Genomic DNA, 128,650 nt, shown 5'->3' with positions numbered 1-128,650 from the left:
AAACAAAAATCAGGGAGCGCAAACAAGAAAGCTGGAGACGTAATCAAAGAAAACGACAACAACCAAAACTGAGAAGGAGGCGAAGGCAAATATTTTACACGATTTCAGTTTTTTTTAATTGCAATCATGTATTTTTTGTTTGAATTAGTTTTTTTGTTTGACTTTTTTAAATTTAGTTTTTGAATTGATATATTTTGCTTGCTCTTATAAAAGTCTTCTTTAAACTTATTGACATAAAATAAACTCCATAACACTGGAGGTAGGCTATATTTCAGCAAAAATAAAAACAGATTCCACTCGCAAAGTCCGTCACAAGCCACAATATGGTGTAATACGATTCCCACTGTGATTGAAGTTGAAATAAATATTTTATCTAGAATTTATAATTATCTATATTTTATCTATAAAAGAAGGGTTGGGGTGTGGAAGGCGGGGCTCTGCCCAACCGGCCCAAATACAGCGGCCGCGGCTGCATACAAGTAGTGTTCATTTTACTTGTGGTCTTGTTCACATGTAAACACAACACATTAGGATGGAACTTTGTCACTTCCTGTTTAGGTTTAGCCAATAACGCAGGGTTGGGACTTTAAAAATCCAGACTTATTAGTGAGGGTTAGGAAATGATCATGGTTAGGGGTCAAATGTAATCTTTTGACAGGGAGTTGGTACCTTATTTGGATAAAGGACAGTCTTTGAGTTAGGATTCAATTCAATTCAAACAAGAAAGATTGCCTTTCTCATCCCAAATTGAAAAAGATAACATTACAGTTATTGCTTTTCCACAATTGACATATTACCTTTACATGTGACTATGTGTCCCAGCAGGAAGCTGAGGACTTCTGTCCTGTGAATAGTTTTATCAGCTGTATAAATGAATATATATGATTTAATGTTCAACTCTTCATACCAATTTCTATGTGTAACTATAAAAAAAGATTGATTTATAAAAAAATGACCCTGTTCTACACTTAGTCCAATTTGAGAAGAGCTAATGTTTGGATGCTGTTTTTTCTTTTTAAACAAGTTTAAACCTGACTTCAGCATACTTTGCCTTTAAGCTGAAGGTGGGAAGTGTTTATTTCAGAGGTTTTTGGTCATTTGAATATGAGTGACTATGAACTTTTTCAAAATCTTCTCAGTGGAAACTTTAGAAAAGAGTGCAGACTTTGACTTTTCTCAAACCTGATGTTTTTCCTGTTGGAAGTATGTTGTTCCACTTTTCTGGGTTTCTGAGAGTGTTTTCTTCATGTTGGGATGCAACAAGTCCTCAGCAGAAGTTAGAATTTTTTAGAACTGGTGGAGTGAAGAAAAATAGTTGTGTGGACTGATGGTGTTTATGTTTGTTTTTAAATGATGCTGCGATGATGCTTCTGAGGAGGGAACCATGGCGATCATGGAATTCCTCTGGGCTGTGGCCAGGAAGCTAAGAATCCTCTCACGGAGCTGCAAACTTAACCTGAAAGTCCTGCAGCTCGGAATCATAGTTTAAGAGTAATTATTGAGCCTGAATATCACAGCACCTCTGAGCAAAGAAAGATAAAAAAAAAAACACATCTTATGAGGAAGTTGGGCTGACCCCGTTGGTGGGCAGGACACCTGCTTTTCAAGACTGTGATAGCTGATCACAGGAAAAACCCACACACAGTCACATGTGAAAGTGCTCCTAAATATGACAGATTTTAAGCTTTTACTTTGAAATAAGTGGCCCCTCTGTACCAAAATCACTTAGAGACGCACATACAAGTAGTGTTAATTTTACTTGTGGTCTTGTTCACATGTAAACACAACACATTAGGATGGAACTTTGTCACTTCCTGTTTAGGTTCAGCCAATAACGCAGGGTTGGGACTTTAAAAATCCAGACTTATTAGTGAGGGTTAGGAAATGATCATGGTTAGGGGTCAAATGTAATCTTTTGACAGGGAGTTGGTACCTTATTTGGATAAAGGACAGTCTTTGAGTTAGGATTAAATTCAACTCAAACAGGAAAGATTGCCTTTCTCATCCCAAATTGAAAAAGATAACATTACAGTTATTGCTTTTCCACAATTGACATATTACCTTTACATGTGACTATGTGTCCCAGCAGGAAGCTGAGGACTTCTGTCCTGTGAATAGTTTTATCAGCTGTATAAATGAATATATATGATTTAATGTTCAACTCTTCATACCAATTTCTATGTGTAACTATAAAAAAAGATTGATTTATAAAAAAATGACCCTGTTCTACACTTAGTCCAATTTGAGAAGAGCTAATGTTTGGATGCTGTTTTTTCTTTTTAAACAAGTTTAAACCTGACTTCAGCATACTTTGCCTTTAAGCTGAAGGTGGGAAGTGTTTATTTCAGAGGTTTTTGGTCATTTGAATATGAGTGACTATGAACTTTTTCAAAATCTTCTCAGTGGAAACTTTAGAAAAGAGTGCAGACTTTGACTTTTCTCAAACCTGATGTTTTTCCTGTTGGAAGTATGTTGTTCCACTTTTCTGGGTTTCTGAGAGTGTTTTCTTCATGTTGGGATGCAACAAGTCCTCAGCAGAAGTTAGAATTTTCTAGAACTGGTAATGTGAAGAAAAATAGTTGTGTGGACTGATGGTGTTTATGTTTGTTTTTAAATGATGCTGCGATGATGCTTCTGAGGAGGGAACCATGGCGATCATGGAATTCCTCTGGGCTGTGGCCAGAAAGCTAAGAATCCTCTCACGGAGCTGCAAACTTAACCTGAAAGTCCTGCAGCTCGGAATCATAGTTTAAGAGTAATTATTGAGCCTGATTATCACAGCACCTCTGAGCAAAGAAAGATAAAAAAACACATTTTATGAGGAAGTGGGGCTGACCCCGTTGGTGGGCAGGACACCTGCCTTTCAAGACTGTGATAGCTGATCAAAGGAAAAACCCACACACAGTCACATGTGAAAGTGCTCCTAAATATGACAGATTTTAAGCTTTTACTTTGAAATAAGTGGCCCCTCTGTACCAAAATCACTTAGAGACGCACATACAAGTAGTGTTCATTTTACTTGTGGTCTTGTTCACATGTAAACACAACACATTAGGATGGAACTTTGTCACTTCCTGTTTAGGTTTGGCCAATAACGCAGGGTTGGGACTTTAAAAATCCAGACTTATTAGTGAGGGTTAGGAAATGATCATGGTTAGGGGTCAAATGTAATCTTTTGACAGGGAGTTGGTACCTTATTTGGATAAAGGACAGTTTTTGAGTTAGGATTAAATTCAACTCAAACAAGAAAGATTGCCTTTCTAATCCCAAATTGAAAAAGATAACATTACAGTGATTGCTTTTCCACAATTGACATATTACCTTTACATGTGACTATGTGTCCCAGCAGGAAGCTGAGGACTTCTATCCTGTGAATAGTTTTATCAGCTGTATAAATGAATATATATGATTTAATGTTCAACTCTTCATACCAATTTCTATGTGTAACTATAAAAAAAGATTGATTTATAAAAAAATGACCCTGTTCTACACTTAGTCCAATTTGAGAAGAGCTAATGTTTGGATGCTGTTTTTTCTTTTTAAATGTGTTTAAACCTGACTTCAGCATACTTTGCCTTTAAGCTGAAGGTGGGAAGTGTTTATTTCAGAGGTTTTTGGTCATTTGAATATGAGTGACTATGAACTTTTTCAAAATCTTCTGTGGAAACTTTAGAAAAGAGTGCAGACTTTGACTTTTCTCAAACCTGATGTTTTTCCTGTTGGAAGTATGTTGTTCCACTTTTCTGGGTTTCTGAGAGTGTTTTCTTCATGTTGGGATGCAACAAGTCCTCAGCAGAAGTTAGAATTTTCTAGAACTGGTGGAGTGAAGAAAAATAGTTGTGTGGACTGATGGTGTTTATGTTTGTTTTTAAATGATGCTGCGATGATGCTTCTGAGGAGGGAACCATGGCGATCATGGAATTCCTCTGGGCTGTGGCCAGAAAGCTAAGAATCCTCTCACAGAGCTGCAAACTTAACCTGAAAGTCCTGCAGCTCAGAATCATAGTTTAAGAGTAATTATTGAGCCTGAATATCACAGCACCTCTGAGCAAAGAAAGATAAAAAAAAAAACACATCTTATGAGGAAGTGGGGCTGACCCCGTTGGTGGGCAGGACACCTGCTTTTCAAGACTGTGATAGCTGATTAAAGGAAAAACCCACACACAGTCACATGTGAAAGTGCTCCTAAATATGACAGATTTTAAGCTTTTACTTTGAAATAAGTGGCCCCTCTGTACCAAAATCACTTAGAGACGCACATACAAGTAGTGTTCATTTTACTTGTGGTCTTGTTCACATGTAAACACAACACATTAGGATGGAACTTTGTCACTTCCTGTTTAGGTTTAGCCAATAATGCAGGGTTGGGACTTTAAAAATCCAGACTTATTAGTGAGGGTTAGGAAATGATCATGGTTAGGGGTCAAATGTAATCTTTTGACAGGGAGTTGGTACCTTATTTGGATAAAGGACAGTTTTTGAGTTAGGATTAAATTCAACTCAAACAAGAAAGATTGCCTTTCTAATCCCAAATTGAAAAAGAAAACATTACAGTGATTGCTTTTCCACAATTTACATATTACCTTTACATATGACTATGTGTCCCAGCAGGAAGCTGAAGACTTCTGTCCTGTGAATAGTTTTATCAGCTGTATGAATGAATATATATGATTTAATGTTAAACTCTTCTTACCAATTTCTATGTGTAACTATAAAAAAAGATTGATTTATAAAAAAAATGACCCTGTTCTACACTTAGTCCAATTTGAGAAGAGCTAATGTTTGGATGCTGTTTTTTCTTTTTAAACAAGTTTAAACCTGACTTCAGCATACTTTGCCTTTAAGCTGAAGGTGGGAAGTGTTTATTTCAGAGGTTTTTGGTCATTTGAATATGAGTGACTATGAACTTTTTCAAAATCTTCTCAGTGGAAACTTTAGAAAAGAGTGCAGACTTTGACTTTTTTCAAACCTGATGTTTTTCCTGTTGGAAGTATGTTGTTCCACTTTTCTGGGTTTCTGAGAGTGTTTTCTTCATGTTGGGATGCAACAAGTCCTCAGCAGAAGTTAGAATTTTCTAGAACTGGTGGAGTGAAGAAAAATAGTTGTGTGGACTGATGGTGTTTATGTTTGTTTTTAAATGATGCTGCGATGATGCTTCTGAGGAGGGAACCATGGCGATCATGGAATTCCTCTGGGCTGTGGCCAGGAAGCTAAGAATCCTCTCACGGAGCTGCAAACTTAACCTGAAAGTCCTGCAGCTCGGAATCATAGTTTAAGAGTAATTATTGAGCCTGAATATCACAGCACCTCTGAGCAAAGAAAGATAAAAAAAAACACATCTTATGAGGAAGTGGGGCTGACCCCGTTGGTGGGCAGGACACCTGCTTTTCAAGACTGTGATAGCTGATCAAAGGAAAAACCCACACACAGTCACATGTGAAAGTGCTCCTAAATATGACAGATTTTAAGCTTTTACTTTGAAATAAGTGGCCTCTCTTTACCATAATCACTTAAAGAAGCACATACAAGTAGTGTTCAATTTACTTGTGGTCTTGTTCACATGTAAACACAACACATTAGGATGGAACTTTGTCACTTCCTGTTTAGGTTTAGCCAATAACGCAGGGTTGGGACTTTAAAAATCCAGACTTCTTAGCAAGAGTTAGGAAATGATCATGGTTAGGGGTCAAATGTAATCTTTTGACAGGGAGTTGGTACCTTATTTGGATAAAGGACAGTCTTTGAGTTAGGATTCAATTCAACTCAAACAAGAAAGAATGCCTTTCTAATCCCAAATTGAAAAAGATAACATTACAGTGTTTGCTTTTCCACAATTGACATATTACCTTTACATGTGACTATGTGTCCCAGCAGGAAGCTGAGGACTTCTGTCCTGTGAATAGTTTTATCAGCTGTATAAATGAATATATATGATTTAATGTTCAACTCTTCTTACCAATTTCTATGTTTAAATTTAAAAAAGATTGATTTATAAAAAAAATGACCCTGTTCTATACTTAATCCAATTTGAGAAGAGCTAATGTTTGGATGCTGTTTTTTCTTTTTAAACAAGTTTAAACCTGACTTCAGCATACTTTGCCTTTAAGCTGAAGGTGGGAAGTGTTTATTTCAGAGGTTTTTGGTCATTTGAATATGAGTGACTATGAACTTTTTCAAAATCTTCTCAGTGGAAACTTTAGAAAAGAATGCAGACTTTGATTTTTCTCAAACCTGATGTTTTTCCTGTTGGAAGTATGTTGTTCCACTTTTCTGGGTTTCTGAGAGTGTTTTCTTCATGTTGGGATGCAACAAGTCCTCAGCAGAAGTTAGAATTTTCTAGATCTGGTGGAGTGAAGAAAAATAGTTGTGTGGACTGATGGTGTTTATGTTTGTTTTTAAATGATGCTGCGATGATGCTTCTGAGGAGGGAACCATGGCGATCATGGAATTCCTCTGGGCTGTGGCCAGAAAGCTAAGAATCCTCTCACGGAGCTGCAAACTTAACTTGAAAGTCCTGCAGCTCAGAATCATAGTTTAAGAGTAATTATTGAGCCTGAATATCACAGCACCTCTGAGCAAAGAAAGATAAAAAAAAAAACACATCTTATGAGGAAGTGGGGCTGACCCCGTTGGTGGGCAGGACACCTGCTTTTCAAGACTGTGATAGCTGATCAAAGGAAAAACCCACACACAGTCACATGTGAAAGTGCTCCTAAATATGACAGATTTTAAGCTTTTACTTTGAAATAAGTGGCCCCTCTGTACCAAAATCACTTAGAGACGCACATACAAGTAGTGTCAATTTTACTTGTGGTCTTGTTCACATGTAAACACAACACATTAGGATGGAACTTTGTCACTTCCTGTTTAGGTTTGGCCAATAATGCAGGGTTGGGACTTTAAAAATCCAGACTTATTAGTGAGGGTTAGGAAATGATCATGGTTAGGGGTCAAATGTAATCTTTTGACAGGGAGTTGGTACCTTATTTGGATAAAGGACAGTCTTTGAGTTAGGATTCAATTCAATTCAAACAGGAAAGAATGCCTTTCTCATCCCAAATTGAAAAAGATAACATTACAGTGTTTGCTTTTCCACAATTGACATATTACCTTTACATGTGACTATGTGTCCCAGCAGGAAGCTGAAGACTTCTGTCCTGTGAACAGTTGTATCAGCTGTATAAATGAATATATATGATTTAATGTTCAACTCTTCATACCAATTTCTATGTGTAATTATAAAAAAAGATTGATTTATAAAAAAATGACCCTGTTCTATACTTAATCCAATTTGAGAAGAGCTAATGTTTGGATGCTGTTTTTTCTTTTTAAATGTGTTTAAACCTGACTTCAGCATACTTTGCCTTTAAGCTGAAGGTGGGAAGTGTTTATTTCAGAGGTTTTTGGTCATTTGAATATGAGTGACTATGAACTTTTTCAAAATCTTCTCAGTGGAAACTTTAGAAAAGAGTGCAGACTTTGACTTTTCTCAAACCTGATGTTTTTCCTGTTGGAAGTATGTTGTTCCACTTTTCTGGGTTTCTGAGAGTGTTTTCTTCATGTTGGGATGCAACAAGTCCTCACCAGAAGTTAGAATTTTCTAGAACTGGTAATGTGAAGAAAAATAGTTGTGTGGACTGATGGTGTTTATGTTTGTTTTTAAATGATGCTGCAATGATGCTTCTGAGGAGGGAACCATGGCGATCATGGAATTCCTCTGGGCTGTGGCCAGAAAGCTAAGAATCCTCTCACGGAGCTGCAAACTTAACCTGAAAGTCCTGCAGCTCAGAATCATAGTTTAAGAGTAATTATTGAGCCTGAATATCACAGCACCTCTGAGCAAAGAAAGATAAAAAAAAAAAACACATCTTATGAGGAAGTGGGGCTGACCCCGTTGGTGGGCAGGACACCTGCTTTTCAAGACTGTGATAGCTGATCACAGGAAAAACCCACACACAGTCACATGTGAAAGTGCTCCTAAATATGACAGATTTTAAGCTTTTACTTTGAAATAAGTGGCCCCTCTACCAAAATCACTTAGAGACGCACATACAAGTAGTGTTCATTTTACTTGTGGTCTTGTTCACATGTAAACACAACACATTAGGATGGAACTTTGTCACTTCCTGTTTAGGTTTAGCCAATAACGCAGGGTTGGGACTTTAAAAATCCAGACTTATTAGTGAGGGTTAGGAAATGATCATGGTTAGGGGTCAAATGTAATCTTTTGACAGGGAGTTGGTACCTTATTTGGATAAAGGACAGTCTTTGAGTTAGGATTCAATTCAACTCAAACAAGAAAGAATGCCTTTCTAATCCCAAATTGAAAAAGATAATATTACAGTTATTGCTTTTCCACAATTGACATATTACCTTTACATGTGACTATGTGTCCCAGCAGGAAGCTGAGGACTTCTGTCCTGTGAATAGTTTTATCAGCTGTATGAATGAATATATATGATTTAATGTTCAACTCTTCATACCAAATTCTATGTTTAACTTTAAAAAAGATTGATTTATAAAAAAATGACCCTGTTCTACACTTAGTCCAATTTGAGAAGAGCTAATGTTTGGATGCTGTTTTTTCTTTTTAAACAAGTTTAAACCTGACTTCAGCATACTTTGCCTTTAAGCTGAAGGTGGGAAGTGTTTATTTCAGAGGTTTTTGGTCATTTGAATATGAGTGACTATGAACTTTTTCAAAATCTTCTCAGTGGAAACTTTAGAAAAGAGTGCAGACTTTGACTTTTCTCAAACCTGATGTTTTTCCTGTTGGAAGTATGTTGTTCCACTTTTCTGGGTTTCTGAGAGTGTTTTCTTCATGTTGGGATGCAACAAGTCCTCAGCAGAAGTTAGAATTTTTTAGAACTGGTAATGTGAAGAAAAATAGTTGTGTGGACTGATGGTGTTTATGTTTGTTTTTAAATGATGCTGCGATGATGCTTCTGAGGAGGGAACCATGGCGATCATGGAATTCCTCTGGGCTGTGGCCAGGAAGCTAAGAATCCTCTCACGGAGCTGCAAACTTAACCTGAAAGTCCTGCAGCTCGGAATCATAGTTTAAGAGTAATTATTGAGCCTGAATATCACAGCACCTCTGAGCAAAGAAAGATAAAAAAAAAAACACATCTTATGAGGAAGTGGGGCTGACCCCGTTGGTGGGCAGGACACCTGCTTTTCAAGACTGTGATAGCTGATCAAAGGAAAAACCCACACACAGTCACATGTGAAAGTGCTCCTAAATATGACAGATTTTAAGCTTTTACTTTGAAATAAGTGGCCCCTCTGTACCAAAATCACTTAAAGAAGCACATACAAGTAGTGTTCATTTTACTTGTGGTCTTGTTCACATGTAAACACAACACATTAGGATGGAACTTTGTCACTTCCTGTTTAGGTTTGGCCAATAACGCAGGGTTGGGACTTTAAAAATCCAGACTTATTAGTGAGGGTTAGGAAATGATCATGGTTAGGGGTCAAATGTAATCTTTTGACAGGGAGTTGGTACCTTATTTGGATAAAGGACAGTCTTTGAGTTAGGATTCAATTCAACTCAAACAAGAAAGAATGCCTTTCTAATCCCAAATTGAAAAAGATAACATTACAGTGATTACTTTTCCACAATTGACATATTACCTTTACATGTGACTATGTGTCCCAGCAGGAAGCTGAGGACTTCTGTCCTGTGAATAGTTTTATCAGCTGTATAAATGAATATATATGATTTAATGTTCAACTCTTCATACCAAATTCTATGTTTAACTTTAAAAAAGATTGATTTATAAAAAAATGACCCTTTTCTATACTTAATCCAATTTGAGAAGAGCTAATGTTTGGATGCTGTTTTTTCTTTTTAAACAAGTTTAAACCTGACTTCAGCATACTTTGCCTTTAAGCTGAAGGTGGGAAGTGTTTATTTCAGAGGTTTTTGGTCATTTGAATATGAGTGACTATGAACTTTTTCAAAATCTTCTCAGTGGAAACTTTAGAAAAGAGTGCAGACTTTGACTTTTCTCAAACCTGATGTTTTTCCTGTTGGAAGTATGTTGTTCCACTTTTCTGGGTTTCTGAGAGTGTTTTCTTCATGTTGGGATGCAACAAGTCCTCAGCAGAAGTTAGAATTTTTTAGAACTGGTGGAGTGAAGAAAAATAGTTGTGTGGACTGATGGTGTTTATGTTTGTTTTTAAATGATGCTGCGATGATGCTTCTGAGGAGGGAACCATGGCGATCATGGAATTCCTCTGGGCTGTGGCCAGAAAGCTAAGAATCCTCTCACGGAGCTGCAAACTTAACCTGAAAGTCCTGCAGCTCGGAATCATAGTTTAAGAGTAATTATTGAGCCTGATTATCACAGCACCTCTGAGCAAAGAAAGATAAAAAAAAACACATTTTATGAGGAAGTGGGGCTGACCCCGTTGGTGGGCAGGACACCTGCTTTTCAAGACTGTGATAGCTGATCACAGGAAAAACCCACACACAGTCACATGTGAAAGTGCTCCTAAATATGACAGATTTTAAGCTTTTACTTTGAAATAAGTGGCCCCTCTACCAAAATCACTTAGAGACGCACATACAAGTAGTGTTAATTTTACTTGTGGTCTTGTTCACATGTAAACACAACACATTAGGATGGAACTTTGTCACTTCCTGTTTAGGTTTAGCCAATAACGCAGGGTTGGGACTTTAAAAATCCAGACTTATTAGTGAGGGTTAGGAAATGATCATGGTTAGGGGTCAAATGTAATCTTTTGACAGGGAGTTGGTACCTTATTTGGATAAAGGACAGTCTTTGAGTTAGGATTCAATTCAACTCAAACAAGAAAGATTGCCTTTCTAATCCCAAATTGAAAAAGATAACATTACAGTGTTTGCTTTTCCACAATTCACATATTACCTTTACATGTGACTATGTGTCCCAGCAGGAAGCTTAAGACTTCTGTCCTGTGAATAGTTTTATCAGCTGTATGAATGAATATATATGATTTAATGTTCAACTCTTCATACCAAATTCTATGTTTAACTTTAAAAAAGATTGATTTATAAAAAAATGACCCTGTTCTACACTTAGTCCAATTTGAGAAGAGCTAATGTTTGGATGCTGTATTTTCTTTTTAAACAAGTTTAAACCTGACTTCAGCATACTTTGCCTTTAAGCTGAAGGTGGGAAGTGTTTATTTCAGAGGTTTTTGGTCATTTGAATATGAGTGACTATGAACTTTTTCAAAATCTTCTCAGTGGAAACTTTAGAAAAGAGTGCAGACTTTGACTTTTCTCAAACCTGATGTTTTTCCTGTTGGAAGTATGTTGTTCCACTTTTCTGGGTTTCTGAGAGTGTTTTCTTCATGTTGGGATGCAACAAGTCCTCAGCAGAAGTTAGAATTTTCTAGATCTGGTGGAGTGAAATGTGAAGAAAAATAGTTGTGTAGACTGATGGTGTTTATGTTTGTTTTTAAATGATGGTGCGATGATGCTTCTGAGGAGGGAACCATGGCGATCATGGAATTCCTCTGGGCTGTGGCCAGAAAGCTAAGAATCCTTATGCTGCGTGTACACCAAGAGCGACCTCCACTAGAGAAGCTTCGCTTGAGAATTTGCTCTGGTAGCTTTGGTAGCTCGTGACGTCACATTTAGAATGTTCAATTCTTAAAGGCTCCGCGGCTGTGCAGCACCCCCGCGGAAAAAAACATGAGGAACGTGAGGGCAGGGACACGAATAAACGTGTTGTTATTTACACTTTGTTATACAAGATATACATCACGTTACAAATGATGTAAAACTACATTAGGTACACCTGAGAAGAGCAGGAATAGCAGAGGCAGCTGTGAAAAAGAAACTAAATTCGAAATAAAATCCGAAATAAAACTTAATTGCAGTGAGAAAGGTATGCGTGGGGTTACTACACTATTGTATTGAAGCACTCGACACGGCAATTGCAACAGTCTCAGGATTAAACGACTATTGTTTGGATAGGAACTAAAGTTTACACGTCTGTTTCCGCGAAACCCGCGGATTGTCGGACCCCTACAATCTGTGGATTGTCATTGGTTTTCGAAACGCGTCATAGCTCATTACCATAATGTTAGCTTGAGTTTTATCGCTTGAATCCGCTCTGGTAGCGCAGTTCTCTTCGCCACTGGAGAATCCGCTCTGGTAGCCCAGGTTGCTCACCCTCCATAGAGAAATAATGATTTCCGGCGCTCAGGTAGCGTAGGTCGCTCTTGGTGTACACGCAGCATTAGCCTAGAAATCTAGACGCCCCTAGCGGCCGCAAATGGAATTTGCTCCGGGGCTAGTCTAGTCACTTGTGGTCGTTTTGCGAGGTTCCAAATCAAAACTTAATCGAGCCAATCAAATCGTGAGGAGCGGGGTCGGATGCCGGGCTACCTAGTGACGACAGAGGTGCGACGTTTCAGTGTGTACTTCCAGAGAGAGGTTAAAAAAAAAAAAAGAGAAAAAAAAAGTTCCAGAGAGAGGTAAACATTGGCTGCGCCCGGCAAACAGGCTTTCCCCAGTCGATTGCGAGCATGATGTACCGAAGACGGCGGGCCGATCTTTGTCTCAGAGCTGACAAAACTCTCCGGTAAGGCATTTGAAATTCCGTTAACGGGACGAGAGTAGTCAAAACGGCAAAACCGGAAGTGCGTTGCTCACTGCGGCTAGCTTTAGTAGCGCTGAATTCGTGGGAACAAAATTGTAAATAGCCGGTATTTTGTCAGATTTTCAACACCTTGGGGGTCTAAACGACTACTTTCTCGCCTGAAAACGTTTCAAATGTTGCTAAAGTTATATATTTACAGAGTTTAGAGCTTTAGAGAAATCAGCTTTTCAGGCCATAGACTACAAACCATTCCGTCGCGTTGACTACGTAAAACTTCTTCATCGCTCTGGTTGGTTGTTGCGCCATCCTATTGCGTGTCGTTGAACTTGACAGACAGCCGTTTATCCCACCCACACTGCTATCCAGCGTCACTAGACCCCTGTACAGCTTTTTGCTGTACGGGTCTGGCTTGCTAGGCTAAAGAATCCTCTCACGGAGCTGCAAACTTAACCTGAAAGTCCTGCAGCTCGGAATCATAGTTTAAGAGTAATTATTGAGCCTGAATATCACAGCACCTCTGAGCAAAGGACTCTCTGCTTCTGGCTGACAGTTGGTTGCTTGACCCCATATGCAACCTGCTTGATATGCAGCACGTTTACTGTGTCGAAGGAGAGATGCTCTTGTAGGAGGAATGGCTTCATATGGCCTCTGCTTTCGGGAAAACATATTAAGTCTGGCCTCATCGACACTTACAGCTGTTTTTGATCTATCATACATCAAGACGACAAACCTTTCACGGATCTCCAAGTCGCCATCTGTGAAAACAGTAGGGTATTGACTTAATTTCTTGAACGTGAAAGAGGCCTCTGGGAAAATGTCCCAGGTTTGCCCGAAAGCAGAGGCCATAAGAAGCCATTCCTCCTACAAGAGCATCCTGCTGACTGGGGATGGAAAAAACTTGGTGAACAATGGGAAGTCTTCTGGACTGCAAATGCACCAATTGCACAAAGTTGTGAACAACTAGCCAAGTGTGGCTGCAAAACAGAGTGCCGGGGAAGATGCACATGTTTTAAATTGGGTTTTAGTTGCACAGAACTTTGCAGCTGCAAATGTGAATAGAGAATATGTGATTCTGAACCATGATTTATTGTGTAAATAAATAAAATATACTGTATATAGTTTAAAAATGGCATTAGCAATGGCAGCCATCTTGAAAAATGGCTGCCATATTGGATTTTTGGGTGGCCAGGGCCTTTTTCCAAAACAGTGGGCCTCAGACAGTATTTCAGCCACATTTCATGTTCCTATACCAAACTTAATGGCTTTTACTCTAACCATTTAGTAGCAATGGCGGCCATCTTGAAAAATCACCGCTATATTAAATATTAAATTAAATATCAAATTAAGTAAAATGTAATTTGTTTATTTTATGTGTGATACGGCACAACATTTTAACCTGATTAACTTTAACAGGATTGCAGCACCACCAACTCTCAACTGCTCTGGACAACTGACACCGATGAAGGGCAGATGGACATTAACCAAGACCGAGCTGCCATAGAACAACCAGTAAGTCACTCTTCTGGTGACAGTCTACTGGAATTGACCATCAAAGAATCACAATGGATGTTGAGTCCAATAAATTCTCAGCCATTGCATATCACGTTGAAATCCCACACATTGTTGTCTGTATTGTATCAGCATATTATTTGACCCCTCATGTATGAATGAAAAGACAAAATGTTGAATGACAGCAAAAATGAGAAAAGATAATTAAACATTTAAGGGACTAGTTTTAATGACTATTTATTCTGTGATTAACATGTGCTTATGAATGTCAGATCAACTTACATCAGCATACTTAATCTAATTTAAACTTTTTTAGGATCTGACCACACAGGCCACTGCCTGGAGCGCAGCAGTACCAATCATCACTGGTGAGCAACCAGCCAGATAGAGCAGGTGCTAAAGAAGCATTCTGAAAACGCATAAGGACCTCTTCAAAAAGACGTAATGGATGTATTTGACAGTTTTGTTGACCCATTCACAAAGTGTTACAACAACATTTTGACAGAATAGTGTTATGAGGAAGCAGTTAAGTATTTTGGAGACGATGCAGACGAAATTCCAATTTCTCAAACTATATGCAAGAGGAAACGTGGAGCATCAAAAGACTTTTTCATTCAAGACAGAGTCTTTCATTACATACCATTGGTCAAAGGTCTAGATCAAATCTTATCACACATATTCTCTATGATTGAGAGAGACCACAAAGGTGCAAAGAGGGTTTTTTTCAGGAAAGTGTTGATGGCTTCCTTTTAAAATCACATCCCTTCTTTTCAAAGAAACCAAATGCATTGCAAATTATTCTGTACACAGATGAAATAGAGATTTGTAATCCACTAGGATCCTTCACATCAAAAAATAAACTGTTGATGGTGTATTACACCCTTGCAAACATAAATCCAAAATACAGGTCTAAACTTGCCATGGCTAGATCTGTAGACCTCTGTCAATGCGGTGTAGATGTTATATTGAACAGAGTCAAAGAAGACATGGATGCATTGTACAATGGTGTTAAAATGCAAACAATTAATGGACAGAAAACTATTTTTGGTGCCATGGTCTCTGTCTGTGGTGACCCACTGGCACAGCATTAACTGGTAGGGTTTAAGGAGGGTGTTGGCTTGGCCTACAGTAAATGTAGACACTGTGAGTGTTCTTTTGAGGACATGCAGTCACACTTTAACGAGGCTGCATTTACTAAAAGAACCTTGAAGATGCATATCTGACAGACCCATGAAATAGAAAAGGCAGATACAGACTTGCTTCGCAACAACTTGAGAACAACATATTGGATAAATCGAAGGAGCAAATTAGTCGAATTCCCTGCCTTTGACATGATACAACAAACTCCTCAAGACATTATGCATGTTATTCTGGAGGGTACAGCTCCTTTGGAAATCAAGGGTGGGTTGCACCATCGTGTTCAGTCAGGAGTGATGGATCTGGACTCCGTGAATTCTGCTATTTTGGGTTTCCCTTATTCCCCTCTGGGTGTGAGAGATAGGTCATCCCCAATTTCACAGATTACATTAAAGCTGCCGTTGGCAGGTTTTCAAAATTCCGAGTCCAAAGTCGGAAAATTCGAACTGATACGACTTTCAGGTCCCTCCCCCTCTGTGGACGAGGTTGTGCACGTGAGTTCACACCAGTGTGCGCGCACACAAGCTGGGGGCAGACTCACGCTCAGCATGGAAGACGTGGTTGGTGACTGTTCTGCTCCTACGGTGGCCGACATGTGCAAACGCGCTGCAAACGGCGAAACACATGCAAGAGAGAAATGCTGCAAACATCAAAACACATGCAAGAGAGAAACGCTGCAAACTTCAAAACGCATGCAAGAGAGAAACGCTGCAAACTTCAAAACACATGCAAGAGAGAAACGCTGCAAACTTCAAAACACAACGGAAGTTCGCCAGGCCACTAGGGGGTCTAGTGGCGTTTCTCTCTTGCATGTGTTTTGATGTTTGCAGCGTTTCTCTCTTGCATGTGTTTTGGGGTTTGCAGCGCGTGTGCTCCGGTCGTTTTTGTGATTGCCGCATTTTTCTCTTGCAGCGGTTTACTGTTGGATTTGTTTCGCCGTTTGCAGTGCGTTTGCACGTGTCGGCCACCGTAAATATGACAAAAAAAAAGAAGAAAGGGGATTTAAGTGACTTTGAACGTGGCGTGGTTGTTGGTGCCAGACGGGCTGAAAACCATCTCTGAACGCACAACACGTGGAACCGTGAAGGAGCTGCGCTGCAGCAGCAGGAGACCACACCGGGTGCTGCTCCTGTCAGCTGACAACAGGAAACTGAGGCTCCCTGGAACTGGGCAGTAGAAGATTGGAAAAAAACTGCCTGGTCTGACGAGTCTCGATCTCAGTCGCAGTCGAATTAGTGGCGGAACGAAAAAATGACATTTCCGCTGGTTCCGCTGACGGGTTAAATTAAATTTTGGGTAGATGCAGCTACCGGGTTAATTTTTTTCATTGTGAGTCCCCTTTGGGGGCTCTCAATGAAAAAAAAACAACTGAAATTTACACCCTTTTTTTTAACCTTTTTACGCAAAATGAGCTTTGCAAGCGCGTAGCGCTAATTGTTGCAGAAGGGATGCTCCAAATAAAGAGTCAGCCGGCATGATGCAGTGAAATTATTTGAAAATCACCACGGAGGTAGCTGGGGACAGAATACAATTCGATTTTCTTTTTTTTGTGAATTTTTTAATCTGGCCATATACATCATGCATTGGGTATGATCAAAAGTTATGGGGCTTCGAACCATCTCTCTTTTTGAAAAGCATTGCAATCAGATCTTTGTCGCCTGGTGTCAAACCCAAGTTATGGGGATTCGAACCATCGCTCTTTTAGAGATGCCTTGCAATCAGATATTTGTGGCCTTTCAGTTTCTGCTTCCTTTATTATCTACTTAAACTTGTCAAGTCAGACACATTTTTCTTTGGTTTTGCCGTTCTCGCCCCCCATAGGTGTCACAGGGAGCTACAGATTAGAAGATCTTATTTCCTACCATCCACTTATTTGATTACCATGTGAGCTGGGCAAGTGGGCATCACATACCTTTAGCAAAGTCTGCAGGACCAATGAATGGGTGTGGGAAAGTGGGCCTAAGCTGACAATACATGCATGTTTATAATTTTCAGGCCTCGTTGGCGCAGTAGGCAGCGTGTCAGTCTCATAATCTGAAGGTCGTGAGTTCGACCCTCACACGGGGCAGGTGTTTTCATCTAGTGTTTATAGCACTTCACCTCAGTTACAGCTGGAAACTTGCTGGGCACAGGTGGCTCCGATTGCTCTCTGTTGGGACTTCAGAAAGCCCACTCGGAAGCTCACTCACTCCAAAGTGTGGAAGGTGTCAAATGCAAATTTATGGGGATTAGAACCATGTCTCTTTTAGAAAAGCAAGTGGCACCCTGGCCAAGACCCATGACAAAGAATAGGAAGTTCATCACGCTAACATAATACAATACGCTGTGTGACAAAAGCACCTTTGCAGACTCTCCTTCTCTTGACATAGACTGACATGGGACAATTCAGTCAAGTTTATGCCACGTGAATATACCTCTTTTGCAACTTTCCATAAACTTTCAAAATGAGAATGAAAGCCAGATAAAGAAACTTGTGAGTTGATTGTTTAACCTCTAGTCCAGACAACAGGTCTTTTGAACAAGTAGCTACGTGCTCAATAAGCCATGTCATCACATACTTTTAGCAAAGTTTGCAGGACCAATGAATGGGTGTGGGAAAGTGAGCGTAGCCTGAATATACATGGATGTGTATGTTTTGCAGGCCTCGTTGGCGCATTAGGCAGCGCGTCAGTCTTATAATCTGAAGGTTGTGAGTTCGACCCTCACACGGGGCAGGTGTTTTGATCTGGTGTTTATAGCACTTCACCTCAATTACAGCTGGAAACTTGCTGGGCACTAGTGGCTCCGATTGCTCTGTTGGGGCTGCAGAAAGCCCACTCGGAAGCTCAGTCACTCCAAAGGGTGGAAGGTGTTAAACACAAGTTATGGGCATTCGAACCATCTCTCTTTTTGAAAAGCATTGCAATCAGATCTTTGTCGCCTGGTGTCAAACCCAAGTTATGGGGATTCAAACCATCTCTCTTTTAGAGATGCCTTGCAATCAGATATTTGTGGCCTTTCAGTTTCTGCTTCCTTTATTATCTACTTAAACTTGTTAAGTCAGACACATTTTTCTTCGCTTTTGCCGTTCTCGCCCCCCATAGGTGTCACAGGGGGCTACAGATTAGAAGATCTTATTTCCTACCATCCACTTATTTGATTGCCATGCAATCCATGTGAGCTGGGCAAGTGGGCATCACATACCTTTAGCAAAGTCTGCAGGACCAATGAATGGGTGTGTGAAAGTGAGCCTAAGCTGACAATACATGCATGTTTATAATTTTCAGGCCTCGTTGGCGCAGTAGGCAGCGCGTCAGTCTCATAATCTGAAGGTTGTGAGTTCGACCCTCACACGGGGCAGGTGTTTTGATCTGGTGTTTATAGCACTTCACCTCAGTTACAGCTGGAAACTTGCTGGGCACAGGTGGCTCTGATTGCTCTCTGTTGGGACTTCAGAAAGCCCACTCGGAAGCTCAGTCACTCCAAAGTGTGGAAGGTGTCAAACGCAAATTTATGGGGATTAGAACCATCTCTCTTTTTGAAAAGCAAGTGGCACCCTGGCCAAGACCCATGACAAAGGATAGGAAGTTCATCACGCTAACATAATACAATACGCTGTGTGACAAAAGCACCTTTGCAGACTCTCCTTCTCTTGACATAGACTGACATGGGACAATTCAGTCAAGTTTATGCCACGTGAAAATACCTCTTTTGCAACTTTCCATAAACTTTCAAAATGAGAATGAAAGCCAGATAAAGAAACTTGTGAGTTGATTGTTTAACCTAGTCCAGACAACAGGTCTTTTGAACAAGTAGCTACGTGCTCAACAAGCCATGTCATCACATACTTTTAGCAAAGTCTGCAGGACCAATGAATGGGTGTGGGAAAGTGAGCGTAGGCTGAATATACATGGATGTGTATGTTTTGCAGGCCTCGTTGGCGCAGTAGGCAGCACGTCAGTCTCATAATCTGAAGGTTGTGAGTTTGAACCTCACACGGGGCAGGTGTTTTGATGTGCTGTTTATAGCACTTCACCTCAGTTACAGCTGGAAACTTGCTGGGCACAGGTGGCTCCGATTGCTCTCTGTTGGGGCTGCAGAAAGCCCACTCGGAAGCTCACTCACTCCAAAGTGTGGAAGGTGTCAAACGCAAATTATGGGGCTTTGAACCATCTCTCTTTTAGAGATGCCTTGCAATCAGATCTTTGTCGTCTTTCAGTTTCTGCTTCCTTTATAGTCTACTGAAATTTGTCAAGTCAGCCACATTTTCTAGCATAGTTCTTGGATAGCCTCCGGACTATCTCAAACAACTTGGAGCTTGCCTGATGATTCATTTTTCCATATACCCTCACCTTGCTGGATTTTGCCTTGTACAACTGCGGCTCTTTCAAAATGGACACGGTTAAAAAATAATTACTTTTAGTGTTTTTTCTACAACATAAAAAAACATGAATGGAGCTTAAAGAAAACTTCTTTGAAGGTTGTTATTTTCTGAAAAATGACTAAGAGAAACCTCTGTAATGCAATAACTCATACCTGTACTTTTTATGCTATGACATGGCAAAATGTCTGTTGAGAAGAAGTCCCATTTGAGCTTTTCTGCAACGGCAAACCTACATAAATTGTGAATTATTTTCCTTTCAGTATTTAATAAGTGGTTTTGGTTGAATGCACTTAATAGTTAGCCTTTCATCATTCAAGACAGGGATGCCCAAAGTCGGTCCTCGAGGGCCGCTGTCCTGCAGGTTTTAGATGTTTCCCTGCTTCGACACACCTGATTCAGATAAATGCATCATTAGCAGGCTTGTGCAGAACTTAACAATCTTTTGAAGAGGTCCATTTCATCTGAATCAGGTGTGTTGAAGTCAGAGGTGTCAAGTAACAAAGTACAAATACTTCGTTACTGTACTTAAGTACACTTTTTAGGTATCTGTACTTTACTCCATTACTTATTTTTCTGCCTACTTCTGACTTCTACTCATTACATTTTCACACAAGTCTGTACTTTCTATTCCTTACATTTTCAAAACAAACAGCCTCGTTACTCTTGGCTTCAGTTTTTTGCGCCATCCAATACAGATCAGTGGCGCCATCCACACCTAGTGAGAACGAGTGTAATTGGATGAATCATATAACGCAAACACTCATCACTTAGGCTATTCGTCAAATTTGTTCTGACACACAAGGAAATCGTCATTCGTCAGAAGCAAGCAGGTGTTCTACAAACTGCAAACGCGAAGCTGCGCGAAGCGTATAACATAATCTTAGTGTGTATGAAAAATTGTTGCACTCTCCTACTCCGTGCCATTTTAAGACCGTTTTAGGTGCTCTGTATGTAGTGATAAAGAGCTCATTTTCGTTTCAGTTTTTGTCTTGACTGTCAGCTATGACAAAGGGGGGAACGTGCGTGTGTATATCTTTTTTTCTTTGAATTTTTCAGGCAGTAAGACTTTTTTTGTTGTTTTTTTTTATGGGACAAACATGAATACCTCACGACCTACCTCTTGAATACTACCTCACGTGTAATTGAATTCCAATAAAGTTTGAGAAAGAACATGCTCCTTGAGTGACTTTGTCTTTGACAGTAATGGTTTTATGACTGTTGTCTTGGGCCATATGTAGAACTAATCAGTTTTCAAATTAAGCTTGCAATTCATATAGTGGCATCTACCTTTTTGTGTGTGGGTTTTTTTATTTAAAGGTTACTTTATACTTTAAGTAGGTTTTGGAGCACATACCTTTTCACTTTTACTTGAGTAAAGAGGTCAAGTTGATACTTCAACTTTTACCAGAGTGTTTTTTAAACTGCAGTATCTATACTTCTACTTAAGTAACAAATGTGTGTACTTTTGACACCACTGGTTGAAGTAGGGAAACGCGGCCCTCGAGGACCGACTTTGGACATCCCTGATTTAAAAAGTTCTTGTCTGTATTTCCACTCCTAACCACTAGATGGCGGTGTTTGGGTCGCTGAAGCCTCCCAAGGAGCTGCTTGGTCCTCTCTTGCCTCAAACTGATGATGTGTCGAGAAGCAGCCAGTTACTTCCGCGTCGCAGCTGTGTGCAGTTGTGATTGGAAGTGGAGTTCAGTGAGCTACCCACAGAAAAATGGAAACATAGAGGCTATTAAGCGCCCCTTTTTAATCTACACACTGTCGTTAACTTGTATTTCCTTGCATATATTTGTAACTCAGAGCACCAGCTACAAAAGGTGCTGGCCAAACAAAGAAGAAACAAGCTAGCTTCTTAGCTAGTCACTTAGACAGGTGGGCTGTCAGTGGCCACAGGACAATTTGATGGAAAATGGATTTCCTCTGTGAAATAGTTCAAGCTCTCGTCGCTTTAGCAGCTTTCGGTTTTATTGTGGTGAGTAATGTAATAGTTGTTTGATAATGCGTTGGCAGAAATTTGTAATAGCCAGTTTTTCCTAAAGGTTGATAAAGTGAGAAATGTGTTTCTTAAAAACTGTTGAAAATCCTTGCTAGTAAACCTACCTACTGATTGACATTAACGTTGACAGTGTGACTTTCGTTCTCTAACTTTTAAGCAGTCTGTTGGCTTGGATAAATTGTAAACTTGCATGAATAGTTTTTGTTCTTTTGGGTAATTTTATAGTTGAATTTAAGACCACAAATGAGCGTTTCAAATGAACGAATGACTTGAAAATGCTTAAAGAACATTTTACATATGTAAAAACAACATTTTTACAAATTTATACATACTATTTAGAACCCAAATTTAATTTTTTTTTAAAGTCAGAAAGTAAAGAAGACCTGCCTGCATGAGTGAGAAGTGTTCTATTCTCATATTTCTTCCTTTTCAGGTGCTCATCGTAGCACATTTAACAGCGGGGATGGTGAACCTGACACGCCACGAAAAGGAGAAATACTTCCTTACTGCCGCAGGAGAGAAGGAGCCGTTCCCGAGTCTGCATGATCCGCACTCCAGGGAGCTCTCTGTGGTGATCCCAGCCTACAACGAGGAGCTCCGAAGTTAGTGACGCCTGCTTCTCTGTCCAGAGTTTCTGCACAGTAACATAATTAAGATTTGGACACCCAGAGGGGGGGTGAAGCATCCTCTTTATTCCATTTCCAATTGCAAAACTGAAAACCCACGATTGTGCACTAGCAGTTGTTTAGCAAAGTATTCTCGTGTCATCCAAGTTGGTAGTTTAAATCTCATAATCCTGCGTTTTCGTGTGTCATGTCACTGTGCTCCTGCAGTCGGTTGTAGGTGATAATATATACTGTGTTTCATTTCAGTGCCTGTGATGCTGGATGAATCTATTGAGTACTTGGAAAACAGGCAGGTAAGTACTACCCTGTTAAATGAAATCATATGCAGGATTTTAATTCACTTTCAAAGGCCCAGCTAATTTAAAGAGATTTAAGACTACTTCTACCAATGATCTTTAAAGACTAGCTGTTTGAGTAGATATGAGCATCTTTTGAAATGTAAAGTAGACTTTATTAGGCTCCTTTTGCTAGAAGTAGTACTTTTTTCACAATTACCACCAGATGGCAGCATTGATATGTAAAAAGGGCCCTGTTGTGATACAAATCCTTGTTATAAATACCTTCCTGCAGAAGAAAAACCCTTCTTTCACCTATGAGGTCATTGTGGTTGATGATGGCAGCAAAGACAAAACCACAGAGGTAATGATTATTATATATTATTTTATCGAAATACGTTTTGCTAAATTGTAACTTGGCTAAATCAGTCTTGTTCAGCCAAGCTATTTAAAGTCAATTTTGTTTTGTGAGTGAATAGCATTGTGATATCTTACCAGGTTGCTTTACGCTACATGAGAAAGTACAGTGCAGAAAAAGTGCGAGTGCTAACACTGGTCAAGAACCGGGGCAAAGGAGGAGCCGTGCGGATGGTAAGACAAGCACAATGTCTGAATGCAGCACAGAAGCAAGAGTGTGGTTACCTTTGTGTGGATTTTACAAATGATCTGTGTCTCCCTGGTTGCTGTTAAAGGGAACTCTGAGCTCCAGAGGGAAGCTAATTCTAATGGCAGACGCTGACGGAGCCACAAAGTTTTCTGACATTGAGAAAGTGGAGGCTGGACTTAAAGAACTCAATCCGGGACCGGTGTGTTTTCTTTCTGCTTTTTTTTTTAGTTCCCTTTCTCATGCTTGCATAAATGAACTACAATTGATATGTCCTAAAAAATGTCTCTCTTACATGTAGGAGAACTTTGCCATTTCGTGTGGCTCCAGAGCTCACCTAGAAAAAGAGTCTGTAGCTCAGGTAATTAAAAAAATGTTTGTCTTCTTGACAACACAATTATTATTAACTGTGTATTTTTAATAATAACGTAACTTATGGATCTCCTTAGCGATCGATGTTTCGTACATTCCTTATGTATGGCTTCCACTTCCTGGTGTGGTTCTTCTGTGTGAGGGGGATCGGAGACACGCAGTGTGGCTTCAAGCTTTTCACACGTGAGGCTGCACTCAAGACCTTCTCCTCACTCCATGTAGAGCGATGGTAAGGAACTTTAAATCCTATCGCCACATGTTTAAATAGGCTGAAGGCTTTACAATACCACTATTTCACAAAGGACAAGCTGTTACTACGAGAACACAAAGATCTGACATTACACTGCATGCTGTACGCTGACGACCACAGTTTATGGCCATCACGAAAATGAGGGAAATTTATTATTTTTAAACGGCAGACGTCAGCCATTCACAGTGGAATGAGAGCGAGCTTCCTCTTTTTATGCACTCAGGTGAAATCTACGAATTTAGATCCCTTTTTATTCTTGTTCCTGTCAGTTTCAGAGCCTCAAGGTTAGAATTTGTTGAGTAAACATGTTGTTGCTGTGAAGAAACGGTGAGTTATGCCCATTCTTGCAGCCCAACTGCTGCACCCTATGTGAGAATTCGCAAGTACACCCAGATGTGTGCGTATATATGTATACATGAATAAAGTATGAATGAATTCTGTTGTATTTCCACACAAAACTGGAGCCAGTAAATACCCATGACTACTGCAGAGTACAGTGGTAGCACTAAAACACATTTTAGTGTATTAAAGCCAATAACGTGCCTATCCGGAGTTATCATATTGTTGAAAATGTAATCCAACAGAAAAAACGAGCAAAAAATAATATATATGGTTGATTAGATCAAGTGTGTAATTGGAATGAACTATTTTCGACCTGACTAAATGAAATATAAACATCCTTCAAACTTCTTGATGAACTTTCACCCACTTTGTGCGTAGAACACATGGAGGAAAATGTTCTCAGCTTGATTCTCAGCTCCATTTCTGAGGTACAATGAATGCAGCATAGGTATGAAAAAATATACTGTAGTTCCACCCTCTGCACCGGTAATTAGACGACTGTGCGTTTTAGCTGAAATAAAGTCTGAATTTTAACAAAGCTACATCCGCTATGCGCTTGTCTTTCCTCCCTCAGGGCCTTTGATGTGGAGCTACTGTACATTGCCCAGTGTTTTAAAATCCCCATAGCAGAGGTGGCGGTCAACTGGACTGAAATAGAAGGTAGGTTTTTCATGGACTATGTGCCACTGTATGAATATCTTTCATTGGTGTGTTTAAAGATCCTCTTTAGAATCATATTTCTGCTACTAACCTAAGTCTTCCTAGCACTGCTGTTTATAAAACCTTTGCTGTCCTGCCATCAGCTGTAAATGTAGCAAACTGGCATATTTCCATTGTTGTCTTATGAAGGTTTCATTTTAAAATTAAGTTCTTATGGTTTGGCTCTGCCAGGGTCCAAGCTGGTCCCATTTTGGAGCTGGCTACAGATGGGAATGGACCTGATTTTCATTCGCCTGCGCTACATCACTGGAGCCTGGAAACTGCAGCCACTAAATAAGACTGATTAGCCAATCAGACAAGACCTTGACTCATAGAGGCAACCTATGATAGGGCCATGGAGCCTTTCAATGAGGTGGGAGTACAACTGTGTCCATCTTTCGCTGTAATCATGAGAAAAGAGCAAAGTATCAATCCTTTTCTTTTCCAGACATTGATGTCAGAGAGATACTGACACAGTTCCTCATGGTCCTGCCTTTTTATGTGGATGTTGGCACATTATGGCCACTGTTACACATGCTTTTGTGATGCCACACCATACAGAACGTCTGTATGACTGATCCATATGCCGAGTTACTCATTGTTTATTTTGTGTCCAATCAGCTGTAAAGGAGAAATACTTGTAGTGAAATGTGGAGGACCTGAATGATTGTTATGTTTGGTTTTCACCGGGAGGGGATTTTATTGAGAAGAAAACGTGACTGTGGGTTGATGGGCTGAATGCCTTGAAACAAAAAGAAATAAAAAGTAAATAACTTGATTTGATCATTGATATTTATTTACCAACCGGAGATGCAGTGGCTCTAAATTATGTGTACACGCTGACGGTTTTGGAGAAATTATTGTGATATATTGAATAATCATTTACATATCTATACTTCTACTTAAGTAACAAATGTGTGTACCTTTGACACCACTGGTTGAAGTAGGGAAACATCTCAAACCTGCAGGAGAGCGGCCCTCGAGGACCGACTTTGGACATCCCTGATTTAAAAAGTTCTTGTCTGTATTTCCACTCCTAACCATTTCAGTTGAAATGGCAAATATGAACATATGATTTCATAACTTGAGTCGCTGGAATGAGCTGCTTTTGTCTCTTTAGTCCAGTGTTCAGACAAAGCAGCTAATTTGATGTCATTTTGAGCTTTTGGATATTGTCGTGGTTTTCATTGTTATTCTCAGAGTAGTCTGTAAAGAGCTAAAAGTATTGCAATCAAGAACAAGCTTTAGATAAAACCTTTCAAAACAGACGCTACAAAGTGCTTAGTGAGAGGAAAATGGAGAGAATAAGGTACTAACTAGAAAGTGATGACAGCATGTGCACAAACCACAAGTAACAAACAGGAAAACACAAAGAGCAACAAAGGCAAACGCGTGATTACGTTTTTTTTTTTTTTTCCGCATTCTTCTGGGAAAGACACGATTCATGTACCGAGGAACTGAGCCGAAAGGACACAACTCTCAGGTGCAGGTAATAAACTCATACAGGATATCTAAAATCAGACAAATTGTAGTGGAGAGGAGTTTAAACGTCTGTTCTGTGCTAGTTTTATTTCAGGGTTTTTTGTGCAATAGGCAAGGCATCTTTATTTATACAGCGCATTTCATACCACAGGCAGCTCCATGTGCTTTACATAAAGATAAGGCATTTAAAAGAACCGCATAAAGCAGCATAAAAACAAGCAATTTAAAGAGAAAAAAATAGAATAAAAATTAAAACGCAGTTAAAAGCAATCAAAGAACAATAAGCAATATCTTATGGAGCTTAAAATTAGGATGTAGAGAAATCCTCTCACTTTTGATAACGTTTGGGAATTTGCATTCAGATTTTCTGTTGATAAGCCTCTATGGGATCAAATAAGGGTCAGAAAGAATTAGCACTTGTACAATGATGTTACACATCCTGTGTAACAACGTTTTGGAGTTTCTAAAAATAGTTAAACATGTTTGTATCCGTGGGAATATTTTGTGCATGTGGAAAACTAAATCTGACAGACACAAATTTACAAGTGAAGTTACAAGTTTACAAAACTCAAGTTACAAGTACGAATTTTGACCCTGGCCGTTTCTCAATACCAAGTACGTACTCGTGTGCTTACAAGTATGGACTTCTGAGTACACAAGTACGCTCATTGTGCATTTGCAACAGAAGCGTACTTGATGACGTCAAAGACTTTGACGTTGTCGCCAAAAAGTTTTTTTATTTTTCTGTTCATCGCTGCCACTCTGCTCGATGCCCGTGTGTGTTTTCAACAGTAAAGAAAAATCAAAACTTGTATAAAATATTGAAAATGGACCGAGCTGTGGTTGCAGCTGCTGCTGGAGTTCTTTATTTCAAAGCTGAAGAGGAAGCGGTGAGGCTGAGGAGGGAGATACGGGAGCGAAGAGCCAGGATGCGGAGGAGGAGCAGGCTAATGGCATACCTGTTAACTTTGGTACGTCCCCAACGTCTCTTTTTTCAGTATTTAAGAACTATACAAACAGTAGAAATCGAGTACTCTTTGAATACTTTGACATCTCTGGATAATCAGTCCAGCTTTAGATGGATTTAAACGGAAAAATACCTTCAATACAATCACTGTGATTTAATAATGAACAAGCACAACATTTAAATGAAATTATTTAATTCACAAACATGAATACACGTCTCTCATCAGCCAGCAGAAAAAAATATTCAGGTTTAGTTAAACTTTTTAGGTTACTGTACAAAATTATACAAAATCTGTCTTACCACACCGTACAGAAATGCAGTGTGATAAGACAACAGGAGCAAGACCCTTCACAGAGTTCTGAACACTAATGTGCCAGCCCTGGACCTGTTTTTTTTTTTCTGGAGCTGACTTAAAACCAGCTTTCAGAATCTCTAGGACCAGCGTTACCATGTTGATCCAATTGTTGCCCCGGAAAAAATTGCATGGATGGAGCCATGAGATTGAGGTCCTGGTCACCATTTACTAGCTTGCCTGTGGGGCCTCCTACAGGGTGACTGCAGACCTTTTTGCTATGGCAACTGCCACTGTCTGCCGGATTGTCCACAATGTTGTGGAGGAAATGATGACCATCCTCCACAGATAGATTCATTTTCCAAAACCAGAAGAGCTGGGTGCAGGATTTGCACGCCTTACTGGCCATGAGGGGTTCCGCCGTGCTGTTGGTGCCATCGATGGATGTCACATCACAATTGTTCCTCCTGCAGACCCACAAAAAAAGGCTACATTAACAGAAAGCTTTTCCCCTCCATCATAATGCAGGCTGTGTGTGATCCGAAGGGAACCTTTCTGGATGTGTACATTGGCAACCCAGGCTCAGTGCATGATGCGCTTGTCCTACGACGATCAAATTGTGAAAATTTGAACCTGAAAACTCTGCAACACCAAGCTTCTTTCTAGCATCCTGAACTATCTGGTCTGAGAGATTTTCGCTCTTTACTTTGAGAGTTAAGCATGAAAATGTTTCAGTCACAAGCTTTGACAGCTGACACCTCCAACAGCCTGAGCAAACACTTTCTTAAATCCTGTGTCTGCCATTGAACTTCAGTTTAATTACACCTATTTGTTGCAAACATCAGAGAACAAAACAGAAACAACAGGGAGTTTAATACGAGCAAAACATTTGTAGAGTTAACATAGTATTTATTTACATTCAGTCAGTCGTAAATAAGACAAGTCTAGGCTGTTATCATATCAAATAGCTTTATATTACGTCTGTTCATATTTTATTTTGAAAGATGCCACCGGAGGTGTCAGTCATTTGTAATATCTTTAGCTTTAATCTTCCAGAAGATGTGAGACAAGCTGAAAACAGTTCTATTTAGCTGTGCAAATGACACCTGAAAGTATTTTATCTGCACTCTTCACTTTTAAATTAAATTAATTATTTTTAATGTTTTTTTTTTTTTTTTTTTTTAATTTTTTGTATTATTATTTATTTCTTTTAAATGATTTTATTGCCTTCTTGTGTAGCTGTGAAGCACTTTGAATTGCCTTGTGTATGAATTGTGCTCTATAAATAAAATTGCCTTGCCTTGCCTTTTCGGTAGATATCATTTTTGGCCACTAGAGGGCAGAAACACCCTGCTCACAGCAGAGCCGTGTATAGAGTTTATAGAGTTTAGAGTTTAAAGTTTATCTTTATGTACGGCTCTGGCTCACAGTATAAAGATTGAATCTGCAGACTGCAGCTGGTTGCCTTCATTTCACTCCATTTCAGACACAACGGGACAACAATGCTTTCGGTAAAAAATTCAAACTGACAAAGTACAACAATTTTTACGAGTAGTTTCATCCTTAAATGTTTTTACTAGTTTCTGTGCAGGTTTGAAACTTGAAAAATCTATCTATCTATCTTCACTGAGTAATGATAAGAAATTTAAGCTGCGATAAAACGCCCTCCCTGATAAGAGGGGAAATGTAAAAAATATGTTTACAAATTCAGTTAAAAATGTCGGTTTACACATTAGAGTGTGCCTACATGCAATATGAATGATGTGAACTACATTTCCCACCAACTGACATTCATTCACCAGTGAATTTCCACAGACGGTCTCGTATCGTTTCTGTCATGGGGCGCTGGTCAGAGCGCCCCAGCCGTGCAGCCAAACAGCCTATCGTGTACAGGGCAAATTAATAAATATTTGGCCAATCAGTGTCGCAGAATTTTATGGTCTTGGGGCACTGAAAATATCGCCCCAGCAGCAGATTTCAGATTTCCCATCCATCCATTCAAACAGCAGCACTGACAAACAGGAAGTGGATGATTCCAATCACATTTATGCTGGACGGATCCAGATTTTACCAACAGCAGCTTCACTGGCAGCTGGAAAACCACCTGAAAGGGGGATTATTGCCAGGAAGTGGACTGGAGTTTGAGTTTGTTAGTTATAGTGAAAGCATTCATGGATCCAGTGTGTCTTTAGTTTTATGCAATTCATGATTAAAATATCCTGTGATCAGTTATTATTCTGAATTCCTTTTCATTCAAACCCATCGTACTCCAATCGGAGATGGTAAATAGACGGTACTTATAAAGCACTTTTCCAGTGTAGCTGAGCGTTTTCATACTAAATGCCACATTTACCTATTAGCTCATACGGTCCATACAGGCTACACACATTCATACATTCACACATCAGTAGGCAGCGTGGGGTTCAGCTTCATGAATATTCAAATGCAAATATTCAAATATTCATGCAAAGGAGCTACAGAGTCATTTACTGGGATAGTCAGGGTGGCCGCAGGTCCATGAAAAGTCTTAAAAAGTCGTAAATCAATTTTCCTGAAAATAAGACCTTAAAAAGTATTAAATTGTCTTAAATTCAGATAGCATGGGTCTTAAATATTCAGTGTTTCCCACACAGACTAATATTGTGTTTCGTTATTATTATTTTTTAACGCTATTTTAAAAAATACTCGTATTCGTTAGGCTGCATTTCCTTTCCCTGCTCTCCCTCCGTCTCTCTGTCAGTCACGCGTCTCTCTCGCATAGCCTACTCACACACACACACACACACACACACACACACACACACACACACACACACACACACACACACACACACACACACACACACACACACACACACACACACACACAGCCCCTCCCCTCCGTGCACACCGCAACGCGTTAGATTAACTCAACCGAAAGAAGACGGCTGGCGAAATTCACGAAAGGTTGGCATCACGTGCACCTTTATAAAATCACACATTAAAAAGTCCTATAAAAATATTTTATATTTTGAATACAATGTTGTCCCGACCCGACCCGACCCATAGCAAACAAGCGATTACGCCTTCTTTATAAAGTTAACTAGTCGCAAGTTTGCCATAAAAAAAATGTAGTTGGGTTGTCGAGGTCTAAACACTAGCAGCTGTGAATCAAATAAAGTAGGTTTTTTTAAATTCTTACACTGAATGTTTGCTGCTTCAATCCAGAGGTCCAGCCACCTAGTGATACCCGCACATGTTACAGTGTTTACTGCTCGGTCTGCTCTTCGGTCTGCACAGTTTACATTGGATGCATTGGTATCAAGGGAGGCAAAAATAGCGCCAAGCGATGTGAGGTCTGACTTTTTCCTGGACAACGATTTTGTGATGCAAATGTATTACTCTTTTGAAAGCATATTGTTTTGAGAAGCAAGACGCTTTATTTTTGTGTCCCCAGCCAACTAGCCGGACTACCTTCGTCAACTCCAAAACTCAGCTGGAACTCTGCTCACAAGACGCAGCAGGGGGTAAGAAGATGTTCATAAATGATATTGCTAATATGGGATGTCATACAGCTTCATGTCAAAAGAGGCGAACTATCCCTTTAAAGACGAGTTCACGATCAGTAACAGGTCTGACTCCAAAATCTTTGGGACCCTTTTGAAAAAAGCTGTTGGCAGGATGTCTAAACAGCAAGAGGAGGAGTTCAGCTGACGTAAGATGTCCTCCAGGTCTTTGCTGTTAATTGGTTGGAACTGTGTCATGGTGTTTAAACCAGTTTTCGGTGGAGACGGTTCATATGCTGAACCTGCTGCTGATGTACCAACTGCTTGTCTAATATTTTGGATTTTGTCTGTGAAGAATTTGGCAAAGTCATTGCAGGCCATGGTGGAATGAAGTTCGGTTGCCACTAACACAGGAGGGTCTGTTAGCCTGTCAACTGTAGCCAATAAGGCCCGAGCATTAGGACTGTTTTTGGTGATGATGTCAGAGAAGTAGGACTTTCTTGCATTCCTCAGTTGTAAATTATTAGAGTGAAGTTTCTCTTTATAGATGTTCTAATGAACCTGGAGATTTGTTTTTCTCCATCTGCGCTCAGCTTTCCGACACTCTCTTTTCCCATTTTTCACCGGTGTGGAATTTCGCCATGGAGACTTCTTCCTTCCAGAGATAACCTTCACCTTAATGGGAGCAATAGCATCCATAACATTTAACATTTTAGCATTAAAACTACTGACAAGCTCATTGACTGAAGCCCCGGACAGGGCAGGTGTTAAAGAGAAGACCTGGTTAAAGATCTCACTACTGTTTTCAGTTCTACACCGTTTTGAGATCACTGCTGTTGAGACATTTGTGTGCAGTGAAATCGTACTCTCAAAGAAAACACAGGAATGATCAGACAGGCCCACACCAGACACAGTAACCTTTGAAATGCTCAGACCCTTAGAGATCAGTAAGTCTCGGGTGTGGCCCCTATTGTGCGTGGCCTCTGTTTCATGCTGAGTCAGCCCAAAGTTGTCCAGAGTGTTACTCAGGTCTTTAGTCCCTTTGTCCTGAGGGTTGTCCACATGAATGTTAAAATCACCAAAAATAATTACAGTCAAAATCAACACAGATCATAGAGAGCAGTTCATTGAGGTCATCAAAAAAGTCTGCACAGTATTTGGGGGGCCTGTAAACATCCAGAAACAGGACTCTGGATGAGGCCTTCAGCTGTACAGCCACATATTCAAAGGACTGAAAACTTCCAGGAGATAACTGCTTCCATTGAAATGATTCATTAAATAAGACTGCCCCCCCCTCCTCCTCTCCTGCTCACTCTGGCCTCGCTGATAAAGCTGGAACCAGGAGGGGTCGACTCAATGAGAACAGCAGCACTGTTATTTTGGTCTAACCAAGTTTCAGTTAAAAACATGAAATCCAGGGTGTGCTCAGTGATAAAATCATTAATTAAAAATGTTTTCCCAGCTAAAGATCTAACATTTAATAAAGCCAACTTGATTGTTTTAGAGGTATTATTTGCCCCCTCGTGTTTGGGAGCAGTCTGTGGCACACAGGGTATGTTTACTTTATTTAAAGATCTTTTAGAGTGCAACTCTCTGTGTTCTGACTGGGCAACATTTCTCCTTCTGTCACCTAAAAGTACAGACATTTTAAAACCTTCTAATAAACAGGGTCCCAGCTTGTCCTGGGAAAAGTCACAACTGCCATAATCCTCACAGCCCGGACCCTCCACACATCACCCATCAGACTGCGGAGACAGAACATGATGGCGGCGTGGAGGGACAGGAGGGGGCGGGGCTGGTTCCTTTCTATGAGATAACTCCTGGTTTATCTCAGTCTTGGCACCGAGCACAGATGGATGACGTAGGAAGTAAAATAAGTTGGAGGTGAACAGTTTCACCCCTGTCTTGTTCAAATTAAATCCATTTGCCTTAAAAAGATGCCTGCGTTCCCAAAAAATGTTAAAATTATTCATAAAATGCACTGAGTGGTGGGCACATGCCGATAAAAGCCATTTATTCAGAGCCAACAACCTGCTGAATCTTTCCTCTCCTCCTCTGACGGGTGGTGCAGGTCCACTGATGAATACAGCTGCATTCATCAAGCTCACTGCGTTTAATAATCCAATAAAGTCCCGTTGCAGAACCTCAGATTGTTGCTTGGACATTTAGTCTGGACTCTGGACTGGACCAGCTGACTTGAGTCCTTGGATCTAAGAGCTCTGCTAGGTTTATATTCTCTGAACATATCACAGATGTATTTTGGGCCTAAACCGTTCTGGGATTTGTAAACCAGCAGCAGGCTTTTAAAATCTATTCTGTGACTGACTGGAAGCCAGTCAGTCGGGCATTTAAGTGCCAGTTGTGATGCAAGAGAACACGAGATTATACAGAAGAGACAGCATATCGGGACTGAAAATATGTGACAGGGAGCTGTGTATCAAGATATTTATAACACATTTAAAATGTACAACACATTCACACAAGTGAGTCAAAACATATGACTTCAACAACTCTTGTGATACTAGTCATTCTAAAAGTTCACTGAACACATGTTTCTTCCATGTTCCCTCATTATTTTTCCTGTAATTGAACCTGAATAAAAAGTCATAAGAAGTGTGTCAAAAGCAACACCAGCAAATATACTTGAAATATATACGATACAGCGCTTAGGGAACCTTTATATGTTCACGCTTTTTAGGGTCTTCATCGTGTTCAGGTAATCCAGTGCATCCAATTAAGATGTTTATTGTCTCCACACATCCGTCCTCTTTTGAATCATCGTGTTCAGGGTGGGATGGCCGTAAGCAAAAGTCACCGTGACAAATATGTAATATATAGCTGCTGGAACCATGTTTCTTCGAGTTTTCTACATTATTGGTTTGAGAGGCTGATGTTGATCCAGCACATTTTATTCTCCGATGTGTGTGTCCTCTGCAGCTGAAAATGAGACTCTCAGATTCTGTTCCCAGCTTTGTGTTCATCTTCACACAGAGAGACCGAGGCTGCTCAATTAGGTGAAATCATCGTAAACTGCGTCTTTTTTTTAAACGGCAACATTACATTTCAGAGGTCAGAACACAGAAACAGATGTCGTTTCTGCATCTATAAAAAGCTCATTTGTGATCCCTTCTCTCGCTTACGGCCATGCCATCCTGAACACGCCCGATCATAAGCGAGTGTATTATACATTCTGTGCAAATTATGAACTCCAAAAATAGACAGATGTCTCTATCATAAAACCTAAACATCAGCAACACCAAATAGACTCCTGTGGGAGTATCCATCACAAAAGGTACGCTGTTAGGTGGGGATATAACGGTCAAATATTGTAAATATAACTCTGCTGAGTGATAAAAGGTCATTTTGAGACCAAAAAGAAATATCCAGTATCCAAATGTCTTTATAAGCCTAAATATAAGCCACATATAAATCACCATCTATCCAACTACGACAATGGACATACAGTAGGTAATCAAACACATAAACACAGATAAAAACAACATAATTTGATCATTATAGTCCATGCACGATCGTCATCTGATGGCATAAATAACGCTTGATTACATTCTAAACAGCCAACGTGCATGACCACGAAATCTGTTAAAATATGCGTTATCGTCTCACACAGGGGCGATTTTAGGATCTGGTCTTTAGGGGTGCCCAGCCCCCAGTGCTCACAGAGGCACATTATTTCTCACTAATTGAGGCGAACTAGTACATTTATAAATTTTGGAGCCGTATTAGTTTTGCTTTGAGTAGTGTTTTCCCCTACAACATTCAATTTTTTTAATTGAATTGAATTTATTTGTCATTACACCTTACAGCATAACGAAATTACAGTTCCAGTACACCCATCCGGACAGACAAACATGGAAAACAGACAGGGGAGACAGGTGACCATGGCCATGCGCACGCCTGGTGCGCTGCCAGGAGAAAGGGGGCCCGCAGCTCATTGAAGAGAAAGAAAGGGGACCACGTTGGGTGAGGGGAAAAAAAGTCATACTTCACACTTTACCCTTTATCAGGATACAGTTTGAGATCACAAAAAAACCTCAGCACAGAAAAAGCAACACATACACATAACAACATCTTTAAGCAATGGGACAGTGAAGAGGTCCAAGTGATCAATCAACCATTCTCCCAGGTTAATCCATTTCTCTTCTGAGTCCAGGAATCTCAGCCAGCCTGCGAACCTGCGCAAGGATCGCATCCAGCTTCCGATTCTGCTCACGTAGCATCTCAGTCTGAGCGTTGATTGCTCTTGTGACCCCATCGAACGCCTTCCACGTTTTCTTAATTTCACAAAATACCAGGTATCCTCCAACTCCAAACAGCAGGAACCCGAGTATCATAAATCCGAATATGTAGACGTCTTCCGCGTCCTCGACAGCCAGCAACGCTAAACACACGATACGCCACTTCCCCCAGGCGTCCATCGAATATCCAGCGAAGAATGTCCCGTCGGGGCATGAGGGTTCTCCTTTCCCCAACTTTGCGTTTGAGAAAATTTGATCAATAGCGTTGAGAGACCGGCTGACCAAATCCATCTTACTTGAATTCGTCTGATATGTAAAAAGATGCTCCAAAAGACACACACACAGACACGCTGAGCAGGGCATAAAAACAGGGAGGGAGGAGCAGAGAGAAATGCAACCTCTTCCACCGAGAGCAAGAACACTTTTGACCTCTTTATTTCAAAAGACTGTGGCTTGACAGGGATAACAGAGAGCCTGGGACAAATATTGAAGATAACTCAACATTTATTTTGGGAGTAAAGAGTTAAAACCAAAACAAATGCTAGAAAATAAATGTGCTGAGCCAGGAGGTGCCGAGCTATCTCACGGTGGTGCCTTGGCACCACTAAAAATACCCTAGCCTCGCCCCTGGTCTCACATATATACACCATCGATATTTGCTCTGGCATACTGGCTGTTTGAGCCTGATGAAAGCAGTCGTTGAGCCACATAAACTACAGTGTTTCTCAATTCCGGCCCTCGGGCCCACTGCCCTGCATGTTTTTATGTTCCCTGCCCCAACACACCTAACTCAAATGAATGGCTCCTTATCAGGCCACCGCAGGGCTCGATGACGAGTTGATCGTTTGAATCAGGTGTGCTGGAGGAGGGAAACATCGAAAACATGCAGGAAATCAATTTCTGGCAGCAATCAAGTTTTGGCAACGACGCCTGTCATTTCACATTCCCGCTTATATGACGACATCCAGAAACTTTTAATTTCGCTATATCGTCAAATTGCCGATACTTTTAATGAACTTAATTAACTGATCACGAGCGTTGGACGCCATCCTGTTTTTCCTCCATCAGTTCCAACGTGCGCCCGCTGAGTGTCGTTGGCGCTCAGATGCCGGCCAGCAGAAATTGCTGCTCCTTGATTGGATGGTTGGATGGCTGGTTGCAGAGCTTATTATCCTACAGCTTGGGTTGGTTACACTGGGTTGATTGCCAAGTCAGTAAGCAACATGCTGATTGACTGATTTAGAACTCCAAAACTTTGTTACACATGCACACACTATTTTTACAACTTCAAAACTTTGTTACACATGTGAACATCATTGTACAAGTGCAAAAATCTTTCTGACCCTTATTTGATCCCATAAGCTTCCTTGAACAACCATACAAAACCTCACTTAGACGGACGTTTGATCTGCCGCAGCGTTTACTAAATGCGCCATCGAACCCTCGCTGTCCACAGTGTGACGGTGCATGACTAATGGTGACTGATCTCATTACAACAAATCTACACAATCTAACCTAATTTAGGATTTCTTAAGTATGAATTAAAGTGAACAACTTAATCATCAAATAAAATTACATGGGATCAGAAATGCTAAATGTCATTGGGCAAATGAGGCAGTACCACATGATTTTTTTTTCCATTAAAGAAACTTAAAAACCCTGAATTATTTTCTTCATCACAATAGTCATCCCTCTGTTTTGTTTCCCAATCCTCACATGGACGTTTTGGAAAAAGCCCAGGAGGCGTTTTTGTGGTCTAAGGAAATTAACTTTAATAGTGCTGTTTTATTATGCAAGCCTGAGGTCTGAGTCGCGCTGCTGCGCATGTCTCTGGGGCCTCGCAGAGCCCCGGGGAGCGCATCCTGTTTGTGCCTGCCTGCCTGCCTGTCTGTCTGTCAGACAAGACACAGAGACGGTGAATCGTGATCTGCACATTTCTAACTTCCTGCCACCGGAATTGGCTCTATTGTCAAAATGTGACTTTTTAAACTCTGATGGGGACAGCTATGTCAGCAATGTTTGGATCCCAGCGAATTAATGCGAGAAACCGGTGTGACAGCAAAGAAATGAGCTATGGAATAAAGAGTAATCAATAATTTGAGGCAACCCTGTCTGAGTTATTTTTCCCTCCAGGTCTTCTGCAGGTAGGAGGGGACAATAATAAAACCCACAAAATAAACCTATTCGCGGAAATCTCCTCAGAAATGTTTCACCAGGAGACACCTCGCGCAGTCTGTCTCAGGGGTCCCTCAGGAGACTCGCTGGCTTTGACAAACCACCTTATTTATGGCACACCGCCAGCATATTATATTTTGATAATTTACCTTGGGGGGGAACACGCTTTTTGACATGATCACCAGCGCGGTTTGTCTTAGGGTCGGGAGTATCGTTACGTCCCGCAGCAGTTGCTGTAAACTGTGAAAATGTCAAACTTGTAGACTCTCTGTCGCCAGCCGGGCTTGCGTCATTAACTGGACCAGTCACAGCACTCCCAATAAAGGCTCGTATCCATCCGCAATGAGAAAGACCTCTGCATGGCTCCCAACAATCCATAATTAAACGAGCAATGGTTTTTTTAAAGGGGGGGGTCAATATCACGCCCCAAGGGTAGGAGGCTATCTGCGGCCGAGCGCGACTCCATCAGACAAACGTTCACTTTTACCTGTCTTCACACCACAGGTGCCGTGTGTTTGTGCATGAAAACGCATGAAAGAAAATAAGCAAATTGCTTCCTAATAAACATTAATGAAACTACCTCTGCTGTTATCATGATAGCCTATTGAACGGGTATAAAGTTGGCTGCAGGGCACCGGCTGACAGATGTAAAGAAAGGCGTTTATCACTTGTAACTGCACTTGATATTTTGACATATGACAACAGCCTACTGTTATGAGCATATTAGGATATTAGCATTGGGAGGTCAAACATTTAACTTAAAGAGAGCAACAAGCCCAATTGTGAGCAGCTACCTTGTAGAATGTATAATAACAAATGCCTTTGACAAGTCAATAACATAGTCTGAGACAGGAGGGCATGTGGGAATGTTTTCTATTCCCACCTTCACGAACTTCACGGAACCTGATGAATGAGGGACTATGCACGGCTCAGGTGGCGCGCACGCTTCCCCTCGCTGCTGCTATAGCGCTGAATCTGAAATCCCTGAAATCCTGGGAAAGTTCCAGGAGGGGGAAGGCGGAGGGATCTAGCGCACAGGCGCTGCGGTTCCAGCCAGGCTGACGCCGTCGGGGCTGTGTGGCGCTCGGCTGTGGCTGCTGGAGGAGTGGAGCCTTCAAACCTGCGTCAATCCCACCGTGGACCGCAGCAGCGGAAGATACTGTGACAGAACCTTCACAATAAAGACGGGAATTCAGTCACTTGTTGACCACTGTGCGTCAAATAAATGCTGCAAATGTTTAAACAGCCTCAAATATCAGCTTGACAAATGCACTTCTTCAAAAGAGAATTGGCTGTTTTTATTTTCCTTATGTGACCTGTCTGCTCTGTACCACTAAACTAGGCTGTGTATCATAGGTTTTCCAAATGCCTTTCAATGTAGGCTACTTCCTGAAAACCATTTCCCTTTGTTCCCTAATTTTCAAATGAATGACAGAGCTACATTTAAAAACATTCAATCTGTTTTCCAAGTTTGATAGGACATTGTGTCGACTATAGTTATACACAAGTATATATATTTTTTTTTAATAGATTTTGTAGGCTTGTCGGAGATAATGCAAAGACAGCATGTGATGTTAATATGTTCAGAACTGTTGAAATGAGCAACGAAATACTGAATAGATGTGTAGCCTAATCTTTAGCGCTGATGTGCAAATCATCGCTTCATGTTTTTATTTATATCTCATGCAAGAGTTCTATTTTCTAAATGACTAAAAAACTTGCATACAAAAAAGGTACCATATGATGTGGGCTAGATGCTGATGTGGTGAGTAGTAGCAGCAGTTTTCTCCTCCTCGCTTTAAAACCAGTGCCTTAGTTGTGCTTTAATTGTGAAATAACCAGTTGGAGGCGAAACAGTATCAACGTTTTCTTTACACTTCAACGTGAACACATCCTCGCAGACACAATATACACACACATACTATCAGATACACGCGCACACGCACGCACACACACCTTCATCGCTAGAGTGCCTGACCCACTACGGACTGAGAAGTCTCCGTCTGCAGTGCACTTGTTGTCAGCTCAGAGGTGAGAAAACAAACCAGCAGCTTGTTGTACGTTTGCAGAAACTTTTCATTGATTATTTGCTGCATGTGTCATCTGTTCGTTAGGGATGTGCAGCTCTGACAAATATCAAAAGATTGTTGATGTGTTAAACAGTTGCGTAAGATGTTTTTACCTGCAGGCTGCTGTCGGGCAACTTTTCGGGATCTGTTATTGTGATAGATGTGACTGAGTGCAGTAAATGATGTGTAGGTTAATATAACGCTATGATACCACTGCATTCTTATCTTGAGCACATACGCCACAATAGTTAAAGTTACGTCTTTGCTACCTGTGTTCGGTTGGCTTATCTCTTTGGACATCTTATGACACTTTGATTATAAGAATCTCAGTAATGTTGACGTTTCTGTTCACCATGAATGTGTGCTTATGTAAAGGTTGGTGCAGAAGCCGGATTGTGTCGCTGTAAAAAGGCTGTATGGAGGATATTGTAAAAGGAAGCTGGCGTGTTTACTTTTTTGGAAAGGGGTGTACTGGTGATAAAGCATTAGGTAATTAGCCTATCTGAGGCTGCAGACTGAGTGACGCCAGGCTCCATAAAGCAGCAGCAGCAGCAGCAGCAGCGACGGACTGATGCCGCATTCAGCTTGTGCGCTTTTGCTGTCATTGTAAAACCCCAGCTGTCTGCTTCTCTACCAGATGCCAGTGCAGGTCACATTTCTACCAACAAGCACAGGGCGTGATGTAGATATTACCTGTGTTGTTGTTTTTTTTAGCTCCATCTTATATGAGAGTGCAAAATTTAAGAGGAATGTGGCTCTGGCAATGCCAAAAGCATGTGGGTAGAGGAACTTCCAGGTCACCTTTTAAGGTCCGTCTGCACATACATGTTTCTCTTTGTTGTTGTTTTTTTGTTGTTGTTGCAAAAAATGAATGGATGTGGAGAACTGCAGAATGAATATATTCTGAAGCCTGAATCTGGGAAGAAAAAGGTAATTACATGTAAAAGTTATGCTGTATTTTCTGTCAAATGACTCAGACATGATGCCCCAGAGCCTGAACCGCATTACAAAGGAGGCAGTCAAAAACTTTCAGTTGCGTCTCAGGCATTTCTTGTATAAATATTTGAGCAAAAAAAAGTTTGAGAAATTCATCATTAAGACACTGCTCTGGAGTCCATTGTGGCATGTGCTTCTATTCCTCATTGCATGTACTTTTGTCATTTCCAGTACAATTCAGATGGCCAGAGAGACACAAACACAAGGAGAGAACTCTCTGTGTGTCTCCCTCTCTGTCTCCCTCTCCCCCTCCTGCCCTGTGATGTGTTCTGGCCAGACAGTATGGCTCCTGGGCGTCAGTGGCATGATCATAGAAACAGAGGCCAGAAAGGACATTCCTCATTGTTGGTGCATCTAGAAATGAGCTTTGCCATCTTGGCCGGCTCTCTCTGAAACAGTTTTCTTACGCATTTCATTTTCTCCAAGGAGAATAACAATATAGTTATTCAGCTTGGAGATCAGTCTGATGTAGGCATGCTCTCTGTAACCCTGCTGATACAGACTCTTTATGATGGAAATCCACCTCTAATGCCCATTTCATTAAATAGGAGTATGTGCTGTTCGTTTGGACTGTACTCATGTCTCCAGGCCAACGTACCACCTCAGTGACAAATAAACCCCAGCATCTCTTTGCTCCCTAACCTCCAGCTTTGCATCTGTTTTGGCTGAACTGTCAGTTAATACAGTCTCTTGTGTTTCTTGCCAGATGATTGAAACTTGACCTGGATTTCTGGCTGTGTAAGGAACAACCTTCCCTTCAGGAGACTCTTAATCCAGAGCTGTCAGATCCCTTTCGGTGCCAACGCAGAGAGTGGATTTAGGGATTGCACTGTGTTGGCTGTAGTCCCAACTTTTCCACCGGGGCTGCTCGGAAGTAGCTGCAGAATAAAAAAAAAACAGCCTTTGTTTACACAGACTCATCACGCTCCCTTTTATCTTTACCCTTTTTTCTTCCTCTGTGTCCTGGCTGCTCATTATTTGCCTCTTCACTTCTGTCCTCAAGGGAGCTCTTATCCCATTAACCGGACCTATCAGTTCATCTCGCCACCCGTTTATCCATCTCAAAATGAACTCCTCTAGCTCCATTACGTCCCTGTTCTCCTTCACCAGCCCGGCGGTGAAGCGCCTGCTTGGCTGGAAGCAAGGGGATGAGGAGGAGAAGTGGGCAGAAAAGGCTGTAGATTCTCTTGTGAAGAAACTTAAGAAGAAGAAAGGAGCAATGGAGGAGCTGGAGAGAGCCCTCAGCAGCCCTGGACAGCCGAGTGAGTATCACAGTGTCAAATATAGAAGTTTAACCTGTTGTGAGTCTTTAGCTGTCATTCATAAGCCATGGACGGGGTCCTAAGATAATCCTGGCGTGAGAAGATTTGCAGGATAAGGAAAGATGACAAAAAAACCCAGCAATGTTCTGACTTTTCTAATGTGTGCTTGGGTTTTTCACTGGCTATCACATCAAAATGGCTATACTTAAGCATTTTACTAGAGTTTTCCATTTAATGCTACTTCATACTGCCACTCCTTCAAATTTGAGACATAAATATTGTTCTTTCTACTCCATTAGTTTGACAGCTTTAGTTACCAGATATTTAATTATTTTTTATTTTTTTACCCACAATGAACAACATCACAACAAACAGCGCATAGTTGGGGCCACATCTCTGATGTTTATGAGTTGTTACCAGCTTCATCAAACACAATCTTTTTTTTTCTTTTTCCTCCTCTCACATGGTTTTATTTTAGTGAATGCGCAAATGATTTTCCGAAGTGGAAAAGAAAAATCAAATGATGAAGAAAACTGATTTCTGTATTTGTGTATCTGAGAGATTTGTTTGTTTCCTTTTCTTTTAATCATCTTAAAATCTTACAGATTTATTTGTAGTTTGTCAACTGACTGTAAATAAACCAGCTCCACCTCAAAAACATAAACATGCTGCTCACACATTGATGCTTTTGTATTGTGTATTTATGTGATGCAGAATAATGTGCCAGTCACTTTGCTTCTTATATTTAGCTACTTTTTCCCGAGTACGAGATTTCATGCCAAACATCATGCCAATCATGAGTATTTTCATATTGCTTACATTGCTGTTGGTACTTTTACTTAAGTAAAGGATCAATTCCACCACTATTTATTGTTTTCATTCCCATGTAACACAGAAAAGGAGCTGGCACGCATTTGGCACTAGTAAGCAATCTAAATCTATTATCTTGTAGAACTTAGATTTCCATCAAGTGCACAAGAAATAGTAAAAGTATTAGCTGAAGTGCTTCTCATACTCAAAAGAAATAGAAAAAAATAAAAACAATCACAGTAATACACTTTTCTCAGGATTAAAGCTTCAAACCGCCAAAAAAATCAACCCACAACAAAAGGAATTAAAAGCTGTAATGAGGACTGTTATTTTAATCCTCCAGGTAAGTGCGTGACGATTCCTCGGTCACTGGACGGGAGGCTGCAGGTGTCCCACAGGAAGGGTCTGCCCCATGTGATCTACTGCAGGGTGTGGCGCTGGCCTGACCTGCAGTCCCACCATGAGCTCAAAGCCCTCGAGTGCTGCGAGTTCGCCTTCGGCTCCAAGCAGAAGGACATCTGCGTCAACCCGTATCACTACAGGCGTGTGGAGACTCCAGGTACAGGCATTAGTGGAGAACAAATCTTCCAGATTGATCATAAAAACATGGTTGTTATTGAATTTTGACAGAGTAAAGCTTTTGTGAGTTCGTGTATATATATAGAAACAGGACATCTGATCTCATTGAGTTCCCAAGTCAAAAGCTCTTGCTGTAACCTGAGCTTATATAGCAGCATCTGGCTCTCTCTTGTCTTTTATCTGCTCCGTCTGTACCTTTTGTCTTGTTTCTTTTTTTTTCATTTTCCTCCCATCTTGTCTTTTTAGTGCTGCCGCCTGTTCTGGTACCACGCCACAGCGAGTTCAACCCTCAGCACAGTTTACTGGCAAAGTTCAGGAATGCCTCCCTGCACAACGAGCCTCTGATGCCCCAAAATGCCACCTACCCAGACTCCTTCCCTCCCCTGCCCTGTTCCTCCTTCCCCTCCTCCTCCCCTTCATCCCTCGCGCAGTCCCCCACCTCACAAAGTTACCCCAATTCCCCGAACAGCTCCGCAGAACCTGGAAGCCCATATCACATCACAGGTAGGAATCAAAAGAATTGGGCATACGAGGCAAACAGGTTGCACTTTTAGCGTGGATCTAGTAGATTGGGACCCTGATCGATCATCTTTTCCCACAGCTGACACTCCTCCACCTCCGTATAGCATGATGGAGACAAGCCCTCAAGAAGATGTGAAGCCAAGAAGCGGCACAGAGATTACCAAACTCACGTTTTCTGCTCCACACACAGGTAGTTTTGCACATGTTGAATTTTACATGAATTTGAAGTGTCTGTAAAAACAGAAATATGCTTATTATTGGACATGTTTGATGTGCAACACACAGCTGTAAGTTAACCCTCTATTTAGATTTAAGGCCCGTATGTTACGAGGAGCCTGAGTACTGGTGTTCCATAGCTTACTATGAGCTCAACAACAGGGTGGGAGAGACTTTCCACGCCTCAGCCCGCAGCGTCTTGGTAGACGGCTTCACGGACCCGTCCAACAACAAGAACCGCTTCTGCCTGGGCCTGCTTTCCAACGTGAACCGCAATTCCACTATAGAGCACACACGCAGGCACATAGGCAAAGGTAGGCTGCACAGCTCCTGTGGATAATTCATATCAGAGCACACACTTATGTCTAACATCTTACTGTCAACCGGCGAACAATTGGCAAGAGCCATTGTTTTATTAATTAATTAATTAATTGATTAATTGATTAATAGATAAATAAATTTAATTAATTAAAAAATTAAAAAAACACATTTTACAAAATAAAACATTTAAAAAAAAAAGTTGAAATGTTAATTTCTGTTTTGTTTTTGCGTAGCCTTACATTCTAGTTTTTGCCGTGTGTTGTCTAATATTGTAGCATTTTCCACCTCTCGGTCACTGTACCTTTCACACACTGTGATAGTGTTTCATTTGCACCACAGTAAGAGTGGTTTATATGCGCTCGTCTTTATAGTCGTCATCACATGAGAGTATTGGATTCTTTGCTTCTCTTTCTTCTCAGGTTTACACCTGTACTACGTGGGCGGGGAGGTGTATGCAGAGTGTCTGAGTGACAGCAGCATTTTTGTTCAGAGCCGCAACTGTAATTTCCAGCATGGCTTTCACACCACCACAGTGTGTAAGATCCCCAGTGGCTGCAGTCTCAAGATCTTCAACAACCAGCTCTTTGCACAACTTCTCGCCCAGTCTGTCAACCATGGCTTTGAGGTTGTGTACGAGCTCACCAAGATGTGCACCATCCGGATGAGCTTTGTTAAGGTACCAAGCTTTCTGTTAAATCTCATGTATGTGCCACACAGCCTGATAGTAATCTTATTTTTACGTGACCTAACAAATCTTGTTAAATGCTTTGATCAGGTAGCACACAAACTGTCACCAGACCAGGTGAGATTTATGGTTGTGTCTATTCCTCAGGGTTGGGGTGCTGAATACCACAGACAAGATGTGACCAGCACCCCCTGCTGGATTGAAGTGCACCTGCATGGGCCCCTGCAGTGGCTGGACAAGGTCCTCACACAGATGGGCTCGCCACACAACCCCATCTCTTCGGTGTCATAACATGAAAACATACACACACTTCTTAGTGTGTGCTTATTCTCTTCAGACAGGTAGTCGTAGATTCTGTATGATTTTTTGTTAATTTCCTCTCAATATCGTGTATAAAATGTCAAGTTGGTGTACAGCTTTAACATTTCAGGGCACACAACTGAAACGCGTTCTTTTAGGCTTAGAAGTGGTTCTTGATTTCAGTATGCTGAAGCATTTATTCTCATCGGGCCACGTTATCTGAACAAAGACCAGAAAAATGGGATATATTTGCAGGTACTCATGTTATAGAAACGTTTATAAGATTGTATGTGCTGTATCTCCATGTGTTGACCAATGTTTAATGTACTGGCTGCTTTTTACTTGTTCCATTAAAAATGTTTTTTTTCCCTTTATCGTTACTTTCCAAGATTTTTTTATTTCAAAACTTTAGCTTTTTCTCACAGCAAAGAATAAAACGTACAACACACTGAACACAAAAACCTGGGAAATGTCTCATCAGGGGAAAAAAACCCATCACAATAGGGACATCACTTCTCTTACTGCACTTTAGCATCATGTGGTGCATGAAGGGTGCTGTTCTAAGCATTTGTGTACCCTTATTTTTAATGGATCCATAATTTACAGTTTGTGCCACAGTTCAAGATGAACAGATGAAATATTCTATTGAAAAACACGTCCTTGAAAGACAATTGATTGTCACATGTCACAACATTTAAAGACAAATCACTAAATCACAGTGAGGACCAATGTATTTATCAGGAGAGCACAGAGTAAACAGAAACATATCCATATCATAGGACAACTATATCCCAAGGCATTCGGGATTACTGCTAAATGAAAAAAAAAAAAAACATCTGAAAGAATGGGACTTGACCAATGCAACAATACATAAATGAATTGGATGTGGGGAGAAAAGATGGCATGTACTTGGAAAAAAAAAAATAAATACAAAAATCACAAGACACCAAAAGTTTGTTGAAATCAACACCCTTTGATGGTTTTATTTGAATTCACCTGATATAGTCCACCAGCCTCACCATGCCTTTAAATTGTCTCTTTATACCTGTAATACACCTTCCAGATAGCTCACAAGCTGGAAAATATCATTCGTACAGTGTATGGTTACGATTTTTTTATACCCCCCCTCCTCGTCAGTCCATGCAATGCATCCCAAATACTGTCTTGCACTGACAGCCAGTGTCAACAGCCCTGGAACTGCTGCTGCGTCTGGCTGCGGCTGTGTGTCGCCAGAAGCTGCTGCTGCTGTTGCAGGAAGCTGATCACCTCTGGACTCCTGAGCAGTGACTGGAGGACACAGACATTCACATTTCAAAGGAAAATCTGAGAAATTATTCTGGTATAAAAGTAAAGTACATCTCAGTGAGCAAGTTGGTGGTGATCAAACAACTGGTTGTGTTCAAGTCAGAAGCTTCTTCAGCTCCGCTTTAGCAAAGAATGGTACAGTTCATTAAAAAAAAAGCAGTAAAATAAAATTCTGGATAAAGGAGAAAGGGGGGAAACACAGACAGTGCCTTAAAGGGATAGTTCGCCTCTTTTGACATGATGCATGACATAACATATTAGCAATATCATTTATGAACATCTTCTTACCCCCTGCTGCGTCCTGTGAGCAGAGTTCCAGCCTCGTTTTGGAGTTGACGAAGGTAGTCGGGCTAGTTGGCTGGGGTTTAAAAAATAAAGTGTTTTGCTTCTCAAACTAATATTTGTTCAAAGGAGTAATACATTTGCATCACAAAATCGTTCATCCAAAAAAAGTCAGACCTCACAATCGCTTGGCGCTATTTTTGCCTCCCTTCATATCAATGCGTGCAGCCACCTAGCGATAGCCGCGCCTGTTACGGTCTTTGCTGCTCGGAAGCAGGGGAGTGCTCGGTCTGCACTTCAGTCTGCACAGTTTACACAGCCCGTAGTGATACGAAGGTAGAGAGAAAATAGCGCCAAGCGATTGTGAGGTCTGACTTTTTCTGGATGAACGATTTTGTGATGTATATGTATTACTCTTTTGAACGCATATTGTTTTGAGAAGCAAAACGCTTTATTTTTGGGGCCCCAGCCAACTAGCCGGACTACCTTCATCAACGCCAAAACGAGGCTGGAACTCGGCTCACAGGAAGCAGCGGGGGCTAAGTCAAATTTAATAAATGATATTGCTAGTATGGGATGTCATACAGCTTCATGTCAAAAGAGGCGAACTATCCCTTTAAAGCTTGGGTTCACTGAATAGTTTGCAACTTCTATTTGCACGTCACCATTCTACATACCCTGTCAGAAGGTATGATATCACAAACCTTGGAAGATATTCATTCATTTTCCTTCTATTTGATTCGATCAAACGAGAGCAAAAATATTATTTCATCAACACTTTTTGAGGTATGCTGTGTTTTCATCATTTTAGGAGGAAGAAACCAACGCACACCAGAAGTTTCGAGGTGCAGGTAGCGGGTACTAGTTCACTTCAAAGGGGAAGATACCGCACACTCTTGTCCATCATGCTGAATTTATTGTACAAACAACGTTTCGGCCAGTGTGGCCTTTCTCAAGATTTTACAAAAGTTTTCATCATTTGTCATTTTCTTTCAAAATAATAAAGCAGAATGAATATCTTCCAGTGTGTTGTGATTCTATTATTTATTTTTTTTGCTAGGGTTTGTACTTCTGCATCAAACCCGCATTATGACATACCAATCTTTTCTGGTTGAGGACCTGCTCTATCAGGGAAGGTCTGGCTGGACGGTCCCCCATGGCCCCCAGGCGCTGCTTGTTCACAGACACGGGCCGCTCCTCTGAATTTTCCTGGTCATGTAAAAACAAAGACAAATAAGTGAGGAACTTTGGTTTGAACTGTGGCTCAGTGAAGTCTGGAAAAGCTGGAATACTATTCAAACCGATACCTCCAGAAGTAAAATATGTAACGAACAGGGGCGAGGCTAGGGTATTTTTAGTGGTGCCAAGGCACCACCGTGAGATTGCTCGGCACCCCCTGGCTCAGCACATTTTAAAAATATTATATTGTGCAAAAACACATTTTTTTTTGCTCAAGGATGCATTATTTTAGTGACTGTTTTATTTATTTTCTAGCATTTGTTTTTGTTTTAACTCTTTACTCCCAAAATAAATGTTGCGTTATCTTCAATATTTGTCTCAGGCTCTCTGTTATCCCTGTCAAGCCCACAGTCTTTTGAAATGAAGAGGTCAAAATTGAATGTTGTAGGGGAAAACATTACTCAAAGCAAAACTAATACGGCTCCAAAATTTATAAATGTAGCCTACTAGTTTGCCTCAATTAGTGAGAAAAAATGTGCCTCTGTGAGCACTGGGGGCTGGGCACCCCTAAAGACCAGATCCTAAAATCGCCCCTGATAACGAAGCTTTGTCTTACATCAAGTTTCCCGGTGGACATGGCCTGGTCGCTCTTCTTCTTCTTATATTTGTCTTTGTACATCTTGTTGCGGTGTTTTTTACACATCCACGGTTTCCGCTGCTTGGCCACCTGCGTTGTCGTCTCCGTGCATCCGTCGTAGGTGCACTGCTTGGGGGCGTTGTCCACCTCCGAGGTCTCCTCGTCGTTGAGCTCCTCCGGGCTGGCCGCGCTGTCTCTGGGATCCGAAGTGTCTAGAACATCGCTCTCCTCGTCCGGATCATCCATGTCATAGGAGGAGACGTTGTTCTCTGGCTCGTGTGGAGTTATCACATTTCTGCTGTCGACCACTCCGCTTTTACTCACATAGTACCTTTGTCCGTCTTTAGTGAGCAGCAGAGTCGAGTCTTTGTCTTTATTTGCAGATGAATTGTCCTCCTCGCTCATGACTGCAGCGCACAGAACAGTGAAGCTGCAGCTAGCTTAGCAAGCTAACTACCCGTCCTTTACAGTAAGCTCACGTTAACTGTAGCTAGCTCGTACACGAGTTGTCTTACATTTCCAAGCCAGTTTTCCGTAATAAAAGCGCAGTCTCTTTTTGAAAATCGGAATGCTATGATTACAACATGATTTCAAAACGCAATCTCATGATTTATGGTCCGCTATAGTGACACGATTGGTTTAGCTCAAAGCATTTCCACAACAACTATCTTCTTCGCTTATTGGTTTTAAGTGCTAGAGCGACCCCTGCAGGTCATAATAGGAATAGCACGTTATTCAGACTGTGCAGATTTGATCAAAGAAAGCGTTTCACAAAGTGACAGAATAAATAATTTAAACATATTTCATAAATTGCACTTCACCAAAATAGCAACATATTTACTTGTGTGGCACTTGTCACAGAGGGGAGCCTTCTCTTCACACTCACTGTGGATCACTGACCCTTGGACACAGCTGTGTTCACAGCTCCTTACCAGTCATTCAGGCAACAAACTGGCTGTGTCACATCTTTACTAACATTGTTTGTACTGAATTAGTGCATGATTTGGATCGTGTTACACCATCTTTTACTTCTTCATGTTCATCCTATATATCACTTACTAGTTTATGTCTCTTTTTGGTCATATAGCATCTTGTTACAATTTGTTTTTAGCTGAGTTATTAGTTCTGTAATAGGTGAGAACTCTGAAACATGCAAACATGTCATACCCTATTTCCCTGATTTATTAGATATTACCCGCCCACCTCTGAAACTAACTTGAATCATGGAGCTGTGGTAAAACCAAAACAAATTTCTATTATTCGGTCTGAGCAATAAATTCCACTCTGTCATCCCGCCTGCATGCAGAGCACTTGCCCTGTCGAGCACAGAAAATTGCGAATCCTACTTCTCTTGCTTTTATTGGGATTCATAAAAAAACATTGAGTACCCCTCTAGTGAAGTGCCTCCCAGCAGATAACAGCTAAAAATAGCAAAAGAGGGCATTGGTGGGATAATAGTGTTTATTTAATCAGTGAAAACAATATAAACCCGCATGTCGAAACCGTAAACACATTAAAACTCTTCAAAAAAAGACACCATCAATTTGATTTTGAAACATGTTTTAATTATTTCTATTGTTATTGATAGACCATTTTTAAACAGAGGTACAGGTATCAGTATGTGGAACACGCTGTAATGTGGTGGTGCAGCTGTGAGAGCACTTTGGTAAACCATTTGTGCTGGAGTGTAAATTTCAACAGCACAACAAATTCATACGGATCTGTGGCACATTACTGTGCATGTGCGCTGATGAGAATAATGCAGAAATCTAGACAACCGCAGTGGAATCTGCAAAAATGAATACATAAATAAAACTGGAGCTGCTCTGTATTTCTCTCGCTTCCCAGACCTCCCATCAGATACTGGAAATCACAGTACTGGTTGATTTTACTCCAGCATTGGCATCATTTCCCCGCGTCCAACATGAAACAAAGAAGCTGTTCTCTTCTCCAGATTTGACTGTGTAGTTCCATCCAGATGGAATTACATCAGGTCCAAATGGCCCTTTTCAGCTAACAGCTTTTCTCATTTCAAGCTAATGCTCTCCACTGGATTATTATCTTGTTTTCTAAGCTAACTGTTACACAAGACTCATTTAGTTTTGTATGACTCTTTTTTTCTCCCCCCCCCCCCCTACAATTCTCATAGACATACTACTAGTAAAGAAATATACAGTATTGTGAACTATCAAAATAAATAAAATTGTTATTTACATAACATACAAACAATAATTCATCACTAAACAGTTTTGTTTTATAAGAATAGGCTACTGTATGTCTGTCATGCTTTCATCAGGATAAATGAAGCTATGAATGAGGTTGTACAGAGCTTAATTAAATCCTCCCTCATCCCTTTAACTTTACTGCTTTGCGCGAGTGCTGCTGGTTTTCTGACATCCATACTGTCGTTCTCTCTGTCCCGTTGGACTGCACAAAGAATGCAGTACCTTTTGTGCAAATACGCAGCCCTCATTATTGGTCATGTGTACACATCTAAAACATACAAAACCGTGAACTGGAACCTTCTGTACTGCTGGAATATGTTGAGTTATATCTGTATTGTTGATATAAATGAGGATCAATGAGTGCATTGAGACAGAAGGTGTCAAATTTGCTACAAGCATCCGGATGCTGCTGAATTGTGTGTATTGAGATGTTATGAACTTGCAGATGACAACGTAACAAGTTGCGATAAAATGCACCATTATCGTCTTTGTAGCAGTCTGTTTAAAGTGTAAACTGTAACACTGTAATCCAACATTTACGGGAAGGCAACGTCAGTACTGTGTGGAGCAAAGAGTAACAGCATAAGTGCTGTTTTTAATACTGTTTTTGATCATATTTTGCAAGAACTCGTTTTTTTCTACTTCCTGTAGCTCTGATGTTACAATATTAGATTGTTGATCAAGTCTACTACAGCCTACTTACACACGTCTGAGTTCTACTTCTACACAATTTTTTTTCCATTATTTTCAATTCACCAAGCTCTTAGTCAACAAAAGAAGAACAAAAGTATCCTCTATGAAAAAGGGAGATACATATAAAAAATGCAGTAAATAAAGAATGAATAAATAAGGTTCAATAAAACATGAACATTGGTCCATATTCTCATATTGCCTTGTAGAGCTGTTCCACCATGTTTGGCCCGGATCATCACTGAAAGGTAAACTGTCCTGTTGCCCTTTCTCGCTCCTTGAGCTCTGCAACATGTGCTCAGATGAGAGAACGTTAAAAAGAAATAAAAGCCTTGCACCTCACTCCACATTTTTCTTCCTCCTCAGGATGCCTGTTTCGTGTAGCCTCTTTAGTCTTTCTCCCATCCTCTCCCATCCTTTTTTGCTCATCCACCCCTTCATCGATCTGTCCTCCAGGTTTGGAAAGATGGATTCAGGGGATTTCAAAATTCTCTTGAATTATTATTTTTTTCTCCAAAGTTTTCTGCTACCCCCCAAGATTAGTTGTGAGAATGCGGACGTCTCCTCTTCCCCCTCCTCCATCAAAAGGGAAGAGCTGGATGAGGATTCTCCTCCTCCCCTCTGTCTCCTCTCTAGAAAGGCGAGTTGGGGGAACAGATGGTGCTGACTGAGCTGATGGAGATGTCATCGGAGTCCGATGGGGGGCTGGAGTCTGGGGAGGGGTCAGAGCATGTGTTGGGGGTCAGAGAGGAAGGGGCCGTGGGCAGGCCAGGGAGGCAACAGGGTGGCTTCGCCCGGTGTGTGTTTGTAGTTATTTCTGGTTTCACAGTCAGAATCATCTGCAGAGGTGGCGGCTTCACATCCGGGTGGCATCCTCGTCTGAGAACCTGCCCCTCCTTATCAAGAGGGGTGGCCTGGTCGAGGGAAGCACAGAAGGACATAACGATTAGATCATTTGACTAGCACAATGAGTTGTCCAATATGGAGTTTAAGTTACTTATTGCTATTTGACTCGTTAGTCACAAGGAGAATTAGCCAATAAATAATAAAATGAAATAGTCATTTCATTAAGATGTTTTCTAACAACTAATTCTTTCTTTCTTTAGTCTTTACCTGCCACAAAATCTCATTAAAAATGTAAATAGATTTGGTATTTTGGAGCTCTGTACTCAGTGAGTCATTCCATAAATGGAAAGCTGTGGAAAACTAATTGGCATGTCAAAATCTGTTATTAATTTATTCAAGTCTGTTATTAATTCCCCTTATCACTGGCGTCACTACTAACTATGAATCTAAAGATCCTCCATAAGTCAGTGGAAATGTCACATTATAGTAGCTGGCCAACAGAAGCTGAAAAGCAAGTCCTGGTACAGCAGGATGTAAGCTTCACATCAAGTTGAGGAAATGAATAAAATCGCAGCAATTCAAAGACACAAGCAATGGCAGGGGATTATTTCTTTGTAAAGGCACAAAGAAATTGTGTGAACAAAAGCTGATCATCAACAGCAGTTTGTTTACTTTATTATCAAAGATAGGAGCTTTGTAGGAGCTGAATTAACAAACATTCCCGTATACACACAATGAGAAAAGCACAAGACTGATAAACAGTAAGATAACATAGAACAATCCCTGGCAGGAGACGGACGACAGCAGTGCAGATAATGTAGGTATGAAATCTGTAAAACGAGGGAGGAATGAAAGGAAAAAAGCAAAAAAAAACGTGCAGAGAAATCAAAAGACATGGCAACAACAGCACAGAGGCAGCAGCAGTTAGCGGGGCAGCACTCAGGGTAGGTGAGTGGTGGTGGTGGGGGGGTTCATTTCAGAGACGCCATTCAAGCTTGTTTTGATTTCTCGCTGTTTGTGACCTTATTGTGTCTCCATGGAAACCTAGCATACCTTATCCAGTACATGGCGGGGTGCTGGTAGAAATCCAACGACCCAGATCTCTGCATAGAAAAGCTGTCATCCAGCTGAACACAAAGAGAAACCAGTACAATCAATCCAGACACCAGTTCATGTGGAAACACAAACTGAATCTGAAAGCTGAATCTGTCTCAAGAGACAGTGCGATCAAACGGAAAAGAAAGTTGCAGAAAACTTTGGAGCTCTGTGGAAACCAGTTTAGCTTTCTGTAATTGCTGTCAGACCAGCTGGTTTATGCGCACTTTAGTGTAGAATGGAAACTTACAGAAATGACTGACACTCCTGCAGTAGTGTCATTGACCCTCGGACTGGTATTGAAGTGCTTCTTTATCTTCCCCGCTACTGACAGCTGGTGCTCATTCTCACACAATCCTTCGTCCTGCATCGAGCAAGGGAGAAGTGAGTGTTTCTGTGGAAAATTATGCAACCGAATAAAAGTCTGGCACTCCATAAATTTGATGACATTATACTCACAGTGACCCAGGGGTGCTCCAGCACCTGGAAGGCAGTGTATCTCTGATCCACCTCCACCTCCAGCATAGATCGAATCAGTTCCTGCAGCAAAAAGCGGGTAGTGGTGAGTTTGGCACACTGTGTAAAGCACATCAATCTGTTCACAATATGCACACAGAGTTGACCCGTGCACAGAATGAATATTCACCATGGCTGTCTCTGACACGTTGTCCCAGTATGGTAGAGGAAATTCTAGCTGGCCCATTAGTATCTGATCAAAAAGCGCTTCTTGATCGTCACTGCTCCTGCAAATGTTTCCACATCAAAGAGTTTTTATTTAAAAAAATGAAGGTCCAGTGTGTATGATGTAGTAACATCTTGTGGCAATAATTTCAGATTGCAAACAAGCGAATATAACATATTTAAATGCAAACTACATTGGCTTTCACTTGTAATAAGATGGTGGTATTTCAGATACAAAGTGATCATTGTAAGGAAATGAAAACAGGAAAAAAAATTTCATGCAATTCAACACTAACGGAAGCAAAGATGTGAATATCTTATTGCATTTCTCTGGATAGATTTTTCACACTGGAACTTCAAAACAGAAAAAGGGATGTAATAATTTGTGTTAGTGGAGTGGGTTTTGTTGTTGTTGTTAGTTTACCCTCGAAATGGGGGGAAGCCACACAGCAGGATGTAGGTGATGACTCCAGCTGCCCAGATGTCCACCTTAAGGCCATACCTTCAAAGATAAGCACAAATAAGAAGATAAGAAATCAGCTCAAAGTAAAGGAAGAGACGCACTCTGCAGTCACCATCTGTAAATCCATTAAAACTATTACTAATGAGGTATATCTGCCATGACACTTGATTATGATATAAAGGAGATAAAGGAGTGGTGCCTTCTTCTGTGATTTGTCTAAACAACTTCAACTCAGCGGCAGCTGCTCTTACCCTGTTTCTGCAATGATTTCAGGTGCTACATATGTTGGGGTTCCACAGACAGTGTAGAGGGGTCCATCAACCACAGTCGCCAAACCAAAGTCTCCCAGTTTCAGACTTTTGCTGCCATCTGCATGCTCATACACCTAAACACAGAGAACAAACATGGAGAGAAACCTGTCATTTATTATGAAAGAGCTGCATGAGATCACATTGAAGCTTTTTCACACCATTGTTAGACATACCGCATGTATGTGAAAGGGTACACTACACTCTGAATAATTCTATCACTCTCCTACAGATGTTTCCAAGAGCTACAGAAAGCTGTTTTCTGAGAAAAAAAAATTTGTTGCACTACATTAAAAATTGAGCATAAAAGAATCAGTCGGTAAGTAAAAAAAGGAGAGACAAGGGGGAGTGGAGGAAGCAGAAGAAAAGAACGTATGGCCTTATGTTTGGTGTGTTGGGGTACATGTGGCCTTAGAATAGCACATTTCTAAAAGCCTGAATCTGATCTGACCATCACTCGTAAGGCATATGATGGGGCAAAAGAAGAACAGCAGTTGGAGTAAGAGCACGACAACAAGGGTTTTAACAGAAGGGAGAAGGCACACATGAGGGAGTGTGCAGGAGATGCGAGGGCAGCAGGGATGAGTCATCTCTCTGTGAGAGTCCAGAGTGATATTACTTCACTATTCATTCACAAAGGCGACAGGAAACAAGAGACTGCGCCAAGTTACATGAGCATTTTTTACAAAGTGTGTGAAGAACTCACCAGTAGGTTTTCTGGTTTGATGTCTCTGTGCACAATGTTGAGACTGTGGAGGTATTTGATGGCGTTGGCCAGATTGTAGAGCATACCGCTGGCATCTCTCTCTGTGTATCTGTTGGCAGAGGTGATGGCGTCAAACAGATCTCCCCCCTGTGGACAAGTCATGATGAATATGAGGGCTGTCAGAGTGGGGAACAATAGACCGTTTGTTGTTTTTTTACAGACTCAAACAGAACTTGACAACTTTTCACTTCTGCTGATCTTTTCTGCTGAAAAGAGTTTTGGGCAAAAAAGTTCACTTTAGGGCATGTTTTTAGGCTTCTCAGCAGATAGAGGGATAATCCGTGTCCTCATTCCACAGCTGTGTTGAAACATCTCCTCCCCCTGTCTTTAATATTTACCTTTTATTGTAGTCTTTTCTATTAATTCTCCCTCTTCCCGTCTTTTCTCTGCCTCAGTTCATCATATATTCTATTTGTTCTGGATTTCACCCATTTCTTTTTTTCCCTCTCTAGTCTTCCTCTCTGAGAGGACTAAGTGGAGCAGAAGCTTAAAATAGGGCTGAATGTGTCTCTTTTCCAGCACTGATTCAGACCCACAGTCAGGGTTCAAACTAAGTGACAGTTGTTTAAATATGCGACCTGTCAAATGCCTAAGCTCAGCCTCTAACTAGTGCATCTGTCCTTCTTTATGTCTGAATTGTGGCCCAACTTAATGGATTACACATTACATCTATATGAGACTGTTTAAATATCTCGTTCCAAAAGCAGTAGGACATTACGACCCAGCTGAGGAATTAAGCCCGGCTCACAGTTGGCGTCCCAAAAGATTTTAGTTGGAGTTTAGCCACAACAGTTTAAAAAATTTACTTGTAAGCTTCTGGATTTCTGCATGAGAACTAAAATATCATCAGATTTTCACTCAAGCCTTGAAAGTAGATCAATAGAACCCAAATTATTCAAATGAAACAACAATAGTTCGTTTTTTTTTTTATCTATTTATGGAGGAAAATGATTTTACAGACATTTATGAGTGGCAAAACAATCTGAACCTCTTGGATTAATAGTTCATTTAAAGGTTAAGTCAGATGTTTTTGGTCAGTGGGTGGCAATCAGGTTGGTGTAGACAGCCTGACCTATCTATTTATAGAACGTTGAAATCATGCAGTGCGATCCCCACTTTCAAAATGTCAGAACATCAGTGTGAACTGAGTCTCAAAGCAAACACAGCAAGATATTAAGCACTCTGTTAAGGCTCTGTTCCAATGGCTGGTTAAAAAAAAAAGAATAAAATTCCTGCTTTGGAATGGCCAAGTCAAAGTCCTAACTTTAATCCAACAGAAATGTTGTGAGAGGACCTAAATTGAGCTATTCATGTGAAGAAATCCAAAGGGTCACACCACATATAGAAGGTAATGTGGGAACATTTTCTCCCAAAAATGTACGATGTTTTCTACTTTTAGGGACCTGAAATCTGGTGATACAGTCATACTTAATACTAAAAGGTTAACTCTTAAACACCAATGTAGTAATTAATTTTGCATATTCAAAAATAATTTCTCTACGGGCTTAGCTCCTCTATATCCAAGCCCACAGAGAAATGACTTTTGGTCATGCTAAAAACAGGAATGGGCCTTCCACAAAAACTGCCACAAATCATTCTCTGCACACATTGTTGTACATTATGTTTCCTCTTATTTAAACCTAAACCACCAAACCCAAAACAGAAAGAAAAAAAATATTCTAAAATATGTTTGTTACTCAATTTTAAACAATTTGTTTCCCTCCCTTTCTCGGTCCCTGTCATCCTGGCAGCAACTTGTTTCCTCATTCATCCACAGCCTCCTCTCTATCCTCCTACTTTGGACAGGCTCACATGTACGCACATTTCTCCCACAGATTGTCTCTCATCTACATTCTGTAGTACTCCACATCACGGCACGAACAGATGGATCGCATTCCTGGCTCCTGAATTATGCACAAACATTTCTTGACTCAGAGAGCAAGAGAGAGAATGAAGAATTGTGAACACACGAGTGCCTGGGGCCACAGACTGATTCTCTCGAGCCCACACTGTGCAACTTCGTCATCTGCTGCATTGGTTGATTGTTACCCCTCTGTCGCTGTCACCATCTCTGCCTCTCTGCTCCTCTCAGTCACACTTCAGTTTGAGATAATGATCACTATCTTATGTAAGAGAATGTATCTATTCTGCATCTTAGCTTGGGAAAATGTCCCCTACCAAAGCTCGTGGCTCACATATAAACGTGTAAATGGAGTGCAGAAGCTCACCTTCACCAGTTCCATGACCAGGTAAAGTTCGTTGTAAGTGTCCACCTCCTCGATGAGTAAGACGATATTTGGATGTTTGACCCTACGGAGGATGGCTACCTCATTCTGGATCATGTGTTCCTGGACAGAAAAAAAATAGCCCAATCAGGTGAAATATTGATCATAAGCACTACACATGCAAAGAGCTCTGTTGTCTCTTGAGTCATTAAAACATGACAGCACCACGCTGCTTTTCTTAGTTTTAATTTCCTCTTTTTTGTTTGTCTTCATAGGTATTTCAGCTGTAATGATATTGGAAACAATTGATATTCAGAGCAGTCTATAAAAAAAGCTACTTTTGTATTTGAGCAGTTTAGCTGAAGAAGTCTTACATTTAGTGTAAGTCAATAGTTTTTCTATTTGAGTGGATGGGCTTTTAAAGTACACTTTTGCTTTGGAAATCTCACTTGTTGGATGTTTACTTACCTTGCCTCTGCATTTGCCCTTGTTGATGATTTTCAGAGCATACTCTCGTCCCGTAGAGAGCTCCACACATTCCCGGACGACCGCAAAGTTTCCATCGCCCAACATCCGCCCCACCTTGTAGCGGTCTGATATGTAGGATGGCACCGCTGGAACATCATCCATGAGAACCTCAGCTGCAAAGAAGAAGCCCGAGGTTTAGATCAACTGAGGGACTCAAGAATTCAACAAATGAATGCGTAATCATTTCACTGTTTTTCTTTAGGACTGATAAGCATTCATATTAGCACAGTCATTCTCTGACATATAGCTGAACATAAAAACTAAAATGATTGAAAATGAACTGAATTTAACAAATAAGTATAAATGATACCTATATTCTTATTTTATTTTTGCTAGTGAGTAGATTATTTTAACGCAAAGGAGGGCTTTAGTTGCATCCCACAGTCGAATTTCTGTCACTCGAAAGCTCTGCTGAGTTTTCTGAATGTGGTAATCAATCTTGCAAATGAAAAATTAAATGTGTAACCAACTGGTGAATCAAAATGCAAATATCTGCAATGAATGCTGATTTTGATGTAATTCACTTCTAATCGTTTTAGAACATTTGAAACGATCCTCCGAGCTGCCTGAAGAGGAAAAACTGTCAAACATGTAAATGTCAGATGATACTAGAATGTCTTGTTTCAGTTTAGGAGATTAATGCCATTTCTTTAGCTCAGTATCTGTTTTTCTTTATGTTGTTGCCAACTCATAATAGAACATCCTATATACGATTTACCACCACATCATTGTTTTGTGGTGAGGTGAGAAGAACATCAGAGCAAGTGAAAGGTGTGAGAAAACTGTGTGATAGAAAAAATTAGATAGGAAGATGCATCAAAGGTCATGTACGTGATTCAGACATGCATGGTATTTGCGAGTACAAGACCTTTGCTAATTGAAGAACAGATGGAACAAGTCAGCAACATAATCTTTCCTCACCTTCAGTGATGAGTCTATCACCATCTTCCACAGGGCTGGAAATTTGAGCGGAAGACAGCGAGGTGGAAGAACCCTGGGAGCTCTGAAAGGGGGAGAGGGTAGGCAGAGAGCAAGATGGCAAAATTATCTTCTCCGCAGAGTCAAAAATGCTTTGCAATTCTCTTCACATTCAACAGAGTATGATCACAGTTCCCTCTACAACAGCCCAAGCCAAAATTAACATGCATACTGAATGTTGTTTTTGTCTTAATATGTCCATCTGTTGTAATGTTCCACCCTGCTTTGTGTGTCTACTTTTCTCAAGAAAAGAGTCAGAACAGACTTAATAAAGCCAATAAAAATCAGCTATTCATACAAGCAAACCGTAGGTGTGAGTCTATGTTGGGCAGACAATTTAATCCAAATGAGCTCCTCTCTGACCCTCAGTAAACATAGGAAGAGAGGTTCTGGAGAAACTATTATGGGAAGATTTGACTGGTTAGTGAATAGGGGGTCATTAAGGTAAGAGAGTGGCTGAGATGAGGTGTCTGCATCTATCTGAAGAAAAAAACTCATTATGGCCTCCACCCTGTAACCTTCTGTCTGGTTGTCATGGAAGCAGCAGCGATCTGGTCGGAACGATAAATGAGAATGTACCTCTCTCATATTTCTATTAGTTTTCCGCCTCTGTTCCCTCTCCCATATGCTGTTGATGGCTAACTCTTCGTTTAATTGAAAGATGGATTCTGCTTTTAATTGTATCTACAGTAGCTATCTCCACTTTTCTTTTGTCTAGCATCTGTTCAAATTCTCCTGCCTCAAACTTTTTCCTTCAGGTCTTTGGGTATGGATATTTCCAGAATTCAAATAAATCCAACTGGTGCAACTTGCCAGTGACGAAAATTGACGTAATAGCTGTTTCATGTAGATAACCTGAATTATTAACAAGCTTGGTCTGTAAATGTCTGCAACACGTGCATCATGCATGAGAAACTGTTCTGTGATGTTGAACACAAGGAGATGGCCAGTGGCAACCACTAAATAATGTTGGTCAGAAATATAGAAAAATTGTTGATACGCTCTATTTCATTGCATACATTGCATAATTCTCATATTTTTCTGTCCTATTTCTCTAGAAGGGAGAAGCCCGAAATGTTTTTTCTTTAATAATTGGAGACAGGCCATGGCTGAGCTGTTAACCCAGCAAATATTTCAAACAAAATAAGGTTTAAAAAGAGGTGAAATTTAACAGGTATGTAACATCACACAATAAAACTTTTAAAAACAGCTCTGAAGCCGTCACTTAAATCACATCCTGGTTCTGGGGTTTCAACAGCAGCAAATACCTCAACTACTAGATGTTAAAAAAAAAAGAAGTCTGATTTTGTCATGAAGAAAAAAAGTCCTTGACATATGAGCTTGTTGTTATCATGGCAGAGAGGGAAAAAGGCCATTCCCAGTCTGGTAATGACTATGGAAACTATTTACAGAACTGATGTGTCCTATATCCCCGCCTGAGTAGCTGTCAGTGCTTTTACTCACCTCTGCTGCTCTGACCTGAAAACCATCTAGCTGAAAGCAGCTGTGAGTCAGACTGAGTCTGGTTTATGCAATGCTGTGTTTGGTCGGGTACTCATTCCAGAAAAAGAAAACCTACTCTCCGTAAAGCCGGTGACCCTTCTGTGCTTATTTCAAAAACATCCTTGTTCTGCTCCCCCTCCTCGACCCCTCTACACCTGTTGTGCCCCAATTGCACATCCAGTCCTGCCCTATACTCTACCCGTTGTCTCATTTTTAATTCCTATCCATCTCTCTCTCTCTGCCTGCCTGCCACACAGGGAAACAAAATACTGTTGCTATGGAAACTGCTCTAGGAGAGGAGAACAGCAGCTTCTGAGACTTCCAGTGTGGAGACAAAAGCCTATATATGGCCATTTCCTGCCTGCGGGCCAGGAGGCGGGTTTAACCTTCGATGAAAATGTTGTCAGTCTTTCCTGTGCGAGCAGCCATGAGACAGATGGAGTGGCAGACAGAGTGAGAAACAGAGAGATGGATGGGATGAGGAAACATTCAAAAAAATGTATGGAGTCTGGTCTGGTTGCTAGTGATCATGAGTGATCATCCAGCTTCCTCCTTGTTGCACAATATGACATACACTATTCCTGGCTCCTCATCCCTACACTTTTACTCTATGAGTCACAAGCTGAAAAACACACTGACAAAACCTTTGCCATCAAGGCTGGAGGTACAGCTCTTCAAAGCTGCAATAGCAACACTCAACAACTGCATACTAACCAGTGTAAAAATAGGAATTAAAGTAGATGACTGTGGTTGTCCTTAAATGTGGAGTGTTTGCACAGAAGCTTAAGTGTTGCGGCAGAAATAATTGTTTACTCTGTAGTTGGCACGGAAGCCTGCCAGCTGTAGAATTTAGGATTAAAATGCAGTGCATATTTACATGACCAAGTTAGGGAGGTGCAGCTTTGTCCTCCATGCTGCTGTCTGAATCTGATTGTGAGACACATTCTGAGGTCTTCGTTTTCTTTAGTCAAACTTGTCTCCTGGCTGACTTTCTGTTTTTTTCTTGTCCAATTTCAGTCAAGCCAACATGTAGGGTTTTCAAAAGAGGGTTTTATTAGTGTTTGTGCTCTTGGAAAATTCTAATAAGATTTGGATGGAAACTGAGAACTTGTCTCAGCTTGCCTTACGGTGTTTTATAGGTACACAATGCCGGTGAGATAATATTTTGTTGTCTAGACGGACAGAAAACATAATCTACTTGACTTTTATGGGTGGGGATCAAAACTCACGGGGGAGTTCTGGCTTTCTGTTTTGCCGGTTGGACACTGAAGGTTTCTAATCACAGTTTGGAAGGACTGCAATCCAAGGGAGTCACGGCAACGTGTTTAAATGCTTCAGGGAAAATTTTAAAAAACAAAACATAATACACTTAAGCTATCACACGAAAAGATAAAAGAGGGGGAGTGAGATAGCAGTCTGGTCCAAAATGGTTAAAGAGCAAACATTTTCACACCTATGATCCCCATCTTGAAAAGACATCGTGACTCATCAACCCGTGAACCGGGAAGAAGGAGATTATAATCAAAATGTTGTTGTGAGAGGGCCTTCCCCACCTTACTCAAGTGGTTTTTAGTGCCTAAACTTAACCAAACAGCAAGTGAAAGCGAAAGTATGATGAATGAAAAGGGTTTAAGACTAAATAAAATGTATTGGACGGGAAGGGACACGAGCATGTTTATGTGAAACTCAACCATCACCTGCCTAACCTCCAAATAAAGATTTTCTCTTTTTGTATTTTAAAACTGGTAAACATACCTTTGTAACAGTAAAGCCACGAGATTATTTGAGTCTAAGAACACAAATAGTCTATGATTCACGAGAGTTTCATGGACCGCTTTCAGACTGTATTGGAGGCCGGGGAGATAACTGCACCTCTGAGCCTGTGTTTGTGCTATGATAGCTGTTCTGATCTTCTGAGCACAAAAGTAAGTTTAGCAACGCAGAGCTGCTAATAAATGCGAGGGTAATCATCATCTTCATAATCATCCTAATCATGAGGAAACACAAAGAACACGAGGAGCAAAGAAGAAAGACCACAAAATAAAAATGAAATGACACTTGATTTAATGACTTCAACAAATGGAAATTAATACATTTAGTGAAGAAAACATAAACATAAACAAATGAGCCAAGAAGAGCTGGCAGCCTCATATGACAAAAAACACATTATGTCGACGAACAAGATCATCAATGCAAATTGCACCGAAAAATATTTATGTATATAAATATTTTGAATCCCTCTGTAAAAATAGGATTTTTTTTTAGATGCATTGAAGACGTGAACATGAACCGATTTCACTCATTTTTACACATAGTTTGAATTAATAAAATATTCAAAAGGACCATTTTCAAAACTTGACATTTTAAACTACGACTGTTTCCTCATATGGTGCAGCCAGTCTTTTTGGCATCACAGAAACAAGATTAGACAAGCCATCTAATGACATTAACACAACATGAAATAAGAAATATAATACAGCAAAAAAGAACAAATACATTCTTTAGTGAAAGCACACTCACATGGATGAATGAGACAGTATTACAAGTTCATAACGCACACTTTCTTTCGCGCTTTCTGTCCCTCACAAATAAACGCACACAAACGCACACACACAAATAATTTAATAATGAATCACTCAACACACAAAAAAATGAACGATATTAAAAGAGAGATGGAGCATGCAATTCAACTGATTGAGAATATGATGGACTTAACAGTGGAAGGAGGGTGAAGGTGATGCAATATTAAGTAGCGCTCTCTTTTTTTCATATACACTCACACAAACAGCCACCTGACAGTGTCACAGCTTCTGTAACACTTTGTCTGGCCTTTAATCTGTCAAGATTTCTGTTGATTTAAAAAAAAACATTAATTTCCCCTGCTTTGGTTTTTTTCAGAAAGTCGGGACCTCGCTGGCTCGTTGAATTAATCTGTATGTGCTTCTTATTATAACCAATTTATGATTTTATGTGTTTGTTTCAGTTGAAATATAAAAGGAAAATCTGCACAGAAAACGTGCTGCTATTTGTCAGGCAAGTCGCCTTTAAATAACCAAAAGAGGTCAAAATGTAAAAAAGAGAGGTTGGATGACTGAATGCAAACTCTCAACTAACCCTCTTTCATGCTTCTGTTAGCAATTCATAAAAATGGGTCACAGTGTGCGCAGAATGTGTCAAACACACAGCGTGAGCGCCAACCTGCCCTTGCACAAAATGCTGATTTCATGCAGAAAAGCGTTTGTTCTGAAGCATATGTGAACACGCAAGCGATTAAAACTATGCAGGCGTGACAGGGGAAAGGAAAAAGACGGGATGTCTGCTTTTTCAGCTCGAGGGAAAAAGGCTGTAATAGTCTCAAGAAAACTACTTCAGGCGGCAAAGTGCCTCTAAGTATTTAAACGCAGAGTCCAGTGATGTGAACTGTTTAAATGTAGGACTCGCAACACTAGGTTACTGAGACTATATGGCTTATAAAATGTTAATTTGTTTCATATAACTTTCATCATACTAGTTTAAACACATTTTTGGTTGCTTTCCGCATTGCATTAGCTGAAATGGCATGAAGAGTGCAGCCTTTTTAAACTCTATGTATATATTAGTGGATGTTAAAATTCAGGCTCATTGTTTGTGGGAGTCATGGTTTGGTTAGACTGAGTTATGCCTTTAAGATCTGAAAAACTACTCCCTTGCGCAACAAGCATAACAACAGAAGGATTGGTGTGTGTTATCAAACTACATATTTAAGATGAATGCATATTTACAACAGAGGTTACAGGAAAGGACTGAGGGTGTGCCAATAGTGTCCTGAAGTCGGGGCCTACTTTGAAAATAAGTTTAGAATTAATCTACAAGGAAAATTATGGAATGCAATTTCACACAGCAAAGTTAATGCTTCTTCATGTGGGCCTGTGAAAGGGGGATGGGTGTGAGTGTGAGTGAGAGAGAACGGCTTGGAGTGAAACTGGAAGAGGGAATCGCTCACAGGGTGGATGGAAAAGTAAGAAGTGGAGGAGAATTACATCGTAATATGTCTAAAGAGTGTGAAGCTGCAGAGTGGAGAGCAGAGATAATGGACTGTGAAGCTTCCTCCCCTCCTCCTAGTCAAGCTACTGCAGGTTTCAGTTTGAGTGTCAGTGAGTGCAAAGCCTGGAATAATCTCCCTTTAAGAAATATACTCTCAACTTGCGATGTGCAGGGCTTGAATTTACCCACGTATCAGGGAATTGCACAACCCTAATTTGTGGTGGCTGACATCTGATGAGAAGAGACAAGGGTGACAAAAACATTAGCAGTGGTGTGGAATTTGAAGAGGTCTTTAAATTTTTTCTCATTACATGTAATTAGCCCACCTCTCTAAAGAAAACACTCACCTAACTGATATGTTGTCAGTTACGTTTCCAAAATATTGAATCTCATTCGCCTCTCAGCAAATTCTCCAACGACATACACAACTATGTATGTGATCGGTCCACAAACAAGTTTGGAGGGGTGGCACTGGATTAAAAGTCACCAGACCTTGGTGTAGGTTTCACTTAAGCGTGAAACTAATTGTTTTCCATTCGTTTTACTATGTCCAAAACAACTTGGTTACAGTTGGAGAAAGAGGGTAGGTGTAAAATACACATTTTCAAGACCCTGCACATTCCTACAAAAACATCTCTGTGACTTGAGTGACACTGGGCTCTAAGATCTTACACATCCATAGTTTCTCGAAACATCTTCCTCTGAAACTCACACTTGAGTGTAAGGAATAAGAGCATAGAGATTGTCTATATAAAGCAAGTTTACCCATTTACCCCTTCAGAGAGAAGAGAGTTCATAAATGTGCGCTTGTGCCAAGCTGTTTCCTCTTCACCCTGTCATTTATGGTGACCCAGTTCCAAACAGATGTCGAAGCTATATGGTACCCTGTTCACTTCTCACTGGCTGCAACCTAAATCTGATCTGTTCCTGCGGCCCAGGCTGACCTTCATATCGCATCAATGCAATACTAACCACTAATGGCTTCAGAAGCCAGAGGGCCAGAGCCTTCACCATCTATTACTAGATCATCAAATTTAGCACAAGCGTGAGTTTACTAGTCTTTATGTTGGGTTGAATTTACTGTATACGGTCAGCCACAAACACTCATCTATGTACAGAAATTATTCACAAATCAATCAATTATTTATGTGACCTATTAAAACATATTGACTGCAATTTCTTGCTTTTTCTTCTCGAGGAAAAAATGCTGTGTCTACAGCAACATACAGCTATAGTACATAACTACTGTCATGGAATTTGGGGTATAGGTTGTCTATGAGGAGTCAAGATGACCCATATCCTATAATTGCAGCCAAGGCTCTTCAAATAAGAAGTGTCAGTGTCAAGTCGAAGCTGTTAACACCGAAGGCTGCGTTGATAGAGACACAGAGAATGTGCAACGCTCGTTCGTGAATTGTGTGTTTACAAGCTCACCCCGAAGTGGGAACAGCTTTCACAATTGGATTGGACATTGCAGTGTGCTAATTTTTTTTCCACAAGTCTTTATATTTCCTGAGCTTAGCAGGCTCAGAAAACTCTTGTCTGTAACTCACATGTTTCTTCCACCTGCTTCAAGCATAGCTCAAAAGAATGTCCATCAGGACTTCAAAAGTAAACCATAGTTGCATTCCTGCTGTAAAGTCTGCAGCAGGTTTCACTTGGATTGCATAAGAAAAAACATATGAGATATGCATGTGGGGGCTCATAAACACTTTACTTGCTAGATACCCCTGTGTCTGCACACTGTAAGAGTGAGAGGGGAACTCAGTGTGAGAGCTTGTTGAGGAGGCAGAGGGAACTAACAAATTCTTACAAATTAAAATGCTTCTCTGAGAAAAATCTGATTAGGATTGAAGCTGGTACTCAAAGCTCCCCATCATCCCTGCCAAGGACTGGATTAGCAAATACTTTGATCTTTAACACACACACACATCCGTGCACATCCAGAAACACACACCACCCTCCAGATGAACTCAGGAAGAGTAAAATGTGGGATTCAAGATTTTCCCTTTGAGTTGCATGCTCCTGCTCTGTTTTGTCCCAATCTAAATACAATTTGCATTGTGAACATAGTGGTTGCTGTATCACCCTGAACTTAGTTTATAATTCTTAGTTTAGGGGTTTGTACAGGAGTTGTTTTTTTCTTTTTTTTCCCCCCCGAGTTGAGATCAATGACAGAAAACTTGACATAAAGAAAAATAGCTGAAATAACCAACTGTACTAGTATAAAATGTGATTCTAAACCAGTTGCACAAAGAGACCTGTACAAAATGACATGACTTTAGTCAGTCTCATCTTTAGATCAGATATTGCACAAACTGCTGACTCGTAGATCAGGAGATCTCTATAAGTCAGTGTTATTTATTACAGAGCTTTCACTTGCAGATAAAGTTCACCGTAAGGAACAAAGAGCTAAGGGTCAGCATTACGGAAATGCAATAGCAGTGTTTTTAAACTATTAACACGGATCCTAACACAAGTCTTGCATTCTTGGAATCCCAGAGCAGCACCGGATGAGGTCAAAAGTTGCTGCCTTGCCCTGTTCTGAGACACTAAAGATGTTGGGATGTAGTGGTTTCTTCGTTTTCTAGCGACTAAGATGTTGTCGGCCTATGCTCAGAGATGGCTTTGTCCTTTTCCTGAGAACATAGAAGCAATGTGTTGTGGATTTAGTGTCACTAAGGCTACGGGCGGATCATTTATGTGTAATTGCACGTGTGTAGTTGCATATTCTAGTCTTACCCGGCGTCGGCTGAGGCTGCCTGGGCTGGTCGGGGAGGGGCAGGGAGATTTTCCCGAATGAGGAGATGACATCTGACTGGCCGGCATCCCATTCACTGGAGGGAGAAAATGAAAGGGGAAATGTAGCACATGAGATGAGACCGAATAAGAAATATTCAAATGGATGGTCCTATAAATGTGAGCTCATGTTTTCCAGAACAGTTATATTAGTGCGTATCCGCAGCCCACACTTCCGCCCTCAGCATCTATCCATTCACATGAATGAGGCAGAGTGGGAGGAAGAGGTGGAGGATGACAAGAGGTGGTGTGAGGAAGAAATAAAAGAACACTAAAATCCACTCCAGTCTTTCTTTTCTTTAGCCAAAAATACAAAGCCTGTTGCTTTAACTGTCCCTGAAACTCTCCAGTTACATTGAAGATGTTCCAGGCTTTAAATGCATTACTGGAAGTCAACACACAACACCAGGCTGTCCTCATTTTAACCACATATTCTGTGCACTTATGATCTGGACGTAGTGTACTTTTTCAGATGCAGCACAGCAAAAAAAAAAAAAAAAAAAAAAAAAAAAAAGGGGCATCCTCTCATTAAACCCGAACATGACATTAATCAACACTACATCCAAATCCTGCGTGTGGTCAGGCAAAAGAAAAAGCCCAATGGCATCTTTCCCCTGCCGCAAATCATTAGACCGTCTTCCATCATACTGAGAACATGAGTTGTTGTTTCTTGGCAACAAAACATTGATTGGAGCAAAAACAAAATGGGAAACAACAATGTATTCCACTCCAACAGCGAGTCCGACAGGAGGAAGACAAGTTTACCTTTAGGACAAAAGAAAAAAAACCATCACTAGATTCATTTTTCTCTGCCACTTCCCTGGCTTTTTACTTAATTTCTTTTACTTCCATCTCTGAGGCATGTATTCCATAAGTCACAGCCTGAAGGATTGCTGGATGTAAACAGTAATACATTATCAGATTGAATTCATCTTGATGCAGCAGATCAGTACAAGCTTATTCCCTGCCACTACCCAGGGCTTTTCTTCGGCTTTCAATCTTCAAGCCTTGGTTTGTATTAACCTTAAGGATTTCCGTGAGCAAACACTACTTTATCTCTGTTGTTCACCTTAATACAGCTTCAGAGTCTTGATGCAGCAGATAAGTGAAAGCTTATTTTCTGTCGAGATCAAAGAAATTTCTAAACTACTCAAGACAAAAGGAGATAAAACACGGCGAGGGTTCCCATCTTTTAACGCAAAGTTTTTCTTTCTTAAATTTTCTCCTATGAAAAATGAAATATATATGTGTTGTTGTGAAAGCCCTCCCAGAACATCTTCATTGATAAAATTCAGCTCCAGCGTTACGCACACAAAGAGACACTCCTCCCAATAATACAGGGATAAGCATGAACGACTCAGACATCTATCTGAATACTTAATAGAAAATCACAGTATCACACTTCGGTAAAGTCGCTTTCTTTGTCAAGGTCATATATCCGTGGTAACCGGCGAAACAAAAAACCACCCGCATAAAATTTGGTGCGAAGATTTGTGCGAAAACGCATCATAAAAGCCGTCATGAGGGCTCCTACCTTCCACTTCCAGCATGATGAAAAGCACAGTGTTAATCCTAAACGGCGAAAAGAGAAGAGCAGCACCTTTGTAAGCGTTCTGTCTGAGTGTGGTAGTAAACTGTGGTGAATGGGAGACTGAGCAGCGCTGTACTACACAGAGAGGCGGAGAGGCTGCTTGCGCAAACTCTGACGCGCGCCGTCAGAGGAAGAGACAGAAAAAAAAAAAAAAAAATGCATGCAGAATTTTAATAATTTGGACGGTGGCTTCTCTGATCCATGCCAAAGAACAAATGTCGAGATTTGATCTGCAAGTGAAATTGGGAGGGCAGATGAGTGCTGACTTAAATAATGTGGATTATGTAAGCACGAATCCAAAAAATAGAATGAGTAATTCGAGGAGACTGAAGCGGTCAGGGTGGACTTTAAAGGCCATCGTGGGCCCTGTCCAAAAAGCTTAAAAAAAATTAAACTGATATTATTGAACAGAAATTCCACCCAAAGCAACATACTCACCAGATTTATTATAGTTCTAGAAAGAAACCTAGAGGTCATGTTATGTTATTTTCAAACCAACTTGACAGTTTCATGCGAAAAGGTGTCTAATTTAGAAGAGATCCATCAAGAGTCTGAATTCTGCTGTCCACATATCAGATGATGAGTGAGAACTGAACACAAACTCCCATATTACTGGATGTAAACTGCTTTGACTTGCTGCCAAACAACGGAAAATTTTCTCTCCAGATTCAGTCACCAACATTCACACAGAGAGAGATCTGCTGTTGAGCAAGATAACAATCTGACTGCAATGCCACAAAAACTGGAGCGATCAGGCTTTTTTTTCTCACTTACTGTGTTAAACAGAGAGAGATAAAAAATAAAAAATCACATGCAGCCCCGACAATTTTTTTAGACATGCACACGTGCAGATTTTCAGCTCCCTGCAAAGTGCAGGTAATATGTGACTGGGCCTACGTGTCATTACAGCAAGCAAAAGTTTGTTCAGATGTTTGCTGCTTGCAGTACAGGTTACTTTACACTTGAGTAGTTGCAATATACATACATGTGCTGGTATTCACAAAAATATCAGACATCATTATAGATAAGATATAGCCCTGTCACTTATCCTAGAAAGGCTGCAAACAAAACAATTTCTGAGGGAGGCTTTTTGTATCATGTTCTGCCTCCTATGCTTTCTATCTAGACATCACTGTGGCATATTTCCATGTTGTTTAGTTCATGTGTGAACAGGAAACTGTACACAACTGCAAGTCTGATCCTACAGGGAAGTCCAGAATTCATATGTTGAAAATAACACAGTATGTGTTGTCATACATACATTGTTTACGAATGCCCCGTAATGCCATTTCATTTAGTTTAAAAGCTGAGTGTTGTTTCTAGTAGTGGTTCACCCACACCTTCACTCACAAATGTTTTGTTAGGCTTAGTCATACCCAGTACAGCTAATCAATAGCTTTTAAGGCATTCCTGATTGACAGTTATTGAGTCGGTGTTCTAGTTGGAAAAAGCAGGGCTACTTTGCCTATTATTTCCCTATTTAATATGCTTAATGTGTACACTTTTTACTTTCTACATACGTATGGCTGCACACTATCAGGGTTGCCACCATAACTGGTATATAAATGCAACATGGGGAAAAATAAGCTCAGGTGTAAAACATTCTAGGTGTTGGAGTGTGACACAGCCTAATGTGTGAAACCTACATATTCTGCAAGCGGACAAAGAAGCACAGAACTGGCTTGTCAAAGTAAAAAGAAAAAATAAAGAGAGAGACGAGGAAGCTGGAAATTACCATGGAATGCCATTTTGTCAGTGTTTTACAAAAAAAAAGTCAAATTACCAGTCACAGAATGTTCTCCAAATGCCGTTTGAAAAGGTAAAATTAAACAAGAGCTGCAGTTACATAAAGCCTTTTTTCGCATGTTTGTGTAGCCTTTGAGTGGCTAAACAAACAAATCCACTGGTGAGAATGATTACCCTGAAATTAATCATAAAGAATCTGACTGCTGAGAGGTTTCTACTTGTCATTTAGTATCCTTTCTAGTTTAAACTATTTATATGAATCTAAGTTATTGCAGCTGATAAAAAAACAACGTGCACAAGGGGCACAGATGAATTTTTCCCGCCTTAAATCTATATGTTAAGAAGCCAATAATATTCACATTGTAGATTTAAAGAAACGAGGTAATTGGGCAGCATTTATATGGTGCTCTTCACATTGTGTTGACCACTCACAGCAGATTTACACTTCAAGCCACGCGACCTTCGGACAGCAGCTCTTCTTCCCGAATTCCAGCTACCCCAGGTGTATCATGCCAGTTATAATAAGATGTAGTCCAATCATTGTTATTTTTTTCTGCATTGCAACTTTTAACATTATTATTAGCTATAAAAAAGATTAAAGCTGTTCAATCAATAGCAAGCTGGCTAAGGAGAACTGAGAGGCCATCACTGAGTTCTGAAAAAGAAATCCTGAAAATGAGGCAATCTGAAATAAAACTGCAGAAACTAGCACACTGCAGTGAAACAGTGTAGGCCTCATTTAAAACTTAAACTCATTTAAATGGAACTAAGACAAAATACTGGATAATAAGAACTGAACTTTTGCCCAATTTAAATCATTTCTTTCAGATCAAAATGGTGGGCTGAACACAAAACCTGTGTGGAAAAGGGCTGAGAAAACGTCACAGCTTGCCTTAAAACATACATTCACATGTCCACTGCATGTTACTATTCTTATTTTTCAGCCTCACCGGCAAATGAGCACTCACAATTATTTTTTTTTTTTTAATTTAATTACAAGTTCATCAGAAAAAAATTAAATGATTTTTTTTTTTTTTGCCTGTTTCCCATTGTACCATATTACCAGGCTGGTAAAAACGGATTATTCTCCTGTATGTGTGATGATTGTGATGATCTATACGATTTCCCATTTGGGTAAATGAAGCTTTTTTTTTTTTTTCTCATTTAATTGAATTTAATTTATTTTCATTGATTGCAAAACAAAACTTCACAAGAGAGCCACAAACAACGCTGAATATGGAAAACATAAACATATAATACATGCCTGTCTTTACTTTTGTGACGTGCTGGTAGATAACGGCAATAATACTCTGATAGAAATATCAAAAGCAGACTAAAAAAACAGACTCATGGCCTCAGAGTGAGTGTGGATCATCTTATAGAGTAGATACGCAGCTAAAATTGGGCTTGGATCTGCCTGAGGGGAATTCTACTATTTTTAGTTAAATTATTCTTTTATATGTAGTAAAAGAGACAATCATGAGTCAGCTCAACTATTTTCAATACAAATGCAGAAAACAAGAGTGTACAGCCAGCTGTCTGAGGCTGTAAAACGCACCAATGCGTAACACAAAGACCAACTCAGGCTGACGGGAATGTCATTGGACAAATTTAGAGTTTGACCTGATGATGCCAGAGGAAATACTAAGTTATATAACTTTTTTTTTTCCTTATTTGACTTTAGCTTATGGTGAGGCTAAAGGCAAAGTCAAAACTGTCACATGGACTGCATCTAAAAGAAGTATAAAGCAATAATGAAGTCATATTTTTTGTCCGTGAACAGCGGTTTTGAAGCTTTATGTTTGGCGTTCTGGCTGTTGTCATGTTGTTTTTCGTTTTTTTTTTGCCTGTTTGTTTTTATAAACCACTCTTGACAAATAAGTGATGGATCTAAGAAACTAAGGACACCACATTCACACAGAGGCAAGCTGTCAGTTATAAGGTAGCCACAATCTAAAACACACCCTGCTATGTCTACTTTATTCTAAAAGGGACTGTAGAAAACCAATCTGAAGCCTCGGGATAGAAAACTGTGATTGAGACAATAAACTGTTTTCCAGAACAGTAATAAAAGGTAGGTAATAAATAAATCAGCACTTTGGTCAACCTCGGTTGTTTTTTAAATGTGCTCTATAAATAAAGTTTGAGTTGGGTTGAGTTGAGTTGAGAAGTAGAGTCATTTACTCAATGATCTTTAGACATTATGATGTTTGGGGTTTTTTTTGCAACTAGAGGAGTCCCCCCTTGGTTTGCCATTAGAAAGACTGGATTTAAGGCACTTTCACATTGGCTAAACTTTTCAGACCAAGAGTCTGCATCATGCCCCTTCCAAGAATGCCATTAATCATAAGGCTGCAATGCTTTTATTTTATATAAAGCACTTTGAATTGTTTGTACATGAAATGTGCTATATAAATACATTTGATTTGATTTTTGATTTAAGGAGAGAAAAAATGCATCAGCTTCATGTCTAAAATAGTGCACAGACTTTCATCATGTCAATATTACGTTTTTATGTGCTACAAAACACATCATGAGCAAAATCAGCCATCAACACTACAAAGGAGAAGCAAGAAAAGAGGCGAAAGCAGCAGGCATCATGTGTTCACAGTTCAGAAACAGCCTCTGCCAGCAGTGGATCCTCTGGAGACATATTGGATTTAATCTATTTGTGGGTCAGCTGTCGCACACACTTCACAACAGAGTCTCGCCAATCATGCAGAGTTGCTTGTGACAAAAAGGTGAGACCGCAAAGTATCGGAGTGATGCTCGCTGACACCATCTACACTTCCCTGTTAATTTTAGCAGACAAGAGGCATCGGCAGAGAGACAGATGGCAAAACGGGGAAAGAAACTATGCTTGCAAATTGTTTTCACACATTATTTTGGGTCTGAGTTTATATGAAAACTCAGCTGGGGATGTGACATCATCTAAGAATGAAGTCAGACAAAGTCAGGCTGACACACAACAGCCAACCCACACATGACTGATGGACAAATGCCAAATCAATACTCCACAATATGTGAGGGAATACCTGACATTTCTGTCATGTGAAATGGATTACATAAAAATATGCCTTTTCCCAGATTTTCTCTTACTCTGATGTTCCTTGCTCATATCAAATCATTTAACTTTTTTAATTATGGCTCATTAGTCGTGGTCCTTTCACTATTATTCACCTAACAACCATACAACACATAGGTTTCTAAGCTTTGATCTTCCTCAGTAAGAAAGAGGAGGGAGAACTAAATTACACTTTCGCTTGGAAGCACCCAGAAGAGCTGCTTGTTATTACGGCAACTCTGAATGGATTGAGCGGATTTCTCAGAAGTCTATTGTTTTTGAAACACAGCAGATGGTAAAACGTGTTTGTCTCAGCCGTCACAAACGATGCAACGCACAGACAAAAAAGTTTCACAGTTCTTTTTGTTCCCTCATCTGACTGCTTTTGAGAGCTATCCACAATAGAATTGTTTCATCTATATCACATCAGTTGATCCTAACAGAGTAAATAAATGATGAAATATGCAACACTCACAAATGTTTTTATGCACTTCTCACTGTCTCACTGCGTACAAAAGAACACAATAGATAACTGTGAATGTATTGTGCAGCCTAGTCTCTTGGCAAAACATGAAATAGGCACAAACAAAGATCAATGTATTCACGCAGAGTAATACGAGTTGTGTGTTTTTGTTTGCTTTGCACCACACATGATGGATTTCCATGGATGATCACTTTCACGCCTGAAAACCTTTGTGTCTTCTGCAGATACAGAGGGACTGTGAAAGGAAACTTCCATATATATATATATATATATATATGGTAAACACTGTGAAAGGAGTCGTTTTATTTTCTTAAATGTAACCAATTGAGTTTTAATTCTTGAACCTAACTATGAGGGTAAGTTTTAGGTGAATCTTTAAACTAAATCAAGCATAAAAAGTCCTGTTGGACAGGAGAGGCTTCAAGTATACAACATTATTCCTACATTCGCCAGCTTTCAAATAGGGACTATATGCTGAATAAAACTGGTGCAAACCTCTTTACAGCAGTTTCATGAAAAGTAGTGAATCAGAATGATTCTTTTTAACTATCTAAAGGTCAAATTTGTGTCCAAGAGCCAGCACAATCATATGACAGAATAAAAAGATTTTTGTCAACAGAAAAATAAATTGTCACAATAAAGCCCCAAAAATGCTGTGACAGTACAACACTGACATTCTCAACCTAATGATGACAGCTACCACTGACTGAAAATGTCTGTATCAGCTGGAATGGGGATTGTTGGATTATCTACACATTAATTACACATTTAGATAGCTTTGAATGTCTTCTTTTCAGTTACAAAAAAAAAATATGGACAAATGTGTATTTTAATCAGTATCACAAAATCTGATACTAGGCGGGCCATGAAAATTTTCCCAGTAAACATTCAGGTTCTCTTTTCTTTCAATTTCACAATGCAACACCTTCGGATGGCATTGACTGTGAGTATGAGAGCATGAGCAACATCCTTTCCTCTGTTCGTCTGCCCTTACGCACACCTCTTCAGCGGTGTCCAGGTCTCAGCTGCAAACTTGCCCACTGAGGGAACCAGGTGGTGTTTGACAGCACACGTGTTTCCGATACACACTTTTGCCCTCACAGTCTCCGTCTCAGAGATAAATTCACACTTCACATCTGCTCTGTGCAGCGCTTTTGGTCTGGCTTATTAGACTGAATTATTTTAGGTCTGTGTTGGCTGAAGAGAAAATTAAGATGGGACTTCAAAGCTGTTTTCATAAGACCTGAAGACCTGGTGTGAGGTTTAAAGCCAACCGAGTTCATTATAGAGCTCAGGCAGTGTAGATGAGAAATGATACAACAGATCTAGAAATAGCTTTTTGTCCTCTGATGTGTAACATTCAACTGGAATTTTAGACCACTTCAGTCTGTTTTTAGATACGCAAATACATTATTCTACAGAATTATTAGAGTTGGAAAAACTATAGTTTTCTTGTCAGTACTGTAAAGTCTGTCAGCAAATACATCAATAGAAGATATATCACCAGTAAATTTACTACTGATATCACACAGCCAATTCATAGAAGGAGTAAGATGAGAAAACTGCATTTCATGTTCCACAAGAAGATGCAAACTCTGAAAAACATTCACAAATCCACATTTCAAGTAAATGTGCCTTGTTGATATGAGGTGAAATTCAGCTACCTTGGTTTCAAACCTTTTTTTTTTTTTTTTTTTTAAAAACAGTGGTGAGTTTGGATTCCATTCCATTATTGATGTATAATCATACACATCAATAATGGAATGAGCACCGCAACACAGCACAAAGACTGCATCAGGTCAAATTGTCCAACAAAGATGGTGGAAAAAAAGATAATAATAAATAAGAGAGGGAAAAACTAACAGAGATCTCTAAGCGTCAAACAACAGATACATCGGTTATTTTCCTGCTGTGGCTTCGCTCCTAACTCCTCTATTTTAAATAGACAACATTGTAAGAAGACAATACAAAACAGTCAACAGCAACACAGGGGCAATAGATGATGTTAAGTAGCGCTAGAAGGGAAACATTTCTAAAAAGAGAAATGGCAGTATTGGTCTGACTCAGGGTTCCGGGGGGCCTGAGCGTCAGTCAGCTCTGCTCTTCACTGCGGGCCATTTCACAGGAAGTCGCTGCCATATATGGGTGTTACAAGCTATTGTGTCTGTAGCTACATGCTCTTACTGTGCTACATTTCCATAGCAACAAAGACGAGTCAGTTCCCCCATCCCACCCCTGATTCGTTTTCTCTTCTATTGATGTCTTCGGGGTGCTGTCTCGCACACACTTTTGTATTCACCTTCATTTCAGACTCACTGCTGCCAGGAAGATCAGATAGTGTATGACTCACTTTCATAACCTTTTCCCCGAAGTTGTCATGTCATCAACATCAAGAACCTGCTCTTCTCACCCAAGCAGTACCTATGCTCCGTCTTTCATACTCTCCCTCATTCTGTCCTCCAGACAAACGTGAAAGAATTGTTTTGCTCTTCAATTTGCATCATCAGGATCTTTACTAAATGCATCTCTACCTGTTCTGGTGCTCAAACGGTGAATTTCTTTGTGTTGCATCACCCATCGAAAACAATAGCGCTCTGTAAAGTCCGATAACTAAATAATTACAATGAAAATGAAAAGTTATGTGCACTGTTGCATATGTATAGATGTCTCACACACAGCTGAAGCTCAAGCTTTGCAATCAGGAAAAAGACCGAACTGACATTTGTTAAAGCTGAAACTAATCATCAAGCCCTTGCCGAGTGTTTGGCACACACCAGGATTGGAGCAACAGCTGCATCTGGTCCTGGTGTGTTGTCAGGCACAAACATTGGAGCAGGTACAAAATGAGTGTAAGCCATTTCATTAGTATGTCAGGTGAAGAGCAGCTTGTTGAGAGCTGCAGGATTGAGTCACCAGCCCTCTCTCTTTCCGTCTCATCTTCACTCCTGCTCCCCCTCTTTTTCCTATTTTTTTTTACCTCTCTCACCCCTGTTTGCATTTCGCTCCACTCCCTTTTGAAATCATTCTCATTTGAATTCATATTCTGCATGCAATGAGATGCAAATGTACACAATCACACTAGCAGGCACTCTGCAGAACTCTGATTTCATTGCACTGTTTACTTATCCTCCACTGTGGTGCTGATGGAAGTAATGAGTCAGAAAATACTGAACAATCAGCTGAGGAAGTATTAGGATGCAAAGATGCACAAAAACATGCAGGAGAACAAAACTAAAATCCATTAAAAAGAGAAAAAAATGTACCCGCTTACCAGATGCTGGGGATTTGCTGCGACGTGATTGGATGATAGTCCTGGGGGAGGATCGGTTCAGAGAGCCCAACATCTTTCCATAGTTCACCGACTTCATCATACGGCACTCTATAAACGCAAAAAAACGACACATATAGCTGACAGGGAATATTTGTTACCCATAATTCCCCTCAATTTTACTTATTTATCTAGTCAAATGGTCTCAAAAGACCACAAATAGGAGCACACTGCGCTTGAATCACGGAGGTCTGATAGTTTGCAGATACATTATTGAGATAAATGAGCCATGTGATGGTACTCATACAGCCGCTCTGCCTCCTTCATCCCTATACCTTTCCTCCTCTCCTGTTCATTAACCCAGCCTCATTATATGTTTATTAACATTTTAGACCAGAAGGAAAGGGAGACTGCTCAGGCTGCCATGTGCGCCTGTTCTCATCTTCACGTGTGTATGTGTTATTTGCTTGTGTGGTAGTTGCTGTGGTAAGATGATTAATGTACAACACGGAGTATTAACATGATGACATTGTGCCGAAGTCGAGGCAGAGGCGATAATTATAGTGATGCTGAGAGGAGGTGAAGTTGTCTACAGCTCTGACTCTGACTGTCTCTCTGTCTGTTTGTTTGTCTCTCTGTGTTCCCGTCTGTCTGTTCCTGTCTCTTGCTCTGTCTGCCAGACCATGAGGAGGTGTTACATCATACTCCCTGTCCCCTGCCAAAGAGAAAAACAGCAAAGGGATGTGTGTGTTCTAATCACATCCCTCTTTGTCGCCATAAATGCATAAACCTACACAGTGAACATTTTTCTAGTTTAATAGTTTATCACTATAATCTGCGTGATTGTCATAGCCTTCCATGTATGTTTTCTTAATGTGAAATACATACAAAAAGAAAAAAAAGACGGAGAATCTCTCTTGTGAGTACAGATGTAGTTTCCCCCTTGAATAAAGTGCTTTATTTATACTATATCACTCCTTTATAATGTCATATTTAAGTTATTGTATAGAAATCTGGGGAAGCTGTAACAAGACAAATTTGTTACCTTTAATCACACTTCAAAAACGAGCCATGAGAATTGTTCATCATGTTAAATATAATGAACACACCAACACACTTTTCCTCAACACCTTCAATTTAAAACTGTGTGACTTGATTAATTATAAAACAGCTCAAATAATGTACAGGGCATCGAAAAATTCTCTTCCTAGTAATATTCAAAACCTATTTCAAGATAGGGAAGCCCACCACAATTACAAACTAAGGGGAATTAATAAATTATACCAACCAAAAGTAAGAACAACCCTGAAATCTTAGGTGTATTTCGGTGAGGGGAGTCACATTATGGAACAGTCTAACAGAGGAAACAAAAACCTGCACAAATTTGGTAAAGTTTAAAATAATGTTCAAAAGAAAGGTGATGAGGAAATACCAGGAGGAGAGTGACTGATGCCCAAAAACCTATTGTATTAACTATTGGTAGTTTTATTTTTTATTTTTGTGTATGTTATGTGTGTATATGTGTGTATGTATATATATGTGTATGTGTATACATATGTATGTATATGCACATGTATATTCTGTGGGGAAAGGGGTGTAGGGTTGGAGTTTGTCTGGGCCTGTCTGTGTCTCTGTCTTTGTCCTGTGTTTGTGTTGAGAGGTATTGTAGTGAATTGTGTTTTTATTAGGGCTGTGACTCAATTAAAATTTTTAATCGAGTTAACTACAGGAAGGAAATTAATCGCATTTTAATCGCATATACTTTATCCTTTAGAAAATTAACATTTTCAACAATATTTCAACAAACACAGAACATATCCCTATTTGAAATCTGAATGTAGAATACATGAAAACACAGTATATAGAATCTTGGATGTTAAGCTGCGTTGGGCCCCCGTTAGCTTCCACGCTAGCTGCTACATGTTTAGCGTTGAGGTGATTTTTGAGGCTTGATACTGCGGTGATACGCGAATTCCTTGTTGCATAATCTGCACACAACCACGCTCTTGTCGACGCTTCCATCCGTCTGTATTTTAAAAAAAATAAATTATAGTGTGCGATTAAAATGTGTTATTTTTTTTAACGCGCTAATATGTGTGTAGTTAATTAATCGAAATTAACGCGCTAAAGTCCCAGCCCTAGTTTTTATGTTTGTTTTGTTGTGAATTTTGTGATTGTTTTGTTGTGAGCGGTTGAGTGAGGGGTTGGAATATTAAAAGCAAAGCTTCCTCCATCCCCCTTTCAAATCGCAGTGTTGTAGCTAATTGTGAACTCTATTCTGTATACAGATTTGAAACAAATAAACAAACAAACAAACAAACTTCCTGTCATACTTTGTCATTCATGAAAAAAAGTTTCTTAAAAAGAAAAACAACTTCTGGTTTATTTTCTTTAAGATTTCTCGTAACTGATAGTAATGTTGAAAATAACGTTCACAGAATACTGTGATACTGTAATACTGAAATACCTTCTGCAATAGTTGTCGGAACATTAAAAACTCATCATTTCAGTCAAGTCAAGACAGTATTTTGAGTGAGTTTTAGGAACTTGGTGTTGAGATTCCTCAATGAGGGAAGGGTCATTACAAACTATCTTCTTCAAAAAGAACGACAAACAGCAGCTGCTATGAGCTCCTCAGAGCATCAATTAACATGAACATCACTTTACATAAAGTGACATAAACAAATGAGACAAGTGAATTTTTCAGAAGCTTTTCTAAGTATCTAAGATGATTGGATCACCTGCTAAGGATCCCATAATGTAGTGTATTTTGAAGAATATTGTTGCTGTTAGTAGCAATGGATGACAATGAATTTTGGGAAACTAGACTATAAAATTTCTTTCCTGCTCAATGTGAAAGAGGAACATTTTGCGTATTTGCAGGATCTTTTACGGTGCTTCGTGCTTTGTTGGCCAGATGCATTCTGATCTGAAATACTGAGCGGATGCACCACAAAACAAACGCAGATGCTAACGGCAGGGATAACAGTGGACGCGATGGCTTGCTGTATCTTTATATTCACACATACTGTTCCAGACATGAGAATTAAATGAAATTTTCATTTCACAGGTACATTAAGAGGCGATAGATGGTCCATTGCTTATGGGGAAAATCATCAATAATCAACAATTGACAATGTGACAATTCAGGTGGAAGCATGGTCATCTAAGCCTTGTCGTATGTAGGAGGTTGTTTTGTGATCTTTCTCAAGAGAGAGGAGTGTTACTAGGGAAATACTGGCAAATGGAAGCAGCTAGGTATTATGTTTTGCTAATAATTGGCCAGAGTGGGGATGAGAGGGAGGGGAAAAGAGGAACATAGACAAAAGGGGCAAGGAGGTGGAGGATGGTGACCCAGGTGGGATGGGTATTAACTTATGGATGAAAGGATACTAGGGAAACAAACAAATTGAATAAGCCTTTGAACAAAAGCCAGTGCACACTCATTCGTGTAGGAGACAGGAGGAGAGATGAGAGGGTAAGAATACAGATGAGCACTTAATGCCAGGAACGGGAGAGACAGACAGTGAAACACAGATGGGTGACGCCAGGACAGAATGTGTCCCCAGTGGACCATGGGGGACAGAGACAGTGAGAAGAGAGAAGTGGCGTGTTTAAATGGGGTTTTCTGTCCAATTTACAGTAACGGTGTGTTTATTTTCAGTGCTCTGTGGGGTTCAACTTACCAGTCCATTAACTAAGACTTCCTCTCAGGGTAAATTTTACATAAGGGGATGCCATTAAATGCTCAGAGATAATGAGACTTGTTTATCATATTTGATGTTAGCCACCGGGCTACAGACATCGGCCCCACACAGCAGGGCAGAGAGTGAGCTTCCAGCTGACTCAGAGACATTAAAATCAATCTATCACAACTCCTTTTGTCCACAGGTTGTTGTTATCAGTTTCAGACTCCATGAGACTTTACAGTCAGTAAACATGTGTTTCTATCGAGAAAAAGTGTCCACAATAAGCAAGTACACCTGGGTCCCGTATTCCCACTGATGCTGAGCCAAGCCAGAGCCAATAACCCCCCCCCCATATTTGACCAGACAATTAAGCCCCTTTACATTGCACCTTTTACATTAAGTGTTAATGTTTTTTTATTATTTTTATTTTTTTCTCACCAAAAAGGCTTTAGATTATATTTTCATCAATGTTCACTTCACTGTAGTGAAGCTTGTTCTTCGGTTAATTAGATAAACAGACCCTCAAAAGGATTCTGATAACTTAATTTTTTGAAGTAAATATTTGGTTTCTCAAGCGCTCTGACAAAATGTGGAGGGACACCTTACATTAACTTATGAGTTAGAGAGGCACCCTTTTAATCAAGGCAGGACAAGTGTTAGCTGACTTCCTCAAAATGTGTTCACGGTTTTGAAGAGACAACCAAATGGAAATCTTAAAGGCTTAAAAAATTATAGTCCATCTTTTATATACAGTCTAACTATACTACATAAACTGTGTATAACCACTATAGTGTACACAGCATGGGTGATGAATAATGTTGAACCATAAAAACAGATTTCAGAACTGATTAGAGATGCATTCTGCCTTTATTTTTTTCAACAGTGTTGCTCACAAGGGACAGAACGAAGGAGGAGATGCGAAACGTCACAATAAAGTCGTCTCACCACTTTCATTTAGCATCAAGTCGTCTTGGTAGCGGAACTTCTCTGGTCCACACGCCACAAAAATGTCCTCATCTCCGAAGAAGTCCTGCAGACATGACACCTAGAAATAAAGACGTACAGTAAATACACAAACGAGTTAGTATTTTTCCTGATCTGTTGACCACATTTTTCCACCGGTGTTCCAGGCTTCTCACACAAAAACAGACATTAAGCTGCCAAATACAAATACTTTCAGCTAGTCGGGGCTGAATGTTTTGTTCAATCATTTGTTCGCGGAAAGGAGAGTCTCTAACAACAAGCAATTTCCCAGCAGGGTTAGAATTTTTTTTAAAGGACAGCTTTCTAGTCATATTGATCAATTTCCTTACTTGTGGTGACAACTACACAAACACACAACGAACTACAGAGAACACTCACAAACTGCTTTGCATTGCACATGCTCTGAAAACTGTTTTTTGCCCTCCTGGACTTGGGTAAAAAGGCAAATTAAAAAGAAGACTGATATAGAACACCAAGGGCGCCTGGTTGTGCATGCTTGTTCTCTGTGCATACCCAACAAGTCCCCAATGTGCAACTCTGTGCTGTTTATCAGTCTATCAGTGACCATAATGAGACCTTGCTCACTTGCTTATTTGCTGATGCACACGAGCATTGTAAACTGTACACCCAGAGAGGCAAGCAGGGGGTTTCGTCCCTGAATACTTGTATCATATACACAGCAAGGGATAACAAATACAAGAGACTGAGACAACACAGTGAATCTGACTGGCAGGGAGACTAAAACCTGGGGCCAGGGAAGGGATTTCCAGGAAACACAAATTTGAGAAAAGTTGTTAGATCACTGTTGAATAATACATAGCAGATTAAATCTTGGCCAGACTCCTTACTGTGCAGTTAATACCAAATGTACAGTTATATTTTAAAAACAGTTACACATCACAAACATGGGTTGAATAACCACCTTATTCACAAATCTTCAGTCAAAGCATTAAAAAGTTCACCCTATCTGCTCAGTTTATTACTTGGTAAGCTCGCTCTAATGGATTACTTATGATGGCAAATACGGTAAGACGTATGCTACAGTTCATTATTTTCTTATCTGATCTAAACTCTGCATAATCAACCCACAGAACTTTAATCACACCCCACGGGCCAACCGTCACATTTCAGTCCCAAGCCATAAATATACAAGACAATATCAATCCACTGTGACAAATATCCCACCAAAAAAACTATTAAGAGCTATTATAATTAAGGCTGCTTGCAGGTCTAACACCGCCCAGAGTTACCACATAAACACAAAGCATCTGTTATTGCATTTCCATGGCAATTAACATCCAATAACCTATTCAGTTTCCCATTAGCCACTAATCAACACCCCAAAATAAGTTACAGTTGATGTAACAGCATTATGACCAAAATATCCAATCAACAGGAAACAGCCTGTTCAGTGTATGTGTGTTTGTTCGTGTGGCCCCCGCCTGATCTCACCCCAAACCCCCTACCCTAGATAGATAGATAAATACTTTATTCATCCCAATTTGGGAAATTGTTTTGTTGCAGCAGCATACAGTAAAAGATATGAAAACAATAAAATAAAATAAAATAAAATAAAATAAAATAAAATAAAATAAAATAAAATAAAATAAAATAAAATAAAAATAGTGAATAAACATTCGCTATATACAAATCTACAGTATGAAGAGTTTTTTTTTATTTTTATTTTTTTACCCTACCCCTGACTATCTGTGGTTTACGTATCCTTTATGGATCTTTTCCATTTAGACCCTAAATCTAGCGTTTGCTGTCTGTGTGTGTGTCTATGTCCACACCCATTTGGCCAGACATCAAAAGAAAGACACGTCTCTGCACAAGCACACATGAAAGGAAATTACATTCTAGTTTCATAACAGAGTGCATATTGCTTTGTTTCCTGACATCCCCAGACAGCGTTGTGATTCTTTCAGGGGTGAGCGGCTCCACTTCTATGGAAAGATGGCTGTGATCCAGATGCTAGTGCTGTTAGCGTCACATTTGTAACAACTAAGCTGCCTGGTTTGGTTAATTCCTTAAAACAGCTGATCAGCAATAAATGAGCTGCTAATCGTGATAATGAGCATTCAGTCACGTTATTAATCTTCAACAGAAAAATGTCATGGCAATAGGGCACCTTGGGGTAAAAATATCAGTCATTGTGAGTAGTAAAGTGAATAGATGATAAACTGATTTAGAAGATGTACAAGAGTAAAGATGAAACATAAGTTTCAGAATTTTGTATAAGTTACGAGTGGTAAAGAAGAGAGAATGAGGACAAAGCAAACGTTTGGGCACTCAAAAAGATTTCTTCTAATTTCATCTCCAATGTAATTAGTTCGCTGAAAGCTCAGCTGATTGCAAATTTCGCAGCTTAAATCTTGTCTCAACAATCAGAAGCATTGGGTTTTCAGCTCTGTGAAAATGAAATTATTAATAGGTGACCGCAAATGAAAAGAAGACCAGAGGAAGATTGTAAATGACCAGTAAATACTCATAGGAATGCTCAAAGGGCAAATTGTCACTCCTGTTTTGCTCACACATTTAACACATTTATCAGATTCTACAGTGGTGTTGCTTATTTCTACTGTAAATTGATACCTGCACAAATAGACATCATAAGGAAACCCTTTCTGCATCCTCACTAAATTTGACAATTAACATTTAGACAAGCTTAACCATGTAGCACCCACAGTTGCAGATATGCAACTGCCAATAAACCAAAAATATTGGTTTATTCCCACCCATTTTTACATAAAATGTAATGTAAAAAAATATTACACATGAATGTAAATAATGTATGTAAATTTAAAAATTCAAATTATGTAATGTAAATAAAAATAAAAATAAAAATATAATGTAAATAAATAATGTAAATAAATAAAAAGCTTGTTGCATATCTGCAACTGTGGGTGCTACAAGGTTAATGAAGGCTGAGAACCAGTCCTGTGGAAGTTGGAATGGAGCGAGGCCCAGAGGGAGCAGAGGTATCTTTGGAGAAAAAAGGGGTACAAAATTGAATGAAAAAAAACCCCCAAAACATTTCTACTGCTACGCACAGGTGTGAATCCATCATGCTTTGGGCTTCTGTTGCAGCTCGTGAACTGGGGAGCATTTTGCTCTTAGAGGCAGGAATGGATTCAGTTAAAAACCAGTAAATTCTGGAAGCAAATTTCACAACACCTTCACAACAACAAAGCTGAAGAGAACGATTCTATGACATACCTCAAAATCCACAATGGACTACTTCAAGAATAGTAGGATGAAAGTTTTACCAGCGTTTGGTACCCTGAACCAAACATCATCCGAAGCCTGTAGACAGACTTTCAAACAGCAGTGCATGGAAGAAGGCTCAAGAATCCCAAATACTTTCAAGAGGAAGAACGGGCAAAAAAAGAAAAGAAAAAGAAAAGAAAAACATCACAAAACAAAAAATACTTCAGAGTGACAACTGCAAGATGAACAGGTCCAAACGTGTTACTAGGCTCTGATACTGGCCAAAAGGAATGTTACGAAGAGCTGACCATGACGGATGCCTAAACTTTTCCTTCACTTAATTTCCCCCTGCGTTGATATCTTGAGTCTCTTATTTTGAATATCAAAGAAATGCGATGACTTCAACATGACTTCAAGTCTTCTGGAAATCAGGTCATCTTGTAGTTGCCTGGTAATTAACAATAGAATATAGTTTTTGTTTTTGCATCAACAGTCATTTTAATTTTGAAAATTGTTACAAAGCAAATCAAAATAATTAGCATTTGCGACTGTAGCTCAGACAAAACAAGTTATCTTCCCCTCTGGGAAATCATGAGGAACATTTATCCTAATTTCCCAATTTTCCAATTGAGAACTTAGATCATTACATCAATGACAAAAATCATCTGTAGTTTGTGCAATCCAGAAAATAATTAGCTTCAGTCTTAGCTACCATTTTTATAAGCTAGATACACATACTTGTTTGGAAATAGAACAGGCAAGGGCAATAACTACTGTAACAACACTTCATTTTAAAATATATGGTGAAGTTAAAGTATACAGACTGATTTCTAAGTGTCAGCCATGAGGAATTGCATGGAGGTACAGTACAGCTGTATGTCTCTTTATTTCTGAAGCCTACCATATTTTATGGTAAACAAAATATTGTAAAACTACAACATGAGGTCTGCACTCTTTATCTCAGTATATCAAACTCTATGCAATAATTTCTGAGCATTTGTCTGTGCTCATACATAAGACTATCTTTAAGAAATCTTAATCTCAGTGTGACACAATAAATACAACAAAGAAGTTATGCAGAAAACAATACAGAATATTTCTATTTTGTCGATTAACTTAACTGTAACTTAGCTGGTACAGTATGTTATTATTAGCAGTATTATAAAACATCGAAGAGAATCCAAAATTGGTGAAAAGACTGCAAAATGTTTGGCAATTCTGACGAACCAGTGATCCAATTTGTTGCTGTGTTGGACGCTTCTCTTAATTATTTGTTTGGAATGATTTTCTTTAATCTTGTTTCACTCTTCAAAGAGTATTTAATACATTTATTATTATTTTTATACGAAACTGTTTCCCATATGCAATGATGCTTGAAAAAAAAAAAGGTGTATTGAGGACAAAATGTAGAGTTGGAGGGAGGCAGAAAGGGGGACAGGCACATGAAGCCTTAGAAGGCATCTTTAAGCTGATAACCGAGACACAGACACATAATACATGTACTGTGGGCTACCGAGAGGGGTGTGAAAGAGTAGGGTTGCTATGGTAACACTGTCCAGAGGTACTGGTGCATCACTGCTGCGTGCCACTTTGTGCACTATGCGCACACATAAAAGAGTTCCATCATTCATATTTTATCTACTATGAGTATAATACTCTATAGAACTGTGCCATTCATGCAAATCCTCACATGAATACATGCAAGCATCATCATGGCCTAGTTGTATTGAAATACTCTTTCTTTCCCTATTTAAAAAAAAAAAAAAAAATTTTCAAAAAGAGATGCTGCTCAGATGTGGAGGAAAAATACAACAAAAACATCAAAACAAAAACTGTCAGAGACAAAAACCAAATCACCGAGTTCCCCCGAGTAAGAGAAGAAGCAAACAGACAGCAGGAGAAGAGTAACAGAGGAGATCTATTCCTGACTGCTGCTCCGAGCCATTTTCTGCTTTGATGTCTGCGGTGCTCCCTGCTCACAGAGAACCAGCGCAGTTACACAACACCTACCGCTGCCGAAACAAGGACAGGATGAAACAAACAGGCACAGGGGAAAAAGGGTCTAGAACAAGATGATGAAGAGAAAACGTAGAGCTGTGGTGATATGTAATTTCATGATCATCATCCCTTGTGCATTTTCTTAAAGCATGGGTTACAATTTTCAGAGCATCTTAAATATACACGACGTGTCAACTTAAAACATAGGCTGCAGGAGAAAAAGTAAGAGATCAACTGACTTAATAAACTGTTGTCTCCCTTCCTACATTGTTTACTGCACATGTGTGGCTTATGTAAGTAGTGATGTATTTTACATAACAAAGGGGAGGAAGTATATTTGTTTGAAAAAATCAAAAGAAGTATTTTATGGAGGGTCTTGCACAAGAAGTCACAGCCTGGTTAGCAGACAGGTATAAGATACAACCATCTCTACCTGAAAATGACTTACACAACATATAATATTTCTCAGCAATCATTTCATGTGCTCACAGCGCCACCTAGTGTAACATGATAAAACATCTATTCCTCTCCCTCTTCTGTTTGTACTTTTGAAATCCTGCTGGTTTTGGTGCTGCAGACAATATTTGCAGACTGACAACAGTCATCATAAGCAGGAGCAGAAAAATAAGTAACACCACATGGTGGCACTGTTTATTGCCTATACTAATAAAACATTCAACACAACAACAATTGAGCATGACAAACAAAACAAGTAAGATTGATTTTCTGTTATCAGATTGTGTCAAAAGTCAGTTTGATTGCAAAATGGTGACGCACAACCCTTTTTTTGGTATTAAATGATAGAACAACTGACTCACTTTAATCTCTGCAAGTTAACGCTGTGGTATCTCATCTTGCATTTTTTTCAGAGAACACAGAAAACACATGGACATAGAGTATGTGCGTTCAACACTTAACATTTTGTAAAGTCATGCAAAGATGAGTGCACACTACACATCACACATCATATTCCAAGCACCTTGCTGGTACAAAATATTTTCTAATCCTTGAGAGCAGCTCCTGCAGATCAACTCCTGGGTACAAATGATCAATGACAGCACTTCTCACTGCCCCTTGACATCAGCTGCTTCTGTTTCCGCTGTTGCGTGTCAGGTCTACTTCATGACTCCTCCGCCAGCTCCTCACTTCTTAAAGAGAGTTTCTGACAGACAGACACTAAAAGCGGAGGTATAATTGTGTAACTGTCTGCACATGCAAGTGTGTGTATTCCTGGAAAATGTTTGATCATTTGTAAATTAAGTAGAAAACTTATCCTCAACAATATATCAAGAGAAAATAAATCCCAGGGATAATAGTTGTCTGCATACTTGCTTAACATATTTCTGAGCCTGGATTACTTTAACTCGAGCTTATTTGTATTTTTCATGCCTGGTCTTTCACCGATAACAAACAGAGAGGCATTTCTTTGAGACTGAGTCAAACAGTCAGTTACAAAGCCAGATATACACATTTTTAAAAAAAAATTTTTAAATCCCGAAAACCTTTTAATCTTGTGAACCACACAATAGACTCACAGTGGTTACACAGAGGACACGCTGAGGGCAACATAATCCAGCCCACAGAAAGACCACAATTTTTGAAAGATGGGCTGTCACCCTGTTGAGCCAGAGGAAGCTCAGTGGAGCTGTCCGTGGTGCTGAATTCACAGCAGCTAACTGGGCCTGCCGATCTGCTCTGAAACACTAACCTCAGAGAGGGACTGACAGACGGATAGATAGACGCATACAGAGTTGGAGATGGACAGAGTAACAGATGGATGTATTGATACTGTACAAATAAAGAGAGACAGAAACCGAAAGGGCAAAGTGTACAGACATGCAAAGCCAAAGTGAAAGACGAAAATGAGCAAGTTATAGTAGTCAAAATTATGATTCTGATGTACAAAGCTTTAATATTTAAAGCATTGCATCAATGCAGCAACAGACACATTCAGTGTCTACTGCTATGCAGTATGTGGATGATGGCAAAGAACATCACCGGATATGTATTGGTTTTACTGTAAAACTGGACAACATGTCTTCATTTACTAGTCTGGCTTACTGTAAAAATAAAGAATATTGTTGGCATGGTATTTCATAGGAATGATATGCATAATGACCACTACAGAAGCAATATCTTAATGAGATTAAAGTACACCCTGGCATGTCTAAATATGCTATATCATATAAATATATTACATTCAATGTTAAATATTCAAAAGTGAGCAGAAAAAAGTTCTCACTCTCAAAGAAGAAAAAGCCAAAAGGCATAGCCTTACACTCTGAGACAATTTAAAATGTCTCCCAAATCGTCTTAGAAACAACAAAGAGCCTAACACCTGCAAAGAAGGATGACATGCAGAAATAATCTTAAAAGCAGCAGGATGGGCATACAAACAAGTACACAGAGGTACATTCCCACACTACTACTGCTGCTTCACGCAGCACAGCACAGTTCAAACTGCCCCATTTCATCAGAGATCTGACAGGAGATGAGAAATGACAAAAAGAGCTGGAGAGTTTGGGAAGCCAGGAAGAGCTCGAAAACAAATAGAGGAAAAGAGAGCAGAGTGAGCGGTGATATGAGGCCAATTATCTGTGCAGCGGGCTGAGCTGGCATTAGTGTATCTGAGTTCATCTAAAACCAGCGTACAGCAGTCTGTCTGCCATGCCAACTGCTCTGTTGCATAGTACCTTATGTAACAGCTTCTGCCCTCCACAGGGGGGTATCAAACTTTCTCACGAGGATGTGAATGTGTTTCATTTTGAAATGTGACTGCATTTTTCTGTCAATCATGCGTCTTCAAATCTCAAAAAAGGAAAACATGACTCATTGTTTGCAAAGGACAGAAAGACTCAACTTGGCATGCTTCAACTTCACTTCTTATTTTCTGACATTTCTCTTTGGTGTTTGCTCTCCAGATTTAGAGTTTACCTGTCTCATCACCTTGCCAGGGCACTCACTCAACGCAACTCCATCCCTTTTAAGTCATACACTGAAGTCAACATTGCACAGACTTTGAATATTCTATCATCTACAGTACATAATATCACCAAAAGATTCAGAGAAGCTGAAGAGATCAAGGGACAAGGCCGAAAAATCCTGCGATCTTCAGGCCATCAGGCAGCACTGCATTAAAAACAGACATGATTCTGTCATGGAAATCACTACATGGGATCAGGAAAACCTCCAGTATTAATTGTCTGAGAATCCAATTCACAGTGACATGCACAAATGCAGGTTAGCGCTCTATCATGCAAAGTAGAAGCCACTTGCAAACATGGTCCAGATATACTGCTTTTTCTGTCTTTTCGAAGTCCAAGCTCATTTAAACTGAGGTTAAGTGAAAATTATTTTGTGGTCAGATTAATCAAATTTTGAAATTGTGTACAGAAATCAAGTCTGGAAATCAAGGATACCACATCATCCAGACTAAAGAGAGGTGGGACAATCCAGCTTGTTTATCAGCCCTCAGTTCAAAAATCTGTATCTCTGATGGTACGAGGCTGCATAACAAACATGTGGAACTGAAAGTTATATTCAGGTTTTAGAGCAACACATGCTCAAACCAAGATGACGTCTTTTTCGGGGAAAGCCTTGCATGTGTCAGCCAGACCAATATAAACTGCATACTACATCTATTACAACAGCATTGCTTCATAGTAAAGGAGTGTGTGCTGGAGTTCAGACCTTTTACCAACTGAAAACATTTGGAGCATCATGAAACACAAAATACGACAAAGAAGACCCAGGACTGTTGAGCAGCTAGAGTCTTATATCAGACTTGAATAAGTCGACATTCCTCTCCCAAAGGTCCAGGAACTGATCTTCTCAGATCCCAGATGTTCCCAAACTGTTGTTAAAAGAAGAGGGGGTGCTACAGTGTGGTAATCATGGCCCTGGCCTAGCTTTTAAGCTTTTAAACATATTGCTAGCATCAAATTCAAGATGAGATAATATCTTTTTAACATAATATTAAAATGTCTCACTTTGAACACTTTCTGTGTTTTCTAAACTTATTGTGAACAATATATTAGTTTATGAGATTTACTAATATTTGCATTCTGTTTTATTAAACTTTTTGAGAATCCCTGTTGTACTAGAGAAATATAAGACTATATGCAGAAGACTTGAACTTGAAAATAACAACATCTGACCTCTGAAGCATAGTGACAAATAGACAGAGATAATGAGGATAACTGGTGGTAAAAAAAAAAAAATTGGTTGCATTTGGTTCTTGTGACAGCTTATGAAAAAAGATCTGCTTAATTGTTACTTTTCATCAATAGGACTTGTGAGGGATTTTCACTTAGTCAAAAATAGTACAGTACACAAATTTTGCAACGTTCTCTTTCAGATTGCTGAATATTAGATGAATGCTTCATTTTCCTTGCAAAGCACATCATGTTTGCCTTCAGCTGGTTTGCTGAAGCCTTTTTTAGTTAAGAGATGCCAGTCTTGCTGTGCAAGCAACTAAAGGTATGAAGCTAGGACAGCATATTTCAGATGCACACTTGTTTGAGACATATCAGAGAGTATGAGTTGGGAAATGAATGACTCATATAGTAAACGTGTGTCTCTGTGATGGAGTTGTTTTGTGACTGAGTTTCAACAGTCTGCCAGTGCTGGAAACGTCTGCCATCGATCCAAATTTGGCAGCAGATCCTCTGACTATAACCAGCTCCCTGATCTGCTACAGTCACTTTTCACTGGCAGACAGACAGACACACACACACACACACACACACACACACACGTACAGAAGGTGGCAAATGGAAGAAAGAGAGAGACAGACAGAAAGACAACATGTCTGAAAAAGATGCTTGAAATAATGTTTTACTTTGGAAACAGCAGTACACTCCTAGGATTTTTGCTGTGGAATCCACAAACCATTCATCATTAAAAATTTTTAGTAACAAAAATACACTGCACAACAGCTAATACCATATACACTACCCCCTCACACCCTCTCACACAAGTACTGCGTTGAGTAGCTGTGACTCAGCAGATCGGCAGGAGCAGATGGACTTTCCTACATTCATCGAATGCACAACAAAAAGTGACATCATCAAGATACAATACATTGTACTGTACATCCAATTGAGATTAAAAATAAGCTAAATTATTTGTATGTGAGCATAAGGTTATCACAATACTGATATTGCTGCAGCACCTTCTCTACAGCCCTTACAGAGCTGAATACAGACCAAAGAGACCAGACACAGGGAGGGAACAGATTGAGAAAAAGAATAAAAGGAATAAAAACAGAATTTGAATGAAGGTGGTTTAATGTACAGAGTGACACAGAATAACAAAGAGAAAGGGAGAGGGAGGAGAGGAGGACAGACAGAGAGACCTGCCATATGTTGCAGCTCTTGGATTTGGGGGTGCATGCAGAGTGTGCTAATTAAATGAGGACTAAACAGCCGTAAAAAATAATGGAAAGTTGCCAGCAAGAGAGAGGGAAACAGAGAAAAAGGAGGGTGAGAACTGGATCAGAAGACGAATGGGCGGCTGATGGAGATGTCAAGGGAAAATCTTTTGATGGAAAGAAAATTGAACATAAATAGGAGGATGAAAAGTATTTCAGCTGAAGATAGAGAAGCATACGAAGCCACTGGTGGAGACGAGATAAAGATAGAATTAAAGACACAGAGAAGAAGGGGGGTGCAGAGAAAGCAGAGGAGGAAAATAAAAGCTGTGTGGCCTTGCCAGCAAAGATACAAAGAAGCCAACAATGCAGTTTGAGAAGTAAGAGCTGCACTGCAGATTGTGAACAAGTGGTTCATCCTCACTCCTCTCCTACATATCACCTCTTATCTGTGTTATCTAATTAACAAGAAATCACGCAAATTACAGTGTTTTTAGTGGCAACAAAAGTGGACAAAATTAATGCAAACGATAAAAATAACTAAAGGTTTATCATGGTCAGCATCTTGGTGTAAAGGGTTAGCATCTTAGCATTTGCTGATTACCATAAAGCACAGCTTAGGCTAATATGATTAATTTTGGAGCTATGCAGTTCTAAACCAAAGAAAACATTTTCTGGAGGATTGAGACAATGTGACTGTGCAAACATTAATGGAATCCAGCAGATTACTTTGTATTTTTCTAGTCTTGTGAATAGTGGTAAACTTGACAAACCAATCAACCAAACCAATCAATCAAAGCAGTTATAAAGACAATGTCAAGTTATTTCATGGAAAGTGTGTAATCCAGCACTGTTTGAGTCAGATTCATCCGAGAGCCCAAATAAATAAATAAATAAATAAATAAGTAAGTAAGTCTTTAACTTCTAATCTGATTACATTACTTTGAACCCCAAAATTCCCTGATCTAAATTTCTGGGGAGGCAACAGATATCAAGGTAACTTCTAGGTATCAGACCTCCGTGCCAAGACTATTCTGGACAACAGTAATCATTAGCTGGATTTCCATCCCTATGCACAGCAAATTTAAAGCAAATTTTTTTTTTTAAATCTGGAAAAAGAAAGTCACGATTTGGTGATCGATAAGGGTTGATTCATGAAGATATGCAGTGGATTGCACTAATTTTTTAGCACGAACTGTAGAATACACAAGTACAACAGAATAGAAAATTATGGAAATGATGAAGACAGCTATCAGGAACCACAACTATCGTTGAAAGAATGTACCTTGCAAAGTAAAAGACTAAATCATTGTCAGAAGGGTAGCCAGTGGTTTTCAGATTCCATTTGAGCCAGTGTACTCAACATCTTTGCCTTGGCTTTTCTAAACCAACACGGAGCAAGATCAATCAAGCATAAATCATTGAGCTTTAAAGAGCTTCTCATTGCTCTCCACATCACTATTAATGTACATGCAGTTAAACCCAGCACATATTGGATTGATCAATACCACTCGTACCAATGGAAACCAAAAAGCTTCTGATATCAAAAATCTTTACTCTTGCCTTTTTAATTCTACATATTTGTATGCAGATATACATTTAGGTATAATAAATCACTGAATCCCTAAAACTATCTGCATAGATACCAACCTAGAATTAGGAGGAAACATTTCTCTGCATTCGGATGACCTGGCACTTGGAATCCTTTTTCTAAATGTTCACACTGTTTTATGTAAGTCCTGACCAGCTGAGAGGCAAAATAAAGGCTCTCATTAACAAAACTATTAATAATGGGATTCAACCAACCTTGGAGATGAGTTAAATGGCATCACTTCATGCACTGGTTGGCAGCTGCCTGCAGTTATTGGTGAATGGTGCATGAGCAGACATCTATGAGTCCATTGAAAGGAGTGTGTGTCACTATCTGTGCCTAATCATGCAGGAGCCTTGTAAAGGCTCTAGGCCGGCAGCTGAGGCTCGACACGGTGTCTGTGTGTAAACAGAGCTTAGATGTATAAATAGCCCAGCCATGTCCGTGTTCTAAGCCACTTACGAGTCGTCTATCTTCTCGATCATACCTGCCCAGCTACACCATCCTGCTGTGCTACTGGGTGACATCATAGCAGGTTAACCAGTCCCTGGCAACTAGATGAAATCATCACAGACACCGATGAAGTGGCAAGCTTGCAGAGAAATACGAGGTTGTGTTAATGCCATAGAGGAGGGGATGGATCTCAGGAGAATCAATACAGAAGTGGGGGTAGAACTTGATCTGGTCTTCCTGACTCAGATTCTCAGATTACAGACAGAGATATGATATCCAAAACCATCACAGTGGGGTAAGCTTTCAGTGGAGAGAGCTCAAGAGTACCACACACAGTATCATCACACACAAGAGTATCATCACAGAAACGTGTTCACAGCCTGTTATATGTGCTCTCATCTCCATCCCCATATCTAACGCAGATTGCCAAGTGAAAAATATTGTAACTGTGCCACCATGTTGAAAAGAACAAAATATCAAAACCCTTTTATTACAGCAAATTTGCAGGAGCAGTAACTAGTGTTGAGTATGGCACACCTCAAGATGGTGGTGGTGGCATCGTGCTTTGAACTATTGGGAGCCAAAGTCAATGTATGGCTGGCAAAAGTTGGAGCTTCTCCTTTTTGCTCCAAATAACAACGTACCAATCGTTGTATTACAGTCAAAATGATTGTATTATAAATTGCACTGACAAGCCCTTGTACTGTAATAAATAACATATTCATAAAGAAGCATATTGAAAGAATAGTAGCCCATAGCTGAAAACAGGCTGTTAGTAACTACATTATTCATTTCAGCGCACTTCAACAGCAGTGTCTTTATCTTGACTGAACTTCTGACAATCCTTATGAAAAAGTACATATAAGCCCACCCCCTCTGTTTCTGGCCTCATTTCAGGGGGTTAATGAAAGTAAGAAGCCCAAGCTCCTCTCTGCTGGGACTCAACGTTACTGGCAGCCAGGCCCAGAAACCTATTTCTGCCATAGGCTCAGTGACTGACACGGCTCAGCTGAAAAAGCAGCCCACACTCACAAAACATGGCTGCATACATCATGTATCTGCACACCCGCAGATGTGTGCTTTATTTAACCTTTAAGGCAACCTTACCCTGATACACTTAAGTAATTACCTTTAGCACACTTCTAATATTCAATAATGTAGACTCAAGAGTCATTGATAAAGAGTGTGTTATCAACACGCTTGCCTTCACTCATCCATATACAAACACAAAGTGTGCTCTTAAATATGTAAGAAAACAGATTTTTTTTGGGTCATACTAACTTCAATGTCATTTAGTTCAGGGTTGATTTTCTCTTAAATTAAGCCTAATGGTTTTACCACATATAGTAGGGGCTTCAAATCTCCCACAAGCTTAACAAAAGCAAGGTAAAACCTTTGACCCATTCAGAAACAGGAAGCTCTTCAATCTTGTGCAGGATTTTTTTTTAAGGATAAAACATGCATGGTACAATGTAACCATGCTCTGTAGTAGTTTACCATTATTTTGCACCTTATATAAGAATCCCACACTCGCTCTTTTTCATTCTCCTAATGACAAGATACTAAAAAAAACACAAACCCATCACAATCATTTGCCAACACCTACACACAAATAAGACCTAAAAGGGAGAGGATGGTTCTGCACTGAGCCCAGCCCAGCCAATTTGGCAGTGAGGGTGCTGCCATGCCTACAGGCCCAATCAATACTGTGCCTAAAAATAGCACATCCATGACGGTTTAACTTCCAATCGCAGATGAACATGGCGAGCAGGGTATTTATTGTGTAATCTCCAAGAAAACTGTAACCAATAGCAACCACAGAGTGAGTAGGCACTGTGGGAAAGCATGTGTTTAATCCTTGAAAGGAGGTTTCTAAAGGAAAACCAGGTATTGGGATGTGTTGGTGGTGAGATCTTTGAGGGTGACTTCCTGTTGATTTAACAAGGGATAAATAAACCAATAAGAATAATAGACCACATGAACTGAGATAAATGTGAGCACAGGGCCATTCATCATGTAAATCCCCAAGAGCAAAGAACATATTTATGAGCAAAGCTCACAAAGTGGTCATTTAAGGCATGATTACTTCTATACGACACATAATGGCAGGACGCCCTTGATGTCTGGTGCAATCTGTTTAAAAAACAATGGTGTCATTCTGATGCTGCTGCCAGGGGAAGAGTGGCTCTGTGTCAGTACATTCAATAAATTAGATCTACAACATGACCGAGCGAGCGGCAGAGGGACGGTAGCAGACAGACAGGATGAGCTGGCATGAAAGGTGGCAAGACAGAGGTGACATGAAGGCAGACAGGAGGAGACCACAGAGTTAAAGCATGCTACAAGTATAGGATAAAACCTTGATGTGCTGTCATAGACAATATCTTTCTTGGCTGCAGTGCACACCACTTCAGTGTAATTTACACACACGTGGAAATGTCTCATTTTAGAGATGCAGGGAAGAAAATGTGCATGTTCTGGGACAATAGGAGCTGGAAAGGTGGGTAGACTTTGAAGCGGGACATGACGTTGATTTATTTTTGTCTTTGGAGGGAAACCGCTCGTAAATATTGCTGCAGCGTGGGTGAGACTCCATTGACAGATTTCTTTCAACTCTACCTTTTCTTGTCCTATTTCAGTCTATGTGTCACACTCTCCACAGCTCCGACAATGAAAGAAATCATAAATAATCCTTATTCATGAAAAGGGATCCAGAAAAAAATTAAGAAGTCAATTAAATATTTAGCCTTTGTTTGCCTTTTATTCCCCTCTGCAAGGAAAATAAGATCAACAACTTAATAGAATAATGATGTTGTAAACCTAGACTTAGAGCTGTGTAAGTTATGTTAAAGTTTGGTCTTTTTTATCTTATTAGAACCACCCATCGTGCAGCAAAACCTAAGCTCCCTCTGACTGTATTGCTAGAGTTAGAGCTATTACAAATGTTAGCAACAATACTGTAACAGCCCTATCAAATGGTCTTTATTCTAAATATGTTGAAACTTACAATGCATTTAAAACCGGTTGCTTACTAGCTATAAACATAAAACTTTATCTCATATATAAACAATAAACTACCTTAACACCAAATTAGGGAGTATCTTCGAGAGAATTTGTTCTATTCCTCCAGTAAAGCTTTAGAGACTTGCAGTTTCTGAACCAGGGTGCACCCAAAGCTTTTTTGACTGAATACTGGCTTTTTCTTTCATTTATGACCCATTAGTACGTTATAACAAAGTCAGTCATCTATTTTCCATCAAATGAGCGAAATCAGTAGACAAGGAAGAATTGAATTTGCAACGACGCATAGATTTCTCACCAGTTTGCCCTCTATAGTATAGATCTTCTTCACCACACCAGAGTCGAGCTTGATGGCGTCAGTGATGTCGGTCAGAACCTGTTCATAGGAATGGGCTGTTTTCTTGTTCAGCAGGATCCTCACAGCTTTGCGAGGCTTTACTCCACTGCGCACCACTGTCACAAGCTTCGGACGAATGAACTCCTTGTTTTCGCGGCCCTCCGCAAACCCGGCCTTGGAGCTACCCAGGGAAGCAGGACCACGGGATGAGGACGCTGAGGCCTTGACATTAACTGACCAGTTAGGGTTTACGTTCTTTGCGTAATCCAGCTTTTTGTAGGCTTCGGTGGAGCTGCACACGTAGCTCTCACCTGTTGGTGTTATAGAGGAGGAGGCGGATATCAAAGGAGGCATAGCTCGCAAACATTCAGAAATAGCAAAAGAATGAAAATCTTATGGGAGGGCTGGGTTTGCGGAGTAAACATTGTGAAAAAAGGGTACAGCATTTGTTTTAAGCTATAAGAGAGTAAAACAGATCGAGGGAGAGATAATCTGAGCTGAAACAAAGGTTACATCTGTTTGACCATATGGACGTCAAATAAGTGATATAATCTTCAACAACAGTGCTTAGTTGGATTATCACCTTTTACGGAGTAATGCCCATAAAATAGTCACCCTACTATCAAACCAGCCTGCAAATTGTGACTGGGAGTACAAAACTGAGACTGTTCACTGCATGGTCTTGTTTGTTACTTATTCTTATCCGTAGCTTACTACATGAAAAGGAGCAGGATGTGGCCTATGTTAGTAAGGCCAATCGACCAGTAACAGAGGAAGGCATTCCCTTTACAAAACATTTTGTTGCAGCCCTCCCAGGTGTTCTGTTTACACTCACCTTCTACCAGATGATCAACACAAGAGATCTTCTTGGAGCCGTCCAGAGTGTAGATGGTGCGGACACCCTGAGGCAGGTTGACGTTGTCAGACAGGGAGCGCGTCAGATCCGCCAGCAGGGCGTCAAAAGTCCGGAATCTGTCTATGGAGATGGCATAAACGATCCCATTGAAGTACCGATCGCCGTTGCGGTAGAAGCGAACCTTCTTGGCTCTCTTCTCCACGCTCAGGGTCTTCAGGGTCCGGATCCGGTACAGAGTGCAATGGGCGCTGTGCGTGGGACTCGGCACCCCGTTCATCCTGGCGCTGGACCGGCCGTGCCTCTGACCTTTGTCCCGCTCGTCGAAATGCTCCATCTCCATTTCGCTACCGAGACTCACGAGTACGGCTGTGCTGTCTGGGAAACAAAAAGAGGGGAGGGAAAAATGCTGCGGTGAAAAGTTTTCTCTGGCAAAAGAGTAGCGAAACAAAAACAAAAAAGGTACGGAAGATGAACAAACCGACCCAGGAGAGGCTGATAAAGTAGCCAGCCGGTGTCTGTCGCTGCTGCGCCGTCTTAAAATAACCCCCTAATGACAGATTAAGTGCTCTTAAGCTGAGCGGTGGACAGTGTGCTTCATGACGTCCCACAATGAGCTGTCAGCGCAGATGGATGGACAGCGACAAGTCACGATTCGACATAACCAGATAATTTTAAATCCATAAAGCCGAAAGGTGCGCGCACAGCCGGACAAACAGCGGCCAGCATCCAGACAGCCAAAAGCTATTAGGCTCAATATGTACTTTTAAGTGATAAGATCTACACATGTTATTATAGCATATCGCCTAAAAGTGTTTTCTGTTACATGACATATAGTTAAGATAATTCACTACTTTAATAAGCTGACATAATTAGACATTGACAGGCTTACCAACGCGAGGAATTAACGCCTCTGTGACAGTCACCTCCAGCCTGACTGATGCTTTATTCCCCAACAGATGTGAAAAGGGAGTTCAGTGAGCTTGTCGCAGCTTGGATGGTGGTAACGTGTCCTGGCTGCAGTGAGCTTATTGAGCCCCACTCCGTGAGTCCCTTTGTTGTCGGTGCTCCACCACCCAACACCAGTCTGTGCGTGTACGTGTGTTTGTGTATGCGCAGTGATCAAGAAGCCCAAGCTGGACTGGAAAGTGACTGGGTAGCAGCTGCTTATTACCCTCCCATTCTCTTTCGCAGCCACCCCCTCCTATCTCCTCTCATTTCTCCTCCTCCTCATTCTCACGTCACTCTGTCGTGATTTTCATTCAGCTCCACCACCCCCTTTATTAAGATGCGAACCCACGCTTTCAAACCCGTGTTTGAGATACTGCTGGTAACCTCCCTGCCCCCAGGACACGCGTCAGCTGGGGGGGAAGCCACAGTCCTTTTGTGCTCATTTTTTTTCTTTCATTTTCTGAAACCTACAAGATATTGAAAAAAACTTGTAGAAAAATCAAAGGCCATGTGAATTGCTGTCCATGGCTTCACTGATCTATTTTGTTTTTCATTTCCCATTTATGCTTGATTTAAAACACATGCATGGAATCTTTATCAAGAATGTATTAATCACATTTACTAAAAAGACAAAGAAACATAGCCCCACAGAAATACTTCCATGAGCTGTTATGTAACATACAACATACTAAATTCAAAAGATGATCAATACGTTTTGCTTCATTATTTCCCCCATAAAAACTCAACTGGGATTAGCCCACATGTCTAAATGTTTTTAAAGAAGGTATCACACACACAGTTCCACAAAGCTGCACAGAGAGATGGGAAATGAAGAGGCTACGTCTGTCTCAGATGATTCTTGGTTCTTCCTCTAAACTGAGATTTTTTGAGGTGACAGTAGAATGCTCTCTCTGGAACGGAGAGATAGAGCCAACTGACCTATATTATGGTCCCCAGAGACCACCCAATTCCCCTTGTTGCCTGATGAGCCTACTGTTAATGTGTGATGGTGAAAGCTGCAGCCAAACTCTCTTAGACCCACTCTTTAAATCTTCATTACACAAAGTCTCTCACTTTCTTTGCATTTGACACGTTTGTTCATCCAATCATAAATCTGAATATAGATCCGCATTAATTTACTGTATGTAAACGTGGTATGTGATCATGGTACCGTATGTCTATGGCAGCTTCCTTGATGGGGCTTACTTGTGAAAATATGCACATGAATGAATCAGACGGTCTGATAGTGAAAGGATTTTTTGCCTTCACACCAATTTTTCTATTTAGGGACGCACTCACGGGGACCCAGTCTGCGTCACAAACTGAGGGCAGAAGAAGTGTTCTTGTCTAAAATAATCCTGAGGAAACAAGGGCATATGCGGGGGAGACTTAGTCTTAAAAGTGAGTGTCAGAGAGCTGGAGGACAAGGGAAGGACAAAGGGATTGTTATGACCTTATTTCCTCAGGAAGTCAAATCGGGAATTTGTCCAAACCTACTCATGTGTTCCACATCTACACCAAATTAAAACATAACTTATAAACATGGATTATTGGATTTAAAGGTAAAAAAAATGTCTTGAATGCAACTTGGTATGTTTGATTAGTTAGTTTGATTAATCTGCAGTCACTATAAAATATGTCAGAGTAGTTAGTCATTTAAACGGTCACAACTCAGTTACATTCATGTTTGTCTCCAGTGTTGCTGACTAATTACAGACAAGTCAAAAAACATATTAAACCCATAATAAAAAAGATAACCTGTAAATAGTTTAGAGTCCATCTTTGCTCCTGAGGCATAATAAATTAATTTCTTGAAAGTTGACAAGTATATAATGACATTTTTCTATTTTCTGGCTATTCTATTCTAGTTTAGGTGTCCTTTGAGGCACATGTCATATTGTTTGTAGATATTAACCAAAAAGAGTTCATATAATATTTACTAAACAGTTTTATGCTTTACTTTTCTCACGTCATAGATTATTTTTTTAAGTCAAGCCATTCTCTCAGTGTCTCCTGTCTCCCACTGTTTAATTCAGACAGCTTCCTTAGACACTACAATGTGCAAGTTACCAAATTTCCAGGGCTCAATAAAGCATGTATTATCTCATCTTGAGTTGAAACGTATTTCATGTCTCGGTTAATGCATGTTTGAGTGCAGTCAGACAATTTTACATAACACAGAATGGTCTGTCAATACGGGAGTGTCTGTAGATGTCTGTCACTGACTCTTCTTTCAGGTTTGTAACAGTCATGGATTCTTCTGCTTCAACTAGTTTGTCATCAACCCAATCAGGAGATGCTGCTGTCCCCTTTGCCTCCCCCTCCCACTTTTCTGTTTCTAGAAGTCAGGTGAAGAGGCAGTTGGAGAGACTGAACCGGAACAAGGCTGCAGGTCCAGATGGTGTCAGCCCCCGAGTCCTGAAGGCCTGTGCAGAGCAGCTCTGTGAGATTCTGCAACACCTTTTCAACCTTAGCTTGACCCAAGAGAAGGAACCACTGTTGTGGAAGACATCCTGTCTGGTTCCGGTACCAAAGAAAACTCACCCTTCAGACATCAATGACTACAGACCTGTTGCCCTGACATCCCACATCATGAAGGTCCTGGAGAGACTCCTGTTGACCCACCTGTGTAAGCAAACCAGCACATATCAGGACCCCCTGCAGTTTGCTTATCGCCATGAGAGTTGAAGACGCTATCATACACCTGCTTCAACAAACCCACTGTCATCTGGACAAAACAGGCAGCACTGTGAGGATCATGTTCTTTGATTTCTCCAGTGCATTTAACACAATCCAGCCTGATCTGCTTCGTCTGAAACTCCAGAAGACTCAGGTGGAGGCCTCAACAATCACCTGGATTAATGACTACCTGACAAACAGACCACAGTTTGTCAGACTGAAGAATTGTGTGTCTAACCAGGTGATCAGCAGCACAGGAGCACCACAGGGGACTGTACTCTCACCATTCCTTTTCACTCTGTACACTTCAGACTTCCAGTACAAGTCAGACTCCTGTCATCTACAGAAATATTCAGATGACTCTGCAGTTGTCGGGTGTATCAGAGATGGACAAGAAGCTGAGTACAGAGAGCTGGTGGACCGCTTTGTGGCATGGTGTGGCAACAATCATCTCATCTTGAATGTTAACAAAACAAAGGAGATGATTGTAGATTTCAGGAGAAACAAGGTCAGATCAAACCCTGTTTCCATCATGGGAGAAGAAGTGGAGGTGGTTGAGGAATATAAATACCTTGGTGTTCATGTGGACAACAGACTGGACTGGAGACACAACAGTGAAGCAATCTACAAGAAAGGACAGAGCAGACTGTACTTCTTGAGGAAGCTAAGGTCCTTCAAGGTTTGCAACAAGATGTTGCAGATATTCTACAAGTCTTTTTGTTGAGAGCGTCATTTCCTCTTGCGTCATCTGTTGGGGCAGCAGCATCAGAACCAGGGACCTAAAAAGACTCAACAACCTGATAAGGAAGGCTGGTTCTGTTCTGGGGACGACTGTGGAACCTCTGGAGACAATAATGCAAAGAAGGATTTTGCATAAAATCAAGAGAATTATGGACAACCCTGAACATCCTCTCCATGAGACTGTTATCAGAAAACAGAGTCTCTTCAGTCAAAGGCTTCTTCAGTTTGGATGCAAAACGGACCGCTACAGGAAATCTTTCCTGCCCACAGCCATCAGCATCTATAATAACTCCTTGATTTAATTGAGCTACATCAACATTTAATTTCCCTCTGGGATAAATAAAGTACTTTTGAAGTGAATTGAATTGAATTGTTTGCATATTCATATGAGTGCACACATGCATGTGAAGTCATCTAACTCATCTATGAACTTTCTTGCAGCTCACACATGGTAGGTGTAGACATGAGTGCTAACTGAAATAGCAAAGGAAAGCAGCAGTTTTGTGTTTGATGATGTTTTAACAGTTACTGTAGTGATTTGTCACAATGTTTCAGCTGTCAGCAGAGGGCATATATCTGGTTACTCTATGGCTGTGGGATTCATGGGCAGGATCCAGCGGGCTGTGCCAAAAACATCATTCACATGAAATCATAAAAAGAGACGAGAAGGAGTTGTGAGTGTGCATACTGAGAGCGTGCATACTCTCATCAGGTAACATGGATTTGCAATCTGTGAATTAAGTTATTCATTTAAGACTAACAACCTGTCACTGCAGAACATTTATGATTGTACACCAAGCTGGCCAACCATATTAGAAAGTCAATAAACAAATTCCTCCTGTTGAAGGAAAGTAGAGCGGATTTGGATCAAAGGAGACGACACTTTTTAGAGTTGGTTTATTGACTCAGCAAGCCAATAAATGAGTAGTAGTGACAATATGAAATCATGCACTATTTGAAATGTTTCATCCAAAATAGCCACAAAACCTTTGATTAGACAGCTTAATGTTTAATGAAGAAAAGACATAACACACAGATACTAAGAGGTACAGCATGCATTGTAAATAGAGCAGTGTCTTGAAGTTGGTATACCCATTGAAATGTTCTATGGTGCTGCATAAAGATCTTACGACTTTCAAAAAAATTCCAAAAAGCTGATCATATAAACCAAATTAAACAAATACAATAAAAAATATTGGACTCCATTACTTATTTCTTTAGGAAAAATATCCAAATTTCCTTTCCTTGTCTATATGGGAAATTATATATAACACGAGAGTGTAAGCCTCACGGATATTCAGTTCATCTAAAGCTGAAAGAAAGGTAAGGTGAAGTTTAAAGGTGTATTTGCTGGATGGCCATCATGCGTGAGCAGGTGTCTGTTTTTATCTAAAGAATGAGAATCTCTCAATGTCTGACTTTCACAACACATTTGCACAAGCACATCATGGCAGGAAAGAGAAGAGGACCCCAGAAAAAGGGTTGTTGGTCCTCAATAGGCTAGACAAAGGCTATGATACTATCTTTACAGAGTTCAGTTTCCATAAATGTACAGTCAGACAGATTATGTACCATTTAAAGAAATGTTGCCATCCTCAGAGAGTTTACTCCAAAGATCAATCCAAAAATGAAAGTCCACAAAGGAATTCCTAACACCCACAGGCTTCTCTCACAATGGTCAGTGTTAATGTTCATGTGTCCACCATCAGGAGAACACTGAAAAATAATTGTATGCATGGCAGGGCTGTAAGAAGAAAACTGCTGCTCTTAAAAAAAATGTCCATCTTAAGTTTTCTAAGGTCACGAGGACAAACTACAAGGCTGTCAAAGGATTGATGAGATTAAAAAAAATGAGCAATTTGGTTTAAATGAAGAAAAGAAAAGAAAAAAACTGCATTGTAGAATAACTTGTGCGATCTGTAAAAACATGGTGGTGGCAGCATCATGGCTTGAGTCAGTTTTGCAGCATCTGGGCTTGGACGGCGTGTCGTAATTGATGGAAAAATTGATTCTGAATAAGGAAATCCATCTGTGACCTGCATCTCAACAGAGAATGTTTAAAAAAGTGAATGTTTTGGGAAGGCAAAGTCCTGACTTTTCCTTTAAGTAAGATTAGACACACTGAACCAGAGATTTATCAATAAGATAAAATAATCGCATTATTCATTGTGAAGCGATAAACAATATGGCACATCGAAGGAGTTCGAGCGTTCTCTGTCATGCTCAAAGAAAGTTCAGTGAGTTTGAATATCACAGACTGAAAAACTCAATTTAAGGTCAGAATTTATAAGCTAATTTATGAAACATCAGTGCGCTACACACCATCGGTGAACATTAACATGAACTTTAAAGAAACCTTAAACTAAAGGAACAGAACAGAACACAAAATATGGATCACAAGCTGGTTTTATATGTTGGATTTATTTCTTTGCAATGAGATATTGTTTCAATTGAATGTAGTGAGACTGAGGAGGACTCAAGCCATCCTCCACATTCTACACAAACACACACACTCAAAGAAAACAGAGCAACAAACCAAATCAATACTTCATCTCATATGGATAGTTTTCTAATGCCCACATGCATAAAGATGGTCAGTGGGTAGGATGGGGGGGTGACTACTTGCTCTGTGGATGAAACCACATGCAGAAAGAGTGGTGATCGTAGTGCTGCTTATGTAATGCATGTTGTAGGAGTTACTTAAAAAAATGCAGTCACACAAGCAATGTCTGACTCAGTACACTCATGAGCCTATTTTTTTACCATTGTAATATATTAAGTTATTAAGAAAAATGAAGAAGAACAAGATCAACAACATCAAACATCAGTTCAAAAGATTCTATTTTAAATCAACGACGCTATGTTTTGGTTAAGGATTGTGTTTCAGGGAGTGCCTTAGTGTGGGTAACCTGCTTTCCCTTTGTGATTTTCTCTCATTTCTTCTCTCTGTTGTTAAATAATCCCCACCTCCTCCTTTCAGATGCTCTCCTCCTCCATCCTCTTCTCCCTCTTTTCCTTTGTTAGAATCAGCCTCTGCCTTCCTGCTGGTCTGCTTCCCTCTATGAGCCAGAAAATATCATGGAGAAGTGAAAAAAAGAAAAGAAATCAAACATGATAAATCTGTCAAAAATTGAACATTAGAGATGGTATGTTTACAATTTGGCAACCGACATTATATGAATTGCCCATAAAGCACACTGAATTATTGCCTCTGATTTGTTCAAAAATAATTCAAGTGTGTCTGACTGACTGGTTGATTGATATTCAACGATCACGGTGTAAGATACATCTCAGAATTTGTACATTTATCAATCATGCCGATGTGACCAGCAGGATTACTTTCATCAAAGCCATAAGTCAAGAGCTCGTATACCTGCAACAAACAGAGTCACACTACAATAAATCAGTTTCCACAGGAATTCCAAGATCCATCCATCCATCCATTTTCTATACCCGCTGAATCCGTCGGTCGGGTCGCGGGGGTGCTGGAGCCTATCCCAGCGGTCATTGGGCAAGAGGCAGGGTACACCCTGGACAGGCCGCCAGTCCGTCACAGAGACAAACAACCACACACACTCACTCCTAAGGACAATTTTAGAGACACCAATTAACTAAACATGCATGTTTTCGGACAGTGGGAGGAAGCCGGAGTACCCGGAGAGAACCCACGCATACACGGGGAGAACATGCAAACTCCACACAGAAAGGCCCCAGCTGGGAGTTGAACCTGGAACCTTCTTGCTGTGAGGCGACGGTGCTAACCACCACACCACCGTGCAGCTCCAAATTCCAAGATATTTACTCAAAATCCATATAACGGCCCCCAATCGCAAAACTGAAACATGGATTCAAAACTTTCCTGTGCTTATTTCAGACTGAATGTAAATAAATAGTTGTTTTTTTTCTCTGATTTGGGAGACTGTCGCTTTAAATTCTGGAGCAGTCTATGGCATTGGTTTTTCCTCTATTATCCAACAGGAGCTTGTGATGCAGCGTTACTAATATGAACTGTGGCACTATCAAAATGAACCTTTGTACTATTGATCATATCATTTTGTTCATCGGCTGCAAGTGTTACGCTTCACCGACCTGATCTGTTTGCTCGCCGTTTCCCTTTGTCGTTGAGTGGAGAACTGTCTTCTCTGGGCCTCGCTGGTAGAAGACAGCTGAGGGAAAGGACAACCGATGAGTCACTTAGAAAAGTGCGCAGCACGCACACACATTTATGTGACCCAAGAATGAAACATGCAAATAGAAATTTGAAGCTTTGTTTCTAAAATGTCGACATGGAGAAAAGCAGTTCAGAAAGCAACATAAAGGCAGAAAGTTTTTTTTGAGACACCCATATTATGTAACACAAGCATGAATAAGAAATCACAACTTTCGCTGCAGAAAAACAATTACAGAGAACATTAGTGCGGTCTTTGCACACTACACATTTGTCATTATACTGCAAATATCTGTTGTCTCTTTATAGGACCACCATCGCGTAAATGTGATGCTCAGGGATTTGTCTGGAGTTATGAAAGCTCCTCAGAAAATGCTTACCTTAGCAATTTCTGAAAGGTATGCCCGCCTCTCATCATTGGTTTTGTGAAATGCCTTACACATGAAAGAAACAGCAAACACATATTGTCACTTCTTTTCATTCCTTAATTCCACTTAAAATTTCAGTAATCTATTTGTTCATGGGTGTAATGCTTGGTACTTGCTTGGTGAGTGTGCACTTAAGAAGTCTTCATTGTTAATGAGCAAGAGATTAAGGATTACTGGTTGCACATGCCGTGCATTAAACCTTTCTTTAACTAACATCGTGCCATTTGTTGAACAGAACAATGCACAAAGAACCTAAGTGCTGTGCTAAGAGCAATGTAGGACAAAGGTCGAAGGTAATTTTCACGTCACACTTGTTCGAAAACAAAGAATGCGAAACAAAACTGTCAGCCAAGTCTTTCTCAATCCATTGCTAATGGTGATTATTTATAACTCAAATAGCCATTACACAGAAAAACCTAAAGCTGCTTGTCTTAGAGACAATAAAACTAGACCAGCAGACACTGTGACCCCCATAAATCCTCAACACAACATCCCTCACACTGCTCTCTACAGGAACAGATAAGACCCCCCCCCCCCCCCCCCCCCCCCCCCCCCCCACACACACACACACACCTTTCCCTCCTGTTCAATTTGAAGGTGACAGTCCATCAGTTGACTGCGGAGGTCAGACTTCTCCTCAGTCAGGAGTTTCAGGCGCTGTTTAAGCATTTCCTGTGGCAAACACTTTCCATTAATTACACATTTCCATATAAAAGGTGTGATTCAGCTGTAGAATATTTTTGAAAAAAAAAATCTACTTGTACTTGAATAACACTCTGCTAAGTGAGAGGATCAAACAACAAGAGGATATTTAATGATGAAAACGGGAGTGCAAAAATAGGTTAGGCTCATTCATTATTCATTTATTATATAAAAACATATTACTGCTGAGACACGGGGAGCCTACGTCAGCCTGATAGCACAGGGCAGGGATTTTTTGGGGGTATTTAGAGCAGGCTCCCTGTTCTTGTACTATATAGGGTGATGATTATCTCTAAGCCCCTAGCATGCTATCTTACTTTCAGGCCCACTGCTTGCAAACCAAAAATCTTGCAGTCATTTCTTGGATACACTAATGAACATCTGCTCGCTCTGCCTTTAGGCATGCATCGTGTTTAAACCGTACTGTGCAACCCTTCAGCGTGCAGGGTGTATTTGTGTGTGTGTTAAAGCATTGTAATTAGGGTGCATTACTCTCCCATGGTTTGTAATCCTGTGATTACAGTGCTGTGATTAAACTCTGTTTTATGCAGCCTGCGTTAACGGGAGGATGGAGAGCAGCTGGCATCACAGTCCTCTCTGTCCTGTCTGCACTCATTCTGCATCTCTAGCTCTCTCTGCTGGCGTGTTGCTTCTGTCTGACAACCATGGGTAAAAATAAGAAAATAGCCAATACACAAACTAATCAAGGAAAACCTCAAAAGAAATTTAAGACGTTTGCACTCACTACTGGCATGTCATCATATGACCTGATAGAGGCCAGTCGATCTGTGAAACACAAGAGCAAGTGTGTTTACCATGTGTTCATGTAACAACATATGCAACAAACTTGCCAGAGATGGGTGAATACATCATAGTTCACTTTTATTTCTTAATATATATACATATCTTTCACATTTTTTTGTTGCTTTGAAGAGTTCGGAAGAACAGGATATATTGTAGTGCTTACCAGAATCCCAAACCCAAATGTTTCACAAAAAAAAAGAGACAGGAGCGGTGGATAAGGCTTCCTCCTTATTTCTCCCTCGACATAATGATGAGTTTTTGTGTCAATCTCAAAACCATATCTATTAAGATGTATCTGAAATATTGACAAGCAAGCGGAAAGCAACATGCAGGCCAGTAGAAAAGTATATGAAGCGGCAAATGTCATCAGCACCCAATTCAGTGTAAATGCTCTAGAGCAGTGGTTCCCAAACTTTCCACAGCCACGTACCCCTTCAGACATATGACCTCCAGCCATGTACCCCCTACTGCTGCACAAACATTCTGTAAGCCCCCCCCCCACCACCATCACCACACAGCACTTAACACATCAGAAATCACTTAAATTATTATTTTATTCTTCACCAAATAGATCAATTTCTACCAGCATTTCCAGTGAGCAACACCAGTTCACTTTTGAAAAAATGAATCTACCAAACATTTCTAGAACATATTCAGTTGTAAATCGGTTTATAAGTCTGCAATATTGGGCTGAATTTCAGAAAGACTGAGTCTTAAATCATCCTCCACACAAAGTCTCGCTCTCCATTTTGTTTTCATAGTGGTTAGGGCTGAGAATCCGCTCTCACACAAGTACATGGTGGCACATTTTCGCCTTTTTGACGAGGTTGTTAGCTTGGCTAGCCACAGGTGCATCGCTAGCATCCCGGTCAAAGGTCAACGTTGAAGGTGAAGAATAACGTGGGTTGTTGGCGCTGGAAAGTGCACCTTTGACTGTGGGCTGACTTGTGGTAGAAGTTGATGTCCCTCTGGAAGGGCAATTTATCCTTTTTAGCCATTTATCCATTTTTGGCGGTTAGCCTCGGGGCTAGCCTTTCGGTAGTGCAATTAATTCACTGACCACTAGAGGATAGTCTATCTATGCATGGCAGTATCTTGTGTTTTTGGCACTGTGAACAGGTACTCCAGTATATGCCAGTTTAAAAATGTAATCAGGCTCTTTGCAAACCATGTTTTTATGCATTTTTTCGTGTACCCCCTATGTAACGTTGCGCACCCCTGGGGGTACACGTACCACAGTTTGGGAACCACTGCTCTAGAGGACCTGCTGTGTTCATTCACGCTCTTACTCAGTCATTGTCCAGACTCCTTACCAGGTAGCTGGCTGGTTATTCTCCTGCGGATGTTTGTGTTTTCACACACAGCCCTTCCGAATTATCTGTTCATCCTGACATTCTCTATATCCGTTTCATCCTGTTCAGTGTCATGAGGGAGGAGCAGGGAACCCTCTGGACAGCTTCCCATTGGGACCTTTCTAGGATACATCAGGTCTGTAGCACGTGTGAAATGACTTTAACAATCTGTCCTCAGGCCCTTCCATCTGCGCTATTATGAGACATCTGTCCATATAACATTTTTGAAAATGCATCCTGTTTTTTTTTCTCAGCTTGATTTTTAATTTTTCTCGGGTTTCTGAAGTTTATCGCTGCCTTTTCTTCCATTTCTTCTTCAGCTGCGTAATGATGCACACGTCAGTACAGTTTAATCACTTATAGGCCAAAACCTCACAAAGAAACATCTCATAAGAAAATGACTAATAAGCACTCAAGATAAGATATGCTGTTGAGAGATGTGCATAGAAAGGATGATAAGGTAGCAATACTCGCTTGCCTAATAAATGTGCTGTGGTGCAGCCTTTTTCCAGAAAAACAAAAACTTGAGAACTCACCCATGGGGTTTCCCCTGATGTCCTCCAGCCTCTCACGAACGAATGAAATCTGCCTCTCCAACTGTCCATTTAACTCTACCTGCGTCTCATACCTCGTCTTCCACTCATTTCCTGACACCAAACAGAGAAATCTGTGACATTGCAGTCCCACTGTGGAGAGGCCCAGACAGTCACTGGAATGACAACAACCAACGGGGGGGGGGGACCCCTCTCAAATCGGGCCCCCCCGGTTTGTGCAACTATAGCTTGTATGCTCACCTTCCCCGTCAACACTGCGCAGTCGTTCTTGCAATTCGCACAACGTGCTGCGCAGATCAGACACCGACTCTTCCAGCATGTCTCTACAACATAGAACCAGAAAATGCTTTTTTCTTTCTCTTTTTTCGGACATCCAATCTCCTGCACAGCTTTGTGAGAAAATTACAATGAAAAACTCACTTCACCTCCCTCTCCTCTTCTAGTTCTGCCCGAAGCTGTGCCGAGTCGTATTTACTGTAGTCGCGATCTTTAGACATGTTTCAGAAAAACTATTTGCGAGTGTGTTGCTCGTGGTTTCCATGGAGACCGCGCTTTCCGGCTTGTTCAGGCGGAAAGGCGTGAGAAAATAAAATAAAAAATAAAAAAGGATTTAGTCGAAGGTTTTAAAATGAAACCAACTCACTGGTTTAAAATGACTGCAAATCTCTAGAAATGGTTGATGTCAGTTTTGCAACACGCTTATTTATTTAGCCAAATTTCGTGCTCAATTACGCCTGAAATCTACAAAGCCGTTAATGGGTTACAAGGCACAGTCGACTCATTGTGAACCTCGCAGGATTCTTAAATACAACAGGAAAAAGAGCATTTTGTGTAGTTTGCCACGCGCAGGTCTGCGCGCCAGCCGCATGAGAGCATCATTTTACAATAGCCTTTCATTTTGGTGTATTTTGCAGAACATAACAAATCTTAAATGTCTTTAACAATCAGTTTACAGACCTGAATGTTTGTCCGTGGACATAAATATACATCCCTATCAAATACTGAACAACGAAAGGAGTTTGTGTGTACAGTACAACAAAAATGAAAAGACTACACTGAACCAATGACTTAAAAACTTGATCGAGACACTTACACTCAAGTTAGTTCAAAGAGTTTCACATCCATAAAGTCATACAATTTACATGAAATATATTAAAACATCTGCGGCTCGTGGAAATTATTTTTTTTCCTCTTCCTCCACCTTCTTCTGCACCTTCTTCTCTTCAGCCTGTGCATTCTGTTCCCCTGCCAGCGTCTCCTTCTCCTCTGTATTTGTTGGATGTCCATTGTGGCCTGTGAACAAGGCCTTGGCCGTCTTCTTACCGGCAGTCTTCAGGAGGGCTTTCATTCCCAGATTGTCAATGTTGTGTGCGGTCAAACCAGCATTGGCCACTGACTGGAGAGCAGTGTCTGTGGCTTGGCCGGCATCGGCACCATACCTTCACCACAAATAACATGTTAGGAATGAGTGGTGTGGCGGAGGAAAATACATGTCAATAAGAATGTGAGACGGAACTGAAATGCTGGCCCAACGTGACAGTTTGCACTGTGGGCTCAAGAAAAACACAGTCAAGTCTCGTATAGTAGCTGTTTATTAGTAACAAACTACAGGAAAGGTCTACAAATTATTGTGAACTGAAAGAGCATCACCATCAACCACAAGCCGACATTTAGGAGAGGTTAACATGGACAGACCCAGAAAGATGAACACCAGATGCACATTGCTTCTACACTGAAGCTGTTGAGCAAGCAGCATGTTAGCTAGCACCAGCTCCAGTGATTAGTATGTGTAGTGAGGCAGTCATGAGCAATATTAAGTGGGATCACACTAGTTTTAAAGGCACTCGGAGAGCAATACACAATCGTGGTGGCTATGCACATAATATAGAGGAAAATAGATTTGAGCACAGAGATACACTTGATGTTGCATTTCTGAGTGTTCAGTACAGGTGCAACGCAAGCCATTATGTAGCCTGTGCAGACAAAGCTTTAAATTATACAGGATTAAAGAAAAGAAATCATTCTGTCAAAGTAAACAGGAGTTTAAGGAAGGCAATTCGGTTTGTTCTGTGTAAGGTTTGTGTTGTTTCGTGTTATTTTCTAACCTGATTTGAGTTAGCCAAAGATTGTACACAAAAGGGTTAAGCAGTGTCAGTTGTTAGTTCACAAGTCTTTGCCTTTACTCCCCCGCGCAGTCATATGTTGCTGGACTTGTTTAAAAGATTCTCTAATCCCCTAAATCTGAAAGGAAACAGGCAAGAAAGCAGGTCAGTGCACCAACATACCAAGAGGAAATCAGCAAAGTAGGCAAGTATCAGGCTGGTGTCACGATCCAGCCCTCCACTGCCGTATAGAGTGAGGAAACAAGAGTGGAAACAAGATGCAATAATCCATGCAAGATCCCAAATAATAAATCAGCTGATTGAAGAAGCAGAGATAGGGAACTCACTTGTACTTCACGGTCGTGACTGTCTCGGTTCCAACACTTTTGCAAACATGCTTTGCTCCAGTCTCCAGACTCGACCAAACTGTAGAGAAACCTAATTTCGGAAAAAATTTCAAAAAGTTAATTTCTCTACAAAAAACATGTCTAACATCAATCATCCATTAGAAATTCCATGTCTGATATAGTTAGAGCCTGCGGTTTTGTACGTACTATGCACGCCGCTGGCTGCTACAAACTTAGCTCCATCCAAATTGGAAGCACGGCCATCTTGGCTCTTCTTCATGGACTCTGGGACCAGCTTAGCGCCATGTTTTTTCACATGGGGTGCCACCTTATCTGCTACATGTCCTACAACTGTACTCACCCCATTCACTATAAATACACAACAACATGAAATTAGGTGCATATCCCCAATCATACACAGATCAGTACAGTTTGCATTTGAATTGAACTTTAAATAGCATAGGAATCCGTTTCCCCTTTTTTCTTAACACCAGTTTGGTGTCTAAAGCCCTTAGATCAAGTCAGATCAAAATGCTGTGACTTACTTCCTCTGTTGGATCATTTCCCATAGTGTTGTGTGTCCTTACCTAAAAACTGGCTGACTCGAACAGCACCACCAGTGGCCTGTTTAGCCACATGCAGACCTTTGGTGACACGGGGGCTGACCTCTGACGGAGTGTCCTCTGGTGTGATGCGGTCACGGATCTTGGCTGCTCCTTTGTGAATGACCCTCCCTGTGGCCTCAGCTCCTTTTGCCAATGACTCACTTAACCGTGTAGCTCCTACAGAGAGGAATCTGTCGTGTTAATTGTTGCGGTCTCATAGTATCTTTTACAACCAAATGCACAGGTGGTCCAACAACTCGCACCACTGAATCCTGGTCAGGTGAGACTGCTACGATGGTGAAGACTGCCCACTAGTGGTCAGTTAGTGGGGCTGTATCTACAGGATATTCAGTCTGGGTGTAAAACATTGTGTTCGGGTTTCAATTGTTCCCCCTTTCTTTAGAGCTGCCGTTTACAAACTCACCTGACAAGATTCCTTGGGCCATCTTCTCACTCCATCCAGGGAGCGGAAGTTTTTCCATCTCCGCTGATTGCTGGTTCAGGGGACCAAGGGGGACTTTTGTACTCAGGTTGATGACCTCTGCTCCTGTCCCTTCTGGGCCCTGTCAGGACATTCATAAGGTCACATGCTAAACAGTGATTACAACGGAACATGAGACAGAACGCCTTTAAAAAGGTGTGTAAAACTAAACGGATTACAGTAGATTTGGAATGTTTTTACTCAACATGACCACAGAACCATAGAAGTTTTTGCTCAGACAGCAATGACGAGGTTTCAACTAGAAACGGAAACTCCATGCTTCTTTTATTCCAGTGAAACACGCTGTTATACATAGTAGTGAATACACTAATGTGCTTGTATCGAATGCCACATGACTGGTACGACATGTTTCTTCAAATATAACTGGTGCTTTAGAATACAACTGATACAGCTTAACAGTTTGGAAAGTATAATACCACAACTGCATTCTGGTAACCTTACTACCCTGTCATACAAGAAGAAACAATCAGTATTTACAAGTACATGACACTACAAATGTCAGTATCTAGTTGGTTTTGGCAGCAATTTTGTTTTGGGACATTGCAACACATTAACGTTTGCGCAGCACCAGATATGTCACATAACACTGTTTTGTTATGACTATAAACAAGTCTGGCAGATACCAGGAGTGGAGGAAGTATAAAGGCTTTTTATGTAATTAAAAGTAGCAACACAACAAAGAAGAAACAATCAACTGTTTTTAAGTAGTGAAAGGTAAAAAAAAAAAAAATCAATCAAAACACTTTAAGACCCATTAAGACCCGTCAGCAGAGTCTGTACGCATGTTTAGATGGAACTTCACATCTTAATAAGTCTTAAGTGCCAAAGTAAATGGTTGACTAAAAGTATAAAGTACCGAAAACAAAAACTTAAGTAATGCAAAATTAAAGAAAAAGTAAAGGCATGCAAGTTGTACTGCAGGATATGCAATAGATACATTAATTGTCGCAAGAACAGTTGGGGAAAAGTCTAAAAGTATACAGATTTTTGTGAGGTTTGACAACCCCACACCAAACAGATCGTACCAAATCACACGCGTGCCCATCCTTGTATTGTTCTGTATCATTAGTAAAGACTGACCTGGATCCTAAAATCCGCCAGCTGCGACAGGAGGTCCTGAAACATCTCCCGGTCAGCAGCAGGCAGTTCAGAGGAGAGCACTATACCCACATAGGACCCTGGTGTCTCTGCCAAGGTGTGAGGAAACATGAAGATCCCCGAGTTAGCTAGCAGCACTGGAGTGTCTGTCGTCAGTGGGTACAGCCGGTCACACACCTGGAAAACACAGCGACACAAAAATAAAAAGGGTGGGAATTGAAAGTACTCCGAGTCAACCATCATTATCACCAAAAAGGCAGAATTTAATTCTCCTGATCAGCTGCTTTAGCTGGTCACATGCTTCACATCCACTGTGTGTAGCATACTCAGGTCTATGAGATTCCACAAAAAAAAAAAAAAAAAGCACTTTTTTTTTTTTGTTGAGTCATTTTTCTCGATGGGCAGTTAATAAGATTTAGGCTGAAAATTATCCCACATCTTATGGTATTACATCAAACAACGTCATCATAAAAGGTTATCTGTTTTCAGTCCCGAGAGTTTGTTTATGCTGGTTTGTTGTCATGGCACGAAAACGCACAGTCATTCCAGCAAGCACGGCGTCCCATGTTCTTTTTGATCTCTCTCAAACACAAATGACAGCACCAGTCCCCCACACAGACATAGAACAGATGCACACTTGTTGCTGTATCGTCCCACTGGTATGCCGCCGGACAGTGTGACCTCTGTAAGGGCACAAGACACTGACCAGCAGCACAACTGAAGTGCAGAGTCATCTGTTAATGGGACCATTGTCTTGTTGGGAAACAAAGCAGCGACAGAACACAGGAGAGCAGCCTACCAGCTTGGTCTGGTGGGAAACCGACTCATGGGCTGCAATGCAGTACACAGCAAAGCAGAATGCATGCTTTGCTGAGCTGCCAAAACAGATTTTTATTTAATTTTGAATCCATACAAAAAAAATAAAATCACGAAACAGAAGTGTGGGGCATGCAGAGGTCTCTAAATAAGAAATGTAAACGCATATTGCTGTATATGAGCTAGTGCCAAAAAACAGATGGATATTAAGCTACTGATAATCGCTTCCTAGAATATGGACATAAGGGACAAACAGATTTGAAAAGGCATATAAATTTATATCTAAAACAACTCTCAGATACGTTGTTAGAGACATTTACTGCTTTAGCATCAGGCCAACAAAGCTCATATTTAATATTGAGAGCGTAAAGACAACAAATACATTTTAAAAGAAGTTTATTAATCAATTCAAGTTATATTTCAACTAAATGTTTATGTCACTTTAAAGCAACTCCCAGGAAAGGAAGGTGTTCTATTTTTTGTCTACCTCATATTCCTATTCAACTTCCTAATGTTATATAAGATACTCATTGATAAAGTAAGATTTAGCTGCACTACCAGCTGCGTTAGCACCAGTTAAAAAATCCCCCCAACTCTCAGGTGTGACTTTTTTTTTGTCCCAAAGTCAACACCATCACTTGTTAGATGAATTTCAGCATTGAGACGGGTGTTGTTTTGCACCCCAACATAGCGACTCATGGATATCACGATGTATGACACACAACCAAGAAAACTTCTAACAATGATGATGTGGTCTCCTTGAGGTCACACCTACTTACCTCTATGACAAACACACCCAAAAGAATGTTCCAGCTCACACCTGCTCAAACATGTGCTCATTCCTACTTACATGTAGAAATGCAGAGGGTTTCCCAGCGGCGGAATCCTTGTGCTGGTTTTCGAATGCGATGATTCGAAGGTAGCCGGGATAAGACAGAGAGCTGACCTGCCCGTTAGGTTCCACAAAAAACAGCTGCACCCCGGAGGCGACGGAAAGCAGCACGTTTCCATCCCCTCCAGCTGCTGCCGCTGCTCCACTCGGTTTTTCTGACCCAGTAGGACAGTAAGACAGGCTGCGGTGCCCATCTGTGGGCTTTGGTGTGTACGCTGGAGGCTGGTCCCCTGGGCTGTCCATGGCTGCAGCTTCCAGAGCGGCTGCAGGGAGTGTGTGAGTTTGTGAAACAGCAGGGGGAGCAGGACTGGCAGGGGCTGCAGTGGGGGTTGGGGTTGTGTTTTGGGTGACAGCAGGTATGGTGGGGTACAAATGGTGAAGAGTGCTGTGAGGGGGCTGACTGTTGGTTGCCAAGTCTGGATAAAGATTAGTGGGGAGATCTTTCAACAGTAAGCCCCTCTGCTCTCTTGTAACCTGCTGGGAATTTTCCAGATCGGAAAGGTGGGCATTGACGGTCCTCAAAGTGTCCCTCAGCCTCTGCTGAAGCTGCCTGGCCGTGTCCCAGACTGCTCCCTGATGCCTCTCCCCCCAGGTGGGAACCTCCAGTCCCTGAGTAAGATGCAGCTGACCCTTCCTGTAACACACAAGGGCCTCTGGCGTTCTGGCAGCCTCTTCAGCCGCCAATCCACGACTCAGAGAATGAAACGCCAACTCATACTGGTCCTTGATCAGCAGCAATTCAGCAGGCTCTGCCATACTGAGGTTGACAGAGACAAGAAAATGAATAATAGATGCTATTTAAGTATTTACAAGAATCCTCAAAATATAATGACTGACATTAGGCAAGGCAAGGCAAGTTTATTTGCACAATTCAACTATTCAATTCGATTCAAAGTGCTTTACAGAGACATTAAAACAGTAGAAATAAAAAGCATGATTTAAATTTTAAACAAAAAGAAAGAAATAAGAACAATATAAAATCAGTAGTAATTACATGTACTTGATAGAAAACATGCAAATATCTATTTATTAGTAAATCAATGTAACAGTAAATCTTGTCTTTCGTTAATCGTATGGCTGACAGCTGAGACTTTTAAGACTAAAAACATGTGAATGTATTGGTGAGACAATAAAAGAAATGATCAGAGCTTACCTGTGAGCAATGTAGACCAAAAAGTAGCTCGTTGGTGGCTAGAACTGTAACCTGAACTCTCAACTGAAGAACTGTGGCGATGTTAGGACGAAACAAAGATGTCTCAGTCATCTAATGTTCATGGCAGCTGAAGTTTAAATGAGGAGAAGCAGCGAAGATATCAGGTTTTTCCAGAACAGCAAGACCTGGGTGGATGCATTCTTTAGGCCTAACCTCACAGCTGGGTTTACGCGTTTAGTATTAATATGCGTTTCAAAATGCATCTAGCAACAAATGCAATTCATTCTGTCTGGGTTTGTAACTGCTCACTGAGAAACATTAAGGTACGGGTAGTTTTGTTACCCTGACAACCAAACTTTAACCGGCGAGGAAAGGAAAAAGATGTGGCATAAATAAATGGCTTTAAAGTTTTTTTTGTCGGTTTTCAACAATTTTTTCTGTCCTCACAAGAATGTGAAATGCAGCAGAATTGTCAAAATATCAGCGCCCCCCGAATAAAGCACGTGAGATGTCGCGAGGAAACGGCTTCCGCCCAAACACCTTCAAAATAAAACCCATGGGCTACAGGAAATGAACGTAACGATTTAAAATGAATTCCAAAGTGAGTTGATAAATAAACACGTTTTCCCGAGACAAAATGAAAATGCGACGAACAAATGTGTTTTAACAGTGCTTTTAACTCAGCTTTATCTGCTAATTACAGTTTCCATGCCCTGCCTGACTGCTGAAAAGATCCAACAAACACATAAAACAGGAGGGATTGAAGAATTATGGGTAGAGAACATCTTCTTTGTTGAAATAAAAGGACGATTAAAAAATGCTGAATTGAAAAATATATTGTCATAAAGCTAAAGCTCACAAGGTTTTTTTTCCATTCTGAGCTAATGAAAGATTTGTGGTTCTCAGGAGGGCCACAGAAACATTTGATGATCTGATTAAATGCAATTAAATGCAATTAGCACATTAATTCAGCAGTATTATATTTCCAAAAACACAGCAAAAAATACCAACAGGGAGCATTACTTAACAGAAAAAGTACCCTTACTTTTGGTACTTTTAGCAGATTTAGCTTCTAATTGTTCTCACAAATATTTAAGCTTTTAAATACAGGACTTTTACTGTGGTAGAGGAGTACTGGCTAAACCTTAACTGACTTATTTCCTATGAAGCTGTTTACATCAACACATAAAAGTACTCAAATTCTTCTTGTATCCTACATCTTGTACCTTACATTCAACATGACTTATTTTGGACGTTCTACTTTATTGCTGCATGTGTTCAATGTTTTCCAATTCTCCTGAACTAAATACAGATGTTTCTGTGACTGTCTGTGATAATCTAAATTTAAGGCATGATTTGTGTTGGGGTTTGCATTGCACATGCAACTAGAAAGTCCAGTCAATGATGTGGGACTATCATGAATCAAATGTTTTTCTTATTATTTTATTGATTTAATTTCTTCTTTTACGAACTGGATGACTGAAACATTCCAATAGAAAAAGCACATCAGACACAGATTATGATTCACAGAAGAGTGTTTCATATGCCTTTAAACATGCCCAAATGATTATCTTTAAGTCATGGAGTAAAATTTGGTCATAGTAGTTCGTATTTAATTGTATCTGCATACACTTGATGAAGTTATGAAAAGTACTTTGATAATAAAGTATCCACATTTATCCGGTATGAATGTAAGAGAGAGTAGAATATGTTGTGTTTGTTTTGTTTTTGGCAAACTGGGACTTTGCCCTGGCAGACGGATCAAAAGGGTGGAGCGGTGATTGATAGAAGAGGCAGCACAGCAGGTGGCGTGATCCATGAGACGCGACAATACCTGTTAATGGAGAGACAGAGAACATTCATTTAGAATTCAAGGTAAACACAAGAAACTTGTGCTGAAGAAAAAATGGACCAGATTCCCTATAATTCCCTATAATCCCTATATAGATCAGTGAGCAGTACTGACCAACATGTCATTGGGGTCATCAGGTGGTAACCTCCTTTCATCAGTGTTTCGTCTAGTTGGGCCTACGACACCTCCAGGAGGCTAGACAATGACCACTGGCGTCCCAGAGTCACCCCCCTAATGCCACCCATCACTGCTCCTCACACCACAACAACCATCTTTTTTTCCACAACCACAAGCTACCCCAGCCTCTCACCAACTGCACACCAGTCACAGCGGGATGGGGATACAAACCCTGGTTCGGGTAGGGGGTAATGAAAGTATAGAGGGTATAAGAGGTGGAGGCAGGACAAGACACACTAGCAGATTCAGCAGATAAACTCACCTAAACAGTCCTACAGTCACTAAAAAATGACAGCGAAAACAAGGCCATACAGACCAACTCACCTAAAATGGCCACCTGGTTTCAAAATGCTCACATGGGCCACACCCTCCACTTAAAAACATCCTGGATTTCTTCATTGCCTCTTCCAAGAGTCTGTTTACCCTAAGAGCTCCCCCTGCTGGGCCCCCAGCTACTATTGCTTCTTCTAATCCAAATCCACTGACTGGATTTTACTGCTTTATCTGACAGCTCTTTCACTATTTTCCTCACATTCTGTCCACTTACACCCAGCTCCCTCAACAATGAGACAACAGACTTTGCAACAAATCCTCTACATCCTACTTCCACTGGACAGATTCTAACTTTCCATCCTCGCTGCTCTGCTTCTGCGCCCAACTCCACATATCTAAGCTTTTTCCTTTCATATGCTTCCTCTACCAATTCCTCCCAAGGAACAGTCAGCTCTATGAAATAGACTCTCATTCTACTCCTAGATCACAAGACTTTATCAGGGCTTAGATTTGTAGAGGCTATTTCCTGGGGAACAACAAGCTTTCCTCCAAAATCTACCTGCATCTCCCAATCACAAGCATCCTTTAAGCTGTCTTGTCTCCTTATTGTCTTATCAACTTTCTCCCCCTCTTGAACAAACTGAATTGCCCCTCTCTTCACCTTAGACCCGCCTAAATTAACCTGCCGTTTTTCTTCAATACCTACAGCTAAGCTTCTTAATACTTGGTCATGTCGCCATGTATACCGGCCTTGTGACAGACCAACCTTACAACCTGACAAAATATGCCTTAGAGTTGCAGTACCTGAACATAACGAACATAACGGGTCTCCACTTACCCAGAGTTTTAGGTTCTGGGGAGTTGGCAATACATCATATGTTGCCCCTATCAAAAATCTAATACTCCTTTCGTCCATACTCCACAGCTCTATCCAACTAAGCTTTTTCTTCTCTACACCTTCCCAAATTCGACCACCGTCCCTGCTCAGCCTGAGCCACTGCCTTTGCACCCCTTAACATTTCCTCCTGTCTACAAACCTGCTCAACAACTAGCTTTCTCTTCTCTTTGGGACCTGCTCTACTCCACACCGGCTTGCCTGTGCCAAGCCCCAAGCCTCCCCGGCCTATTTGAACATTAAGCACAATCTCTGTATGTCTAAGAGTTGCTCTGCCTCCTGAGCTGCCATTCTTGGATTCCATTTCCAAATGTAATATTGTCCTGAGTGCATCAAGGACCCAAACTGAATCGCTTTAAAAAAAAAAATCCCAAATGCTTGTAATTTACACTGTTTGTAAAGTTTTCTTAATACACATATGAGATCCAATGTGCCACAGCTTACTTTGAGCTTTTGTATTTGTCCCTGATGGCTTGTTGTGGGCTGCTTTCTGCACTGATGTATAACTTGTGGAGATTGGCCAAGCAGGGCATAATTTCAGCCATGGTATAACCAGTAAAAGACCTTAAGGAGTCAGGCTGAAATATAAAAAGATTGCGATTAAAATAAATATATTGAGCTACCTTTTTTTTCTTTATTCCTACACAAAGTGATTTTAGCAAGGAAAATAAGGACATGCTAAAACTCACCCAAACACATCTGTTTATAGTGTAGATGGCTAAGCAGTAGGCTCCAGCTGCAACTATCGATGGCTTATACTGAAGGAATGGATCGATTTCAAGCAGGCTTAAATCTGCTATATACTAAGAGAGCATAAGAAAAAAATGTATCTAAATATAATCATGGGGAAATGGAAACCTTAAGCAATGGAGCAGTGGCTGTGACTGACTTTACTCACCATAGCAAGGCTTTCTGTGTTTGCAGAGACAGAGTGGATGGTCATAAAAAGGCGAAGGAACTGGTTTGTAGTGGTTGCTGCCATATTGAAGGCCAGCACTCTCAGACAAACATCCTCCATACGGAGGAGCTGTTTCTTAGTATAGGTGCTGTCTGTGATGTACACAAACTCATTCAGCGCAGGAGGAAAGATCTCCTCGTACTTTCTAAAAAGACAGAGAGAATACATCAGGTTGCAAGTATGAACCCTCAAGTCAGAACTCCTTGATAAAAGGTGGACTTTTACAGAATCCCCCCCCCAAAATAATTTTTTTTAGATTCTGGAAAGCAGCAGCATGAGATTTAAAGACAAAACACACATATTCTTACGTAGCAATCAGTAAAGCGGCTGTGCCAACGAGCTGCAGCTTGCCCCGTTTCACAAATGCTGTACAGGAGAGAAAGCGGTCCAAGTAGTTGACAGTAAGGTGCAGAGTTTCTGAACTGAGTTTGTATTCCTGGGCAACCTCAACTAGCCAGTCTACCAGAATGACCCGCATGCCATTTGTGATCTCTGGATGTCTCTCTAAGTAGCCTGGCCTCGCCCTGAACTTCTTCTGGAATAAGACCCAACATAAGTAAGCAACAACAAAATGGGTTGATAATGACATGATAATAATGATATCAGCAATCATCTTACTTCACTCTCCCTCATGTTGTGGTAAATATCCTCTGCATAGTCCACACAATATGCATCCCTTGTTATCGGGGCTTCATCTTCTTCAGACTGCATAGAAACATCCTGACATGGACCTACACGAAAAATACAGTGAGTGGGTAAAAAGAAAAAAAATGGAATCATTTTCCAAATATATTTTGCACGATTTACTGCAGGTCAGACTCACTTGGGCTAAGTTCCAGCAGGAGTCTCATATGTTGATTCTGCAGGGCGCTGGCCTCAGCATCGAGATTATAACTGTCTGATACCACTTCTTGACCAGAAGCTGCAAGAATAACTTCACAAGCCTCTTCAACATACACATCATAGCTGGAAGTTGATGGACAGCCAAGAAAGTTAAGCTGTGAGCTGTCCGAGAGAAAACTTTGTTTGGAAAACTGACTTCCCTGGGGAAGAAGATTAAAGACATTACACTGTTAGGATGCGAACCTGAACTATGAATGCTCTGTGAGGGGAGACTGACTAAAAAAAAAAAATCAATCGACTTTTGATGCTGTCATCTACCTGGCTGACAGATCGACCACGCTGCTCATTTTCTGACAAGACACCGAGTATAGTCCGCTCTTTGGTTCTCTGGCGCTGAAATGAATCCGCTCTGGCTGATGATGGAATATTTTCTTTGCAAATAGGACTGCCACAAAGGGCACTTGTGCTCAAGTTCATCTTTAAACCAGGAGATGGAGATGGTGGGAGAAAGTAAGAAAAAAGTACCTGGCATGGTTTAACGAGTATAACAATTGAGAAACAAAGGAAACACATGAAACATCCCTTAGAACCATGGTATGCATGTGCATATGTGTATATCCAGTGTGTGTGTGTGTGTGTGTGTGTGTGTGTGTGTGTGTGTGTGTGTGTGTATATAGCTGTTTGTTGTCATTTTTGAGTAAATGAAATAGGGTGCACATATCTGCGGTCAATGCCAATGAGACCTGGGTGCACCAACGGTGTCTGAGACGCATTGCCATGGTTACAAGAATTTATCAGGAATATGAAACACAGGTGTAAAATTAAACAAACGAGCAGAAAAAATATCAATCAAACTTAAGACAAAGAGAATAATTCCCAGTGTTACACTGAGCACAGTTCAACAACCTTTTCAGTTTTAATTTAAAGTTCAACTCACCGCGATCCGGACCAACGCTGTCACCACGTTAGCGGTTCAGGGTAGAAACGGTGCATGCTGAAAGAACCGCACAAACAAACACGGAAATCTTCTCTTTTTCTCACCAATTCTTGCAAACAGCGACCTCTCGCTGCTTGCAAGCGACTTAAAGCAGATTCCTGGATAAGCGGCTGTTGTTCACCTGCTGGGAAACTTTCCGTGTTAGTTCAACTAATCAGCTGTTTTCCTCCGAGGTTTTTTTGTCCAATCACGTGTCAGAACGCAGGCACTGACAGTCAACGTCATTGTATGCGTCACTCAGAGGTTGCGCTTGACTTTTTCGTTGTCCGTCATTTTACCCGTTGTTTTAATTTTAAAAATGATAACAATGTCATATTCGATAACATTTATTTGAATTTATTCTTAATAAATATTCAATCCCAACAAGCTGAGTAGAGAATCCACACCGTGCCATTCACACATCAAGCAGATGCCTACATGTAACTTTTTCTCCGCTGTGACAAAACCACTGACTGTGGCCCCAGTAGCTATGAACAATGAAATTAAAGGGTTGCACTTAAAATATGAACAGTTCACCTGCTGTGGCCTGAACGCACAGTCTCTGCGTGCCCGCGTGGATTGCTGCAGAGGCTGTCATGAGGTTTTTGGACTTTTGCCTTGGTCGGACAGACAATTTCTCATTGCTGTTTTAATGATGTTCAGGGGGCTGAATCCGCGCTCTGCTGCCCCACTGCAGACTGGAATTACAAGCACCACTTCAGGTGAAGCCAGCGGGTCATCAGCTATTTAAAGCTGCAGTCTGCAACTCTTTTTCAAGCATAATGCCTGGAACTGTCCGGTGATTCTGAAAGTAGTACATTAAATACCCCAATACAAAAAAAAAGAGTTCTCTAGGTCTCCTATATGTCCCGCTAGGTCCCTCCAAATCCAGCAGGTTTGTTTACAAAATTGCAGACCGGACCGGTAAAAGGTAACCAATCAGGTTAGGAGCTGGGCTCTGCTGCCTGTCAATCACCGATTGTGCACGCGCGATACAAGGTAGGCTCGTCCCCACGCTTATTTATCTGGACTATTGAACTTCATTACGGGCTAGTCTACTTACTGTGTCTTCCATGATCGCAAATGACAGGTGAGTTGATGAATGAGGAGCCGTGTAGGCGCATCTGGCGTGCACGTAGACGTGCAGGAGTTCTCATGTGTTTTGAAGGGGCGGGACAGGAAGTTGAATAACTTTTTATTTTTCGGTTAAAAAATAAGCATTTCTTGCATTTTGCGACTACGGAGGTCACCGTTTTCAACTTCAAGCGTTCTGATAGAACATGTAAACTCTTAAAATGCCAAAAAGTAGGACTTTACGTATGACAACAACAAATCCTGCAGACTGCAGCTTTAATATGCTCACTCGCCACCAAGTGGTCAGGGGTGTGAATTGCAATCTGTCAAAATGGCAGATGGCCTTCAGATTTTTCTGTCACCGTTTAAAAAAAAAACGGTCACCGACGGAATTTATTCGGTTAACGCGACCCATGGTGTCACTGTACCATTTTTCATGGTTCTTTACACGAGCAGCAATTTTAGCTGAAAATGGCTTCTTTGTACACTGTTGGCAATATTATTCTCTGTGATGATCTTGTCAGGATGAAATCCTCTGTCTTCCCTCACAAAGAAACCCCGAGAAGCAGCACTTAGGCAAGAGGAAGGCACCGTTGAAGGGTTTTATGTGAACTAGTTACAAAACACATGCTTTTTCATTTGACCGAAATAATTTTTTCTGTCTTCCTGTCTTGGTTTATTCATCTATTTCTTTTAAATGATTTATTTTATGACTAGAAATTAGGTAAACAAGATAATCAGACTTTGGGTCTATATATATATATAAATCCTATAGTTAAAGTAGAATTGTGGAACAGGAAATTGATTCCAGTGGCTAGTTAATGAGTTGCTCATCAAACAGCAAAAAACAAAAGGGTGAGTTTCAAATTTGCCACATGGAACAAAGCTGTGCTGAATAAATTAATGTTACTGTTGCCACATAGAGCCCCTATTTAATATCTATCAGCAATGGGTCACTCACAGAAGGATTTATAGGATTTCTTGCAATTTCTTCACATAAAAGGTGAGATGTCTCAGGCTGCAGGGCAGCCCACTGATGGCTGTGGACACTTTTGTGTACAATACTTTTTCTCAATTCATCCAAAGGAATGTTTATTTTATATTTAATTTTCACAACTGTAATATGTGTGTCTCATACAAGTTTTTTTTTCTCAAAACTTCACACGTGACCTCCCCTGGGGTTTAAATATCATTTCTATTCAGTGTAATAATCACCTGCATGATCTCAAGAAAGCTTTGGTCAGCGTGTGACATTTGAGGTATGGATTTGTGTCACCCAAAAACACCGCTCGGACAGATGTTGGCAGCTGGATAGTAGAATAATGGAGCCACTTCATTAATGGGCAGGCACGTTTTTTGGTGTCTTACAGTGGTAAAAATATAGTGGAAGGAAATGCATCTCTCTTAGGCACTTTATAGCATTGATGTTAAGTATGGTGTGCCTTTTTAAAAAAAAAACATTTAAAGATTATACATATATGGATAAAATGGAAAGTCTCAATTGTTGCAATTGTCTTGCAATTGTTTTCTTAAATTTGTAATGTATAAACAAGTTTTTTAAAAGATCCAGGATATTTACAACACAGCTTTGGTTTATTCATATGTTTAAGTCGGATTTATATATTTCAGCATGATATCTTTTACGTTTTGCAACCGTAGCGCAGTTACTGCCTGACTCTGTGCTTCCATCGCCGGGAAAATACTCATATGTGAAATTTGTGCTTGATGTTCTTATCAAAGCAATGCTATAACTCTTGCTTATCAAACATTTTACTGGAATATTCATGTTTCTTTTTAAGCTGGCTGCTTCCACTTCACTGCAAATACTTATTTCCTCGAGTTTTTACATAAAAAAACAAAAAACTAAACAAATACAGGTGCTTTTGGACAAATATTTTTCTGTCAGTTCGGTCCTCAGCTGGGGTTAAATAGCAAGCCACATTTTTTACTAACTTTCTCTGTTCCCAATGTTGTTGCGGCTGCTGAAGTTGTTTGGTTGGATCGTGAATAAGAGGATTGGCAGCTGACTGAAGGGCAATGTAAAAGAGACAATCTTTAATTATGATGCTTTGGTCCAAAATAAATAAATCAACGTGCATTTACTTTAATGATCAAGTCCTGAGAAGAATGATAAAATTGTAGGTTGATGCAACAAGATGTATACAGCAACAAGACATTTATGGATAGTAAAAGCTATGTTGAGCAATATAATTAAATAAAAGAAAGAAAGAAATTTTAAAAAGTCAATGTAGAAACTTTGTTATTTTGTCTAAAATGAAGTATGAATGCCTGCAAGTTCCACATTGTCCATCAGATG

The 128,650-nt window shown here is 40.4% G+C and overlaps 7 protein-coding genes and 4 non-coding genes across 16 annotated transcripts; 6 read left to right on the top strand and 5 right to left on the bottom strand.

Annotated features, from left to right (window-relative positions):
* The first annotated feature begins 17,240 nt into the window (after positions 1-17,240).
* On the top strand, positions 17,241-17,313 carry trnam-cau (transfer RNA methionine (anticodon CAU)). Its single transcript has one exon. It is a non-coding gene; the product is annotated as a tRNA-Met (tRNA).
* Positions 17,314-17,886: 573 nt separating this feature from the next.
* trnai-uau (transfer RNA isoleucine (anticodon UAU)) lies at positions 17,887-17,959 on the top strand. Its single transcript has one exon. It is a non-coding gene; the product is annotated as a tRNA-Ile (tRNA).
* A 552-nt stretch (positions 17,960-18,511) lies between these two features.
* trnam-cau (transfer RNA methionine (anticodon CAU)) lies at positions 18,512-18,584 on the top strand. The gene has a single exon. It is a non-coding gene; the product is annotated as a tRNA-Met (tRNA).
* Positions 18,585-19,155: 571 nt separating this feature from the next.
* trnam-cau (transfer RNA methionine (anticodon CAU)) lies at positions 19,156-19,228 on the top strand. Its single transcript has one exon. It is a non-coding gene; the product is annotated as a tRNA-Met (tRNA).
* Positions 19,229-21,255: 2,027 nt separating this feature from the next.
* Positions 21,256-25,559, top strand: alg5 (ALG5 dolichyl-phosphate beta-glucosyltransferase). Its single transcript, XM_075487112.1, has 10 exons — positions 21,256-21,589; positions 22,047-22,215; positions 22,486-22,532; positions 22,810-22,878; positions 23,013-23,105; positions 23,207-23,320; positions 23,420-23,479; positions 23,568-23,719; positions 24,657-24,742; positions 24,974-25,559. The coding sequence occupies exons 1-10, from the start codon at positions 21,527-21,529 to the stop codon at positions 25,087-25,089; spliced, it is 969 nt and encodes a 322-aa protein (XP_075343227.1). The 5' UTR covers positions 21,256-21,526; the 3' UTR covers positions 25,090-25,559.
* A 13,816-nt stretch (positions 25,560-39,375) lies between these two features.
* Positions 39,376-45,574, top strand: smad9 (SMAD family member 9). Its single transcript, XM_075487545.1, has 8 exons — positions 39,376-39,469; positions 41,210-41,765; positions 42,919-43,134; positions 43,401-43,658; positions 43,756-43,866; positions 43,985-44,206; positions 44,633-44,889; positions 45,046-45,574. Exons 2-8 carry the CDS (start codon positions 41,570-41,572, stop codon positions 45,187-45,189), a joined length of 1,404 nt encoding a protein of 467 aa, XP_075343660.1. The 5' UTR covers positions 39,376-39,469; positions 41,210-41,569; the 3' UTR covers positions 45,190-45,574.
* A 577-nt stretch (positions 45,575-46,151) lies between these two features.
* rfxap (regulatory factor X-associated protein) lies at positions 46,152-49,271 on the bottom strand. Its single transcript, XM_075487546.1, has 3 exons — positions 48,581-49,271; positions 47,884-47,994; positions 46,152-46,485 (listed from the first exon to the last, which is right to left on the bottom strand). The coding sequence occupies exons 1-3, from the start codon at positions 49,004-49,006 to the stop codon at positions 46,381-46,383; spliced, it is 642 nt and encodes a 213-aa protein (XP_075343661.1). The 5' UTR covers positions 49,007-49,271; the 3' UTR covers positions 46,152-46,380.
* Positions 49,272-52,289: 3,018 nt separating this feature from the next.
* Positions 52,290-100,510, bottom strand: dclk1a (doublecortin-like kinase 1a). Of its 3 annotated transcripts, XM_075487542.1 has the most exons (17): positions 100,284-100,510; positions 99,374-99,769; positions 98,500-98,849; positions 82,519-82,618; positions 77,888-77,995; positions 67,675-67,769; positions 59,350-59,431; positions 58,369-58,541; positions 57,904-58,023; positions 55,616-55,762; positions 54,853-54,986; positions 54,563-54,640; positions 54,104-54,200; positions 53,917-53,997; positions 53,708-53,821; positions 53,416-53,489; positions 52,290-52,430 (listed from the first exon to the last, which is right to left on the bottom strand). In XM_075487542.1, the coding sequence occupies exons 2-17, from the start codon at positions 99,732-99,734 to the stop codon at positions 52,373-52,375; spliced, it is 2,172 nt and encodes a 723-aa protein (XP_075343657.1). In that variant the 5' UTR covers positions 99,735-99,769; positions 100,284-100,510; the 3' UTR covers positions 52,290-52,372. The 3 variants fall into 3 exon arrangements, with proteins under 3 accessions (XP_075343657.1, XP_075343658.1, XP_075343659.1); XM_075487543.1 differs by lacking the exons at positions 77,888-77,995; positions 82,519-82,618; positions 98,500-98,849; positions 99,374-99,769; positions 100,284-100,510 and adding an exon at positions 69,266-69,434; XM_075487544.1 differs by lacking the exons at positions 52,290-52,430; positions 53,416-53,489; positions 53,708-53,821; ... (6 more) ...; positions 58,369-58,541; positions 59,350-59,431 and adding an exon at positions 62,957-67,571.
* Positions 100,511-104,750: 4,240 nt separating this feature from the next.
* ccdc169 (coiled-coil domain containing 169) lies at positions 104,751-112,395 on the bottom strand. Of its 3 annotated transcripts, none has more exons than XM_075487540.1 (8): positions 112,191-112,395; positions 112,011-112,093; positions 111,753-111,863; positions 109,806-109,846; positions 108,932-109,030; positions 108,311-108,364; positions 107,852-107,928; positions 104,751-106,821 (listed from the first exon to the last, which is right to left on the bottom strand). In XM_075487540.1, exons 1-8 carry the CDS (start codon positions 112,265-112,267, stop codon positions 106,632-106,634), a joined length of 732 nt encoding a protein of 243 aa, XP_075343655.1. In that variant the 5' UTR covers positions 112,268-112,395; the 3' UTR covers positions 104,751-106,631. The 3 variants fall into 3 exon arrangements, with proteins under 3 accessions (XP_075343655.1, XP_075343654.1, XP_075343656.1); XM_075487539.1 differs by having other exon boundaries at positions 111,753-111,902; positions 112,191-112,355; XM_075487541.1 differs by having other exon boundaries at positions 111,753-111,902; positions 112,196-112,284.
* Positions 112,396-112,452: 57 nt separating this feature from the next.
* sparta (spartin a) lies at positions 112,453-119,754 on the bottom strand. Of its 2 annotated transcripts, none has more exons than XM_075487537.1 (8): positions 119,286-119,751; positions 118,091-118,889; positions 116,407-116,601; positions 115,249-115,387; positions 114,807-115,001; positions 114,427-114,588; positions 114,220-114,310; positions 112,453-113,209 (listed from the first exon to the last, which is right to left on the bottom strand). In XM_075487537.1, exons 2-8 carry the CDS (start codon positions 118,886-118,888, stop codon positions 112,948-112,950), a joined length of 1,842 nt encoding a protein of 613 aa, XP_075343652.1. In that variant the 5' UTR covers position 118,889; positions 119,286-119,751; the 3' UTR covers positions 112,453-112,947. The 2 variants fall into 2 exon arrangements, with proteins under 2 accessions (XP_075343652.1, XP_075343653.1); XM_075487538.1 differs by lacking the exon at positions 112,453-113,209 and adding an exon at positions 113,224-114,011 and having other exon boundaries at positions 119,286-119,754.
* Positions 119,755-121,046: 1,292 nt separating this feature from the next.
* Positions 121,047-124,760, bottom strand: ccna1 (cyclin A1). Its single transcript, XM_075487366.1, has 8 exons — positions 124,602-124,760; positions 124,264-124,483; positions 124,059-124,171; positions 123,749-123,975; positions 123,381-123,585; positions 123,172-123,285; positions 122,927-123,060; positions 121,047-121,119 (listed from the first exon to the last, which is right to left on the bottom strand). Exons 1-8 carry the CDS (start codon positions 124,758-124,760, stop codon positions 121,047-121,049), a joined length of 1,245 nt encoding a protein of 414 aa, XP_075343481.1.
* Positions 124,761-128,650: the final 3,890 nt, after the last annotated feature.

The sequence above is a fragment of the Odontesthes bonariensis genome, chromosome 16 (assembly GCF_027942865.1).
Source record: "Odontesthes bonariensis isolate fOdoBon6 chromosome 16, fOdoBon6.hap1, whole genome shotgun sequence".
Taxonomy (NCBI): domain Eukaryota; kingdom Metazoa; phylum Chordata; class Actinopteri; order Atheriniformes; family Atherinopsidae; genus Odontesthes; species Odontesthes bonariensis.
This window is presented reverse-complemented; position numbering and strand designations above follow the sequence as displayed.

Coding starts and splice junctions, on each gene's coding strand:
- rfxap (XM_075487546.1), bottom strand. CDS start 49,006: ATGAGCGAGGAGGACAATTCATCTGCAAATAAAGACAAAGACTCGACT. Junction 47,995..48,580: donor TGTCCACCGGGAAACTTGAT/GTAAGACAAAGC, acceptor TTACATGACCAG/GAAAATTCAGAGGAGCGGCC. Junction 46,486..47,883: donor TCCTCAACCAGAAAAGATTG/GTATGTCATAAT, acceptor TGTGTCCTCCAG/TCACTGCTCAGGAGTCCAGA.
- alg5 (XM_075487112.1), top strand. CDS start 21,527: ATGGATTTCCTCTGTGAAATAGTTCAAGCTCTCGTCGCTTTAGCAGCT. Junction 22,533..22,809: donor AGTACTTGGAAAACAGGCAG/GTAAGTACTACC, acceptor ACCTTCCTGCAG/AAGAAAAACCCTTCTTTCAC. Junction 23,321..23,419: donor AAGAACTCAATCCGGGACCG/GTGTGTTTTCTT, acceptor TCTTACATGTAG/GAGAACTTTGCCATTTCGTG.
- ccdc169 (XM_075487539.1), bottom strand. CDS start 112,267: ATGTCTAAAGATCGCGACTACAGTAAATACGACTCGGCACAGCTTCGG. Junction 108,365..108,931: donor AAATTGAACAGGAGGGAAAG/GTGTGTGTGTGT, acceptor TTCATGTGTAAG/GCATTTCACAAAACCAATGA. Junction 107,929..108,310: donor ACCTTTCAGAAATTGCTAAG/GTAAGCATTTTC, acceptor CCTTTCCCTCAG/CTGTCTTCTACCAGCGAGGC.
- dclk1a (XM_075487542.1), bottom strand. CDS start 99,734: ATGGAGATGGAGCATTTCGACGAGCGGGACAAAGGTCAGAGGCACGGC. Junction 58,542..59,349: donor TGATAGACTCATCACTGAAG/GTGAGGAAAGAT, acceptor TCTTCTTTGCAG/CTGAGGTTCTCATGGATGAT. Junction 54,641..54,852: donor GAAATCATTGCAGAAACAGG/GTAAGAGCAGCT, acceptor TTATCTTTGAAG/GTATGGCCTTAAGGTGGACA.
- smad9 (XM_075487545.1), top strand. CDS start 41,570: ATGAACTCCTCTAGCTCCATTACGTCCCTGTTCTCCTTCACCAGCCCG. Junction 43,867..43,984: donor GTTTTCTGCTCCACACACAG/GTAGTTTTGCAC, acceptor CCCTCTATTTAG/ATTTAAGGCCCGTATGTTAC. Junction 44,207..44,632: donor ACGCAGGCACATAGGCAAAG/GTAGGCTGCACA, acceptor CTTTCTTCTCAG/GTTTACACCTGTACTACGTG.
- sparta (XM_075487537.1), bottom strand. CDS start 118,888: ATGGCAGAGCCTGCTGAATTGCTGCTGATCAAGGACCAGTATGAGTTG. Junction 115,388..116,406: donor TGGCGGATTTTAGGATCCAG/GTCAGTCTTTAC, acceptor ATGTCCTGACAG/GGCCCAGAAGGGACAGGAGC. Junction 114,311..114,426: donor AGCAGCCAGCGGCGTGCATA/GTACGTACAAAA, acceptor TTCCGAAATTAG/GTTTCTCTACAGTTTGGTCG.
- ccna1 (XM_075487366.1), bottom strand. CDS start 124,760: ATGAACTTGAGCACAAGTGCCCTTTGTGGCAGTCCTATTTGCAAAGAA. Junction 123,586..123,748: donor GCCGCTTTACTGATTGCTAC/GTAAGAATATGT, acceptor CTGTCTTTTTAG/AAAGTACGAGGAGATCTTTC. Junction 123,061..123,171: donor CTATAAACAGATGTGTTTGG/GTGAGTTTTAGC, acceptor TTTATATTTCAG/CCTGACTCCTTAAGGTCTTT.